This window comes from Eumetopias jubatus, unplaced genomic scaffold (assembly GCF_037043125.1).
Source record: "Eumetopias jubatus isolate StellerSeaLion01/CBP00866 unplaced genomic scaffold, mEumJub1_p1.0 scaffold_2, whole genome shotgun sequence".
Classification (NCBI taxonomy): domain Eukaryota; kingdom Metazoa; phylum Chordata; class Mammalia; order Carnivora; family Otariidae; genus Eumetopias; species Eumetopias jubatus.
In genome coordinates this window covers 16,030,890-16,175,068 of record NW_028274808.1, presented here as the reverse complement: position 1 = coordinate 16,175,068, position 144,179 = coordinate 16,030,890, and the positions used below count along the sequence as shown (strand labels likewise).

Here is a 144,179-nt window from a genome sequence, read left to right as displayed (position 1 = left end):
CCAGTATACAATTATGTGTTATCCAGTCACTTTTAATAAAGGTTCTTGCCCTTAAGGAACTCCTCGAGACCCCACATATTCCTAGAGAGTGTAGATGTAAGGGAAAGAAATAAAATTGATATGTCCAAAAATGCATGTAGGATTTCATTAAGAGATACACTTCTCTTTAATCCTGGAGGTTATTGAATGTAATGGGGGCTTAAGTGGATCTGAAGCAGGGCGGTGAGGTGGGAGGAGGCTGGGGGTTTTGGCCCATCTCTGTGTCAAAGCATGTGCCTTCCATTTCCTTGCCTTAAAATGAAGTCAGTAGTTTCCAAGTGAAATTCTATGGATTAAGGCATATTGACTATCTTTGGATTACATACTTATCTAGATGTCCCCCATGTGATTTTTATGCACAACCAGATCTGGGAACTACAGCATGAGGTAGGTAGGTGGCCTTAACCGGTTGGTCTGTCTTCTATAACGTGGAAACATAGTTTTCCTTTCTTGACCTCAGGTGGTAGAATTTGGAACTGGAAAGAGACGTAGGATTGAATAATCCATCTCTATGGGGGGGGGGAAGCAAAAATTCATGACAAGCACCACAAAACACCTTTAGCTAGCCCAAAGATGAAATGGAAAAATAAACATGTTTTAAGACGATTGGGTAGAGGAAATATTTTCTTTGACAGGAGATGAGAGAATTTGTCAAGTGTAATTAAACAAGGAAGTCAAAGCTCCAATTGCAGGAACTTAATAAATATTTGTTGATTAACTGACTGGTGTGTTCATTCAAGCAAAGAAGGAATTTTGTTGCTGTTTTAAGGTAAGGATTTCTAATTGCCCATTCAAAATAAAAATATGCCTTTGTGTTTCCCTAAGCAACCTAAACTATCTATTCCATTATTCAAACAAACACCCAAAAAGATTTAATGTATCCCTTGGCAACCAAAGGTAGAACTCCCACTTAGGCTTCTCTCAAGCAGATATTAGTGGTTATTTTAGTTATTGTAGTTATTGAGAAATGTTAGGTGATCCATGCTCTGTTTGACAAAGTGAGTTTGAATTCGGCCCCCACTCCCCATCCCAGGAATTTCAGGCAGCCCTTACCCTTTGGGGGGTGGCTTCTTTCCCTGCCCCTGGGTGTTTACCCTGCCGCTGAGTGAAACCCAAAGGATTTGCAAAATAGAAAGGATCCTAGGTTCCTTCAAAAGTGCAGCCATCAGAAGAAATATTGATTCTGAAATTGAGCTATTTCCAGTGGTACAAAGAATTGGCATATTATAGTCATTAGACTATGTCTTCTATTCAACACATTCCAGATTATTTTCTATTCAAGCATATTCAAAATGTATTTTTATTCAGTGTATTCAAAACGTTCATTCTTCAAAAAGTATTCCTCAATTAGCCAGTAGCTCCCCTCCCCATCAGTTCTCCCCACCTTTATTCTCAGGCCTTAGAGGCCACTTGGATGTTATTTGCTCTAAGTTGTCCTCATTGGAAACACGCACCCCCATCTCGTGTATCCTGGAATTATGTAAATTTTAAATAATCTATGTAAAAGAGTCATAAGGTATCACTGAACAGGCAACACTTAACAGAGTGCAAATTCCTCCAAATGTGTATGATTTGTCCAGAATGGCATAACAGAGCCAGAGCACCAACTTAGTGAAATTTAAACCACTTTCGGTCCTTTGTCTGATGGCTGCTTACATTAGTGGTAAATAGAAATGCCCCCCCCGCCCCGCGCCCCGAGCCTTGGTCACCGTCGTGGTGAGCCATGGTGGGACTCTGGGGCAGAGGCTGTTGTGGGTGATTTTGGTGACGATAGCGCCGTTACTTTAACATGCATTGTTTAAATAGTTTGACATCTTTTCTATCTTATGATCGTACCATCTAAACTTCTATGAAGTAGCCGTGCTGCAAATGTGCTGTTGAAATGAGGTCAGATGCAGCAGTTAAAGAAGGCCTGGCAGTGGCCATGAACTTCAGTGCTGTTCATTTCAGGGAAAGACAGCAAAACAAAAGGGATGTTGCTAGGACTTTTTTAAAAAGCATCATTAAAACAAAGTTATGCCACTATTCGTAATGGACTTGTACGCTCTGAGAACACAATCTCCTGGCCCATTCTGTGATTCTGACTCTAAAAAAATTGTACTTGAATTAGATGAGTCTTGCATGATGTAGTTCTTCAGGAAAGCAGTTGACTTGTGAATATAGTGGAGGCTCCAATCTCTTGAAGAGGAAGCAAAGACCATCTGTTATTTCTATATTCCACACTCCAACCACAGAATAACAATCACAGTGGTGACATTGTTATAGAAGTTCAGTGTTAACAAAACAATGATCTCAACTCACCCTCACGATGACCCAGGGAGGTGAGTTCTTATTTTCTCCATTTTACAGACTGGGGCCCCCACCCAGAGGTGTAGAAAGATTCACTGATTTGCTCACGTCACTCAGCAAGGGGTGGCACATAAGAAATCTTCCAGATTGATTGTGGAACTGGGAACCTAGGGGCATCTGAATGGACTTGCAATATTTCCCTCAACTCTGAAGTGCTGGGTTAGATTCGTGCCTCTGTATATAGGCCTGTTCTAGCTACAGGGAGGGTGGAAACCTCTCTCTGTTAGTTCACAGGGTAAGGAAAGACCAAAGAAAGAGGCAAAACACTCCAGATTGGTAGGTGGCAGTTTTAATAAGCAAGGGAACTTCTTTACAAGGACCATCGTGGGCAGCCACAGGAAGAGTAGATCTCCATACCTGGTTAGCAGATCTTAAAAGTTTATAGAGAGGCCTTAACTGGGTTCAGTCAAAAATACCATCCAGATGGTCTCAACAGCACATCAAGGCGATGTTCTTGGGGAAATTGCTAGCATGGGGAAGGCAAACAGAACATGCCAGGGGAGGGGGTGAGAAGCGTCTGGTTGCTTGAGTTCAGCTTACGGGTCAACCAGTGGTCACATCTTCTCTGTGACCTCCTCCAACACAGTCCCTTATGTCCCTCCTGCATTATCTGTGACTGTGGCCCTGTATCTGTTTCCTTGGGGAATTACTTAGTTAAGAAAGCAGTTTCATTTGGGGTTGGCTGGTAATCAGGAAGTTTCCCTTGTGTGCATTGAAGTGTTCAGTGCATGGAAATGCCTCTCTGTGGAGATGGTAAGGAGAGAAGGCTCACAAGCCACATCAGAGCAGAACTGTCATAGCTACGGGGCCGGCGAGAATGGCAGAAAAAGTCAGGGGATAGCACTCTGTTTCTCATCCAACCAATCATGAGATCTTGGACAGGCCTTTAACCTCTCTGGTGCCTAATTTCCTCATTTGCAAAATAAGAGCAACACTTGTCTGAACTACCTTGCAGGATTGTTGTGAACGATGGGAACCTTTTCTTTCTAGTGCATACCATGGAAGGCAAAACAGACTCAAGGACTTAATGGGAGCACGCAGGCAGGAAGCCTCCCCCACCTTGCCAACACCTACACCCATCCAGCCCTCCACAAGCTCCCTGGTGCGCACAGGCAGGATTTTGTTGTTGTTTATTTTGAAAAAATGAATTCAGCGCTTGGGATTCAGAGAACAAATGACAAATATGATAGCTGGTTAAAGAAGGTAAAATACATATTGATAAACAGACATACTTTATTAGTTTTTACAGATAGGAAACTAGGTGTCCTTCTGGTCTATAAAATCTATAAAATTATCCAGGTATAAGGAGTGAAATCAATTCAAAAGAACGTCCAGAATTGGTAATTTAGATGCATTTATGAGGAATCGCCGCTCCTTGCCCTGAAATGTGCATAAGGGAGAGTTGGGTAGGGGACTTGTCCTGCCCTGGGGAAAGAGTTGGACAAAAGGCAAAGCACCCCTTGTTCTCTGCCCAGGCCACCGCCAGGCAGTACCTTGTCCTTTCATGCCAGCCCCCTCTTCCACAATGTCTCTCCTGTGCATGGAACTTCATAAGTTAATATACTGGGGGCAGTGGTTATACACAGTGGGATTTGTTCCAGGGAAGGAGAGCAGTAAGTTTTAACTTGTGGTCAATTGATTCAGGCTGTCTGGAGTGCCGTGTTGAAAATAAGTCTCAAGCAAGATTTGGTCTGGGGCAGAGAGTCATGAGCACCCACTCCACATAGCTGCATCCCTTCTCTCTCGGGCCTCAAGCTTCCTTGAGATTGTCCTGGCTGGCTGTCAATGGCAACCAAGCTTCTCTGTTTTGTTCTAGACACACGAGAATTGCAAGTGTATATAGACCACTCTCAGAGAGAGAGACAGAGGCAGAGAGGTTTCTTATAGGAATTGCCCTATGTGGTTATGGAAACTGAAAAGTTGGCCTGAGAATTGGGGGCCATTTGTGTAAATCTTGGTCTGAGTCCGAAGGCCCAAGAACCAGGAGTACCAGTGTCTGAGGGCAGAAGATGGGTGTCCCAGCTCAATGAGAGAGACAGAGCCTATTTGCCCTTCCTCCACCTTTTTGTTCTAGGAGAGCCCTCAACAGATTGGGTTGATGCCCATTACTGAGGGCAATCTTCTTTACTCAATCTACCTAGTCAAATGCTAATGTCCTCTGGAGTCACACTTGGAGACATACCCAGAAGCCTGTCATCTGGGCATTCCTAAGCCTAGTCGAGTTGACATATAAAGTTAACCATCACAGTGTGTGTTTGTGTATTGAGCACAATGGACTTCTGTCTTATTCATCATATAAATTAATTGTGTAAGTGTGGAGGTCACAAAATCCTCAAATTGCAGATGATCTAGTAAAGTTCTAGACACCCCTCTCCCCACCATACACACGCATTTAGCACCTTTACTACTCACCATTCTGAGGTTAAGAGAGGAGGCACAGGGAGGTCACCTGACTTGCCTGGGGCCACCAAGCTAATTAGTAAAAGGGCCAGACTAGAACCATTTCTCTGCACTCCTCTGTTTTAGGATGCGGCTTGCATGACCTTGTCACTTCTCACATGGGACAGACTACAAAGATCAGAACCTGGGACTAGGCATACCTACCAGAATGGGACAGAGACCTGGAGAACACACTGAGAGAGCTTTGCTAAGAGCAGGTAGAGTCTAGTAAACAATGAGGTCTCTGAAGTGTGTGGCTACAGAAAGAGGTGGTATAAACAGCAGCTGGTGGAACCCAAGGACGAGCTGGGAGCATGTGATGGTGGGAGATCTTGCAGGCAGGTGGTGTTCGGCGCCCTGGTGGCAGGGAGCAGGTCCCAGGTACTGGGCCATTTTCGGGAACAGGTGTTCTGTCTCTGGGAGGGCTTCTGGCACTAGAAACTCAGAAACTCAGTCCCACAGGTACTGAAGTGGTTGACAAGAGACAAACATGGATATTCAAGCTTAAGAAATAGGGCAAGAACCCAAAGATCAGGTGAAAGATGGGGTTCATTTTGGGGAGTAAAGCAAGAGCATACAAGGCAGCAGCCAGAAAAGGATATCAGTGTGGGGCTAAACCCACTGGGATGTGGATAGGACTGGCCCCGGAGGCCAGACTGAAGTTGAGCCTGCAGATTTGGGATGTTTAAAGAGGATGGTACAGGGACAAAGGTGAGGGCTGCTGACCAGGCAGAATGTTGCCCTGACTTTGAGCCCAGTGCTCTTTTCTATTAAATATTTATCTGTTAGCAATTCTGCAGAGCTGGAGATTTTTCACCCTTGTACCTAAAAACCACAAATGAAAGAAAGGGTAAAGAGATGAGCTTCAGACTTGCTCCTACTAGTTTGGGAAAAGCAGTCGTATTTACCCAGATGTGGTGACAGCATATTGGATAGCTCCAGCAAAGGAAGGTCATCGCCCTCACATAGATTATTGCATGGCCAAGCTTCAAGTTCTGCAAGAATCATAGGAAAATGGGCGCGTTAAAAATGTAGCACGTCCTCCTTTTAAAAAGTCCAGCAGGGCATAAAATGTGGGGATTTAATCAGATGATTGTCATGTATGCTCATTGTGCAGGAAGCGGGGCATTGAGACCCATATCTGAGGCAGGATAGAGGACGGGGAAGAAAACCGGTTTTGGGATCAGAAGACCTGGGTTCTGAACATGACTCTGCCCTTGTAATTGCTCCAAGCAATGTCCTCATCTATGACCTGGCGCCAAAACCCCAGAAAGGGACAAGGAGTAAATGGAATCATGCCTTTACAAGTGCACTGAAGGAAGCTGCAGAGAATTGTTCCCCTATAATTTAAGTCCACAATCCCCTCCTTCTTTCTCAGCTCTTCAGACAGTCCTGACTGAGTTGAGGAGAGAGTACCCCACTTGATTTGGCCTGTGTACACTGGGCCCTGTGACTAATTTTGCTGCTCCAGGATCACCTCACCTATGTCCAATCACACTTGCTCTCTCAGAGCACTAGAGAAAGGCAAAAATTCCTCTCACTCCCTCTGCACCTAAAATTATTGGGATCAAGTCATATCAAACTAGGAGTGAAGGAAGTTGTTGAGATCCAAGAGGAGAGAATGAGGTTCACATGGAATCCCCATAACTCCTTTGTGATTCCCCCATATGGACTCTCTCTTATCTTGAGTTCTCCCAGGGACACAGCAACTGTCCACCCTTGTGGGGCAGGTTGCTCAAGCTGGACTCACCTTGGAGTGTTGTCAGGACATTGCCCTCTGGAACTGGCCACAGCCAGCAGGTAAGGAACTCACCGTACTAGCACTGGGATGGTCCAGCACAGGAATCAGAGAAGGTCCCGGTGGGCCCTTCAAAGATGGGATTTATTTCCTAGGCAGTTCTATCTACCTGGCACTGTGCTAGCTGCTTTACATATATATTTATTCTCACAAAAACCTTGAAGGAAGCGTATGTTATTACAGAAGTGAGTAAGGAGGATGGTAGAAGCTAAGTGGCTTGGCTAATATTGCCCGCTAGCAGGTAGCAGAGCAGAATTCAAGCCCAGGTCATCCTGACAGCAAAGCCCATGCTGTTTATATGACACCACGCAGCCTCCTCCTCAGAGAAGTGCTAATGAACTTGGCTCGGGGGGGGGTGGGTAGGGCTATGTGCTAGAGCAGAAGAATCAAGGCCCATTAGATGAAAGCCAGAGTCCAATACTGACAACTTAGACCCTCCCTTCCCTCTTCACCTTCCTCTCCTCCTTGTTCCTTTACCAATCTGGGAGATCCCTAGGTTGGGGGAGCCTGGGCTAGGTCTGGAGGTGCATCTGGAGAGTGAGGCTCTGTAGACCAAACAAATGAATGAGGGTTGTGAATACAATCCCACAAGGAGTCGCTGAATGTGCACCAAGGACTCAATGCAGACAGCTTGAATCTTCATTAGGGAGCAGGATAGTCACCCCACATTGTTAAATGACAATCAGGGCTGTGTGTGACCGGGGGTCAGAAGGAGGGCTCCAGGCAGCAGGGGCTCAGTCTGCGGTTGAGATCAGAGGAGGCAGTGCGGACGAAGGGAAAGGCTCCCACAAGGCGCAGGGACCCCATCCAACTTCATCCTATGTACTGTCTGGCTCAGAGTAAATGTCCGTACTGAAGGGTGGTTTGAATTCAGATAGGAAGAAGTGAGTTGAGATGACTCTCCGGGAAAGAGGAAAAATACCAAAGAACTCTTTAAAGGCAGGACTAAGCGGGAGGAAGGGAGGAGAACACTACAGTTCATTTGGGGAAAGGAGCAGGGATACATTGGTAGCTGTGCCATACTGACATACACCAGACTGTGGGCACCTAAGAAGTGGGTTCTGTCCCTACAGGTCCGTCCTACAAGCAAGCACTCTGGCATCTCCACTCGGGTGTCTAATAAGCCGCTCGAACTGAACTTGTTACCTTGTAGTTGACAGGAAGTCCATCCTTCCATTTTCTCAGGCTCCCCAACCCTGGAGCCATTCTTGACCCTTCCCTTTCTCTCACCAGCTACACCCAACACAGTAGGAAAGAAAACTGGCTCTACCTCCACACTCAGTCTAGATTCTAGAACGCAAGCCCTTTTACCACTCATCTCCCATTGTTCTGCGGCATTCTCAGAGATCTAGACATCCGTGGAAGGCAAGAGGGGAGAACATGTGATTCATTGGTGACCGTGAAAGTGTTTTCAAAATAACTATTCATTCTCAGAGCCCAATGAAAAACTTTGTATGTTCCCCTTAGCCGGCTTTTCCTCAGCATTTATTTCTAGCCTGGGCTGATGTCATTGATAAAATGAATGGAGAGATGAGTCAGGGGTTGAGTAGGGTGACAGGCCCTCAGTGGTAACTCCTAAATTAAGCTAGCTGTAGCCTCTTAAGTGCAATGTAAAAGCAGAAATGGAGGGAAAAAATATCACAGAAAGGAAGAGGCCCAGAGGAAGATAATTTTTGGTCTGTCTTAGAAGAACAGATTTGTGCCGAGGGGCCCAAAATAATACATAATTTGCAGACTTCTTGTCAACCATGCTACTTTTGTCCCAGCAGAATTGCATGTCAGTTGTGTAAACTGCTATAAATAATGATCGGTTTTGCAAAAATTATATCCAGACAAAAAAGCTGGTGTCCTGTGGGAGCTATGTCTCAGAAATATCCAGATTTGGAAACAAGATGAACAACCTCCAAAACCTGCACCACAGCCTGCAATCACTTAAGTGTTTCGACAGCACAAATGCAGGCACCCCCCCCCCCACCCCTCAGTGTGTGTGGCAGGGGAGCCACATAAGTCTGGACAAGTCACAGCTGTGTTTAAGCTGGAAATGGCCATCTTATGGAAGTGATCTATGCCACCTCCCACTCAACTCAAGCAATTAGAATATGACCAAATGAAAGGACTTTTTAACCAATTCATTCAACATATACTATGAGAACGTACCACTTCTCGGGGGCTAGATCCTAGGGATACAAGGCAGACACCATTCCTGCTTTACAAAACTTACAGGTTCAGATAAAATACCTGGAAAGTATGGTAAGAACTGTGAAGGAAACAGAAAACAACAAGAGCATTGAACTGACAGAGAGAGAGAGAGTAGGGAAAGCCCCTTTGAAAAGGGGAAAATGAGCTCTAACAGATGAGGAGGAGCTGGTTACATGAAGACTAAGAGCAAGGCCATTCCAAACAGAGGAACAGCATGTGCAAAGGGCCTGAGAGGAGAAAATGACATGCCTGCTATTGAAGTAGAGGGAAATATAGAGATACAAATCTGCAAGTCAGACAGAGAATTATGGACCCATGGACAGCAATTTGCCAGACACCATTATTTTATATTTTCTAACGTTTAGACAGTCTTATTACCGTCTCTAAAGTCTCACAGCAAGCCAGTGTGAGAACTAGAACCCAGAACTCTGAACAATTCTATTACCAAACCCTCTTGGCAACCAAAGAGAACAATTTGAGTTTGCTCATTTTTGTTCTTCCAAGATATTAATAGCTCTATGCGTCATCCAACAAACATTTTGCAGGTTTGGAAGAGAGAGAAGAAGTCATCTTATGTTATTGCCTTCATTCATTCATTCTTTCACTTGCTTATTCAGCTGGTCAGGGATCTCCTTAGGGAAGCTCATGAGCCCACAGCTTTGCTATTTTGCTGGTCACTGTACTTTGTTATGCTGTTCTTTTTTTCCTGTGTGCTATCTGTAGCCTCCTCTAGACCCAGAGCTCCATGAAGAGGTCAGAATCTATCCTGCCTCAGCACTTAGCCCAGCACATAGAAGGTGCTCAATTAAAATTGGTGGAAAGCTGAATGGATGGCTGAATAAATAAGGTTGGCTATCCCCCGCTCTTAATTGGGAAATTCACCTGTGAGAACATAGTTGTATTCATGCATACCCTGGTCTTGTCTTCAAACACCACCAATAGGGAGTTGATATATCATTAAATGCTTATCCACCATAAAGACCATTAAAATCCAGTAGTCAACTTTACATTATTGTGCTATTCACAAATATTTTCTTAATCTTATTGCTCATTGTTTCCAATAGGTAATATATAGGCATGATTCCAAAGTTAAAGCAAAGTTACAAGGGGTACTTTGTGAAGTCTTACACCTACCCGTCCCCAGTCACTCTGTTCCCCATGCCCATTCCCCCCTCCCCACCAGGTAGGTAGGGTGGGGTAGGGTAAGCCTACAGACTGGTTTGTCTAGGACAGTCCCAAGTTGTACCTACTGTCCTGGTATAAATATTAATGGTGATCCCTTTCCCTCTTCCTTATTTCCTTAGACAAAAAATAATATGGTTACCCTATCTATAATAAAAATAATATGGTTACCCTATCTATAGATTATTATCTATAATAATCACTACTTCCTTCAAACTTTTCTTTATGCAGAAACAAATAAATAAGAATATATATTCCTATTTCCCCCCTCTTTTTATGTTCTTTTCAGCATGTTCTTTTTCTCCTTAACGACTTGGAGACTTCCCTGTAATAGGATATAGAGGTGGTCCATTTCCTTCTTCCTTCCTTCCTTCCTTCCTTCCCTCCCTCCTTTCCTCTCCCTCTCTCTTTCTTATGTTTTTATTCAGCAGCTGCATGGCCTCCATTGTTTGGACGACTATGACTTACTTGACCACTCTGCTGCTGATGGGCAACTGGGTTATTCCAGTTGTTTGCTATTATAATAAATGCAGCAAGGCTGTATCATTTAAATGTGTGAAGTTGTGTCTAGAGGATTACTGAGTCAAATGGCACATGCACCTGTAGTTTTGATAGATATGCTAAATTTCCCTCCACTGGGGTTGTGGCATTCTGCAATCCTAAAACAAGGTATGAGAGATCCTGTTTTCCTATAACCCTGCTCTTAGATAATTCACAGATTACACAACTTGATCCAAAATTAGCAATTGTGTTCTAGAGGGGAATACTGTTGATTTATCTCTTCCCCAGAACATGACCTGGCTCCCTAGAACTGCCAAAGAAATATTAGCATATTATTTTCTTCTAATAAATGATGTTTTAAAAATTCTTTAAATCAAATACCTTCAAGAATACTAAAGAACTTTCAGTGTTTTCCAATTTTTTTCAATAATTAATAGTTTTTCTACTAAATCTCCTGGTAAAATGGTTGCTAGCCAGTGGTGCTTCTTTAGTCTGATACACAAAGATTTTTAAGAACTACGGAAGGCTCTTCTGTCAATAAATATGTTGAGGTGAGAGTAATGAGGTATGTAATATTTAGGAAATACTTACCTATCATCACACTTTTTAGATCTCTTTGGGCTACTGAGATAAACTGAGTTAATTGCCCACATCCTACTGTTAGAGTGGCCTTGCTAGAATGAAGGAAATTAGCCCAACTAGAAGCTAGAAATCAGACCATGTTCCGTAACTCATGGGTGAGGGGTTTCTCAAACTGTTGTCCTTGGGCCACCTACTTTGAATCAGCTGAAGCACTTGTTAGAGTGTAGAGTCCTGAACTCCCTTCATATCCACTGAGTTTCTCTGTACCCATCTTTTCACATGTCACTCTTCTGATCATTATCACTGTTGTCCGTAGTTATTGTCCAAAAGCCATGTGTAGGACACCGGATCAACACTCTATAAGAAACTCCTAGCTCCTCACACCCTGAGTTTTAGAGAGGATTTCTTTTTTCCTTTCTTTTGTATTTTTACTATCTCATGATTTTTAAAAAGTATTTTATTATGAAAGTTTTCAAACATAGGTGGAAGTAGAGAGAATAGTATAATGACCTCCATGTGTCCATGATCAGCTTGAACAATGACCAACTCACAGCCAACTTGGTTTCATCTATGTCCCTACAAAGGTCTCCCCATCCTTGGAAATCCCAGACAGCCTATATTTCATCTGTGAAATCATTTTAGCATGTATGGAGAATGCTTCCCACTCCCATAGAGGAGCAGCCGATCAGAGAGGGGCTTGAGAGTTGCCCAGTGTGGGCGGAGGGAGAGCATCTCAGAAGGAGGACGGCCCAGCTAGATGTCCAGTGTATCTCCTCTGGGCTGGCTATTAATCTCCAAGGAATTTGTACTAGGCACATTCTGAGGTCCCTCCTGACTCTAAGATGCAGGTTTTGTCCAGTGTCCTGAGGGGCTGTCCCTGCTGGGTTGTTGGAGGGCCAGACGGGAGGGCATTCACTGAGGCCAGTGCTGGGGAGGAGAAGACATCAGATGGGGACACCATTGAACACTGGTGGCTGAAGCACATTTTTGTTATGTGAAGTGCTTCCTTATGGTTTGAGTATCACCAGACTCTTTCCACCCTTCAGTTTGAAACCCTTCTCTTTCTCAATTTCATCAGCATTTTGCCTGCATTCCCGTGCCCCGTACAAGCAATTCATTCCAAAAAGCCTCGACTTCTCTGCAATAATCAATACCTGCTTGAATTGGAAGTAGGTCTTTTTCTCCCTTTTTAAAGAAAAGGTGACCATATGCAATGTCTGTTTTTATTTCTGTTTTTATAGAGAAAACCCAAGCACTTCATGGACTGTGTGATAAAATGTCACTTTATGATTTTGCAGCCGTGGCAGGCTATCGTTTGTAATCCTCTAAAACCTCAAAAGCCTTCAACCCATTTTGCAACTGACCTAAGCAAGCCTGGGTCCCTAACGGTGGGGCAGCCAAAGCTCTCACCACTTGACATCAGTAACAGAGGCAGCGGGACTAAACCACCAACCCAAACTGCAGACACTGCACAAGAAACCTTTTAATCATCTTAGAGTTACGAAGTTTCCTACTAAATTGTTAGAGGGGATGCGTGAAGAGTAGGCTCTTGATTGATCTTTGGCCCAGAAAGCAAAGGGCTTCTTGCTGTTGGAACTGCTTTTCACGAAGTTGTGAAGCTGGCAATTTCACATTCTCATTTCTCTGGTTTCTGCAGGGTTTTTTTTTTTTTTTTTTTTTTCCTTCCTCTTTTTTCCTCTCCAATCCTTCCCGGACAGCAAAGGTCTTTCATCATTAGGCGAACTCTGTTTAAAAGAGATATATATTTCCTCAGCCTTAAGATACTATTCTGCTGTCTTGTGAAAGACCATTGTTTCAGCGTAAGAAGCAAAGGGTTGGGACACAGGCTCAGATTTCTCAGTCGACCCGTATCTTGCTGTGTGACCACCCAGATGTCTGGGTCCAAAGATACTTGTGAAAGCCTGTTGGATAAAATCTGCCACCATACAAGTCACCCTGGGGAAAAGAAGCAGCACTAGGTTGCACTTTTCTTGTTGCATCTTTAACAGCTTGATAAATTGGACTTGAATAAAAATGTAAAAAAAAGTAAGCAAAGAAATGTAAATTTTAACCACCATAAGTTACCTTTTTCACCCAAATAATTGACAAAGATTTCAAAGAATGATAATGCCTGACTTAGCAATGGTGTAGGAAAAGGGGTCACTGATAGTGGGAGTATATGTTGGTACGACATTTCTGAAGAGCACTTTGGCAATACATGTCAAAAATCCACTAAAAGCATATTGTGTAATCTGCCAAACTCTCTTCTAAGAATTTATCTCAAGAAATAACCAGACTGCAGTTCAAAACTGGGTACAACGTTTATGATAGGAAAAAATTCAATGTCCAAGAATGTAGATTGGGTTAACTGAGTTATAAATTTATAAAATGGAAATCTCTGAAGTCATAGAAAAACTATACGGTAGAGCTATATTTATTGGCATGGAAATATTTCACAATACATTTTTTTTTCTTGTGCATGTATTTCTTGTCTCTTTCCTCTTCTTCGCAGCGATGGGTGCTCCCATCAGCTAGGGCTAACAGTCAGGTACTCTACTCCACTGTGATCTAAATAGACACCGGAATTCCAAGAAGATGTGAGCATTGTTACAGTACAAGGAAACCTACTGGTTCCTTTAATGAAATCACACTCAGAGGTCATCATGGAGGTCAAATCTGTAGGTGCAGGATGACTCCAAGCTGGTCTCTCCAGTCCCTACCTTTCCCCTGAGTTCCAGAACCAAATTTGCACCTGCCTATTTGAAAACCCCCCCTTGGATATCTAAGGCACTTCTCAGATCTCTTTGGGGGCAGTGGCCCGGGGTCCTCCACTACGCTCCGCCCGACCAGCCCTGCTGTCACCGGGGCTGACCTCTGCTGATGCCCTGTCTCCGCACGAGAAGGGGAAGGAGGAATAATCCACCTTCCTCGGCTGTTCAAGTTGCCAAGTTGCTTATTGACTCAGTTACTTCTGCTCCCTCTTCCCTTGACCCTGAGCCTGAAGTTCTGCCAGAAGTTCTCCTTGACACCATAGCTACCTTTGCCTACATGTGTTTTGGATTAGGGTTTCCGCCATTAATAGGATCCCATCTACTTTTTATCATTCGTGAATTTTCTCAATGAAGCTTTCTGGTTGTGCTTCTTATTTTTTTTCTCTCTCTTTTTAATTCATTTTTTAAAATGTTTTAAGGTTTTTTTTTTCTGGACGTTTTGGGTAGAAACATGCATTCAGTTTTCTATCTCGATTCAATATCTATTCTCTCTTACAGATTCAGTGTTTTACTGAATATAAGCCAATTTAATAACTCAGTTATTTTTCTTAATTACCATTGTGTGCTCTGGGACTATAATACCTTCAGGGGCTGTTGGGGTGCATAGCACTACTTTACTCAGTCACTAAGTGATCCCCACACGATGGCTGAAGAAGTAGAAAGCAATCAGAAGTCTCAGGGTTATTGTTTCTTTTAGCTATGTAGTGTCACTTCTCACTTCTTCAATTTGTCTTGCTATTATAATTGGTAGTCTTATGTTTTATACAGTTGCTTTTCCTTTAGACAAAAAAAAAAAAAAAAAAGAAGCATGTGTGTTATAGAAACTTTTGCTTCTTAACCCTCCCTTAAAGGGAGACGATTATTTCTCTTTTTGTAATTACATTATATAAGAAAAAGTTTCTCAGATTACTTCTTTTTAAATACGTGATGTTTTACTGTAATTGTACTTTTTTAAAAACCTTGGAACAAAATAAATTTGGTTTGCTTAACCTGGACCCAACATTTGAAGAGTGCATTACATAACTTAGTTCTCAAATTGTTCTCTTATCTTCAGGATATTGGAGAGAATAAAAACTTACAGCAGGGCTATGTTAATATCCTCTACTCTTAAAACATAGTATCTTCCTCTACCTCATTAGCTAGGCAAGAGGGTTGTCATGATTAATTTTATGTATTAACTTGGCTGGGCCATGATGTCCAGCTATTTGGTCAAACATTAATTTGGATGTTTCTTTTCCTTTTTTTAATTTATTATTTATTTGTCAGAGAGAGAGCACAAGCAGGGGGAGCGGTCGGCAGAGGGAGAAGCAGGCTCAGTCCCAGGGCCCCGAGATCATGACCTGAGCCAAAGGCAGACGCTTAACGAACTGAGCCACCCAGGCGTCCCTATCTGGATGTTTCTATGAAGGTGTTTCTGGACGAGATTTACATCTGAATCAGTGGACTTTGAGTAAAGCAGATTGACTTCCATAAGGTGGGTGGACCTCATACGACCAGTTGAAGGTCTTAATAGAATTACGACTGATCTCCCCAGAGCAGGGAGTTCTGCCAGCCGACGATCTCTGGACTTGAATTGCAGCATCATCTCTTCCTGAGTCTCAAGACTGCGACCCCATCCTGCAGATTTTGGACTTCCCAGCCTCCATAATTACATGCTCCGATTCCTTAAAATGAATCTCTTTGTATATATATAAATATAAACATAATATTAAGTAAAAATATATAAAACATAAATTTGTAGAAATATGAATATATTACATAGATCATATATTAACTATATTTTATGTATATGTACTTAACCCTAAATCGGCTTGGAGTCCTTGCTCCGTATTTTCACACGGAGGGGTAGATGTTACAGAAATCAGAGTAAAAACTACACATGTCCATGTATCTGCTTTGAGAAATAGAGATCAAAGACCATTTTGTGGGGACACCTGGGTGGCTTAGTCAGTTAAGTGTCTGCCTTTGGCTCTGGTCGTGATCCCGTGATCCTGGGGTCCTGGGATTGAGCCCCACATCAGCGGGCTCCCTGCTTGATGGGGAGTCTGCTTCTCCCTCTCCCTCTGCTCCTCCCCTCTGCTCATGCTCTCTCTTTCAAATAAATAAATAAATAAATAAATAAATGAATAAATAAAATCTTTAAAAGAAAAAAAGAGACCCTCTTGTGGATCTACTTGCTCGTTACTGCCTTTGTAGACACCCCTGGACTATGAACTCTATTTGTCTACTACCAACCATGATGGCAGCCTTGCTTCTAGTCCCCTGGGCATTTCCTGAACACTGGATCCGGTTCAACTCCCGGAAGCACTATGTGCAGCTATGACTTCATACCTTTGCTACATTCCTAGAGTTTGCACTTGACACAGTCTCCCAGTCTTCCTGGACTTCTAGTTCCTGGATTGTACCTTCATGTCCAGGTAAGTAATGTTCGCTCCTTTCCTCATTAACCAGACCCCTGCTCTCAGCCTCCAGGTGTTCTCTGCTTTCCACCATAATGAGTGCCATGGGTCTCATGCTGGTTTTCCCTGATGTTCACAACAACCTGACAAACCGGTAAGTGTCTTTTGTTTTCATTTCTAATGTAGTTCATATGTTTTTACATTCTAGTCTATAATGTGAAGTTGGCCTCGATAGGAAGGACAAAACTTTACAAATAGGAAGACTATTTTTAAACATTCAATGCTCAGTATGTCATCACAAGCACATGGGAACCTTGGGGAGGATAATTGAGACCTGATGATTCTAATAAAATAAATAGTCAAATAAAATAACTGAGCGGTACTTAAGCTGTTAATAATACAGAACCAGATCTGCAGTTCTACCTGAAATCAGTCAGGGTGAGGTCAGGACATACGCACGACAGCAGTTGGTCTAACAGACAGAATTTAATGTGAAGTGTTATTAACTAGGTAACTAGAGTAGGTTTCTATTACCGCGATTAACAGAGTACCTCCCACGGAGTGGCTTGAGACAACACAGATTTGTTACTTTACAATTCTGGAAGTCAGAGGCCCAAAATCATTTTCACTGGGCTAAGATCAAGGTGTCAGCAGAATTGTGGTCCTTTTGGAGGCTCCAGCGAATCTGTGCTTACTTGCCTATTCCTGCTTCCAGAGGCCACCTGCATTTCTTGTCTCAGTGGCCCTCCCATCACTGCAACCTCCACTTCCATTGTCACACCCACTTTTCTGACTTGGAGCCTCTACCTCCCTCTCGTGAGGACCCTTGTGACGACACTGGGCCCATGCAGATAATCCCGGATAACTTTCCCATCTCAAGATCTTGAACTGCTAAATTCCTTTGGCCGTGCGAGGTAACATATTCACAGGTTTTGGGGGTTAGGCTGTGGATGTCTTTGGGCGGGACTGTTACTCCGCCCATCAAAGTAACCGGCAAGGCAAAAATGGAACACTAAGGTGTCACATTTTATAGACTGAATTAGCGACTACAGGAAGCAGCGGGCCCCTCGAGGCTTCCAACAAAGGGAAGCTGTTGGCATGGTGAAAATTTAGGAGCTTAAAGGAAAGGCCCACAGAGCAGAAAAAGCCTCCAGCTCTGAGGACAAGAGGCCAGCAGCTAGTGGTGACCTCCCTGAGGGGACAATGAGGCAGGGGCTCCAAATGTTAGGAGGACTGCAAAGCGCTTCCTCTGGAACAAAGTGCAGCTTCAGTGGGGACAAAGCGGGGACGAAGTGGGGCTTCTGATGCTGACCAGAACAGGAAGCCACCAAAAGGAGTAGGTCCCTTTCCTTCTTCCTGCCTCTTAGTCTTCCTCCAGTGCTCCTCACTGGCACTCCACGAGGGAGCCAGCATGCACAAGAAAATGGTGCGTAGAGTCCCAGCCCCCGCGTTACAAAGCGGAGCATAAGGGGTAAGTCAGAACCCGAGAGACAGTAGTTTTACAAGTAGCACATGACTCAACGTGATGAAAAGAAAAAAGCATAAATCCATCAACTGTTTTGATTCTGTATCCCTGAAGCAAGCTTTTTTCGCTCAGTTCATTAGTTTTTGTTTTTTTTTTTTTAATATGTTGTAGCTTCACATCACTTTAAGACACATGTATGGTAACTATATAGTGTTTTCAGATACACTCTAGATAATGCAGTGATTACCACACTGCTTAGAAAGGATGTACTCTTGGGTTATTTTGTTTTATGACACTCCATGGGATCTCCTTAAATCCCTTCTGGTATATTTTTAGTTTGTAGTTAAAGCAAATTAAAGCGATTAACTCATTTGGGGCACCTGGGTGGCTCAGTCAGTTGGGCGTCTGCCTTGGGCTCAGGTCATAATGCCAGGGCCCTGGGATCGAGCCCACTGGCTCCCTGCTCGGTGGGGAGCCTGCCTCCCTCTCTCCCTCTGTAGCTCCCCCTGCTTGTGCTCTCTCTCTCAAGTAAATAAAATCTTAAAAAAAAAACCCAAAAAACTATTAGTTCATTTGTTTGTGGATTTCATACCATTCTTTGAAACAACTAAAGACAACTTAGGATAACTCAAAAACAAGAGAATTTCTGGGGCAGTACAGTGGATGGTTTCATCAAAACTTTTCATAACAGTAAGTGAAAAGAAACTCATAGAGGAAACATCAAGTCAGAAGTCCAGGTTAAGAGAATTGTATCCTATTTTGAGAGCGCAATCTTTGCACTTTCACTCATATTCTGACCTCATATTTTGATGGCTTGTGTGAAGTCTTTCCGGACCTAGTTTTCAGTTTTCGAACACCAGATTTGTGTTCTGCATTACTATATATGTTCTCTAATATACTCTCCATATTATCAAGTATTTCTTCAGTTACAAAAGCAAGACTAAGGGGCGCCTGGGTGGGCTCAGTCGGTTAAGTGACTGCCTTCGGCTCAGGTCGTGATCCTGGAGTCCCGGGATCGAGTCCCGCACTGGGCTCCCTGCTCGGCGGGGAGTCTGCTTCTCCCTCTGACCCTCTTCTCTCGTGCTCTCTATCTCTCATTCTCTCTCTCTCAAATAAATAAATAAAATCTTAAAAAAAAAAAACAAACAAAAGCAAGACTAAAAGAGCTGAACATTCTTGTGTCTATCTAGCATTATATGCTCCATGTTGACTTCTAGAATGTACCAGGCTTGAGCACCTGCGGTGCTGTACTTGATGTTCTCTTTCATTTTCAAGGAAACTGATCACGAAGCTCTTAGGTCCTGGCTTTAGTTGGCTACTTCGGCTTTCAACCTCATTCAGTACACTTTCTTGTCCTAATAACCAAGAAATGACTTTAAGTTAAAATATTTGTTGGACTGCTTCTCATCCTTCATTCTTAATAATTCTGATTCCTTTCCTCTCCTGCATTTATAAGTGCATCTTTTGACATGGAAGAGTGGCACTAGATTGCTGCAACTCTGGAAGTTGTACTCTCCTTTAAAGTCATTGCTTAACCACTTCACTGGAATCCTTTCGTAAGCAGATTTTTAAGAAAAAGAAGCCAATACAAGGAAACCACAAATTATACCAGGAATTTATTCCAAAAGCATTGTTCAGGATCAACTGGGTCTATGTAAATTCTTCCGATTCCCATACACATTTGACATTTCCATCTTCCCAATAAAGACTATGTTCAAAGTGCTAATCCTAAAAAAACTGATGATAAAGTCCTAAAGTAACAAAAATTCTTGAAATACATGATATGCATTGTAACTATTGAGGCAGAAAATAATAGATTAACTATGGAAAACTGATTTTTCAACAAGAATTGATATTGAAAGTTTTCTGTTTAAGAAATTTTATTTCCTTGATTTTTATTTTACCACCACTTCATTTTCTATTATTTTTGTTGGTGATAAAGCTTCTTTGAAGATTGCTTTCTTTCTTTTTTTTTTTTTTTCAAATGCTACTGTGCTTTTGTTTTATTAATACTACTCTGCTCTTAGTTTGGCTTTTATTCCCCGCCATTAACAGCAACCATAGAGTTATCCTAATTTTTGTATTTTAAATCTCTACTATTCTCACATCTTCTTATCAATTCATGTTTTGGATGGCAATTGTTTTGTCCCTAATAATTGATTGACCATTTGCATCTTATAATCTTATTTTATTACCTAAGTAACTGTAATATATATCATTCATCTTTCCCCCTCTCAATTTCTTCTATATTCTCACTAAGAATTGAAAATTGGGGTTTATATAACAAATTTCATTACATTTCCCAGGCAAATGTACCAAAGTAGGGAGGTGATTAATCATAGAGTAGAATATATACAGGAGATAAAATATATAGAAGATAACAGAGGTATTGAAGACTACTGAGAAGCTAAAGCTACGTTTCACTTGTACTGTTTATGTTCTTCATAGGTATGTTCATACACATATGATTTCTTTTTTTTAAATTTTTTTATTGTTATGTTAATCACCATATATTACATCATTAGTTTTTGGTGCAGTGTTCCATGATTCATTGTTTGTTCATAACACCCAGTGCTCCATGCAGAACGTGCCCTCCTCAATACCCATCACCAGGCTAACCCATCCCCCTACCCCCCTCCCCTCTAGAACCCTCAGTTTGTTTTTCAGAGTCCATCATCTCTCATGGTTCGTCTCCCCCTCTGACATACTCCCCTTTTCTTCCTCTCCTGTTATCTTCTTCTTTTTCTTTTTTCTTAAAATATGTTGCGTTATTTGTTTCAGAAGTACAGAACTGTGATTCAACAGTCTTGCACAATTCACAGCGCTCACCGTAGCACATACCCTCCCCAATGTCTATCACCCAGCCACCCCATCCCTCCCACCCCCAACCACTCCAGTAACACTCAGTTTCTTTCCTGAGATTAAGAATTCCTCATATCAGTGAGGTCATGTGATACATGTCTTTCTCTGATTGACTTATTTCACTCAGCATAACATATGATTTCTAATATTTTGTAGCCTACCTTTTTTTTCCACTCTGATTCTTTTCATTTATACCTAAAGATTTTTGTTCTGGGAGTTCTCCTTCTGATTGTGGGTAACCTAAGTAATTCAGATTACTCTTTTTGCTAAGAACTAGAAGAGCTGAAAAATCATTTTTTTTAAAAGTGTTTGAAGGCATCAAGGAATTAAGAAGTCAGTGAAGAATCAGGGAGGCAAGATCTTAGAAAAGAAGGAAACACAGGGAGATGGGCATTACATCTGGGTCTCTGGAGCTTCCAGAAGAGGTGGATGAGAGGCTGAGGAGTTCAACAGAGGGTGACAAATTCATGAAGTTAAGGAGAAAACCCTGGAGTTCAGAAACTACCAAAGAGGAGGATCCAAATACCCCTCTAAGCTTTGGATAAGCTACACAGCTGCACCTGGGGACTAACTGTGAACTATAAAAAATCTGATCTCAAAGGTACTAAAGCAGCTACAAATAATCCCAGTCCTTGACTGAACTCAGGTTATCAGGGATAGCTTGAACGCTTAGCTATTAACAAGAAGAAAAACATAAATCCTCTCTACTGAAAGAGACTATCATCCTAAACTTCAGTTTTTGTCTACAATTTTTCATATACAATATCCAATATTTGTTTTAAAATATTCAAGACCATGAAGAGACAAGTTACTGTGATAGATAACCAAGGTGGGAAACACAACAAAAATAGACTTATGGGTATCTGGGTAATCAGACACAGACCTCAAAATAACTGTACCTAATATGTTTACAGAGATAAAAGACATAATTGAGAATTTTTGCAGAAAAATGGAAATTATTTTAAGAATGAAACTTCTAGAACAGAAAAAAACTGATAATGGGTTTAAAGGCTGGAGAGAGAATTAGGGAACTGAAAGATCAGTAATAAAATGCAAAATAAAAGCACAGAGAAACAAAAGAATAATAAATGCAGAAAAGGACGAAGAAACATAAAAGATACAGTGAAAAGTTTTATGATATGCACAATTGCTGTCCAGAAGGAGAAGAAAGAAGAGAATTGAACGGTATTGCTATTTGCCAAGATAACAATGGAGAATTTTCTAAAATGGTTGGATGATATCAAACTACAAATTCAAGAAGCACAATAGAACCAAGATGGTAACTCTAAAAACACACCTAAGCCCACCACAGTACAAATGCCGTAAATGAAGGGTAAAAAAGGTCTTAAAAGTAGCAAATGAAAGAAGAAAATTACCTTCAAAGTAGTGACAATAAGACTGACCATTCATTTTCCAATAGGAACAATAAAAGCCAAAATATCCTCAAAAATAAACAAAAAGAGAATTCATCATCAGCAGACCTACACTAATGGAAAGATTGAAAGATGTTGTTCAGTCAGAAAGAAAATGATTCCAGATAGCAGTTCAGAGATGCAAAAAAGCCTGAAGAGAAAAATAAAAGATGCACAGACAAGGAAATATAAATAAATATTGATGATTGCAATCATGGTAATAAAATTTAATGGGGTTGAAATATATAAAAATCTAAATACATGGCAAAACCACTTTGGAAAACAATTTGGTAGTTTCTTAAAAAAAAAAAAATTAAACATACCCTATATGTGACCTAGCAATTCCAATATCCATCAAATTGCAACTGTATAAACAAATTGTGGACTATTAACAAAACAGAATATCATTCAGCTATACATAACAGTGAACTAGTGATATCTGTAAGAGCATGAATGAATCTCAAAACATGATGATCTTAAAGAAGTCAAACACAAAAGACTACAAAACAAACCTATAATAACAAAAATCAGGTCGATAAATGCCTGAGCATGAGACGACTTTTCAGGGTGAAGTAAATGTTCTATATCATGTTGGTTTTGTGGGTGCATACATTTGTCAGAACTCATCAAACTGTATGCTTAAAACAGGAACATTTTATGGAGTATCAACTCCATCTTAATAAAGTTAATTAAATTGACAAACATATGGAAAAAATAGCATCTAAGTTGGGTAGGAAGGTATAGACAGTTAAGGTGCTACAAGGTCCTAGCATTGTCCAGGAAGAGATAAAAGTATTTGTATTTGATGTTAATTTTTTCAAAAAGGGTGTATGTAATAATATCTAGGGTAACTACTAAAAGAATAGTAAAATAATGTATTAATACCAAAATAAATGGGAAAATGAAATAACGGAAACAATCAATTTAAAAGTAAGAAAAGAAATATAGAATAGGTGGGACAACTGAAAGCAAACGGTAAGATGGTGGATCTGGATTAAGAAAACAACCATATGCTGCTTACAAGAAACACATCACAAAGGTAAGGACAAGGAAATATTGAAAGTAAGGGAATAAAGAAGAGATGTACCATGTAAACATTAACCACAAAAAGCGAGGGTTATTATATTAATATCAGACAAAGTGGACTTCAAGGAAAAAATTATTGATAGAGATAGACTATTTTATAATAAATAGTTTAATTTACCAGAAATATGTAATGATTCTAAAACTGTATGCACTTAATAAAAGAGCCTCAAAATGTGTAAGCAAAAATCAACGTAACTATGGGAGGAAATAGATAAAATTTTCACATGCCTTTGTCATTAAGGAGGCAAAAAAATATAGATTTGAACTTCACAATTAACAAATCTGACCTAATTGATATCTAAAGAATATTTCACCTAACACTGTAGATTATATTTTTTAACATTACACTTGGAGTATTTATAAAAACTACCACATGCTAGGTTTAAGTCAAATCTCAATGAAAAACAAAGGATTGAAATCACACAGTTTGTTGTCTGGCAGTAGTGGAATCACATTAGAAATAAATTATAAAAAGATAATTTGAAGACCCCTCTAGGTATGGAAATTAAGAATTATCCTTTAAGGGGCACCGCAGTGGCTCAGTCGGTTAAGCGACCAACTCTTGATTTCAGTTCAGGCCATGATCTCAGGGTCATGAATTTGAGCATCACACTGGGCTCTGTGCTGGGCATGGAGCCTGCTTAAGATTCTCTCTCTCCTCTCCCTCTGCCCCTAGCCCCCATGCTTGCTCTCTCTCTAACTAAAAGGAAAAAAAGGAAAAAAAAGAAAAGAAAGAATTATCCTTTAAATAACCCATAAATCAATGAAGAAATAACAATGGAAACTAGAAAATATTTTACCGGAATGATAATGAAAATATTGCAAAGCATGTCAGTTGCAACTAAAGTGATGCTTAGAGGAAAATTTATACGCTTACAACACATACAATAGAAAAGAAGAAAAGCTGAAAAGGCAGTGATCTAAGCATCTACCTCAGAAAGTTGGACAAATATCAAACTCAAAGTGGAAGGGAGGAAATCATAAAGACAAGAGGAGAACTGAATGGAATATAAGATAAATATAGAATAGAGAGGCTCACCAAAACTAGAAGTTGGTTCTTTGAAAAGACTAATAAAATCCTAATTCCCTAGTGAGATCAAGGGAAAAAAAGGTAAAAATAACCCATGTTAAGAATGGGAACGCGGATGGGGCGCCCGGGTGGCTCAGTCAGTTAAGCATCTGCCTTCAGCTCAGGTCATGATCCCAGGGTCCTGGGATCGAGCCCCGCATCGGGCTCCCTGCCTGCTCAGTGGAGAGCCTGCTTCTCCCTCTCCCGCTCCCCCTGCTTGTGCTCTCATGCTCTCTCTCTCTGTGTCAAATGAATAAATAAAATCTTAAAAAAAAAAGAATGGAAGAGGGAACACTGTTATAGATCCTACAAATATTTGAAATATTGTAAGGATATTAAAACTAATGCTTTGTAAATAACTAGAATTTTTTTTTTTTTTTTTTTTTTTTTTTTTTTTTTTTTTTTTTTACCAATGGACAATTTTCTAGAAAAGCACGGTTTATCTAAATGGACACAAGAAAATCTCTACCGGCTTGTAATAATGAAAGAAATGGAATGAATAATTTTAAACTGTCCATAAAAAAACCTCAAATCCAGATGACTTCACTGGTGAGTTTTATCAAATAGTTGAGAAAGAAATAATGCCAGTTGTACATAAACTTTTCCAGAGAATAGAAAGTGAGACACTTTCCATTTTGTCTTCTGAGGCCAGTGTTACCTTGATACCAAAAGCTGATGAGAACATTATAAAAAAGGAAAATAATAGGCCAGTATAACATGTTTTACATAAATGTAAAAAAAAATTAAATGAACTATTAGCAAAACAAATCCAGCAATGTCTGGTGAATACACTGTGACTAAAGTGGACTATTCCAAGAAGGCAAGAATAGTTTACCATTTGGGTTGCCCTGACAGGATGGAGAGAGGTCATCTGGCTGGAGATACATGTGACACGCTGACTTACTGTGAGCTAGAAATGGTTGCCAAGGATGTCTTCAACAGAGGACTTGTGTTTGGTATAGTCAGTAGATCTGAGAACCCAATCCTGTGGCGGAGTGGAATTTTCTACTTCCAGTCATGCTTCCACAGATACAGGGAAAGCATCAGACAACCTAGAGACCAAATATAAGATCTGTAACGAGGGACTTATTTTCAACCAAAAACGAAAGAGACAACTCCCTTGAGGCAGAAATGTCTTTGGAGAGTAAGTTGGTTGAAGGGTTGAAACAGACTCTTGATACCATATTTGTACTGAACACAGGACAGAAGAGTGGGAAATTGAAGTCCCCTATCAATAAGATTGTTTCCATCTCAACAGTAATGTTGATATAGACTTTTCTGAACCAACCATTTATGATTGGGCTGTGTTAGCCTTTGAAGGTTGGCTTGCTGGCTCTCAGATGAGTTTTGACAGAGCCAAATCTAAACAGTCACAGAATAATTTTGTCCTGGGTTACAAGGCTGCAGACCTCCAGCTGCACCATCAAGTAAATGATGGCACTGAACTTGGAGGTTGTATCTACCAGGAGCTTAAAATGAGAAGATTGGACCACCAGTGAGCCTTGCTCACATAGCTAGCACTAACACCTGTTTTGATGTTGCTGCTAACTACACACTGGCTTGTAGAACTCCTTTATCTGCTAAAGCAAATAATCCCAGCCTGATTGGACTGGGTTATACTCCAACCTTTCAACCAGGCGTCAAACCAACCGCATCAGCTTTAACTGATTAAAAAGAACTTCAGTGCAGGAGGTCACAAGGTTGGGGTGGGATTCGAACTAAGAAGCTTAATGTGGTTTTGAGTAAAGCATCAGTTTTGTCCCTGGCGATGAAGAGACGTGAACCTGCTGTGTTTTGGCCTTAAAATTCTCCTGTGCAATTTCAGAAGTGTGAACTCTCTGTTCTTCCAAAGAATGGTAATCTTCCCCACGCCGAAGTCTACAGACTGGAAGTCCATCCTAAGGTCGGTGCTTGAAGGCACGCCTGGAAGTTGTCGTGTCTGTGGTACATTTCAGCCTGGTGCTGTACTGTTAGTTTACCTGCGTGCCTCAGTAACAGTGTAGTGTCATGTTGTAAAGGAAATGACCCAGTCCTCCAGTTTGTATTTCATGTCTTGCATGTGCCACACCACTTTTTTAAGACTTTTAGAAATATAATGGTCTCTGTGCTGTAATGGAATCCTTGGTTTTACAGCAGAGTAAAATGAAATAAGTCCGCCATGGGGGTGCCTGGGTGGCTCAGTCGGTTGGCCCTCGGCTCATGTCATGATCTCAGTGATCCTGGGATTGAGCCTCACATGGGGCTCCTTGCTCAGCGGGGAATCTGCTTCTTCCTCTGCCCCTGCCCCAGCTTGTGATCCCTGTCCCTCTCTCTCCCAAATAAATAAAATCTTTAAAAAAATAAATCCAGCATGCTTGGAACAAAGAAAGAGAGAATGGTTTAATGTTTGAAAAAAATGAAATTTGTCACATTAAAAGAATGAAGGGGAAAACATCATATTACCTTCTAAATAAATGCTGAAAAAGAACTTGCCAAAACTCAATATACATTCATGATTAGAACTTCTAGCAAATATAAATAAAATTGCCTGAATCTAATAAAATGCACCTATAAATAATCTTACACAAGCATGATTAAATGTTAAAAGCATTCCCTCTGGAATTGAGAGTGAGACAAAAATGTCCTAGCCAATTTGATAAGCAAGATAAGGAAAACAAGTATAAGAATATGAACACAAGGATAAAAACAGCTCCTATTCACAATTTGGTGATGTACATAGACTACCCCAAAAAATCTACAGATAAATTATTAAATTTAATTAGTGAGTTTAGTTAGCAAAGTTATTGGATACCAATATACAAAAATCAATTGTGTCCTTCTAGCCTAACAACAAGCAAAAATTAAGTTTTTTATTTTTATTTATTTTTGATTGTTTTATTATTGAGGCATAATTAACATTTCAAGTGTGCAACGTAATGATTTAAAAAAAAGAAAAAAGAAAATACATTGTTAGGTAGATCAGCATGTAAGGACATGGAAAAAAGTAGCCATAATATATTATTAAGTACAAAATTAAGTTGTAAAATACTATATTATAATGGATTCCTATTATTAAAATGAAGTCTATAATACAGAATTACAAGAATTCCTGGAGGATAAAAAACTCCAAACTCACCATCCCTTCAGCTCTAGGGATTACGAGCTGAAGGAAAAAGGAATTTCACTTTCTACTTTTATATGCATCTTTATGATTCTAACTGTTTTCCAACAAGCATGAACCACTTTTGAAATTCTTAGGACAGCAGTAAAATGTTCGAATAAATGCTTTTCCTATCTAAAAAAAAATAATGATTTCATATTTGCATATACACTACAAAGAGATCACTACAATGTCTAGTTACCATCAGTCACAATATATAGGTATATTTTTTTGCTGTGATGAGAACTTCCAAGATTTACTCTCTTAACAACTTTCAATTATGCAATATGTTATTAATTATAGTCACTATGCTGTACATTACATCCCATGACTTACTTATTTTATAACTGGAAGTTTGTACTTTTTGACCCCCTCCATCCATTTTGCCCACCCGACTCCCCCTCTCTTCCGACAACCACCATCTGTTCTCTGTACTTATGAGCTTGGCTTTTTTGTTTGTTCGTTTATTTTTGTTTTGGTTTTTTTATTTTTTTATTGTTATGTTAATCACCATATATTACATCATTAGTTTTTGGTGCAGTGTTCCATGATTCATTGTTTGTTCATAACACCCAGTGCTCCATGCAGAACGTGCCCTCCTCAATACCCATCACCAGGCTAACCCATCCCCCTAACCCCCTCCCCTCTAGAACCCTCAGTTTGTTTTTCAGAGTCCATCATCTCTCATGGTTCGTCTCCCCCTCTGACATACTCCCCTTTTCTTCCTCTCCTGTTATCTTCTTCTTTTTCTTTTTTCTTAAAATATGTTGCGTTATTTGTTTCAGAAGTACAGATCTGTGATTCAACAGTCTTGCACAATTCACAGTGCTCACCGTTTTGTTTTGATTTGTTTGTTTTAGACTCCACATGTAAGTGAAATTATATGGTATTTGCCTTTATCTGACTTCTTTCACTTAGCATAATGCCTTCAAGGTCCATCCATCATGTTGCAAATGGCAAGATCTCATTCTTGTTTATGGCTGAGTAATACTCCATTCCATATATATCTACCCCATCTTTGCTCCTTATCCATCTATCAATAAGCACTTAAGTTGTCTCCATATCTTGGCTATTGTAAGTAATGCTGCAGTGAACATGGGGGCGCAGATATCTTTCGGAGTTAGTGTTTTTGTTTTCTTTGGATAAGTACCCAGAAGTGGAATTCCTGGGTCATATGCTCTATTCTTGACTTTTTGAGGAACCTCCATACTGGGTCTATAGTGGCTGCACCAATTAACGTTCCCACCACCAGTGCACTAGATCTTTGCCTTTCTTCCACGTGTTTGCTAACACCTGTTATTTCTTGCCTTTTTGATGATAGCCATTCTAACAGGTGTGAGGTAATATCTCATTGCGGTTTTGACTGGCATTTCCCTGATGATTAGGGATGTTGAACATCTTTTCATGTGTCTGTTGGCCATCTGGATGTCTTCTTTGGAAAAATGTCTATTCAGTTCTTCTGTCCATTTTTTAATCAGATTGTTGTTTGCTACTTCAATGGAATGAATTGAGTTTTAAGAGTTCTTTATATATTTGGGATATTAACCCCTTATCAGGTATGATTTGCAAATATCTTCTCCCACTCAGTAGGTTGCCTTTTCATTTTGTGGATGGTTTCCTTTGGTGCGCAGAGGCTTTTTAGTTTGACGTAGTCCCACTTGTTAATTTTTGATTTTGGAAATTAAAAAAAAAATCATCACCAAGACAGATGTCAAAGAGCTTACTGCTTATGTTTTCTTTAAGGAGTTTTATGGTTTCAGGTCTTACATTCAAATCTTTCATCCATTTTGAATTTAATTTATTTTTGTAGATAGTGTAAGATGGGCGTCCAATTTCAATCTTTTGCATGTAGTTTTCTAGTTTTTCCAACACCATTTATTGAAGAGGCTCTTTTTTTTCTATTATGTATTTTCTTCTTTATCATCGATTGACAGGAAGTCTTAAACAAGACAGAAAGTATTACTGTAAGGGAAAAGATTGACAAATATGACTACATTGAGAAATTGTTACTCAACTTTATGTAAATGATATTCTTCCCTGAACGGCTCCCCCCGTCCCCCCCCCCGGAAAATTGTGCTTGTGAGAGTCATCCATACTTTTTTAGATGCTTTATGTTTTGTGTATGGTCTGAGATAGGGGCCTCCGTCCATTGGCTTAAACATCCACAAGCAAGTGGTTGGTTACCATTGGGGAGGCCTGAAGGGAAAATGATCGGGAGAGGAAACCAAGAGGGCTCTGCATTGCTGGTAATGTTCCATTTCTTGTCCTGGAGGTGATCACGTGAGTGTGATTCCTTGGCGTAATTCACTGAGCCGTATGACAATTTGCTCACTTTTCTGTATTTGTGTTATACTTCAATAAAAAGTTAAAGAAAATGTATCTTCCTTTCCCTTAGAGATATAGACTAGCGATAAATACATTGGTTCCTTTGCCCCTGAATTGTCCCCAATTTGTTCCCTTTTGCCAACTGCCATCTCACCATGACCTTTAACATTTTTTATTGGCCACCAAATGCACGCCCCCTACGTTGCTAGATTCAGTTACATATATTGTCACATTGAATCGTCACGACAACTCCGTGAATTGGACGTCATTACAGCTGAGGCTTGGAGCGATTAAATGATCTATCGAAGTCGAACACAAACAGCAAGCAGAAGAGCCAGGATTAGATTCTGGTGTGTTTGCTGCATTCTACTGTGCTTTTAAAATCCAAAGATTAAAAATAGAAAATTCTAACACTTACCAATTCACTTGGGAATCTCATTGATCTATATAAAAACGCTATAAAAAAAGCTACATCTAAGTAAAATGAAAAATAAATATTCTTTTCTATGTACCTGGTATAAATTAACAGCGTTTGTCAAGTTTGTGAAGCTTTTTAAAAGTGGACATCAGGGGCGGGGGCACCTGGGTGGCTCAGTCAGTTGAGTTTTGGCTCAGGTCACGATCCCGGAGTCCCATATCGGAGCCCTGCATCTGGCTCCCTGCTTAGTGGGGAGTCTGCTTCTGCCTCTGCCCCTCACCCTGCTCGTGCTCTCTCTCTTTCACTCTCTCTCAAATAAATAAAAAATCTTTTAAAAAAGTGAATGTAGGGCGCCTGGGTGGCTCAGTTGGTTAAGCGACTGCCTTCGGCTCAGGTCATGATCCTGGAGTCCCGAGATTGAGTCCCGCATCGGGCTCCCTGCTCAGCAGGGAGTCTGCTTCTCCCTCTGACCCTCTTCCCTCTCGTGCTCTCTATCTCTCATTCTCTCTCTCTCTCAAATAAATAAACAAAATCTTTAAAAAAAAGTGAATGTAGGGGGGAAAGCATAGATTTATAGTCAGGTAGCTCAAATCCCAGATTGGCTACTTAACACTTGTGTTTCCTTGAAAACTTCCTTAAGCTATTAGAGGCTGGATTTCCTCATCTGCAAAAAGCAAATAATAACACCTTTGGTAAGCCAAAGGAACTGTGTAGAAATCATTTGGGACCGCAGATAAACTGCAGCCGGCCTACTAGCCTGAGAAACTGAGAAGACCCAGCTTGTAATGACTGAGGTTGTAGCAGAGGGCTGAGCTTAGTTAAGTACTCAGTACATTATAAAGGCAGGTAGAGTCTAACTTACCCGAGACCCACATCGTCATACTTACAGCTAAGTAGTCCCCACTCTCCACCCTCTACCTGTTCCCCATCCCTCCACCCTGCCTGCCCCCGCCCCCATTGCTACAGATTTCTCCACTGCCCATGTCATGAGAGCTGCTGTGAGGGACATGGACATATTAGAGATTGTCCGAGTGAGGTCCAGTAACCCACCAAATGCAACTTCAGCCAACAAGATACCATTGTTGTCAATCAAATCAGCAAAGACAGGTGGTATGAAAATACTCAGTGTGGAAAGAGTACGATTAACTTTCTCATGAACAACTGAAGACCCATGAGCCTTTCTGGAAAACCATACGAGAAACAAATTGGAAAGAAAACATCAAGAGAAGTTTAGATAACATAATTGTTACAGTAATGCACCTTCCAGAAATCTATTACTGGGAAACAGTACTATCCGTCACACACTCAGACAGAGCTTTATGTCCAAGGATGTGGCAGCCTTACCATGGCAAAAGTCTGAGGTAACCTAAATGTTCAAACATAGGAGAATGACTAGGTCATCTCTTGTGCACTCATAAGGAACTTGTCACTCAATCAGATAGAATGTGCCCCCCCAAAATAAAATAATAAAATGGATAATTATATATGACAATAATAACCAAATTTGTGATATAATTATATTTGTGAGTATATATAATATATTGAATATATATAATATATAGCATATATATAACAAGAAATATATAACACAAATAGAGAATGCTCATGAGTAAGAAATTATAAAGTGCAAAAAAGGAGTTGCAAAATGGTAAATACTGGAAAAACCCAAATGTTCATCAATGGCTGAATGGAAAAACAAAATGCGGAATATACATACAATGGAATAGTACTCAGCCTTAACATGCTCCAGTGTAGACGAACATTGAAAATATTATGCTAAATGAAATAAGCCAGAAGCAAAGGGACAAATACTGTAAAATCCCATTTATAAGAGGTACCTAGAATGTGTAAATGTAGAGAGACAGAAAGCAAAAAGAGGTTATCAGGCACTGGGGGAGGAAGGAATGGGGAGTTAGTGTTTAATTGGGACAGAGTTTCAGTTTGGGATGATGAAAAAATTCTGGAAATGGACAGCAGTGATAGTTGCACAAATTGAGAAAGTACTTCCTGTCACTGAAATGTATACTTGAAAACGGTTAAAATCATAAATTTTATGTTATGTGTATTTTACCACAATAAGAATGCATGGAAAAAAATTATATGTACAAGTTTACCCAAAAAAAGTGCTTTGAAATGTTGGATAATATCTAAGCTGAGCTTAGTTACCTACTCAGATATTAAGATGTAATCTCTGTATACTGATTGATTCGTTTTAAAAATATGGATTGATTCATACCAAAAAAAGGTGTTATAATGTCCACCTACTATGTGCCGCTTACTCTTCTAGGATCTGGGGGATAGAGCTTGGTAAACAAGACATATGACTCCTTACTCTTAGTGCAAAAGATAACAGATATTGAGATTACAAGGAATTTTCTGTTTGACCCTTTCTGTATTTTCTGAATCCTTTTCAATGAGTATGTCATTTTTTAAAAAGAGTTTATTTATTTGAGAGAGAGAGAGAGAGCACAAACAGAGGGAGGGAGAGAGGGAGAAGCAGACTCCCTGCTGAGCGAGGAGCCTGACGTGGGGCTCGATCTCAGGACCCTGAGATCATGACCTGAGCAGAAGGCAGGCACTTAACTGACTGAGCCACCCAGGGCCCCAAGTATGCTATTTTCATATTTAGGGAAAAAACATAAGTGGAAGAAGGGAAGCAATTATGAAAAAAATACTAGCTCAAGATGGGGTTTTCTCCCTTGGTGTAAACTCATCCGCTCATAGAGAGGAGCAGGTTTGGTGATGCTGGATGAGGACATGGGGTGGGGCACAAAACTTAAGGAATGAGACCTGTCATTCCTGCTCAGTCAACCATCCAGCTCTTCTCCTTGTTATGTGTTGGGGTTTCTGGCTTCTAGAAGCATGTGGACCGCAGTTACCCTGTTAATCCTGCTCACTCTTGTCCATCACCAGCATAGTTTACATCAGTGTTCAAAAGACTAAAAGCTCCACTTTTCTGGTATATGGATTTTCTTCCTTTAAAAACAGGGCTGCAATAACTTTTGAATAATTGTCTTGTCCCTCTGCCTACTTCCAATAGGACATTACGCATCTTCTAGAGACTCACAGAGCTGATCTGAAAATATCGGGCAGAGGTTAGTAGACTTCCAGGCTTTGCACCTCTCCACCAAGAAACGGTTGTTAATTTTTGGCTCCTCTTACAACAGAGCAAAACTGAGAATAATTTCAGGGCTTTGCAATGTATAAAAGGTCCCCAGTGGCCTCGTTTCTACACACTCTCTCCGGCCCCAAGTCACTAGACCCTAAGTTTTTGTTCATTCTTGTCTGATCTTGGCCAAAATTAGGGGAGGGAGCCTGACCTGGATGAGTGGAGTTTGAGTTTCTTCATCATGGCACAGAAACCCCCCCTCCACCCTTGCTCTGCGCAGAGACAGGAGGGATCCTCTGAGTGAGAGAAAGAGAGAAAGAGAGCGAGAGAGAGGTTCCCCCCTCCCCCCCGCATCTTTGCTGAAGCCCTCCTGTAATTCTCCTGTGACCTTTGGCCCAAGGATCTATTTTAGGCAGTGATTTCCATACTCCGTCAGAAATCTCTTTTGTCACCAAACTAGACTTCAGAGGTGTGCAAACATCTGGTTTTAGCCTGTGAGTCTCCTGAAAGCTGATACCACGTTTCCTTCCAACTATTCAATGAAGGTTTAATTTATCGGTATATGACGATGCATGAATAAACCCAGCTTTGAAGGCTTCGTTTTCATCTTATTCCCCAGACAACTTTTACTCTCTGTTTCCCCCCTACACCTGGATATTTTTCCCCTCCAGTTCAATTCTTTTCCTCTCCCTCTCCCCCAAATCTCCAGCTATCAGTCCTTCCCGTGGAAAATTCCTTCTCTACGCTCTATTGCTACTTGTTCAGGATCTAGCAGCTTTAATCTAGGAGAGAAAGACTGTGTGGTTTGGTGGCTCAAAAGCATAGGCTGCCTGAGTTCAAATTCTGGGTGCGATTCCACCACTTTTGGCGACTTCCGTGTGCACCTCAGTGACGTCATCCATCAATCGGGGCTAATAATAGAAACTTTGTGACAGGGCTGTTAGGGGGTGGTGATACAGGTATCACACACGGAACCTGGCAATGGAAGGATTTAATACACAGTCATTGGTAGTGATGTTTCCTAAATGGGTATAGGCTATAACAGTATTTAGGTAGGCGGTTCTTTCTTCACAGCCTTTGTCCAACCCCAGACTTGATCAGATGAGGAGAAAATAGGTAATGGACCTGTGAGGGAAAATCCGGGAGAAGGTTTTTGCCCCAGAAGAGAGGTGACTGGGAAGGGTAGCACTCCACCCGCCCAGCACCTTCCAGCTCTGAGAGCACTTCCCCGAGCCTCAGCCCCTTTGACGCTCTAGCTGCTGGGCCACAGGCACAGACTGAATTTTGGGCCATCACCAGCTTGCTGAGATTCAGTGTCCCTACTTATCAGCTACGTCATTTCTCCCTTTAAAAGGAAGAAGCTACAACCTAGAGAGGACAGAAAATTTGCCCAGAGTCAGGCAAACTCCTGAGTGACAGCACTGAGTTGCGATTCTAAGGTCTTCAGAGGACCGATATAGGACCTTTGGGACACACAGAGCTCTGGGTCTGTTCTTCATTTCTATTTAATCTTCCCTGCTTCTGGGGCCGTTTCTTCCTAATCCCCTCCCAGCTTCCTAATCCTCTCATACCCCCAGCCCTAGAGCCAGCCCCGAATTGCCACAGACCCAACACATAAGGGTCTCCACCCTCCTCACATATCTAATGTGGCTTGAGAATAAGCCACCAGTCCTGTGGCCTGGCCACAATATCTGGGCTCAGGTGACTTCCAAGGGACCTTGCTGTCTGTCCGACCTGGTGGCTTCCAGAAGCACTTCCCATAGTCCCCAGCCCTCTCTTTTGCTGCACTCATCTCCAGCTGGGTACTCCCTCCTCAGGCCTGATCTGTTGCCCTCTCTAGTCTCTAGGCCACGGGGAGGCCAGCCTTATTCTGAATTCCAGTTCAGTTGGTGGTGGCCTTGGCACCCAGCCTGGCCCTATCTCTGGGGCTTGAACTGACCCATAGTGTCATATCCTGCTATAAACAGCCAGATTCCAGAGAGCAGTTCTGAGCACTTGAAGGCTGCCTGCATCCCCCCCCCAGCTCCAGGCCTTACCCACCCGATTATAGACTCTTTCTTTACCCACTGCTTCAAAAACAAGGGTCCTCCTTCTTTCTTACTCCCCAGCACCCATTTTGTCAAAGGACCTGTGATATTTTGCATCCAAATAGCCTCAATTTGAACACAACTGTGGGTTTGCTCCTGTGTCCTTTTGGAATGGACTATCCACTCCATCTGTGACATTGGGCAAATCATTTTCCCGCTCTGAGGAAATTTCCTTCTAGTTAAAATGGGCATTAAATTAGATTACCTCTTTTGGCTATAAAACGCTGAATTTAGAGCTGAGACATCTTTTCTGCTACCTGAGGACTCTGTGGGGAGAAAGCATGGTTCTTGGACTAACTCTTTAAGTAGATCTATGTGTCTTCTAGGAGAGTCTGAAAATCCTCACTGCAGATAAACAGCTCTAGTCTATTTCCAACTCCTATCCCTCACGCTATTGCTTCAGAATGACCTTTCCAATCTTTATAACCTGTATCATACTGGTCAGGTGTTTTTACCTTCAAATCTACCTTTGACACCTCTGTAAAATTCCCTGAGCTTTGTACATTAAGATACTTGCATGCAAATCATAATAATTTCCTTCAGTCCGAAAGTGTTTTGGAGACCTAAAACAAGAAAAATAACCTTTGGGGCGCCTGGTTGGCTCAGTCGTTAAGCGTCTGCCTTCAGCTCAGGTCATGATCCCAGGGTCCTGGGATCAAGCCCCGCATCGGGCTCCCCGCTCAGCAGGAAGCCGGCTTCTCCCTCTCCCACTCCCCCTGCTGGTGTTGCCTCTCTCGCCGTGTCTCTTTCTGTCAAATAAATAAATAAAAAATCTTTAAAAAAAGAAAAAGAAAAAGAACCTTTAAAATGAAATATCCCCCCGATGCAATTATGGAACATCAAAGTCACTAGATTTCAAACATTTCAATGCTGTATACTTTTTGTCTCTTGATACACACTCTAATTGTTGGCTAACTGATTAATTTTCATAGCTCTCTTCTCATTTCTGCTTCTTAGAGTTTTACGTTTTCTTTGTTTCTTGGTGGGGCAAAATTAGCTTCCACTGTATCACGATAGAAGCTTCACTGATTTAACAACACATGCATTCAACAAATAAATTCTTGCAATCTTCATTTACTCAGATGCTTTTACCAAAAAGCATATGGGATCCCTCTGCTTTTTGGGTTTTCACAGCCCAAAATATCTGTTTGAAATAGAAAGTTAAATCATCCCACATTTATAGGTATGCTGATGGGCAGAAAAATATGAATCACTAACCTGGATTTATTTTTTACCCAACCCAATATTATATTTTTTCTCTAAAGAGATTGACTTACCCAGCCTCTTTCATCCTCCTAAGAACACAGTAGAATTAATTTCCCAATCACCGTAGCATCTGCAGGAGGCGGTATAACCAGCGCTCGTAAATGGAATATAGTGGAAGTGATACTGGCCATGAAGGGCTAAGGAAGTTCTGCCCCACTCCCCCATCTGCTGACTGGATGATACCGGGACAAGCTTGAAATCCTGTATTGACAGTGGAACTGCATGAAAGAAGCCATGTCCCTGAATGATCATGGGAAAGACCACATGCCTTCCACATGATTGGATGTGAGGTGAATCACTGGAGCTCTGGGATGGTTTGATACAGTTAGCAGACCTGGCTGACACATTCCTCTTCTCCTTCACGTTGAAGAACTACACACTGCAGTCTTGGGAGTAAACAGCCTTGCTACGTGGCACAAAGATGGTGCTTTACGAGTGACTTACGACACTCCTGGTACTTACTCTGTCTTCACTCTAAGTAATGAAAGTTACATCTCCGCGGCAGAATTAGAAGGGAGTTCAAAGTCATGAACACAGTCTCTCCTTTCAACTTATCTTTGCTGCTCAGCCACGGTGGCCAGTCCCTCCTGTCAAACCTCATAAACTTGTCAAGGTCATTGCCCATTTTGGCAATTTCACGAATACGGCAAAATGGCTCTGTGGTGGGTCTCAGCCTCAGAAACCAACACAAAGCCTCCATATCTAGCCCTTTCATTTCTTTCAGATCACTCAATAAACATAATCTGGTTTCTTTCAAAATAATATGGTTATATAATTTCCTTCATTAGTAGCTAGTTAGGCAAAGCTTCTGGCTTCTTATGACCCAATTTACTGAGTCCCTGAGCTCATTTAAGGCTTCTCCTCTTACTCTTGAGGTCAGTCACTATCTTACTTCTGTAATACAAACTCCGGGTTTTCTGTTGAAGTGTATTTCTTGTTTTTTCTGTTATTAAAACAAAAATGAATGTCTTGGATCCCCCTTTCGCTACTTCCAGGCTACTGATCCTCATTCTTATCTGGGTCTCTTTCACTCCCATTCCCTGAAAATGTATCTCAAGTCATTTCTTCAAAGTAAGAGCTCAGTAGTATAGAGATCTACTGTTGCTCTTTCTCTGGACCATAGTTGTTATCAACCTTTTTTTCTGAACCACCTCTCCCAGTCCAGGCCTTATCTTACAGGATAAACTAAACACAGATCATTGATTGCTAAATCAAATCAAGCAAGATAATGCCCAATTTGCTCTCTTTTCTCTCATGCTTCTCCTAATGTTTAAATTTCTCAATCAATCAATTAACAAATCACTCTGTACACTTTGCCAGGACCTTTGAGACGGGAACAGAAAGAAGACGAGAACAGAAGAAATACAAGCAAGTGCACAAGTCACATGTGAGTCTTATTTACAGGAAACCATTAGAGAATAAGATAGTATATAATACTAGTCATCTCGTGTATACAAAAAGTGTATTCACAACTGTCGAGGGGAGAGATCAGTGTTTGCTGGAGTAGAGCAGAGCTTCATAAAGGTGGGATTTGGCCTTTAAGAACTGTTAGGTTAGACCAGTAGGAAGGACAAGCATTTTATATGTGGGTAAGATCATGAACAAAGGCACAGAGGCAGAAATGACACCACCCGTCGCAGTGGGTCCTATTTATTATGCATCCGTTACATGCCTCGCGCCATGCCATGCCCTGTATATTCATTATATCTAATCCTCACAGCAATCTGGGATTTTTGAGACGGGTATTTTACAAATAAGAGAACTCAAATTTAGAGAAGTAGTAAATGTCAGAATCGTGACTCAATGTCTGTGCTCCACCCACTACATAGGAAGGTAGGGGCAGTTAAGAAGAAGGGTCTCCCTCTATTGCCTCTCTCTCTATGGAGCTTCCTCATTGCCCCAGCTGGTCATAATATATGCCTCCTCTCAAATCTTGAAGAACCCAGTCAACTAGATAGCTTGGTGAAGCTCGATTATGGACACACTGGATGTTGAACAAGGGTGCTAGGCTTGACCCGATAAGTGACAGGAGACCGCTGGAGATATTTTGGCACATACACAGCACGGAAGACTTTGGAATTAGACAAGATAATGAGTTCAAGGCCATACTCCATGTTGCCTGAAGGACTCTGGGAGACAGCTGAACTTGCTGAGGTTCAGTCTTCTCGCCTGTAAAATGTGTTTGGCAGTAGCACCCGTTCTTAAGGGAGGTAATGTGTTTAAAGCTTCTGCTAAAGTATTTGACGTATAGTAAGCGTTTGACACATAGTATTTCTGCTACTATCACTGCTGCCAAAACAACATTCCCAGATGATAATTTAGAGAAAAACAGCTTGCAGGTTATACCCTGGAGACATGTGATGAGGGGCCTGGGATCCTTGGGAGGAGAGACAGCTGAGGATGAATTCACAAACACAAACCCAAAGATGAGTCCACGGGACCTGGCGGCTGATATAGGGGACAAAGGAAAAGATAAGCCCGAAGACACACATTTGGAAGCAACGGAGAAGCATGATAACATGACCAGAAATGAGGAAGCGAGGGAGGGAGTTAGTTTGAGGAGCTAGGTGATGAGTTAAGTTTTGGGTATTTTGAGTTTGAAAGGATGGTAATGCATTGAGGACCAGGCACTAGAAACTTTGACAAAAAGGTTGACTCTGGCCACGTAGATTTGGGGATTGCTATAATAATTGTACTTCATTTGAAAAACAAAAATGGACTCGAGCCTGATATAAAGAGAGAAGACCAGAGGACTCTAATTGATACCTGGAGGTGCCTGCAGTTGGGGCACATGAGCTGGGAGAGGAGCCATTGAAAGACCAAATGAAGGAGTAGAGGGAGAGATAAGATAAGAATGAAAAAAAAAAAAAAAAAGACAATAATGCAGATCACAGAAGTCACAAAACAGAGAAGGGATTTTCCAAAGGAGAGAGAGGTCTGCTGAGGAGAGAAAAGACTGAGGGGACTCGGAAGAAACTCTGCAGTTGGTGAGGTGACTGCTGGAACCCAGCCTGAGAAGAAGCAGGTGGCGATAAAAGTCAGCAGGCACCGCCCATTCATCCATTCATTGGAGAACCAGGCTGTGGCCAGAGGTAGTAGCAAAGGAAACACAGGAAGTTATTTTTTGTTTTTTGAAGAGGCCAGTACCACCAATAATTCTCAGAGTGCATTTCCGTTTCTCCCCACCCCTTCCCACAGCATATCTCTTCGTGGACACGTCCCCTTGGCCCATCGCTAGGTCCACAGCCTTCGTCTGACCTCTGTGAACTCTCGTCTTCTCCTTCAGGTCTCACCGCTCTTCAACCCAAGCCCACCATGTTTGACGATATCCTGGGGCCTATGACCTTTAACAACCCCATCAAAGATTGTTTCTCTTTCAAAGGCATCATCAGGATTGAAGGTTATTTTACCTAAGTTCTTTTTTTTCTGGTTTGACACAGGTGTCTAAAAACATGATAGCCAACTGTTATCGTTGTGGGTTTTAGATCACTCCTCACACGCACTCAAAGTTCCTTCCCCTCTTACCCTGGAATTCCATCATGAGCTGTAGCCCCCAGCTATTACTTGGAGCATGTCATGGGAATCACCTCCCTGCCCCAGCCCACTTTGGGAGTGATTCTTAGGGTCATATTTCCTCCACAAAGCCTCTCCTGTTGGATTTCTCAAATTCCTGCCCTGGGGAAGCATGGGACTTTGGTGATTCGTTTCCATCCATCCCCTTCCCAAACATGACGCCTATTTTCCATCTCAAGTGACAAATATCATGTGCCAAAGAATAATGTAGGCACAATTGCCACATCTGTATAAGTAATGTTTACTTTTCCTTCTGTTGTTGGTTTCACCCAATAAGCTAGCTTGAGTTAGCTTCATTTGACATTACCTTGCATCGTACAAGTCAGAAGCCATGTCTAATTCAGTGTGTCTAACTAGCGGTCACTTTCTGCCCTCCGGTATCCCCACCCAGTGTCATGTAAAGAGTGGTACTTTATAAGCACTTTTTGTCGCTGGTTGATAATGATGGTGACCCCGCTCCTTTTCTCTGCAGGTACCTCTTTATGGTGACAACGAGGTAGCCTTATTTCTCTTCCACCTCCTGCCAACCCACTGCAGACATCGCTTCTTATCCGGGAGTCTGTCTTCCTTTCAGAGACTTTCAGGACAGACCCTCTTTCTTCACACTTGTATCATTACGTTTTCTGATTTCCTTGCATTTTTTTCTGCCTTTGGAAAGGTACAGCAATGACGTCCTAATGAGAAGCATTCTCCATGGACAAGCTTCTGGTTATGTACATCTTAACTTTGTTTCTCCACCACTACACATATATTTCCAGTCTAATTCCAGATACCACAGGGCAGAGTCATATCACAGTATAACCTTGCGTTCCGGACTTTAGTATCACAGGGCTGGGTGAGTCAGCCAATAAGCTCTAGGAGTATTCCTGGAAGTCATTCTACTTTGGGATTCCCAGTAATACCTTAACTATATGCTGAAGTTCCTGAAAAACACATCAATCTATCCTATTCCACCAAAAATAAATGTATCCATAATTTGATTTCTCCTTAACTAGATCTCCAAAATGCCAAAACCTACTCCCATGATACCTGACACAGGAACAATGTGATGGAGGGGAGGTTGAAGTGAAAAAGTGTGGTAGATTTAACCAATTGCAGTTAATGTATCTTACCTCTGAACATTTACCAAACGTATGACGATGTAACCTCAATTCTGGGCCCCTCGTAGGGCTTTGGAAGAAGGTGTCAGTGCTAGTGAGGGGCACTGAAGCTAAAGCTTCATTAAACTCATGGTAAATCCACTTTCCCATGCCATCTCTCCGAGTTTCTTTTTTCATCTGCAAAATAAGAATACTATTTGCTTTCTATCTGGAAAGCTGTTGTGATATATGTACCGAAATCTTGTATGTTTTTATTTTTATTTTTTAAGATTTTATTTATTTATTTGACAGAGAGAGGGAGAGAGAGAGAGAGAGAGAGAGAGAGAGAGAGAGAGAGAACACAAGCAGGGGGAGCGGCAGGCAGAGGGAGAGGGAGAAGCAGGCTTCCCCCTGAGCAGAGAGCCCGATGCAGGGCTCAATCCCAGGACCCTGGGGATCATGACCTGAGCCGAAGGCAGCCACTTAACCAACTGAGCCACCCAGGCACCCCTAAATCATCTATGTTTTTAAAAAGCACTTGATATTACTATTTAATGCATTATTGGAGTTTCTTCTCACATATATTTTCTGACACTGGCTACAACAATATCTCCCTTCCTGCACTCTCTTCTTACAAAGACTTTGATGGTCCTACCATTGAGAGTTGCAGTCTCTGTTCCTACTCTTTGAATTTGGGTGGGCTTGTGACCACAGCAGAAGTGATACTATGACTCCCCCAAAAACGGTCATAAAAGGTGAGAGATCTTCCATCTGGCTCTCTTGGAATGTTTACTTTTGCAACCCAACAGCTGTGAGGAAGCCCAAGCTATAGAAGAACAAATAGCCACCTCCAACCTTCCGGCAATGTGAGGAAGCCATCTTGAAAGTGCATCCCCCAGCTTCAGTTAGGCTGACAGTGATGGGACAAAGCCATGTTGTAGAATCCTGAGCAAGAGAAGTGATTGTTGTTATTTTAAGCCTTTAGGTTTTGGAGTGGTTGGTCATGCAGCACTAGATAACTAATATACCATCCGTGTTTCCAATGAAATCCCTCTCCGCTCACTCCAAACTCAATCTCACGATCACACCGTACAATTCCCTGCACCTATGCCTTTTGTCATAACATTTCTTCCACTGGAATGTCCTTTTCCCATTGAAATTTGATCTATCTTTAAAGGTCTCCCTCAATTGCCTCTTTCTCTATGGAGCTTTCTCATTGCCCCAGCTGGTCATAATATATTCCTCCTCTCAAATCTTGAAGAACTTCGTTTCTACTATTTATATAGTGCTCATTGCCAGGATGGGTACTCAGAATATTTATCAGTTGGCATGGCCAAGGACTGACCAATCAGAAGGGGGGGGGGCCTCCTGAATTATCGGCCCAGGGATTGACCTCAGCCATGCGACGAAGTTGGTTGCACATGATCTTAGCTCCTTCTCTGGCCTGTATGCACCTTCAGGGCAGGCACCTCATATATTTTTGCAAGTATCCCATCCCCCATGCAAAACATAGCATCTTGCATGTAATGTGCTATGTATATTTTTTGAAAACAATTTGCTAAGACTTAAAAAATAGATCTTTGACTAATAAAAGAGAAGGCACAGAGAAAATACCCAAGGGAAAAAGGAGCTTAAAACTTTAAAACTGTAAATAACTGAAAAACAAGATAAATTTTCTCAAACCAGGGTCATGAAGCCACAGGAGTTTTCGATCTGAGAGCTTAGACATCGTCTAATTGGTACTCACACTTGTGTGTGCAAAGAATCACTTGGGGGGAAATTAGTGTATGTGTGGGTCCAAATTATTGTATTTGTGGAAACAGCACAGATCTGCATTCCATACCCAGGCATTCTGAATAAGTAGGTCTGGGTGGGACTGATGAAGCCTCCTTCTTCTTTCTTTTTTCTCATTGTGTTTTTTTTATAGAAGTATAATTAACGTAAAATGTTATATTAGTTTCAGGTGCCCAACATATCGATTCAACAATTCTATAAATTACTCAGTGCTCACTAGGATAAGTGTAGTTATCATTTGTCACTAAGTGTAGTTATCATTTGTCACTATACAGCAGTATCACAGTATTATTGACTATATTCCCCATGTTGTACTTATCATCTCTGTGACTTATTTATATTATAACTGGAAGTTGTTACTTAATCTCCTTTATCCATCTTACCCATTTTCCCACCCCCATTCCATCTGGCAACCATCAATTTGTTCTCTGTATTTAAGAGTCAGATTTGCATTTTGCTGATGATGAGTGATGGAGCAACTTTTCATTTGCCTGTTGGCCATCTGTATGTCTTCTTTGGAAAAATGTCTATTCAGATCCTCTGCCCAGTTTTTCATCAATTGTTTGTTGTTTTGCTAACGAGTTGTGTGATTTCTTCATGTATTTTGAATATTAGCCCCTTATCAGATATATGATTTGCATTTTTTTTCTTTTCTTAATGATAATAATAGTAATATTATTTTTATTTTTACCATTGTTAGCTAATGACTTTGATGCTGGTTGATTGACTGACATTTTCTTTCATTTTGCTTCTTATTTGCAACTCCTAGGAAGCTTTCTTTTTTTTCCCTCCAAATTTTTATTTAAATTCTAGTTAGTTAGCATGTAGTGTAATATTGGTTTCAGGAGTAGAATTTAGTGATTCATCACTTACATACAACACCCAGTGTGATGAAGTCTCCTTAATGAGCTCTCCAGGTGACTCTGATGCAGGGGGTCGATGGACCTCACTTTCAGAAGCCCTGGCTTAGCCAGACCCCCTCTGCCCGGGTCTAGTTTATTCCCTCTTGCTATAGTCATGTGCCCTTTGAACTGGCCATGGATGCAGGACTGCCATAAGGTAGAAGAAGTAGCATGGCCAGAAGGAAGGAGAAGTTGAGAAAGCCATAACTTTAAGGCTGGCTTTGAAGGAGAAATCACCGCCTTTAATCTCTGGGTGGTGGCAAAATGAATCAAAGCACTTCACTGAGATCAGCAGGGAGACAAGCAGCCTGGTTGGGGAGTCTTCTGTCTGGGGGTGTCCTTGGGTGGAGTGACCTGTTTCTTCATAGTTGAGTACATTGTTACTGGGCTGAATCACTTGGTATAGTTCAGCCTCCACCCTTGGCTACCTGGTTCCTACCAGTCCAACATCTCATTTCACTTACCCACAACCCCAGAGCCAACATTAGAACCCTAGAGCGTAACATCAGATTAGCTACTTCAAACCCCCACCACCCCCTCTTTTTTTTTTTTTCAGAATGAAATCTACACTGTTCTAAATCCTTCAACTATTTAGAAATAAATCCATGGAATCTTTCCAGCTTTCTTCTTCCAGCTTTCCGCACTCCATCTCCTAGAATCCTTCACAAAATGGGTGATCTGGAATCTGAGTCTCTGGATGAGATCTCAGAGCCACTGCTTAGGCCTGTCATCGTATGCCCTGCAGTGTCTAAGAGGTGTCTGTCCTGCCTTTCAAACCTCAGTATTTGCCAAGAATATAAACTGAGGGACATCTTTTAACTAAAACAGCTTTGCATCAGCAGGAAACTACCGCTGGTCCTCCAAGGCAGAAAAGGAAAGCAGGGAAGCAGTGAGCCGATACCGCTGACTTACCATGAATTATCATCAACCGTGGATTATTTGGGAGCAGCAGAATAGCCCTCTTTTATAAAATGTTGGATCTTTCTGAAAATACTCATTGTCCCCCTTCAATCCCTGTGCCTTTTTAAATTTTTTAATAAATATCTGCCTAGAGCATAATCTAGAAACTGACATCTAGTAAGTGATGAGACCCTCTAGAATCCGAATCCTGGAAGAGGACACAGTATTGTACAAAATGTGACCACAAAGATGGGCAAATCCCCATCATTGCCACAGACTCTTCTGACAGCAAAATTCCAGACTTTCTGTCATCGGTCTTTAATAACTGCGCCTTGTTGATTTTGTTACAACATGCACATTCGTATCAACATTGTAAAAGCACTCTATGCCATGTGTGCCCATTTCATTCCTCACCACACTGTGAAATAGCTGTTACTTTAAAATCAAGACACCGAGGCTCTGAGAGGTTAGGTGACTCAACTAAGGTCACAGGGCCAGTGACAATCAGGGACTCTGGGCTCCACTGCCCAGAACCTCGATGCCAAGTCCTCGGGCACATTCCACCATGTCACATGGACTTGCCCTGGGTACAAGGCAAGCTGGGCCCGCACAGCTCATTTGAGAGAGAGCCTGCACGTGGGCCTACAGGGGGCCCCTGAGGATGCAGACCTCCAACTCCTCGGGGGCGTAACTGGCCCAGGGTACCTGCCGCTGCACTCTGCTCTGCAATCATCTCTGCCTTGCTGAGGCCACGCTTCCCACAGGCTGCACCCCACCGATGACTGAGGTGGTGGGGCGCCGGGAACGGGCCCCTTTCCTGGGAGCCGTGGGACTGGTCTGACTGGTGACTTTGTCTCAGGACACCCTTGGGCCTTGCCCAACTTTCCTGATTGCACCAAAACCAAGGAAGTGTCCACTCCACCTTCCTTCCTCTCCTTCACTCAAGGTTACACTTGCAGGACAGTCTGACGGGAATCGCACTCTTCTCCAGCTCCCGAAGCAAATCCTCGGCTACTGCTTCTCAGGGGCCCCAGATTATCCCAGCCTGACTAATGTAATCGCTACCACTGGCCGGGAAACAAGACAAGGGGGGCTGTCTGGGGGAGACCCTGGGATTTATTACTGAAGATCAACTTTTTTTTTTTTAACCCTACTATTACATGTATCTACCCTGGTGGCGATGTTGTCATTTTAAAAACACACAGCAATTATCCTCCAGCGGGTCAACAATTAATCTGGGTGTGGCTAGGGATAGCTGGATACTGGGCTGTGTCTCGATGGCACCTGTACCATCAGGCTGCCATTGCCGGCCCCTCGGAAAGCAGGCTCTGGGACGGTGATCCTCAGGGTTTCAGGCGCACTATTTGACAGCATCCTAGAGCTCCAAATGGTCCCCAGTGTCCTGAGATGACCAGCGGGCAGAAGGGAGGGGTTTAGACATCAAAAAGCAAAGTTGTACAACACCTTCTAGATCTGGGCTGTATGTGGCTACTGAGTCCTTGAAGTGTGGGGTTCATCTGAACTGGGACGTGCTCTATGTATAAAACACGCAATGGATTTTGAAAATCAAATTTAAAAAAAGAACGGAAGATAGCTTATTAATCATTTTAATATTGATTACGGGTCGAAATGACATTATTTGGGACATATTGAGTTAAATAATGTATATTCTTGAAATGAACTTCATCTATTTCTTTTTACTTTTTTAATGTGGCTGTTAGAAAATTTAAACTTACGTCGGGAAGCTCAGATTATATCACAGTGCTATTCTAGATTTCAGACTCGGTGAGGGTGGGGATTGCGTCTATCTGTGCTCATCGAATCACCATTGTACTCATAGAATTTAACACAGTATCTAGCACTGAAAAGAACTGAATAAATAATTTGAGGAATGAATGACAATATGAATGAGCAAATGGACATCAGTTACTCATTTCTCTGAGGCAAGAAGCATTTCTACCCCCTCTAGCCCCCCTCTAACGTCTGAGGAAGAGGCAGGAGATTTGCAAAAATCCATCTCCCAAATTTCAATCTCCAGCCCTGAACCCCCCTGAGTGTGTACCTGATTGCCTGCACAGAAACTTCACTGAGGTGGGTAACAGACATCTCAAACTTAACATCTCCAGAGCAGAATTCTTTACATTCTTCCCATACCGGTTCCTGGTTCTCAGTCAATGGCACCCAATCTACCAGTCTTTCAGGGCAAAAAAATCTAGTCATTCTGGAGTCCTCTGTTTCTCCTGTTAATACCACCACCCAACCCCATCTAACCAAGAAATAAGATTTATTGGTTGTACTGCAAAATATATTCCAGATATACCCAGATTTCTCCACCATGCCTGCTGTCATATTGGTAGAAGCCACCGTCATCTGTCACTGGCACAGCTGTTCCCAATTGGTCCACGTACTGCTGCCATGGCGCTCAGAAATTCTGTGAACCATTATTATCCTTCTGACAGAGACAAAGAAATGGACGCACAATGAACTCTACAGTAAGATGACTTTTATTTGTATTTAACAAATGTGTTTCAATAGAGCACGCAAACTGCAGGGTGGATACAGGTGGGCAGTCATCTAAATATACACCAGCCTTCGGACAGGTCTTAAGCTTGTCCAGAAAAAACTCTGCTCTATTTATAAAACTCTTCCACGGATGGGGGATTCAGAGACAGGCCGGCAGAGGCTTTAACCCCATCCTTTATTAGCTGTATCACCCCAGCCTCTCCTGGGGGTTGGGTACAACAGCAGAGCAAGAAGCAAGCAAGCACCCCTTGCCCCCCACTTACCAAACACAAAACATAAAATAATAGCTTTCATCTGCTGGATCAAATAAGATAAAGGAGATATCAAACACGTATAGAAATAAATCACGGGCACGCTTTGCTGATTTGGTTATTTAAAGAGTTCATATTGCTACAGAATTGCAGGGGAAATTAGCCTACAGGAAGAGGGCACGCCGAGCTGGAATATTTCCCATGGGATTCCGCCTGCCCATTTCCATACAGGAGAGCAGGAACCTTCAATGCTCTTCTCTGGGATTGGACCCGGGGCTCTATATCCTCATGCTTGCCCCCCACCCCCCGCCCGAATTTCACCTTCTCCTAGGATGACCCTCCTCAAACACCCTCCTCCCTGACAAACACACCGCCATCCCTCGGGTCCCTGGTGTCATCTTTGGCTCTTTCTGGTGTGATTTTTGGCTCTTCCATGTAACGCTACACTTCCCAGGGGTGGCCCTCTCTTCACTCTCTCCTACTCTCTGCTATGGTAGGCGAATCTTCTAGAAGCACCATTTTCTTTAAGTCATTTTCCTAAATAGGAATTTGCGTAGGTCCTATGGCTCATTCATTCATTTTTTTAAAATTCATGCATCCAACGTACGTTTATGTCAGGCCATATGCTGGGGATGATGATGAGCAACACAGACCAGCGCTAACTCCCTAAGTCTGAATGAGCGCCACACTCTTTCCTGTGATTTTTAATACTTTCCCATCTCAAACAGGCCTTTGCTGTCATTATTTCCCCAGATGGGGGTTCTGCCTTCACTCGTATTCATACTATGAATTTTGCTCATCACGAAAGACCAATTCAAAGCCTTCTTCCTCAATGCTTGTTCTGCATTTATATCACTTATTTTCTGTAAACTACTAATTTGGTTGCTATCCTTCGCTGTCTTATTTTTTTAATGCAGCTACTTTTTCATATGTGTGGGTCTTATCCCCACAGTCAAACATAAATCTAAATACCTTGAGTGGGATTCTCCCACAGTGTCTAGTTGGTAGAGTGTGTTGCGATAGTTTTGATTAATTGCTCCATCTGTATGGAAATTTACTATTCGAGAGATCTACTCCATTATCCGTGAAAATCCTATATAGACTGCAGTGGACCCTTGAACGACACGCGTCTGAACTGTGCGCGAATTTTTTCAATGAAATATTGGAAAGATATTTGGAGAGTTGTGGCAATTTGAAAAAACTCATAGATGAAACCACATAGCCTAGACAAATCGAAGAAATTCAGGAAAAGCTATGTCACGAATGAATAAAATATATGTAGAGACTAGTCTATTTTATCACTTGCTACCATAGAATATACACAAATCTATTATAAAAAGTCACAATTGATCAAAACTTACACACAAACACAGATTTTACAGGCCATGATTTGCAGTCGGGCGAAATGTAAACAAACATAGAGAGGCGGTATTAAATCATAATTGCATTAAACTACTGCAGTACATATTGCACCACACTAATAATTCCGTAGCCACCTCTTGCTGTTCTTGCACATATCCTCTGAAAATGCCCCGTAATGCTAATTATCTCCATGTTGGCCACTCATCTCTCCAGTAAACTGTGCATCGCAGTAGAAAGTGATCACTCACAGGTCTTGCGTGTTTTTCATCACGTTTAGTGCAATACTTTAAATAACGCCATGGAATCCATAGGAAGGGCCACTAGTGATGCTGGAAGTGCTCCCAAGAAACAGAGAAAAGTCCTGACCTTATAAGGAAAAAGTTGAATTGCTTGATATGTACAGGAGATTGTGATCTATAGTTTGTGACTGCCTGTGGTGTCAAGTAAATTCATCCAGCATAAGGACCATTGTAAAAAAAAAAGGAAAATTCATGACGCCATCGCCATAGCTATGCCAACAAGCATGAAAATCTTGCACTCCTTCCTAAATACCCTTTATCTCATATTGAACATGTGTGCATGTGCAAGTTGGGCGGGGGAAGGGCAGAGCAGTCAGGGGAGGGGCAGAGGGAGAGGGAGAATCTCAAGCAGGCTCCACACTGAGGCTTGATCCCATACCCCTGAGATCACGACCTGAGCTGAAATCAAGAGTCAGACTCTTAACAGACTGCAACACCCAGGCACCGAGAATGCAGCTTTTATCTGGGTGCAGGATTGCTGTAAGAAAGGCATACCTACAGCCGCTAACAAGATTCAAGACAAAGTGAGTCCTGGTATGACAACTTGAAGCAAAAGGAAGGCAGGTGATCTAAAGCTGAAGAATTTAATGCCAGAAAAGGAGGGTTTGATTTTAGAGAGGTTTGGCTTAAATCATCTCAAGATAACAGGAGAAGCAGCTTCTGCGAACCAAGAGGCACCAGGTAAGTTCCCAGACACATTAAGAAAATCACTGAGGAGAAAGATCTTCCCGAATGGGTTTTTAAATTTTTTTTAAAGATTTTATTTATATATTTGTCAAAGAGACAGAGAGAGAGAGAGCACAAGCAGGGGGAGTGGGAGAGGGAGAAGCAGGCTTCCCGCTGAACAGGGAGCCTGATGCGGGGCTCGATCCCAGGACCCTGGGATCGCGACCTGAGCCGAAGGCAGACACTTCACCAAGCACAACATCTCTAATTCAGCCTCTAGATCGGGGGTCATAAGGACTTTTAAGGCTCATTACACACATTACTCTATAGAAAGGATTGCCAAAGCTATAGAAAAGAACCCCAGTAGAGAGAAATCGTGAAAGTCTGGAAGAATTACATCATTGGAGACATTGTTATAGAAAAAGCTGTGAAAGCCATCAAGCCTGAAGCAATGAATTCCTGCTGGAGAAACCTGCTCAGATGCTGTGCGTGGCTTCACACGAGTTACAACAGAGCCAATCAAGGAAAACAGGAAAGAGATTATGGATATGGAAGGAAAAGGTAAGGGAATGAAGCGTTTCAAGATATGGGTCTTAGAGAAATTCAAGAACGAATAGATGCCACATCAGAGGAATTAGGAGACGACCTGATGGAGATGAATGCTTCCAAACCAATGCCAGACCATGGGGGAGAAGATGCAGGAGGGGCAGTGCCCGAAAAATGGTCATTGGACAATCAGGCAGAAAACAATCTGATCATTCAAGACCGCTTTTGACTTTTTTTTTTTTTTAATGACATGGACCCTTCTATGATACGGACATTGAAACTGAAACAGTGCAAAAAGGATTGGTACCATATAGAAACATTTTTAGAGAAATGAAAAAGCAAAAACGTCAGGCAGAAATTACGATATATTTCTATAAATTTACACCCAGTGTGCCCACCTCTCTTGATCTCCCTTTCTACCTCTTCTGCCTCTTCCTCCTCTGTCCGCCCTGAGACAGCAAGACCAGTGCTTCCTCGTCCCTCTCCTCAGCCTATTCGATGTGAAGATGATGAGAATGGAGACCTTTATGATGACTCTCTTCCACTTAATGAATAGTATATCATTATCACACCATTCCATTAAGAATGTGTATGTGACTTCTGTGAAAATCTAGCATCAGCGGGGCAAGAACTGTCTGAGATGTTCCTGTGTCATCATTCTTGCGATGGCCTAGGTATTCACTGCATAGAATACCGTGGGCAAGACTTGTATGGAAATGGATGGCCTATCCTTATGTAGGCATGGCATGAGTAGTATTTAATATAACGTTAATAATGTGTTAGTTTTCTTACTGTTTTATAACTTTGCTTTCAAAGAATTACATCACTGTACCGTACGCCTCTCTCTCATAATTGGAGAAATTACATATTGGCCGATAATGGGTAAGTGGTTTTAAACAATGTAACAGTGTTTTCAGTACTGTGTAACTGTGTTATGAATATAACTATAATGTTGTGGGCCATAAAAATTTTATGGCAATTCATTCATTAACGTATAGGCTAGGCTTCTGTGAAGCAATCATACAGGATAGAGTAGGCTACCATAGAGCAATCATCTAGCTGCTTTTTCATTATCAATGCATGAATCATTATACCTGTAAATAAATACGAATTTTTTTTACATTATATTTTCATTTGTTGATGTCTAGTGTTATTAATATGTGTTAACATCTACATTGTTTTTGTATCATATAAGGCAATATTGAGGTGGGTACTGACAGATGATTCATTTTGTAAACATGATGTAAAGTTACAGTATTGATAAATACAGTACAGTTCTGTAAATGTATTTTCTCTTCTTTATGATTTTCTTAACACTTTCATTTCTCTGGCTTGGTTTACTATATATATTATATATTATATTACACATACAATATATATAACATACAAAATATGGTTTAATCGACTGTTTATGTTATTGGTGAGGCTTCTGGTCAACAGTAGGCTATTAGTAGTTGAGTTTTTGGGAGTCAGATGTTATACGCAGATTTTCAACTCTGTGTGGGAGGATCAGCACCCCTAGCCTCCTACGTTGTTCAAGGGCCAACTGTATTTATTTTTGTCATCATCGTAAATTATCCAATTGAATTTCTATTATTTGAACTTTATATGAAGCCTTTGATCAGCAGATATTTAATATCTTTTCTCTACACTGAAAAATTATTTACAAATTCTATTTGTCAAACAGGAGGTATGCTTAAAGTTGGGATTTGATATTTCACTTTTTATTATTATTCATTGTGTTTAATATTGGCATTCGGCAAACAGGAAGTGCCTGATTAAAAAACAATCGATTGTAATATTTCCTATGTTTCAATGGTTGATTTTCTTGTCAAACTTTGCCATTATGTTTATGCCATTAATTGAAAGCAGGATTGTGTTTTGTTTACTGCTGCATCAACAATGCCCAGGACAGATCTGCTTCCTGTTAGAAAGAAAAAGAATCAAAGAATAGGATGGATGGACGGACGGACGGACGGACGGACGGATGGATGGATGGACGGATGGATGCATGGATGCATGGATGGACAGACAAATCGAGTGTGATTTCTTCCAACCTAGGTTATAAGACATTTCCTGAAGAAACTGGTATTTGAGCTTATCTTAAAGACAAAAAAGCTTTAGGTATGTGGGTTGATAATAAGGGCAAAGCTGGGCAAAGCAAACATGTTAAGGAAGAGCCTGATAGATGAGAAGAATTTGACTGAGTTGGCAAACTATGAAGTGCTGGAAAATACGGTCGATGACTAAAAATGTGTTTGACAACCCGTGAGTGCATTAGAAGCATTTTAAGATCCTTGAAGGCATGGCCAGTTAATGGGTGTGTTCCCAGAGCTTAGCCCCGTGTCTACCACACTGAAATAATGGAATAAAAACAAGTCATGGAGGAAGGTTGGCCCATAGCCACTTCTCTGAAGTCATCTACTGAAACCCTTTTTCTGGCTTCCTCTGTTCTTCCGTATTGATAGCCCTGTCCTTCCTGAGACATGACTCAGGGCCTTTGCCTTCGCTCTTCCCTTTACCTGAGACTTTACTTACTCTCCTCTGCCTCATTGACCTTCCTGCTCTCCCTTAAACATACCTCACTGACACCTTTGTGGTTGCCATTTATTTTTTATTTTGTATTTTTGTATTTTTTTTTTTAGTTTCAGAGATAGAATTTAGCAATTCATCAGTTGCAAGTGACACCTAGTACTCATTACGTCACACGCCTTCCTTAATACCCATTACCCAAGTTACCCCATCCCCTACCCACTTCCCCTCCAACAACCCTCAGTTTATTACCTAGAGCTTAGAGTCTCTTATGGTTTGTCTCCCTCTCTTTTTTATCTTATTTTATTTTTCCTTCCCTCCCCCTATGTCCATCTGTTTTGTTTCTTAAATTCCACACGTGAGTGAAATCATATGGTATTTGTCTTTCTCTGACTTATTTTGCTTAGCATAATACTCTCTAGTTCCATTCATGTCGCTGCAAATGCAGTTGCCATTTATTCACTCACTCTGCTGGGAAAATTCTTCCCACCTGTCTTCGTGGCACTTGATCCCTCCTTCATTTAAATATCTTCTCAAAATCTTTTTTGCTTCCTTGAGAAGCCTTCCCTGCCACAGCATGTAAGGAGTGCCTCTCTCCTGTCACTCTCAAACCCGCCAACTTCTATTTTTCTATTGCTTTATTTTTCTTGATAACACATATTGCCACCTTATATTATTAGACATTGCTTCTTTATTGTTGACCTCCCACCCTGTTAGAATGTAAGCCCTTATTCCAAAAAGCTCACAGAGTGTTGGAGAATTTTCTTGTCCTCTGCTATGTCCCTAGAACAGTGCTTGACATAGAAAACTCAATCAATATTTGTTGAATAAGTAAATAAGTAGTTCAAATACCTTACCCTGGAAATGAAGGCCTTTTATACTTGTACTCCAATTTTCCTTTGGGATGACTAAACCTGAACTTCTAAAGGGAGAATGACCACGTTCAGATTATCTTATCCACCCAGGGCACCTGGATGGCTCAGTTAGTTAGGCGTGGTGGGACTCTTGATTTCTGCTTAGGTCATATCTCAGTCAGGGTCATGAGCTCGAACAATGCCTCAGGCTCTGCACTCAGCAGGGAGTCTGCTTGAGATTCTCTCTCTCTCTCCCTGTCCCGCTGCCCCCCATCTAAAATAAATAAATAAAATTTTAAAAAAGATTTTATTTATTTATTTGACAGACAGAGACATAGTGAGCGAGGGAACACAAGCAGGGGGAGTGGGAGAGGGAGAAGCAGGCTTCCCGAAGAGCAGGGAGCCCGATGTGGGGCTCGATCCCAGGACCCTGAGATCATGACCTGAGCCGAAGGCAGACGCTTAACGACTGAGCCACCCAGGCGCCCCAATAAATAAATAAATCTTTAAAAAAATTATCTTATCCAGCCAAAGCATTTTCAAGATGGAAATAATGAGGCCTAAACACGCAAAGCCTAAGTTGGAGGACAAATCACACAGTTAATTGGTGTAAGAGCCAGAAATAGAAACTTGATCTCCCATGGCCTACCAGGCTTAACCCCAACCCACACCCATTCCTGCTGTCCACCCTCCTCCATCAGGGATCAGAGTGAGCTTTCTAAAATGCAAATGTGAGCCCCTTCTGTTTGAAACAGTTGAGTACCTCTCCATCACCCAGGGCAACCAGCTGGGCTGGCTGAGAGCAACTGTCATGGCGGCCTCAAGTCCTTGTTCTACTCCCGGTACTTCATGGTCGGTTCTGTTTCACACATCTGTACCTCCCTACATGCTCATGGGAGCCTGGACTTGTTATCGTCAGCTTGATGATTCTTATGCATTTATCCTTCAAAACTTTGAGGGGCTACCCCACCCTGAGGACTACTATAATCCCAACACCCCAAGCCCTTGAGAAATAATTAATTCCCCTCCTGTATATTAATTCCAATCCTAGTACCTGCCTTTATCATTGCATAGGTTATATATGCATATGTTTGCATATATATGCATATGATATATATGGTACATGTAACCAAATTGCCCCCCCCCCACGGGGTTACAGAATGTGGTGGGCATTTGTCATTTTTTATTCTGCAGTGTTCAACCCTCCTCCTATTTGGTGGGGCGGGGGGGTCAAACTACCTTGTTGGCAATTCCAAATGACAAAGCAGAGAGATCCTCCCTCTTTATCTCTCTCTACCCCCGGCAGCCAGGGCACAGGCCCAGGGCCAGAGGCTGGCAGCTAGAAGCTCATCTTACAATTTGGACTCTTGAGTGAAGGTAACAGACACAAAGGGAGGGTTGGAATCTGCCTGTGGCAGGTACCGCAGCTGTGGTGGTGGCATTCTAACGAGACTGTTCTTGCTAAGAGATGGCTAAACTTCTTCCTGCTTCTCAGCTTAGATACCAGGTGAATGTCCTGAATGTTCTGTGAGTTCTTTCCAGTGTTCCAGATCTATCCACATCAGTCATAAGCTTTCTTAGCTTACAGCTAAGAAACCAACTGGTTTGGCATAGGGCATAGGGCAGGTGTACTAATCCCTCCAGGCGCTCCCCGCATTGGTGGAGTAAAGACCGTGTGTTTCTGCAACAGACTGTCTCGGTTTGAATCCTGACTTCTGCACTCACCAGCTTTGTGGTTTCGGGCCAGGAGCTCGACCTCTTGAACTCACAATTTCTCTAAAATGGGAAGAAATCTCATGGTAGAACTAAAGAAGAGTATATTTATCAAAACTCCTAGTGCAAAGTTCAATAAATAGTAGCAGTTACTATCATGTATCCATATATAGTGAATCAAGTATTTCAACCTTTCTCCTAAACAACCTGCCTCCCCCAACCCTATTCTGTCTGAATGGTCTATTTCTTGTTATCTGAATATGTCTTGGGCACTTGGCCACCGCATCTAAGGGCTCAGCACCACTCCGTCTGTCTAAATCCTAACTATCCTTCAAGGCCCTTCAGTGGCTCCAACTGAGGGGCCCGCCATAGCTACTCTTCCAGAGAGCTTCCCCCTCTTCATTCCTGGAGTGCTCTGTCCCTACACTATTTATGACAGATGGGTTTCTTGGGCCCTCTTATTCAAAGCCGGTGGAAGGATTATACATCACCCTCATAACCTCTGGGGCCAATAAAATGTGAGCAGAAGTGACATATGCCCCCCTCCTCATCCAAGCAGAGCTTTGAGAGTGATCTCGTGGCCCTTCTCTTGCACTTTCTTCTCTGCCACGAGTGGCATCTGCTTAGAGAGAGGCTGTTTCCTCCAACGCGGGTCCTAGAAAGATGAAGATCTGTGGCATCCACAGTTGATCTCTCGTTCAGCTGTCATGAGAAAGAATAATAAACACAAGTATATCAGCCACTGACATTTTAGAGCTCAGGTTACTGTAGCAAAACCTAGCATAAGCTGACTGAGGCACCACTCATTCACAATTCTCATGAGCTCTTTGGTATTCTTATTTATCTTTAAATAATATATCCTGTGTTCCTGGCATGTTTTCTAACACCAACAGCCAATTTTCTGCTGACGTCAACAAATCAGTTCTGTGCCTGACCTAGAGTCAGCACAAACCTCTACAGGTTAAGGGCTCAGTCGCAAAAGACTACCCTCCAGCTTCAGATGTCAATTGCAAGTAGCAAGTCCCCACACTTAAGATGTCCGATTTGCTTTTTTCTTGTAAATCACTAAGACGTTTGTAAACTGATAGAGACTCAGGTCTTGCAGGACTGTGATCGTTCTTAGTTAACCATTTGTTTTTTTTCCTTCCCTTAATGTTAGGGCAGTCAGGAGTGCCTGAGGAATGCCACACGGATCCCATCTGGAGTGTGTGTGTGGGGGGGGGGGGTTGTGGGGTGTCAGATTGTGCTTTGCCCTCAGTTTCCTTTCTTCTCCCTCATCAATATCACTTAAATTGTCTTCTTTAACCATTTTTAAAATACTGCTGAGAGGCAGCAACCAGCCTTGAATTCTATCTTTATAACTCCAAATTGAATACTCTTTCTATTCGATCAGAGGCTCTTAAACTAGGGACCCTCAGACACCCATAGACAGCATACGGTAAACGTTTATGAAGTGAGGATCCATATTGTTCATCAGGTTCTCAAGGTGGGCAGTGGCCTCCAGAAGGCTGTGGTGTGGGCTGGCGGCGGCAAGTAGGAGCTGGGCTTGTGCAGTGGGGATGAAGGAGAGGCCAGAGCAGATCTGCGGGAGGCTGCGTGTTGCTCCACTCACCCAGTTTCAACACCTCTCAGAGCTGATGTGCCAACCCTAGGGGAGTTACCAGTGTGCTGTCCCCAGGGACATGGGGTGACCAACGATCTGATCCAGGTCTCCCATACTCCCCATGGTATTTTTAGACACATTCTATTCACTGAGAGAAACTTAAAATACTGCTGGGTGTTGTGGGCCTGCCACGTAAAAGTTCCTTGTGTGGGGGTGGGAGGGTGAGAGAGGCCCCAGGGATGGTGGGATGGGCCTCCACTGATCACTGTCTCAAGCATGTGGTGAGGGAGCAGCACCGTGACCTAAGAGGAGAGGGAAGCCAGGGAGCTCAGGTTCTAGGAAAGAACTAGAAATAACTATTGATGAATTACATAACTAAATCTAATTTTCCTCCAGACTTCTAGGCCACAGGCCATCCTGAGTGTAACTAGAACAGGGATTTGAAACACTGTTTTTATTCATTTACAAGAATCTATAGAGTGCTACCTATCAGGCTTAGTGCAGGGAAAAGGAGGGGGGGGGTCTCTGTGTGATATAAAGGAGAATGAGCCACATTCTATCCATGTGAGTGTTACACAAACAAGTAATCACACCTGAATGTGACAAGTCCTATGATGGAAACATTACAAAGAGCTGTGGGAGCACCTCCAGAGGAAAGAACAATTATATCTAGGGGAATGAGAAGCAGGTCTGTTGGGGGCGACATACCAGTTCAGTTGAATAAACCTGTATCGAGTGTCAGGCATTGGATTGGTATGAGGGTAGGAGGTGGCTAGACACAGAACATCCACCGGCAGGGAGCTCGAAGCTGGGCCCATGGGTCTAGAAGCACAGAAGTGATAACCTGTTAGTTACAACAGGCGACCAGAGCAGGCTAGCACCGCTCTGGGGACAACACAGTGTGTGTGTGTGTGTGTGTGTGTGTGTGTGTGTGTGTGTGTGTGTGTGTGTGTGTGTGTGTGTCCTGGAGAAAGGGATGCCTGAGTTAGGTTTTGGATGATAAATAAGACTTTACAGGGTTGCAGGTAGAAAGAAGCGTAAGCCACAAAGACTTTCCAAAGAGAAGCAAAAGTAATAGTATTTATAGAGCATTCACGGGGGGCCAAGCACGGTACTAAGTTATCTCACAGAGCAACTCACCACCCCCTCCTGCTTTTTTTTTTTTTAAACATAATCATCCTTTCTTGGCTCGAGGGTGACACTTGGTCCCCAAAAGGCCCACTATACTCCAAGCATGTCTATCTCTCTGGCCATCTGTATCTATCCATCTATCTACCTGTCTATCTATCATCATCATCACCTACATATCTATCCATATCTATCCCAGTGTTGATTCAGGAATCAGATACAGGATTTTCTTTTTCTTTTCTTTTTAAAGATTTTATTTATTTATTTGATAGAGAGAGAGCCAGAGAGCACAAGCGGGGGAGGGGGCAGAGGGAGAGGGAGAAGCAGGCTCCCCGCTGAGCAGGGAACCAGATGCCGGGGCTCGATCCCAGGACCCTGAGATCATGACCTGAGCCGAAGGCAGACATTAAGCCACTAAGCTTTAAGGTGATTTGCTCTGCAGTAAAAGCTAAGCAACATAGGGGGCATCTCTCAACTGTGATGTTGTAATTATAATGTGGAGCATTTTTTTTTTCTTTCTCAGAGATACATAAAATAATGGTTCATCTTACAAAGGATTGTGACTTAGATTGGATGCCATACGGTATTATACTCACTTGGCAGATAAGAAAGCTACAGATTAGGGGCGTCTGGGTGGCTCAGTCGATTAAGCGTCTGCCTTCGGCTCAGATCATGATCTCGGGGTCCTGCGATAGAGCCCCATGTGGAGCCCCGTGTCAGGCTCCCTGCTCTGTGGGGAGTCTGCTTCTCCCTCTTCCCTTGGCCCCTCCCCCTGCTCATGCTTTCTCTGTCACTCTCTCTCTCTCTCTCTCTCTCTCAAATAAGTAAATAAAAAGCTTAAAAAAAAAAAGGAAAGAAAGAAAGCTAGGGATTAGAGGGTTTCTTGCCCAAGGTCAGGAACCAGTGAGTTGTGGAATTTGAATCCAAGCAGTCTGACTCCAAGCCTTTGTTCTTAACCTGCAAGTATTTCCATCCAGCTGGACAGGAGCCGCGGAGAACCTCTGGGAGCCTCCCAGTGGGAAGAGGGTACACCCGTGGAAGTTACTGCCTAGAGAGCTGTAGACTAACTTGCCCTCATAAAGTTAATGAAATCAGAGGATCAAGTGCACATTAACAATAAAGGGGGTATGGGAGAAGGGAGGACTATGGCTTCAATGAGGGCCGCTGGAGACCATGTGATAATCACCAATAGTTACAGATCGGTGTCAGTTTGGTGGAAACATCCTTTTTCCCTATTGCTGGAAGCCCAGCAAATCTGAGATTCATGGCACACTGTGCCTGCTCTCTAGGCATTAACGGTTTCATGGGGGAGATGGATATATGCCTAACGTAGATGCAGTCTCAAAACAGGCTGAGTGAGGAGCACCCAGCCACTGATGCCAACTCTTTCTTTAACTATCCTGGAATTAAAAGCACATTGGCCACTACTAATTGATGTGGCTATCCTTCAGATGACCATGCTCAAAAGCAGTAGATACAGAAGATCTATAATAGTCACAACTCTACAGTTGGCGGTCACAAGTGGGAGCTTTTGAGACAAGATCGCGGTCAACCTGTCCCTCAGCTTGTCCCAAAAAGGACCTTGACTCTCTTTAGCTTCTCTAGAAGATGGTTCAATCGGTGTTCCATAGATTTGGATCTAGCCAGAATTAGCCACAACATTTAAATCAAGCCAAAATGGGGCTGAGAACAACTGATCAGAGACTCAAACTTCCATTAGGAGATTTATTCCACCGCAACATCCAGTTGGCTTTTGTTCTGGTGGCTACAGAAACGTTTGGGGAAAAAAGAAGGTGGAAAAGAGACTTGAGACTGTGTTCCTATGTCTTCCCGAGTCACAAAATGGAACCCCCAACCATGGAGTCTGGAACCTTCATTTAATGAGAAAACTGAGGCCATGGGCTGACACCCTTCTAAGGTGGGTACCATTATTCTTGTCTTATAGAGGATGAGATGGGGCTTAATGCCCAACTCTGAAGCCTAAGTTTTTAACCACTGTGCGATACTGCCTACCTTCAAAGTCTTTATTGCATGGTTATGGGACAACCCCATACATTGTGAAACTTTCTGAAATGATTAGGGAGATAAGTTGTTTTTTTTTTTTTTTTTTAAGTGTTAGCACTGAAAGGGACCTGAGAAATTATTTCGTCTAGTCCCTTTATTTCCAGAGGAGAAACCTGAACTTGCCGCCCTAAGTCACACAACAGCTTTACCAGAGAGAGTAGGAAGTGAGATGTAATCCCTGGTTGTGTGCTTTTCCCACTCTCAGGTGGTGAGTTACCTGCATTAGGGCTAGAAACCAAGGAAGAGCATACCGATGAGGAGAAAAGTGTCTTGGAGGGGGAAGGGTCAGGGAAGACAGTCAGTGACAGCTATCACATGTTGTGGGTTGAATTGCATCCCATCCTCTCCCCAAATTTATTTGTTGAAGTCTTAACCCCCAGTACCTCAAAATGTGACCTTATTTGTTGATAGAGTTTTCACAGAAGGCATCAAGTTAATCCCCCTATGGTGGACCCTAATCCACTAGGACTTGTGCCCTCATAAGAAGAAGAAATGTGGAGACAGGCACATACAGTGAGAAAACCAGGTGAGGAGACATAGGGAAAAGACCGTTTTCTCCAAGCCAAAGCCAAAGAGAAATGCCTGAAGCAGATTCTTCCCTCGCTGCCCTCAGAAGGAACCAACCCTGCCCACACCTTGATTTTGAAATTCCAGCCTCTAGGACTATGAGACAATGCCTTTCTATTGTCTAAGCTACCTGCTTTGTGATCCTTCAGAATGGCAGCCCTGACAAACCACTAGAGCAGACAACTTTGAAGTGCCTAAGGAGGGGCTGAAGGACTGGCTGGAGAAGCAAGAGAAAAATGAACAGGCTAAAATGATGAAATCACGGGTGAGGAGGAAGAGACCTGAGCAGAGAAACCAAGGATTATCCAAGTTTGGAAACCAACAGAAAGGAAAGTGGAGTCCATTTTTAATCCTAGGCAGACAGTCTATGTGTAGAAGGGGGTCTTAGAGCACTGAGCTGCTACAGAGACCACTGGAGTGTGGGGCTGCTCTCACCATCACTGTCCTATGGTGCCCGGCACCCTTTGGGACAAAAGTCCTTAGGATATTACTTGCTCGAGTCAACTTGATATGCTTGCGGCCTCCAGTGAGCACAGGCTCACAAAAACGTAAGGACAAAATGTAGTCCGGTGGTTATTATGTGCGTGCTCTGGCAGCCGACTGCGTGAGTTCCAAGTGCGGTTTTGCCCGCACTAGCATTCAACCTCTGTGCCTCAGTTTCTCCCTCCTCTGTAAAAGGGGAATCAGGTCAGCAGCCACCTCATGGGGTTATGATGAAGATTCTAGAAGACAATGTGTGTGAACTGTTTCAATAAACTGTAGCTGTTGTTATCAGAGGGGTTTACCATCACAGTAATGCTTCCCATTCTTCATATTCAAAGAAGTACTAGATAGTAGCCCTCCTCGCAATACTGGGCGCAAGTACCACCGTAACCCGAACCATTATTAGAGATTAAGGACACTGGCAGGCCTCAGGTGCTAGGAGGAAAAATAACATTTGGGATAGGACCTGAAAAAGTTCATGCCAAACGGGCATCGCACGGATGCAGAACCCCTCAGAACCACAGCCAGGGCTAAGTAAGATACACAGGCCCTAAGAACTTGGCAGGTGGATATTGCCCTTGAGTAACGTTGGGTCTGCATTCTGCTGTAATGCCACCCCCACACCCCCCACCGTCCGCCAAGAAGTCAGTCAGCAAGGCAGGCAACTGGGAGTGGAAGACGCAAAAGGGCGTCTTCCGGTCCCCGTGGCAACGGGACCCCAGGGCCGGCCGGGCTCCTAGGTTGAGGCCCTACAATATACCCTTTGCCCTTCCACAGATTCGCTCTGAAAGCGAGGGCACGCGAAGCGACTCTTGCTGAGTTTGCTCGCCGCCTCCCTGCACCCGCCAGCAGGCAGCCCAGCTCGCGCTTCTCCAGACGGGAGGCGGGCGCGCGTCGGGGGCGGGGCTTGCTGTCGGAGGCGGGGCCTGCGGACGGGGCGGGGCCCGCGGGGCAGGCGTGGCTGGCGCACCGGCAACAGCTTGGCTCGGCGGCCGCAGAGGCTGGGCCGCAGCCAGGGCGCAGTGGCTACGGCAGCGCCCTTAAATAGCATCCGGAGCCGGGACTGGACAGGCAGTGGGCTGCGGTGACAGCCGGCGGCGCAGCGGCCCGGCCAGCCGAGGTGAGTGCTCTTGCCGCGGGGAGCCGCGTCCTTTCCGGCTGCGGCGCCGGTGGTCTCGGCGGAGGCGCGGGGGCTCAGGCTGCCCCGCGGGCCCAAGCCCGGGAGGCGGCGGCCGCAGCGGAGACGCGTGAGCCTCCCCTCGGCTCCCGGGGACGTTCTGCTTTTCCGGCCTCTGCCCTCGGCTCCCCTTCCCGCGGCAGCGGAGGCCTTCGGGCCGCCCGAGCCGCCGCCGCTTCCTGTGCCTGAGCCGGGGATGCCCCGCCGCCGTTTCCCGCGGGCTGCGCGGGCGCGGGGCTGGTGCACGGCGGGGTCCGGGTGACGCGCGCCGCGGGACCGGCCTCCTGTTTGTGTGGCGGCGGGGACCGGCCCGGCCCAGAAGCCGGACCCCGACCTTCAGATGCGAGGGATGATCCCGCGGGGCTGCGGCCGGTGGTCTCTCGGCCACGGGCGTCCCTCCTGTCCCCGTGGCGGGGTTTTTGAGGCGCTCTCGGACCGCGCCTGGAAACATCGGAGCCGGACGGTCCTGCTACCGCGGCGTGATGGTGGCCCCTGCGCGGAGCGCTTGCAGGAGGGTCAAATGCAGCATCGAAAGCCGGTTGCCAAATGTAGAAATTCTCGCGGTGTCTCCAGAGGCGTGCCCATAGCCGCGGTACATAGCCGTGTTGGAGTCACGGATGTACGAAGCCTGGTGTCTTGAAATTAGGAAGCAGAAACGATACCTGTCTCCTTGCAGCGTAGACGAAGAGTGGTGGTAAATGACTTGAATGGACACGTGGACTAGAACCTAGAGACAGACACTAATCAGTGTGTATGTTAGAATCTCAGACCCCTGCCCCAGTCCACCTACTTTCAAGGTTATGGAGCTTAATTAAGACCATCATAAAAGGGCTCTTTGCCTTTAAAAGTTAACACTTTTTTAAAAAAGCATCTTCTTGGTGCAGGAGGCTCCAAAGTGCCCCCGACTGTCAATACCCTTCCTTTTATTTATTTATTTATTTATTTATTTATTTATTTATTTATTTATTTATTTTTTGTCTTTGCTTAGCATGAGAAAAACAAGAAATCTCACAGTTTCCGACACAAATTTCACCTGTGATTATCTCAGTGTAAACAGTCATTTGCTTAACACAAACAAAACGTCAGTCAAAAATTTCTGGTTGATTCTGCACTTTCAAGTGGAGATGGCAGGTTAGATTGGCAGATGAGTGGGGTCCAGGAGGTCGAACTTTTAAAGGAAAACTTGCTTCCCATCATCGTGGAGCCAGTCTATGGAGACGTTCTTTCTTGTCCTCACTCAACTGGGAGAATCCCTTCCCAGTCTGAAACTTGACTCCTTATTTGTGGAAGGACTGCATTAGGCTAAAGTCTTTTGTGAGCTAAGATTCTATGACTGGAAAAAGAAGATCCTTAAAAGAAGCAAACCTCATACCTCCCTTCCTCACTTAAAATAATATAGACATATTATAGACCATATATTATAGATCTGTTTTCTGCATTTACTGTAAACAGAGAAGACTTTTTTTTTTAATCACCCTTCCCTCACAATTATAAGCATTTTGACCTGTTTCCTTCCTGTCTCTGTTATGCATATTTTGGCAGTACTTTTATTATTCTTGCAGGCAGCCTGACTAAAAAGATATCTCTGGGCTTTTTAATTTGGGCCATTTAAGAGATAGCTACTTGGGACAAATGCAGGTAGGGACGGGTTTCTGTTTGTATCACAGAGGTAGAGTTTTCATAGCTATCTCTCTTTTGAATGAAGTGTGAAAGAACTGAAAGTGTCCCCGCATGCCACAGTGTCATGCCTCATGTCCAGGCCTTACTACATCTTTCATTTTTGATGTAGCTGTCTTGTGGAAAACGGACGTGTTCAGAGGAGGGGCCGGGGAAAGATCAGATTGTTTTGTCATCATAGCTGGGGATTTCTCTTCTCTCTCTTCAAGTTTCACTTTTCTGGAAAGGGCAAGACTATAAGAATACTAGTAATATCTGTTGATACTCAGTAACCTGAGATGAATATATAATTTTTAAGGTCAGTTGCTGAATTTATTATGCAAGTTTGCCACATAAAGCATATGTCCATTATTCTTTTGCACTTACTCTCTCTTATATCCAAATTCTGTTGAGTTAGGATCCATTAATAATGTTTTATGAACAGTATTGTTTGGATGATACAATGGGTTAGACTCTTGTATTAAAAAAATACAGAGGAACTTCCTTTAAGGCAGCTCCAAGCTGTGGGTATCCTGTGGCCTAACCTGAAATCTTGGTCTTCAAGCCTTGCTCTCTCACGGGCAGGTCAGTCAGAGGAGATAGACTGAAGGTGCCAGAGTTTTTACTGAAGGTTATCACTCCAGCTTAGGCAGACAAACATCTTAGGGTCACTTTTCTTTGACACTCACTCCTGGAGATTACATCTCAGTGAACAGAGCTGATCTGAAGCTGCCAGTGGCTGAATTTAGTTTTAAACATTGTCATACTTAAAGGGGCCCTGAGAGCTTTTCTTTTTTTTTTAAGATTTTATTTATTTATTTGAAAGAGAGATAGAGAGCTTGAGCAGGGAGAGAGGCAGAGAGAGAAGCAGACTCCCCACTGAGCAGGGAGCCCAACCTGGGGACCTAGGGCTACATCCCAGGACCCTGGGATCATGACCTGAGCTGAAGGCAGATGCTTAATGACTGAGCCACCCAGGCGCCCCCCTATCTGTGTTTTTCTAAACATTTTTTTTTTTACTTTAAGCATATAGTTTTAATTGAAGATAAAAATTTTAATAATTTTAATCACCTAAGTTATATTGTGAACGTTTTTCCATGTTGTTACCTGCTCCTCAAAAAATGAGTTTTGAGGATGACTGCATAATGTGGTATATGGGATATGTCCCGATTTATTTACCCTTCTCCTATTGTTGGATATATATTTTTTAAAGATTTATTTATTTATTTTAGAGAGAGAGGGCGCATGTGTGTGTGTGTGTGTGTGTGTGGAGGGGGAAGGGCAGAGGGAGAGAATCCTCAGGCAGACTCCCTGCTGAGTGCGGAGCCTAACCTGGGGCTTGATCCCAGGGCCTTGAGATCGGGACCTGAGTTGAAATCAAAGAGTTGGATGCTCAACTGACTGAGCCGCCCAGGCTCGATCCAATATTGTTGAATATTTAAGAATAACTATTTCACAACAGTTTGCCAAGCTTCTCATATATTTAAATGTGTCTTTTTTAAAAATTAGGGCATGTCCTGCTCTAAAACTGTTGAAATTGACAATGGTCTGAAAATTATTATTATTATTTTTTAAGATTTTATTTATTTGACAGAGAGAGACACAGCGAGAGAGGGAACACAAGCAGGGGGAGTGGGAGAGGGAGAAGCAGGCTTTCCGCGGAGCAGGGAGCCCCATGCGGGGCTCGATCCCAGGACCCTGAGATCATGACCAGAACCGAAGGGAGACGCTTAACGACTGAGCCCCCCAGGTGCCCCTTGAAAATTATTTTTGCTGGTGAATGATTTTAATGGACTTTTGGGTTCATGTGTTCTAGTCCAAAGCTGTTGAAATAAGGATTTCATGGTCTGGAGAGAGAATTGGAAAAAATTAGGGCATCAAGGGAGGAAATGTGGGTTGCTGTTTATACCATTTCCTCATTCTGGAAGGCCTTCTGATAAATGTATTATCTCTCCATATGCACAGTTTTGGCTGCGGAAAAAATGGGTACTTTCCCCCTCAAGTTTGTTATGAGAGAAATATCGGTATATCTAAGGCCCAGATACCTCGAATACCATCTATTCTTTTAATAACTAGAGTAAAGACAAAGTTGCTGCAGAGACTAGTTTCTCCCTCAAGGCTCAGCTGTCACCTACAAAGCAGGGCAGTTATCAGCTGACTAATCTTGTGGCCACAGCCCCGGCGGGGGCAGGCTCAGGGCATGATAGGTGGTGATAACAGCCAACCCCGCAAGGCCCCGTTCTCAGTGGTTCTCATGTTTAACTCAGTTAATCCTCCCAACAGCCCTGCGAGGGAGGTCCTACTAAAATCCCTATTTTACAAAAGATATAAAAACAGGTGCAGGGCTTAAGTCGCCCAAACCAGGATTTGAAACTACACAGTCAGGCTTCAGGGTCAGAGCTCCTAATTAATTGGCTCGGCTGCCTCCCTAGAGCTTGAAAGGTTCCTAGTCCGGGAGTGTCTGGAAAGTTCCAGGTTACCCAGCTAGTGGCGAGACTGAGGACAGAGCGGATTCTTTTTCCGTGTCACTGCTCCTTGATATTTCCGTCTCACTTTGACACTCTGTGTTATACCACCAGAGTGCTGAAAATGACAACAATTTTGGTTCAGCTTGGTTTGGTGAGCGGCAAGATCACCTGCTACACAGCTACAACTTTCTAGAGAATTAAAGAGTAAAAGGCTTTGCCTGCCCTGGAAGTGGGTCTCCTAAGATGCGCAAACAGTTGTGGCGCATGGTTAATGCATCAAGTGTGTGGAAGGAAGAGAGTTCATGGCTGGGAACAGGGACCAAGGCTTAGCAGAGATGGTCAAGCACCACTCACTTAAGGAGGAGATCAGCCTCACCATGACACATAGATTTGCTTTCTGTTGCATATCTTAGGGTACTTTTTACCAGAAACAGACTTTCTCGGCATGTTTTAGATAAGAGAACAGAATAGTGAATTTTCAGTGGGTATGGGTGCCTTTTTTCCAGTAAAATTTTAGGCAGAACCCCAAGATAGCACACAAAAGCAGGGCTGCCACGGTCGAAGGGGGGAGGGGAGGGAGCCCCAGCTCACACATGTATGCTCGCCCTCGGTCACCCCAGTCTGAGGGACTTCCAAATGACCCCAGGCCCTCAGAACACTGAAATAGCCTAACTTGCTCCCTGGGCAGACCTGTTGTGTGGGAGATGGGTGACTTAGCCCAGGTTACACAACCTGTGTTCCCCTTTGGCCATGGCACACAGTGGAATTTGTTCCTGGGCTGGTTCGGGGAATGACTGGATCTCGATATACTCCTTGATTTGTGCCCCGCAATCTGCTTTTCCTAATTTATTCTCTGTACGTATTGCACAACACATACCCATTCTTCCTTTTTCTCCTTGGCATCACCGCCCAATCCATAGCACGTTACCTCTGGTTTAGCAGAGACCCTTCGCTTAAAAAAAAAAAAAAAAAAGAGGGAGGGTGATTACTTTTCCTAATGCAGAACTCTGATTGAATCCCTCCTCTGCTCAGAAGCCTTCCAGGGCTTCCTCTAGAAAGCCCCAAGTCTTTATTTAGCGTGGCTCTTGGGAGCTTCTAGAGTTTGCTTCCAATCTGCTGTTTCCCGTGCCTCTCCCAAACTACCACATCCTGGGACTTCTGGAAAGCAGACTCTGGAAGCACAGGGTTGCATTCAAGCTGTCTGCATCCCAAGACCCTTTCCATGAGCCCTCTCTTCTACCTGACTGGCCTTCCTATGTCCTGGAAGGGCCTCATGGACCCTGTGCATTTAGCATGACCTGTCTGCAATTCCTCATTGCACCCTCCTTCCTCATAGCCCTGCTCCTTAGAAACTCCAGATCACTCACTGGAACCCTAGGCTGACATTCACCTAGCTGGGGTGCACCAGCAGCCACAAGGATGGTTAAAATGCTAAAACACTCCCATATTGGTTAGAAATAGCTGCCACCCCAAGTGCCCCCACCCCTAAATCAGATTTGGGAGAGTTAATGCCTGGTCCATCCAAGGATCTCCTGAGGCTGTTCTGGGCCAGTGGCCTACTTCTTTCCCAGGTTGATGCCAGGCTGTACTGGTTATTCATTGTTTGGAATAGCACCCCTCCCTCCCTCCGTCACTTGCCTTTCATGCGAACATATCTTGCTCCCTCACATAGGCTCCTCAGCTACATTCTAGGCCCTGGGCATTTAATAGACCTAGTCATTGTCATTTGTGTGTTTTCAGCAGCATTTAACATGGGACCTTACCACGAGTAAGCACTTAATATCATCTGATGGTTGGTTGAGACCAGGAGACATTCAGATGGTCAGGTGTCCTATAGAAGGGGGTCACTGACAAGAATAAACATTTAAATGTTCCAGGTTTGTGTATTATGATCAAGGCATCAAAGATCACTAGACCAAAGCCTGAACTTTCATTGGGCTGAACTTAGTGTCTAGGGGTACATCTGAGGTATTTCAGAGATTTTCGAACAGCAGGTGGTTGTAGGCTTTGCAGGATGTGGGAGGAAGGCAGATCAGTGTCAAGTTCCAGATAATCTTACATAACTGTACTGTAGTCTTCATTTACCTGGTATTTCTCCTTAAAACCATACCTTGTTTCTGTTTCACTAGGGAAATGGTCAAATAGCTATTTGTTCTTTCTGTAGGGACAGTTACCCATATTGTGCCTCAGGCAAGCTTCTGAGGTACCCAAATTGTGGAGCTGGCAGGGAACTTGCCTGTCAAGCAGTCCGACCAACCACCTTCCAGAGGGACAGAACCACGATCCAGAGAGGTGTGGCTGACAGCCCAGAGTCAGGCTAGACTCCGAAGCCAGAGCCAGCCAGTGTTTTCCTCTCTGGATAGGATTCAGAGATAAGCGCCACCGATGCCCACACCTCTCTAGAGTGTAGGCTGGCTGAAGGTCCTTGGCCCTTGAGGCAGGGACTGAAGCTAGGGGCTCCCCAGGAGAGGCCTCCTCAGATGAGGCCAGCCCCTCTTGTCGGCCATGGCCCCGAGGTCTTGATTCTCCTTCCTCCAGATTACCCGGCCCGGTCCATTTAGGCTCTCACGCTTGGCCAGTGACGTCATTGGCAATGTCCTGTCCTCTCCGGAACACTTCTTGCCCTCATGGGCAATGTTGAGTATCTTTGTCTCCCTCTTAGGTGGGAAGTCTGTGTGTGGGCTTTGGCCGCAACTGTTACACTGCCCCCTAGCTGTGGCAAGCTTTTCAGGGTGCTCCAGTTAGCCCTTTTATTTATTGCCTCTCATACTCAAGAACTGACAAGAGACTCTAGCCAGGCGGGCGCCCAGAGAATTTAGGTACGGCTCAGTAGTAGTCTCCAAAATGGGGCATACGTGCCCTGCAGTGGGGGTAGACCACCCATGGTGCAGAGTGGATGTATTAGAACTTCTGTAGATATTTATTTTTTAGCGTAAATTCATATATGTATATTTTACAGTGTTCAGAAAATATTTGCAAATGTCTAGGGTTCATAGATGAGTGCATTTACATATTAAGCACACATTTATTTATTATTTTGGATGCATTTTAGAAAGTTTAGAGAACCAGAAAATTAACTCCTTCTCTACATCAGCGTGGCAAGACACCTATAAATGCTATTAAAAAGAGAGAGAGAGAGAGAGAGAGAGAGAGAGAGAGAAAGAACTCAGTGTGTCCAGTTTAGGGGGCATCAAAACTGCTTTACCAAACTAGGTTGTGATTCATGTCAAATTGGCCTCGGATGTCAGAAGAGTCATGTTAAATCCAGAGTATATTTTGACTTTTGAACCAAAGCTTAATAATGTAGAAGCCTCATTAGGACAAAGATTTTATTTATTTTTTTATTTCTTAAATATTTTATTTTGTATTTGAGAGGGAGAAAGAATATGAGGAGGGGGAGGGGCAGGCGGAGAGGGAGAAGGAGACTCCCCACTGAGCGGGGAGCCCGATGCGGGGCTCCATCCCAGGACCCTGGGACCATGACCTGAGCCGAAGGCAGATGCATAACTGACTGAGCCACCCAGGCGTCCCCAGGACAAAGATTTTATTTATTTATTTTTTCTGTTTTATTCACTACTCTGTCCCCCGAGGCTGGAGCAATGTTTGATGTAGAGTGCATACATCGTAAATATTCTCAAATTGGACTTATGGACATTTCCTTGTGTGACAATTAAATATCATGCTGGGTATGGCACTTTGTGTCAATATTTAGGTTGGCTTTCTTTGTTGAAATCTTTAGTCAGTTGGCAGGACGCAGGGAATGTGTCAGTCAGCGTGACTCCCAGCAGATCCATTCATAGAGCTGTAGGAGCATCGTGCGGGATGGGCCTCCAAAGTGTCACCTGAATGACAAGATGTGTGGGATTTGCTTTAAAATCATTTTTTTTTTTTTAATGGGTGTAAAAGGAGACAATAGTCACATAACGTTGATCGTGATTAAAGCTGAAGCTGGGATTAGGGGCACATAGTGCCTTCTTATGCTATTCTATATACCTTTGAATCCGTGTGGACATTTTCATAATAAAGTTTAAACAAAACACAAAGGGAAAATAGAGACCCCCAAACTCGTGTCACTTGTTGGAAGTAGGTAATAGCTGGATGAGACCATCTCTTTTTCTTCCTTTCCCTTTGAACACAGTGTCATTTTTCAACAGTCCTCTGCAACTTGTTGGATTTGTTTTGTTTGTAGCTTCCCTAGGGCCACCCACCTCCTTTTGTTGTGACCTAAACTCTGGGTGTTATTCTAGCTCTTGTCCCGCGGTTGTCACCAAGCCTGCCCTCTCCCTCCACCTACAATGAGCTTAATCCTTCAACCCTGGGTCTCATGTGTCACTTCCTGCACCACCACCCAGGTCTCCCACAGAGCTGACGACATCTAGAGGTCACAGTGGGGTCCCACGCTCTTCAGAGGCTCTGTTTGATCTTGAGGAAGCCCACCGCTTAAGAATATGTGGTAGGTTCCCTTCGTCGCTGCTTTTTAGGGACACAGACCATTAAATGAAACAATTAATTTTCGTGCTGAAATCGTTAAACCCTCAAAAGCGTCCCCATCCGAGAGTGGCTGGCCCTCCTCTGTGTGGGGAGAGGTCTGTCTGTGTTCTGCCTCCCACTTACCCTGTGCGGCTAAGCTGTCCCTCTAGTTTATCAGTCCCCCTGAAGCCGCAGTCTATTTTGAGAGGTGTAAGTAACTCTACCCAACCTTGTGTGCCTTCAGCCTTCGTATCCAGGTCACTGCTACTTGATCGTCATGACCTCTGTGCGCAGGAAGGACTGGGCCTTGTTCTCTGTCTCCACACCAGGCCTCGTCCTGGTGGGGACATGGGATATTCTGCAGACGACTCCCCTCCGCAGGGGGACAAGCTTCTGCAGCCAGCTGCGGCTTAGCCTGAGCCCTGGTAGCGTGACCGTGACCCTGGTTTGTGGCACCGTGGTTCCTAACCGGCCAGCTGCCCCTGCCCCCCGCCCGCCAGCCTGGGCTGGCTCTCAGACTGTTTCCCCACCCCCACCATCTCTGCCTGCTTCCAGCCGGCTCTCTAGAAGGCCCTGCCTCCACGCTCGGGCCCATCCATCCTGCTTTCTCCCTCCCGAAGCCCTCCACCGCTTACTTCTTCACCTTCTGTCTGGATAGTTTGGTTAAATCTTTCCTGCAGGTGTGTTTGTTTTCACTGATACCCTGAACTCGTCGAAGGCAGAGGAAGAGCTTGGAGTGCTGTGTCCTCACGCGGTTGGCCTTCTGTTGGCAAGGGATGAGGGAGAGTGGTTTTTCTCCCCTGCGATTTTGTTCGTTCGCAGTGGGAGCTTTCTCAAAGGGACCCTTATGTGGAAGTTGCCACGGAGCTGGTCAGTGGCTGCGCCAGGGTCCCACACAGGGCAGATGGTGAGAGCCTCGGTGTGTATTACCTGGGAGGGGCTTCTACCCATCTGTCACTCTCCTAGAAGGAGAGGTTGCCACACTAGGCCATTTTCTGGAGCAGGTGGGAGATACATACGTATAAGAGGAAATGAACTGACTTGACCCTAGTGATATCTTCATTGTCTTGAGAAATAAAAAAAAAAATAATAATAACACAGCAAAGTACATAGAATAATAAAGTCGCAAAACAAATACCGATGGGGCACAAGCATAGAACTGACAGTTTCTAATGTTGCTTGTTCTCTTTCTGCGCCGTGCCATCCTCTGGAGTTTCTGCGCGGCGGTGGGAATCCTGTTATGGAGTCCCCGGAGTCAGGGCTGTGTGGCCATCTTTTGCTTTCTCTACCACCTTCTTGGAGATGCTCCGTGGTGTTGGTGACAGCCAGGGGCGTACCTCTCCTCTCTCGCGATCCTTCTTTTATCCCCTCTGAGGCCCACACAGGCAGCAGTGAAGTAGGTGCAAGACTCTGCAGCTCGTCGGGCACAGCCAATACCTAGAACGGTGAGGTTTTTGCCTCTGAGACTAGTGTTCTCTTGGACACAACGTCTGAGGAGACCCCGGGACTTAGGTGCCTTCTCTGTGTGCAGTTTCTCAAACAAATGGCCCCTCCTTCCCGTCCCGGGGCCCTGAGTGGAGAGGAGTTCCTGCCTCGCTGGGTCCAGCTGCGGCTCTTGGAAAAGGACATTTGTCCTCTTTCCTATTAAGTTCTTTCCCGGCTAGGGGGTGGAGCCTCCTGTCTCAGGGCTTGCTTTGTAGGTCATCGCAGGCCAGGAAGGTGGAGAGTCCGTTCCGAATTATATTTCCTTCCCTAGCTCTTGTCATAATAGTCTCTCCCTGTGTTGCCCTATCCCCCAGACCATGGTGTCATGTTCTTAAAATGCAGTCCTCCAGACATAATTAGGGCTTTCCCTGTGCCACATGTCAACTGAGTATCGTGCCTTGTTGGATCCAGTGGATGAGTGGGAAGCTGGACGCACAGGAGCCTCTTCTGTCTCAGTTCCTGCAGAAGGGTTGGGCTGGCCTAGCCAGCAGGTGTTGTGTCCATCAGCTCAAGTGAGGTGACTGACTGAGGCCCATCCCGCCCAGCCTGCCCCTTCTCGAACTCGTACCAGGAAACGTCCCTGGCTCATCATGGCTTCCGAGGACTCACGTAACAAAATTAAATCAATGTTTGAAGACCAATGGAAAACTCTTGCTTCCCTTAGGATTTTTTTTTTTTTTTTTTCGAATGGAAAACTTCTCTTAAATTCATGCTGCCTCACATTGCCTGGGTGTCTTCGCTGGGCATGTGCAAACTGTAATTATCGTTTTCCCAAGTGGCTGTACGTGACACGTCTTCGTTCCTATGTTGAAGGGTGATGGAAGGAGAGCTCTTTGGCTTTCTTTCCCTGCTCTCGGGAGAATGCCAGGCAGGTCCTGCTTGCAGCATTCCTTACATCTCAGATGGCCACCCACCCGGTGCCCTGGGCGTGTCCAAGGGCTCTCCTCACTGCAGTCCCGCCATTGCTCCCCAGCAGCTCCTGGGAGGTTTCTCTGGTTTCGAGGCTTCTCTTTTGTGTCATAGAAGACTTGCTTACAGAAGCTGGATGCCAGCCTGGTGTCAGGCTCTGGACTCGAGCCCTTCTGACATTTGCAGTTCTACTTAAGAAAGGTATTTGTTTGGGGCGCCTGGGTGGCTCAGTCGTTAAGCGCCTGCCTTGGGCTCAGGTCATGATCCCCGGGTCCTGGGATCGAGCCCCGCATCGGGCTCCCTGCTCGGTGGGAAGCCTGCTTCTCTCTCTCGCACTCCCCCTGCTTGTGTTCCCTCTCTCGCTGTCTCTCTCTCTGTCAAATAAAAAAAATCTTAAAAAACAATAAAAAATAAAATAAATTCCTTAAAAGAAAGAAAGAAAGAAAGGTATTTGTTTGTTCCTCTTCCCTTCCTTATGGGCAACCTTGATCTTTCAAAAAGTGATCCACGGTGTCCTGTCTGAATGTATGTCTAAATGTCTGCCAAGGAGAGGAGAGGACCCTGGTCCTTTAGTGACCTTGAGGTGACATTATACATAAGTGAAACAGTCTGAGAATTGAAAAACATTGTGGGAAGACAGGCAGGAGAGTATTTTTGTGTAGCTTTAAATCAGTGGTTTTTGACCTTTAAATCCCCCTTCCACATCACCTTCTGGCACACGGGCTCGTGGCACCCGCCACCGCAATGCGGGGTATAGAAGGAGAATGCTCAAGTTTAGAAATACTTTGAATACCTCCTTTCTCTTTGGAGAATCATTGTTCTATAAATACACCCTCCTGGGATGGGTAGCAGAGAATTGGGCAGAATCACAGAGGGTCACTCAGAGCTCAGTAACGGTTAATGAAGCTCCTGTTCTGGGCAAGGCATCAGGGGCATAGAAGGACATAGGCGAAGAGGCCCTCGCCCCGAAAGAGAGAGACACATACACCCCGACAAGTGTAAAGTAGGAGGTGCTGAGGATCGCACACGGGCTACAAGGAACATACTCCTGGAATTCGGAGGAGGACTGACTGCTTCTAACCTCCTAGGTCATGTGATTACGAGCTGATGAGAGAAAGTGGCCTATGTGGGTAAGGCTGGACATCTTAAACAGGGCCAGGGAAAAGGGCTGTAGGTGAAGGAGACAGCAAAGGAGGGGGGTGCAGAGAGGGCATGGAGGCATAGTGAAGACTCTCTGGTGGGTTCCAGGGAAGGGCAGGAGCTCAGCGGAGGAACTGCGAGGTGCCAGGAGGGGAGCTCACCCAGAGACACAGGAGAGGACCTCATTCCGAGTTTCATTCTCCAGGCTCAAAAACCCAGCCCTCCGATTTCTCCTCTTTTTCTCCTTTACATCCACTTAGTTACCAAAATCTGTGGTTTTTTTTTTTAAGTTGTTAAAAACTTCTTAGTGTAAAAAAGGCATAATATAAAATTTACCCTTTTAACCATTTTTACGTATACATTTCAGTGGCATTAAGTACGTTCTCAATATTGTGTAACCGTTAGCGCTATGGAGTTCCAGAATTTTTCATCATCCCAAACACAACCTCTGTGCCCGTGAAGCAATAACTCTCCCTTTCCCTCCCTCCCTCCACTCCTGTAGCCTCTATTTCTGTCTCTACAAATTTGCCTCATTCGAAGTCCCGAGAACATGTATCATATTTTCGAGGTTCATCCACGTTATGGCACGTATCAGAATTTTATTCTCTTTCTTTTTAATTTAATTTTATAATGTTATGTTAATCACCGTACATTATACCATTAGTTTTTGATGTAGTGTTCCATGATTCATTGTTTGCATATAACACCCAGTGCTCCATTCAATACATGCCCTCTTTAATACCCATCACCAGGCTAACCCATCCCCCCCTCCCCTCTAGAACCCTCAGTTTGTTTTTCAGAGTCCATAGTCTCTCATGGTTCGTTTCCCCCTCTGATTAACCCCCCTTCATTTTTCCATTCCTACTATCTTCTTTTTTTTTTCTTAACATATAATGTATTATTTGTTTCAGAGGTACAGATCTGTGATTCAACAGTCTTACACAATTCACAGCGCTCACCATAGCACACACCCTCCCCAATGTCTATCACTCAGCTACCCAATCCCTCCCACCCCCCACCACTCCAGCAACCCTCAGTTTGTTTCCTGAGATTAAGAATTCCTCATATCAGTGAGATTATATGATACATGTCTTTCTCTGATTGACTTACTTTGCTCAGCATGATACCCTCCAGTTCCATCCACGTCATTGCAAATGGCAAGATTTCGTTTTTTTGTGGGTTTTTTTTGATGGCTGCATAATATTCCATTGTATGTATATACCACATCTTCTTTATCTATTCATCTGTTGATGGACATCTTGGCCCTTTCCGTAGTTTGGCTGTTGTGGACATTGCTACTATAAACATTGAGGTGCACGTACCGCTTTGGATCACTATAGTTGTATCTTTGGGGTAAATACCCAGTAGTCCAATTGCTGGATCGTATGGTAGCTCTATTTTCAACTGTTTGAGGAACCTCCATCCTGTTTTCCAGAGTGGGTGCACCAGCTTGCATTCCCACCAACAGTGTAGGAGGGTTCCCCTTTCTCTGCATCCCCGCCAACATCTGTCGTTTCCTGACTTGTTAATTTTAGCCATTCTGACTGGTGTGAGATGGTATCTCATTGAGGTTTTGATTTGGATTTCCCTGATGCCAAGCGATGTAGAGCACTTTTTCATGTGTCTGTTGGCCATTTGGCTGTCTTCTTTGGAAAAATGTCTGTTCATGTCTTCTGCCCATTTCTTGATTGGATCATTTGTTCTTTGGGTGTTGAGTTTGATGAGTTCTTTATAGATTTTGGATACTAGCCCTTTATCTGCTATGTCATTTGCAAATATCTTCTCCCATTCTGTCGGTTGTCCTTTTGGTTTTGTTGACTGTTTGCTGTGCAAAAGCTTTTTATCTTGATGAAGTCTCAATAGTTCATTTTTGCCCTTGCTTCCTTTGCCTTTGGTGATGTTTCTAGGAAGAAGTTGCTGTGGCTGAGGTCGAAGAGGTTGCTGCCTGTGTTCTCTTCTAGGATTTTGATGGACTCCTGTCTCACATTTAGGTCTTTCATCCATTTGGAGTCTATTTTTGTGTGTGGTGTAAGGACATGGTCCAGTGTCATTCTTCTGCATGTGGCTGTCCAATTTTCCCAACACCATTTGTTGAAGAGACTGTCTTTTTTCCACTGGACGTTCTTTCCTGCTTTGTTGAAGATGAGTTGACCATAGAGTTGAGGGTCCATTTCTGGGCTCTCTATTCTGTTCCATTGATCTATATGTCTGTATTTGTGCCAATACCATACTGTCTTGATGTTGACAGCTTTGTAATAGAGTTTGAAGTCCGGAATTGTGATGCCACCAGCTTTGCTTTTCTTTTTTCAACATTCCTCTGGCTATTCGGGTTCTTTTTTGGTTCCATACAAATTTTAGGATTATTTGTTACATCTCTTTGAGAAAAGTGGATGGTATTTTGCTAGGGATTGCATTGAATGTGTAGATTGCTCTAGGTAGCATTAACATCTTCACAATGTTTGTTCTTCCAATCCATGAGCATGGAACGTTTTTCCATTTCTTTGTGTCTTCCTCAATTTCTTTCATGAGTTTTTTTATAGTTTTCTGAGTACAGATTCTTTGCCTCTTTATTCCTAGGTATCTTATGGTTTTGGGTGCAATTGTAAATGGGATCGACTCCTTAATTTCTCTTTCTTCTGTCTTATTGTTGGTGTATAGAAATGCCACTGATTTCTGTGCCTTGATTTTATATCCTGCCACTTTACTGAATTCCTGTATGAGTTCTAGCAGTTTTGGGGTGGAGTCTTTTGGGTTTTCCACGTAAAGTATCCTATCATCAGCAAAGAGTGAGAGTTTGACTTCTTTGCCGATTCGGATGCCTTTTATTTCTTTTTGTTGTCTGATTGCTGTGGCTAGGACTTCTAGTACTTATGTTGAATAGCAGTGGTGATAGTGGACATCCCTGCCGTGTTCCTGACCTTAGGGGGAAAGCTCTCAGTTTTTCCCCATTGAAAATGATATTCGCTGTGGGTTTTTCATCAGTGGCTTTTATGATATTCAAGTATGTACCCTCTGTCTCTACACTCTGAAGACTTTTAATCAAGAAAGGATGCTGTACTTTGTCAAATGCTTCTTCTGCATCTATTGAGAGGATGATATGGTTCTTGTTCTTTCTTTTCTTAATGTATTGTATCACATTGATTGATTTGCAGATGTTGAACCAACCTTGCAGCCCAGGGATAAGTCCCACTTGGTCGTGGTGAATAATCCTTTTAAGGTACTGTTGGATCCTATTGGCTAGTATTTTGGTGAGAATTTTTGCATCCATGTTCGTCAGGGATATGGGTCTGTAATTCTCCTTTTAGGTGGGGTCTTTGTCTGATTTTGGGATCAAGGTAATGCTGGCCTCATAAAATGAGTTCGGAAGTTTTCCTTCCATTTCTATTTTTTGGAAGAGTTTCAGAAGAATAGGTATTAATTCTTTAAATGTTTGGTAGAATTCCCCTGGGAAGCCATCTGGGCCTGGGCTCTTGTTTCTTGGGAGATTTTTGATTAGTGCTTCAATTTCCTTAGTGGTTATGGGTCTGTTCAGGTTTTCTATTTCTTCCTGGTTCAGTTTTGGTAGTTGATACATCTCTAGGAATGCATCCATTTCTTCCAGATTATCTAATTTGCTGGCATAGAGTTGCTCATAATATGTTCTTATAATTGTTTGTATGTCTTTGGTGTTGGTTGTGATCTCTCCTCTTTCATTCATGGTTTTATTTATTTGGATCATTTCTCTTTTCTTTTTGATAAGTCTGGCCAGGGGTTTATCAATCTTGTTAATTCTTTCAAAGAACCACCTCCTAGTTTCGTTGATCTGTTCTACTGTTCTTTTGGTTTCTAGTTCATTGATTTCTGCTCTGATCTTTATTATTTCTCTTCTCCTGCTGGGTTTAGGCTTTATTTGCTGTTTTTTTCTCTAGCTCCTTTAGTTGTAGGGTTAGGTTATGTATTTGAGACCTTTCTTGTTTCTTGAGAAAGGCTTGTATTGCTATATACTTTCCTCTGAGGACCGCCTTTGCTGCATCCCAAAGATTTTGAACAGTTGTGTTTTCATTTTCATTGGTTTCCGTGAATTTTTTTAATTCTTCTTCAATTTCCTGGTTGACCCATACCTTCTTTAGTAGGATGCTCTTTAGCCTCCATGTATTTGAGTTCTTTCCGACTTTCCTCTTGTGATTGAGTTCTAGTTTGAAAGCATCGTCGTCCGAAAATACGCAGGGAATGATCCTAGTCTTTTGGTACCGGTTGAGACCTGATTTGTGACCTAGGATGTGATCAATTCTGGAGAATGTACTATGGGCATTAGAGAAGAATGTGTATTCCGTTGCTTTGGGATGGAATGTTCTGAATATGTCTGTGAAGTCCATTTGGTCCAGTGTGTCATTTAAAGTCTTTATTTCCTTGTTGATCTTTTGCTTAGATGATCTGTCCATTTCAGTCAGGGGGGCGTTAAAGTCCCCCGCTATTATTGTGTTATTGTCGATGTGTTTCTTTGGTTTTGTTATTAATTGGCTTATATAATTGGCTGCTCCCATGTTAGGAGCATAGATATTTACAAATGTTAGATCTTCTTGTTGGATAGACCCTTTAAGTAGGATATAGTGTCCTTCCTGATCTCTTATTATAGTCTTTGGTTTAAAATCTAATTTGTCTGATATAAGAATTGCCCCCCCCAGCTTTCTTTTGATGTCCATTGGCATGGTAAATGGTTTTCTACCCCCTCACTTTCAATCTGGAGGTGTCTTTGCGTCTAAAATGAGTCTCTTGCAGACAGCATATTGATGGGTCTTGTGTTTTTTTTTTTTTTTTTTTAATCCAGTCTGATACCCTGTGTCTTTTGATTGGGGCATTTAGCCCATTTACATTCAGGTTAACTATTGAAATATATGAATTTAGTGCCATTGTATTGCCTGTAAGGTGACTGTTACTGTATATTGTCTCTGTTCCTTTCTGGTCTATGTTACTTTTAGGTTCTCTCTTTGCTTAGAGGACTCCTTTCAATATTTCTTGTAGGGTTGGTTTCGTGTTTGCAAATTCTTTTAGTTTTTGTTTGTCCTGGAAGCTTTTTATCTCTCCTTCTATTTTCAGTGACAGGCTGGCTGGAGATAGTATTCTTGGCTGCATATTTTTCTCATTTAGTGCTCTGAATATATCATGTCAGTCCTCTCTGGCCTGCCAGGTCTCTGGAGAGGTCTGTTGCCAATCTAATGTTTCTACCATTGTAGGTTACAGACCTCTTGTCCCGAGCTGCTTTCAGGATTTTCTCTTTGTCTCTGAGACTCATAAGTTTTACTATTAGATGTCAGGGTGTTGACCTATTTTTATTGATTTTGAGGGGGGGTTCTCTGTGCCTCCTGGATTTTGATGCCTGTTTCCTTTCCCAGATTTGGGAAGTTCTCTGCTATAATTTGCTCCAATATACCTTCTGCCCCTCTCTCTCTTTCTTCTTCTTCTGGGATCCCAATTGTTCTAATATTGTTTCGTCTTATGGTATCACTTATCTCTCGAATTCTGCCCTCGTGATCCAGTAGTTGTTTATCTCTCTTTTTCTCAGCTTCTTTATTCTCCATCATCTGGTCTTCTATATCACTAATTCTCTCTTCTGCCTCATTTTTTCCTAGCAGTTAGAGCCTTGATTTTTGATTGCACCTCATTAATAGCCTTTTTGATTTCAACTTGGTTAGATTTTAGTTCTTTAATTTCTCCAGAAAGGGTTTCTCTAGTATCTTCCATGCTTTTTTCAAGCCCAGCTAGTATCTTTAAAATCATGATTCTGAACTCTAGGTCTGACATCGTACTAATGTCTGTATTGAGTAGGTCCCTGGCAGACAGTACTGCCTCTTGTTCTTTTTTTTTTTTTTTTTTTTTTGAGGTGAGTTTTTCTGTCTTGTCATTTTGTTCAGAGGAGAATAGATGAATGAGAGAACAAAATGCTAACAGGGTAACAATGACCCCAGAAAAATATACACTAAACAAATCAGAAGAGGCCTGAAACAGGGGGGAAAGAAAGGGAAAGAAAGAAAAAAGAAAAAGAAAAAAAAAAGGAAAAGAAAAAAAAGAATATGATCAAATATGATCAGACTGGTGAATAGATCAGTGCCACACACTAGATTTTCGGTGTATTTTGGTCTGTCAGAAGAAACTGCCGCCCAAAATTGTAAAGAAAGACAAGCTTATATATGTACAAAAATAAGGGTAAATAAGATGAAGGGATGGAATGTGACTGTATAGATGAAAATTATAAAAGATTTTATAAAAGGAATTGGTAAGAAGTTGGTTGAAAAAAGAAAGAAGAGAAAAAAAAAGGGAGAGAATGTGATCAGGCAGGAGAAGACTAGAACAAAGCCATACACTAGAGATTTAGGGTATATTTTGGTCTGTTAGAAGAAACTGTATCCCAAATTTTTAAAGAAAGAACAACTTATATATATACCAAAAATAAGGTTAACTACAATGAAGGGATAGAATATGACTCTAAAAATGAAAAATAAAAAAGATTTTTAAAAAAGGGATTGATAAGATGTTGGTAGAAAAAGGGAAAAAGAAAAACTCAAAAAAAAAAAAACAGAAAAAGAAAATTAAAAAAATTAACTTTGAAAGACTAAAGAATCATGGGGAAAAAGCCATAAATTCTATGTGCAGTATTCCCCCAGTGCTGGAGTTCTGCCATTCTCCTTGATGGGTAAACTTGGTCTTGGCTGGCGGTTCTTGCTTATCTTCTGGGAGGGGCCTGTTGCCATGGTTCCCAAATGTCTTTGCCGGAGGCAGAATTGCCCTGCCCTTGCCGGTCCAGGCTAAGTAATCTGCTTGGGTTTGCTCTCGGGAGCTTTTGTTCCCTTTAAGCTTTCCGTTGGGCTTTGGAAGACAAGAGTGAAATGGCGGCCTCCCAATCTCCACCCAGGAGGAGCTGAGAACTTGGGGCCCCGCTCCTCAGTGCGCCCCCAGAGAAAAGCAGTCACTCCCGTGTCCCCGGTCTCCGGCCGCACTCCGTGCTCACCCGGCCTGTGACCGAGCGTTTCTATCTCTGGCACCCGACCCCGTGTGGAGTCTCCAAACCCAGCAGATCCCTGCGGTGCGCTCCCGCGCCGCTCCTCCCGGGGGAGGAAGGGGAGTCTCCCCGGCTCTGCCGCTTGTTGGGTCCCTGCTGGAGGAGCAGTGGCCCGACTGGGCCGTGGATCACAGTTTATGGCAACCCCGAGCTGAGAGCCCGCGCCTCGGCTCCGTCTCTGCAGCCGGCTTCCCCGCTCCAATACCCGGGAGCTCTGCCGCACTCAGGCACCCCCGGTCTTTCTGTGACCCCGAGGGTCCTGAGACCACACTGTCCCGGGAGGGTTCCACCCCCCGCTTAGCCACTGCAGCGACGTCCCTCCGCGGAGCCGGCTTCTCAAAGGTCCGATTTTGTGCTCCGCGGCTCTAGCACTTGCCAGAAGCGGCCGACGGAGGCCCCCTCCCCGCCGTCTATCCTCCCGAATATCGCCTCGGCTTCACTTCTCCGCACGCCCTACCTTCCAGAAAGTGGTCGCTTCTCTGTTCAGAGAGTTGTTGCTACTCTCTTCTTCGGTCTCCTGTTGAGTTGTAGGTGTTCAGAATGGTTTGATCCCTATTCAGCTGAATTCCTGTGACCAGACGAAATCCAGGTCTCCTACTCCTTGGCCATCTTGCTTAGTTCTCACCAGAATTCTCTTCTCTTTTTAAAGGCCGAATAAGACTCCGTTGTCTGCCGGTACCACATCTTGGGTGTCCCTCCATCTGTTGATGAGTGTTAAGATTCAGATCCCGGCTTTTCAAAGCCCTGTGTGTCATGGCTCTTTGTCATCCGAGCATTGCCTCCCACCTTTGTCTAGATATGAATCACTGCGTGCATCGGTGGCAACACATGCCTTTCAATGTCCACAGGCTTTGCCTTCAGACCTGGCCTCTAGTCCGGTTCTTGCGTGGAGCTGGGGCAGGACGCTGAACTTTTCCCGGGCACAGCCTCCTGTCTTTGAATTGAAGCTCGTAACATCTCCCTACAGCGAGGACTGTTGTGAGGATTGCATTTAGTCATGTTTGTAATTGCTTAGCACAATGGCTCCTAAAGAAATCATGATTTCAGACTGATTTCCGTGAATGTCTTCCTTCCCTTCTCCTGAACCCAATTTAATCCCATCACTCCTTCCAGATTAATTTGCCAAAAATCCTAGAGCTGAGCTGGGGAGTTGCTTCTCGCCATCCTGTTTGGCCCCCGTACCCTATAGCAGAGCTAACATTCTGAGACCACACTCATCCCTTGAGGACCAGCCCCCCTTGTGTCTTCTGCATGTGGGTCCTCCTTGAGGGTGTGTGAACTCTTTTCTCATTTCTTTTGCACTGACTGCTGCCTTGTTTTTCACTATGTTGTATATATATATTTGTGTTACGTCTTTTACTTCCATGCCTCGTGAATGGGGTCCACATATGAAGAGTAAATAATGTACATGCCCCGAGAGAGGGTGAGGATTTCCCCCAAACTCTGTCAGTCATCATGTGTCAGCCAGGCTCTCATTTTGTGAGGGGTCCTGTCGGTCACCTAGTTTGAACACCCATCAGGTAGAGAAGGCCCCTTTCCTGAAACCTCCTCTGCCAGCCCTAGTCTTGGGTTCTCATAAAACCCACCCAGCTGATTTCAGGCTTTTCTAAGGCAAAGAAATTTAACACTAGCCGGGTTGTTATTTCTGGAGGCTTGACCTTACAAAGGCAAATGGTGGCTATTACTGTCAAAATCTTTTAAAAAGTCAGTTTAAAAAGCAATCAAGTATAAGGTTGAGTTATCTGAATATGGACCCATCAGACACATTTTTTAAACTGTCCTAACATTATACAAATACGTTCCTGTGACGTGGGAGAATTTGTTCGGTGATGGCCACATACATGACCACACAAAATCCTGCTTGAAGAAGCATGTTCAAAGAATTTTAATAAAATATCAGTGAAATGTAAATAGGGAAAAAGCACACACTTTTCAAGTAACTTATTTAGTCATGTGACATAAGTATATATATAGCTTACTGAATATAGAAACTATAGGAGTAGGCAGTGGACCATTTCATCATCCCTAAAAGTTTATGTGTTCACCCACATTATATTTGGAATCTCACTGCTTGGGGGCATATATGGTAGTTGTGGCTTTGTGGCCAATATGAGCAGGTGAGGTATTGTGCTAATCTTGCTGGTTACAAATTGGTCGAGCTTGATGCTTTAAAAGCTTTATGCCCTACTCTTTCTGACTTTGGGGAGATGGGCAGGGAGAGAGTGGTTTAGTAGAGAATTTTCAACTTGACTTGAATATTTCCATATCAGGTTTCTAAAAGCAGAGCATCTCCGCTTCCTTTCTCCTTTGAAAATCTTCTTGGAAGTTGAATTGGTGACCCAGAGAATCACTTTCATGGAAATCAGGCACGCTTAAGGTTTACTATTACTTGGGGCGCCTGGGTGGCTCAGTGGGTTAAGCATCTGCCTTTGGCTCAGGTCATGATTCCAGGGTCCTGGATCGAGCCCCACGTTGGGCTTCCTCCTCAGTGAGGAGTCTGCTTCTCCCTCCGCCCCTCACCCTGCTTGTGTTCACTCTCTCTCTAATAGATAAATAAAATCTTTTTTTTTTTTTTTTTAAGGTTTACTATCCTTAGTTGGAAAGAAACGCTCCAAGGCAGTGGAAGGAAGTAATTAATTCCTTGGAGAATGACTTGCCTACTTTTGTGTGGGATCCTGGAGTTCCCCGGGGGGTCTTCCTCCTTCTCATGCTCAGAATAGGAAGATGGTCCCAGGGCAGTGACCATGGTCTAGAGGTCCTGTATAGAATGGGGTTTGGACAGCGACTTCTGTTTTTCCTCTCTAACTGGTGGACTCTGGCATCCCTGTGGAACTCCTGTACATCCCTCTTCAGGGGGAGCCCGGCTGCTCTTTTGGTTCAGGAGGGGATGGCTTAAGCAAATCTAGCTTTAGGTGATTTGCCAGCCAGGGTTAAGGAGCACAAGACCAGCGGTTCTGGAGTGGCACACTGAAAGAACAGCGCACGGTCTGGCCGCCCGCTCCCTTGTTCCTCCCTGAGGCCGAGCTTTGCCCAGCTGGCGCGGGACAAAGGGGGAGTTTCAGCCTTCTGTAAATAGCCTATTGTATAAGCAGAGGAGGTGGAGCAAGGAGGGAGGCAGCATCTTGCCAGTTTGGCTTGCTGCTTTTAAGGAGAGATGTCAGGATTTTTTCATCTGCGGCTGCCGGGGCAAGGGTGCTATTTATGTGGGTTTGCTTGGAGGCAGTATTCTTAGTGAAGTATTCCATCAGACTGCTATTATTCAGCTGAACGAAAGCTTGAGGAACTTTAGAAGGGGAGACACGTCCAGATCACCCATTTTTTATTGGTTTGTAAATGATAGGAAGAAAATAAAATGCTGATGTAAGTATAAATCTATGGAATCACAGGAGCTGTGTGTGTGTGTGTGTGTGTGTGTGTGTGTGTGTGTGTGTGCGTGCGCGCGCGCGCGCTCATGTCCCTGTGTCCTTAGAGAATGATGCCCTTGTGAGTCACCTTTGCCCCACACCACTTTTTCCGGGTATAAACAAAATGGTAAGAGGTGAACCTTTGTTTCTGTCCGGGTGGCCTTGGACCCATATGTTCAGACTCCAGGACAATGGGGCAAACGCGAGCGCTTATGTAAGACATGGAGCATTCACATGGAGTTCAGATGCTAAGCTCTCATCATGCCATGAAATGTGAGTGCCAGAAGGACCTTTAGAGAGCAACTGCCCTCACCATTTCTGAGCCGGGGTGGGCTGCAGGGGACTTGCGAGCCCCCCATGCAAACGAGTACCCACGTGTTCCAGGTGCAGAGGATCAGAGGCTCCGCAGAAGTTAGGAATTTGCCTAGAGGAAAAAGCGTGACTTGAGAGTCAGGTCTCCCCATCTTGGGACATACTCGGGGAAGCCTCTTAAATCTCCAGCCTCAGCTTCCTTAGGATCATTTCGTACTGCGAGACAGTGCAATACAGGATGTGAAAGCCTTCCCGAAACACTAAATCAGCGTTTGTTGGGCTGCTAGCTATGCTTCCCAAAGTGTGGGTGGCTAAGTACCAGGATTTCTGTTTTCTGAGAGTCATGCGATCCAGTTTCTATTACTTGGCCCCATATGGTTATTTCTGCCCAGACGTCCCTCCCTCTGGTTCTTTGCCCCGGACATGCACCATGCTTCCCTGACCACTGTTATGTCCTCTGTCGTTCTGTAGTTTTAGACTCCAGGACCCGAGTGAGCAAACCCACTTTTCATAGGTGTGGGGAGGAAGGAGATGGAGGAGTAGCTGCCGGGGAAGGAGAAGCTAGCTGCCCATAGGCTTGTGCGTTCTTGACCAAGAAATACTGACTGCTTAAGCCTTTAAGCCGATTGAATCATATTCTTAGCCAACAGTAGCATTGTTATTTGCCTGGCCTGCAAACGTCCAGAGAGGATGTGTGGAAGTTTGCTTTTGAAAGAATCTTAAAAATATTCCAACGGGAACACCATTGGAATAAGAATAAAGTCAGTCTGGCTTTTAATCATTTGTTGGCACATATGAGTCTTGATTCTTCTTCTTTGAGACCTGTTGGGGGACTGTCTTAAAGCGTGGTGTTTATATTCACCTGCAGCCTTGAAAGGCTATTTGCTGTGGCCAGTTTTCTTTGAATGTGGGTCTGCCTCCATTTCAAAATACCCCAAGTACTTTTTCCTTAATAGCAGTTCCATAGACGGGAGAAGGTTTATAATGCTTTCCATTCACGTTGATGAGTTGTTCTTCACGTGGATCTAAAAGAAGGATTTTCTTTAGTTCTTTATGGGATGGACTATAGTTTTCCAATGCACAGCATTAACCGGTGGGTTCAGTGAAGCTGGTTTGCAGCCTATCACCCACTGAGAGGCATGAATTAAACTGCTATACCTTGTCATTACCCACTAAAAATAAGAATCTAGCTGGATTTAAACCCTTAGCATTACAGACTCATGTCAGATTAAATATTCTTGCATGGGTGCTACTAAATCAGTCATTTTCTGAAGTTTTTGTTTTTTCCCAGGTTTTCTTTCTTAGTTTTTTAGTCTCTTAGTTTATTTCTTATCTCTAGAAATAGACTTTTTTTTTTTTCTTGCTTTCTTAGTCTAATGCTGTCTACAGCTTGGCTACTGCTGGTGCCTAAAATAGAAAAAAAAAAAAATCACCAGCTTCTGAGTGCATTTGTTCACGGGGGAATTATTTCGTATTCTCACACAGAAATGGGATTCTGTTGAGCAGCCCCTGCGAATTCACGCGATCTAAGGTTTTATGGAAATCACCTCAGGGACCTGTGGGGGAGAAGAGACAAGGGCAGGTATGTGGGGGGGAGGGGGTAGGAAAGTCCTCTTCAGATTTGGGGTGCCGTGGGTATGAGGACGGCTGGAAGGTGAGATGATTGGAGGGGAAGGCAGGTTTGCACATTGTACACGTCAGCTTGCTTCACGTTCTTAGGGTGGTAGTGCTGTTTATGAAACCTGCCCACTCAGTGCCAACAAGGGCCGGCCTCGATTTGTCTGCTTATCCTCATGGTCTCAGTGTACGCGTGCCTTCCTCCCAGAGGCCTTGCCTCATCCCCGGCTCCCACTGGTGGTAACGCTTCTTGCTTCATTTTGTGCCTTCCCCACCAGCCAGTTGGCCCAGGGAGACCCTGCACCGGGTCATCAGCACCACCCTCCCGGCTGCTGGGCACAGGGCCTGGCACACGCCGGGTGCTCTGCGCTGGGCATTGACCAGAGTAGCTCAGTTCCTATGCATTCATCTAGAATAAATCTGCTGGGAGTATACTACGGACTATCTGTTTCTTCCTTGGTCTGTCTCACGTTGGTTCGACATAACCACCCAGCATCTGATCATGTATTTCACTGGTGTTTTTAAAAAACTCTGTCCATTGTCTCTTCTTATTGGGAAGCCAAGCAGAAAGAAAACAGTGTCTGTTTTCAGATCTGGCACTGGCAGATGCCTGTCCCTGCCCATGGGTGGAGCAGTGGGGTGACTCTGCTTCCAGCTGCTCATTGGCCCATCCTCCACCCTGTCTCCTCCTGGGAAGTCAAGTATGAATTTTGTCTGCTAGTTACCTTTAGCCCAGTGGGCATCAGTGCAGGAGTCGGCATGTGACTAATGCCCTGAGAGACCTTGGCAGGTCGGGTAAGCGGCAGCTGAGCTCCTCCAGCCCCCCTCCCACCCCCACCCTCGCCACCTCTTCTGTTCTGCATGGCTGCATGGCGTGTCACCTAGCCGTCAGCTCTGGGTGGCACAGATGGTGAGTGGTTTTTAAGTCCTGGAGCTCTCTCTCCATGATTATGACCTGAAGAAGTCTTGCTTATCTCTTCGTTCTCGACTATTATGTAAAACCTGGAAATTTCCTCTGTGTGTGTGTGTGTGTGTGTGTGTGTGTGTGTGTGTGTGCGCGCGCACGCGCGTGCACCTACACAGAGCTGTTGTAGCACTAGACTGTCTGAGCTGAGCAAATATACTACAGAATTGGTGGCCAGTGAAAACCGGATCCTCTGCTACTCCATTAAAAAAAAAATGAACCATAGTATAGATTGAAATGTAAAGATGTCTGTATTTGAAAAAAGAAAATTATCTTCAGCTTTGTGACCTAGCTATTTAAAAGAACATGTAATAAGTAGCTCACAAATACCTTCTGAATGATGGCTAAAATGTTAGCACTTCGTGGCTTGGCAGGCAGTTTTTGAGAAAAGCCTTCAGAGCATTTACTATCATGTCCTTCCCTTTACTGCCAAAGGCGCTTTAAAGCACTTCTTCATCAATAATTTTCTTGTTAGAATTATTCTTATTTATTATCTGTACTGCACACTTTTTATATTGATGTATATATAAGTTGTCTGTAACATCCAGTGTGAGGATTTTCATCTAGTTTTCTTCTGTGTGTTTTGGCTTCTTAATTTTGTTTGTAAACTCTTTGTGGTCAAGCACTGTTTTTAATGAACTCTGTCCCTTCCTGTTCTGCACACAGGACTAATCACAGAATCTTGGTAGGTGAATAGTGATAGTACCTAGAATGTATTGAGCAGTTTCTGGTGCCCCATGCCATTCTGAGCTGTCAGTGTAAATCATTTAGTCATAAAAGCCCCACGAGATTGTTACTATTTTCAGCCTCCATTTATACTGAGGGAAACAAGGCTCAGGGCGGCGAAGTAATGTGTCCCCAATCCTACAGCTAATAAGCTGGGAAGATAGGATTTGGCTCTCGAATCTGGGATCTTAAGTACCATTCTGTACTTTTTCTCAGATACTATGCTGCAATCTCTCTCTAGATATTTGGTGGTTGGTTTAAAGTTTATGTGCACCCTTTTATCATTATAATATTTTAGCTATAACATCGCAAGGAATATAAAAGAGATTATTTGATCAGAAGAGCGAACTACAGTTGCCTTGCATTTGTATTGCTGCTTTTGTGGTACAGAGTATGGGGAAGGTGAGAGGCACATTGGAATTTAGGTTGGTGTGTTTTACCCATTGGGAGCTAGTTCTGAGAGGCGTGGGAAGAAGCAGGCGCGGATGGCCGTCAGGTGGTGCCGGCTTATTTGTACCTCTGTCCCTTTCTTCTCATTAGCCGTGATAAGGAGAGTTGAGTGTATCTGATCAGGTGGAAGAGAACAGAGAAGGTATCGGGGAAGAAGGTGGTAACTTACGCCACTTGAGCATGTTGTGACAAGAAGTCTTCGTGAGCAAAACCTTTTTAATGTGGGGAATGGAAGCTCGACACAAAATGATAGACGTAAAATGAATTTCTAAAGGGTTTTTAGAGAAATGACATTTGACAGCCAAGAAAAGAGCTGGACCATTAGACTGTGGGTTTAATGCCTTGATCGGTCAGCCAGGCATCAAGCCGGATGGCTGGCCTTTGGGAATTCTGGAGACAAGTCTTGCCTTCCTGAGAGGAATGTGACATTTTTCTCTTTTGACAGAATTCAGCTTAGGGAGCCACCAACACGGGACGATGCAAGCCCACGAGCTGTTCCGGTATTTTCGAATGCCAGAGCTGGCTGACTTCCGACAGTACGTTCGCACGCTGCCGACCAACACGCTCATGGGCTTTGGAGCTTTTGCAGCCCTCACCACCTTTTGGTACGCCACGAGGCCCAAAGCCCTGAAGCCACCATGCGACCTCTCCATGCAGTCTGTGGAGGTGGCGGTAAGTGGAGGGGCTGGCCTGCCTGCTGTGTGCATTTTCTCTGTGTTCCCCGATTCCCATGTTGAGTGCTATCTTGGTCAACATCAGTCACCTTCAAATATTTGTTTGCAAGGGCGCTTTGTAAGCCAAAATGTGCTCAACACACGCAAGTTTGTCAACGGGGTAGTAGATGGAGGGTAAGGGCCAAAATATAGGCAGAGGGACAAAGGAGGTGGTGTTGGTGGGGTGTCTCCCTGTAGTCACACAGAGGCTCATTGCACAAATCCTATTGAGTTTCTGCCCTATGCTAGGCACTACAGGAGGCCCAGAGGGTTCCGTGAGCGGGAAAGGATAGGCATAGAGTCGCTGCTCCTGCAGGGCTTACAGAGAAGAGAGTTGTCAAACAAAACGTTCCAGAAGGAAGGATTTCATCTGTGGTATACCTGATACTTAGAACACCTCCCCCAGCTTTTGAAAGGGACTCTGCGATTTCACCTAGGAAAAGGCGAGGCTAGGAACTTGCCAGAATAACATGGCCACAGAATTTCAGGTAAGACATGAACAAGCCAAGGGCATTCAGGAGATATCGAAGGTTGACTTGTTGAGGACCATGGTTGTATATAGAACTTGGGCACGTTACAGGCCATGTTCGTGTCGTCATGAAAATGAAACCAGAGCGTGCGTTCCCTCATTAGGGCTGAATGGGTGGGATGGCATGGGGAAAGCTAAGAACGCTTTTCAGGATTCTTTCTTAATGCTTTGGCTCTGCCTTCCTTCCTTTCTGAATCTCTTTAGTACAAAATGTGAGGGGTTGAAAAGATGAAGCAGCCAGGTTCTCACTGGTGCTGGGACTCTTGGCCTACTCTCTGCACTGTAGTCTCTCGCTTTCCCCGACCCAGGGCAGAATCGATTTTCAGTATTTATAACTTTCAACACACATAAAGAATGTTTCTTCTTCCCCATCCTGCCCCGCTCCCCAGGCTGATGGCCATGAGCAGGAGAGGTGCCCTTTCAAATGAAGCCTTGGCCTTCATTGAGTACCTCTTTGTTATTTATAGGGTTTCAGTTCTTTGCTTTCCTTTAGACAGTTGGTTGGATTCATTAATTTGAAACTTTTAAAATATATAGAAGATATGTCAGTCTAATTCATGCCAAAATGTAAAAATAGAATGACTGAATTATTGCCAAGGAAAGTTGGTTCTATACCTTATTTAGAAGGTAAACATGACTTAATATTTTACCTCAGCTAATCGCAAACCATGAGGGAGTAGAATTCGATTTTCCTAATAGATGTGTGTGAGGTTTTTGACATTCCTTTTTTCTGGAGGAGGACCTGGTGTCTCATAGTAGCATTACCATCGCTATGGAAAGAGTACTTGGCAAGTGCAGATTTAAGATATTTATAATTTAGCAGTAACTGTAAATGCCTAATTCGTATTGTATGAGAAATTGTGGAGGCGCTTACAGTGTGCTTTTTAAGCTCCAGCTAAGCATAAAGTCGTTGTGAGACTTGGGAAAATAAGCATGCATGTCCTCCGTAGAAGAGTTTAAAAATTATCGATAAGCAGAAAGAAAATTAAAATCTCCAATTCCACTACCTCGCAGAGAGGCCTCCTGATTCTTCTCTTCGCTTATAGAAATGGATTTAGCTCTGATTTTCAGAACTTCTAGGTCTTAGGAATAGTTACAAAATTTGCTTTGCATTTCTAAAAAAGAACTTAAAATATTGAATTTAAGACGAGCTTTGAGTTCTGATGCTCGGTAATTATAGGGGCTTTTATATAGCTAGCATGGTCATACGGACTGCTATGGCAGAAAGAAGCACTGATTTGATTTCATTACGTATTCATGAAGAGCCTGCCTATCTGGCACGGTCCAAGGAACTGATTGCCAGAATAAAATGTTGTTTTGTTCCTACTTTGAAAACAAGTAAGTGCCATTTGCCAGTCCACACCCTGATCCCTTACCCTCTGCCCCCATTTCGCATCCAGAGTTTTGCCTTCCTGTTCCCATAAACCTTACCTGGATATTAAAACGAGAGGAATCTGCACTTTTTGGTTTTGCTGCATCTCATTACTACCCACAGCAGCTGATTCCAAGCTACACCTTCGTAAAGTAGCAGCACAGAAGTTCTTGATAAGTTACAGCTTCTGACATTTCCTTTTTTAAAGTCAGGGTCAAAGGGGCTCCTGGGTGGCTCAGTTTGTTTAAGCGTCTGCTTTAGGCTCAGGTCATGACCCCAGGGTCCTGGGATCGAGCCCCGCATCGGGCTCCCTGCTTCTCCCTCTCCTTCTGCCCTTACCCCCTACTTGTGCTCTGTCTCTCTCCCCCTTTCTCTCGCTCTCTCAAATGAATAAAGAAAATTAAAAAAAAAAAAGAAGAAGAAGTTATGTTAGCACTCTAGCTGTAGCCCCGTGTAGGAAAGGCAATGAGGACATAGGCTGCGGAACGGGACAGAGAAACCGGAGTTTGGAACAGAATCCAACAAGCCTTTCTTAACTTCCAAGCATGGTTTGATCTGGACCTAGTTTAGAGGGCTATGCCTGTGGCAGTGGGCCCCGAAGGGCTGCCTGAACTCTGAGCTGTGGAGCGAAGCGAGTTTTTCTGTGTCCGTGTGGCCTTTAATCACTTTCACAAGTGACGTGCACGTTTCCAGGTTTCAGCTTGCCTCTGCCTGTTGCCTGAGATCCCCATGTCCCTTGGTGAGGATGACCTTCACCACAGTGACTAGAAACCCTTCGGGACCCCTGAGGGTCCAGGCCGTGGTCGTTGCGGCTAAGGGACAGAAGAGAGCGTGATGGCGCTGGAAGGGACCAGGAAGGCAGTGGATGTGGTAGAGGCTGGGCCTGGCTACTCTGCTTAGACCAGGCAGCTTTGGGCAAGTTCCCCTGACTTTCCTGACCTTCAGCTTCCTGGAAAACAGGAGTGACAGTTTCTGTCTTCCCTCGTGGATGTTGAGAGGACTGCATAGATACTTGCAGAGTGTCCACTTGGCCCATACTAAGTGAATGTTAGTTTTCTTCTTCTGAAAAGGCCTCCTGTTTTAACGATCATGTTTTATATACAAGAAAACAGCTGAATCCAAAGAAGCAAAATTGTATCATACAGCTAGTGGAATATCAAGAGCTCTGTTCTGCTGCTTTCATTACAGTAGTTGAAAGTTATATATTATAGCTAGGGCTTTTCAGGGGCAGGGGGCGGATGAAAATAAGGATAATAAGGAAGGTTTGGGTCTGTCTATATTAATTTTTTTTAAGATTTTATTTATCTGACAGAGAGAGAGAGAGAGCACAAGCAGGGGGTGTGGGAGAGAGAGGGAGAAGCAGGCTCCCCGCAGAGCAGGGAGCCCGATGCAGGGCTCGATCCCAGGATCCCCAGGATCATGACGTGAGCCGAAGGCAGATGCTGCACCAACCGAGCCACCCAGGTGCCCCTGTCTCGATTAATTTGAAGAGCCAGTGGCTAGACCTTTGGACCCAGGAGCAGCCTCTTCTGACAATGGGTATCTCAGGCAAATGAGTCTGCAGGTGGTGATGGAATGGAAGGAAGAAAAGGAACAGGTAATAGAAGAATAGAGTCTGAGCTTCCCGCACAGGTTGGGTGTGGGATCAGACACCGTCAAGGATGGGTTGGGAGTGAGGCCCGGTGCTGGGAGCATGGAGCTGTCAGAGCCTGGGCTAGCAGCAAAAGTGGATTTCTGGTGAGCTTCTGCCTCCCCTCCTCCTCTGCCCCTGCACCAGGTTGGACATAGATGGGCTCAGAGCAAAACTTGGTGCTGATGGGGGTCATAGGCCCACCTACCAGAGTTTAAGGGATCGAGGCAACAAACCATTCCAAAGTATAAAAAGGAATCATTGTAATTGCTGAAGGAGGTAGTAGAAAGAATATGAGAATTCCTTTAACTGGTGAGAGATAGGCCTTGAGATAGCTTACCTGTCAAATTGAGATGGAAAGATTTTGGGTAACTACTGCTAGATTATAATGTACTTAAATGAAAACCCAAGTTATTTGCTTTGTTTTTAAATATTAGAGAAGGAAGTAAATTGTAGGATGCAAAAAGTTTGGTTTTTTTTTTTTTAAGATTTTATTTATTCACGCAAGCGAGCGCACAAGCAGGGCGAGGGGCCGAGGGGGAGGGAGAAGCAGACTCCCCACTGAGCGGGGAGCTAAGGCTGGTCTTAATCCCAGGACCCCGAGATCATGACCCGAGCTAAAGGCAGACTCTTAACCAACTGAGCCACCCAGGTGCCCCCCCAAAACTTTTTTATACCAATAAATCCATAGCCTTTCTGAGACTTCATTTTAAGAATATCAGAACTTCATTTCAAATTTACCTTTGTAACTAAACCAACTAGTCTGTAACAGATTCACTGTTTAAACTTGTTAGTGATGGCTCCTTGGTTCCAGTGTGGGTTCATATCTTTCAAGATGCAGAACCAGTTCTTTGGGTGTCAGTCATCTTGTCTAAGTTAGGTGACTTTCACACCAGGTGAGCTAGTGACCTTCAGGTGCATGCTGGCTGGCTCCTCCTTCAGCATGAGAGCTTGGGACTGACCCGTCCACATGGTGGGCTATATATGGTTAGCACCTTGCCATAGCATTTTAATCCTGTGCTCCAGACGGTCTCTTGAGGAGGATGTGACGCTCTGGATTTCATCCTCCATGAGTCACAGAGTAATGGTCTGACAGACATCCATTCAGAAGCACTTGAACATCGGCCGAGTAGTGTGTGCACAATCCCTGGGAAGAAGAGGCTGCTGGCCTCCTGCAGTTTACAGACGGGAGGGCAGTACCACCAAGGACTCCTTCTGTCTCTGGCAGAGCATCCTTAAACTAAGAGTAACATGAGCAACTTGTTCTCATGCCATCGAGCTAGAACTCTGGTTCATTCTCCCATAAGAACTCTGAAAGGAGCAAACTTTCACACATCTGGCCTGTGAACCAACACTCCACAGATAGCGTGGTTTTAAGTTTTGATGAAGACTCGCATGGGACTTGCACAGACAAATGGCCTGCCTCTGGGGTAATGACACTGGCAATCCAGAGAGTGAAAATGACCCAAAGAAGTTGACTCACAGAAGCAGTGAGGAGAAGGGGGGTTGCCTGGGGCTGGAGACCCAAACTTCCAGCTGCCCCGTGAGCAAGGACTGAGGAGCTCACCCACAACACGGCGCTCACCTACAACATGGCGACCGTGGTTGAGAACACTGCACTGTACAATTGAAATTCGCTAAGAGAATAGGACTGAAGTGTTTTCACTGAAAAATGAAAAAAAAAAAAAAGTAAATTCTGTGAGGTGATGAGATGTTAATGACTCCATGGCGAGAATCTTTTCACACTGTAGGCAACACTCTGGGTACACTGTAGGGGCTTCACGGTTTTATCAATGACACCTCAGTAAAGCTGGAAGAAACAAAAGGCAAAGAATGGCAATGCACTGGACTTGAATGGCTGGGGCTGGTTCCGAGCGGGGGCGCTGTTGTCCAGTGGGGCAGGGGCAAACACGGCCATGAGGCAGAGGTGCAGGGAGGGTCCGCATGGGAGCTGCCAGGGCAGAGCAGGAAGAGACATTGTCTGGGAAGGGCAGGTGCGTTCAGATGGTGGAACCATGGCCGCCTGCCTGGTGGTCTGTGGCAGAGCACCTGTGAGAGGGGGTGTTAGACTCATGAATTTGGAACCCGGTGGGAGATCGCAGGGGAGCATGAAGAGGAAGGGAGGAGTATTAGGAACAGCCTAGTTGTTTCTGCAGTCGCTTGTAAATAGAAACCTAAATAAAAACAGAATTCTCATCCCTGGGAAGACTCGGAATGGTTGACTGGAAGTCTGGGTGGGACTTCCAGAGAATCTCCTGGTTTGATGCGCTGGCTTCAAACCTGTCAATAATGTGTAAATTGTGTATATTCAATGTACAAATAATTGTGTAAATCCCTGTTTGGGGGCATTAACCTTCGTTTACTTGCCGTTTGTAATTGCGGGTGTCCGGGCAGTATTCCGCCACTGCCCATACTGGATGTCCACGGAGCTGGGTCCAGGACATTTTAGATATCCTGCCAAAGCCTTGCCCGGGGGCTGTTTTCTCACCTGATGGCAAAATAACGGGGTGTGTGGTCAAACAAAGATGTATGCAAAGATTTGCCTTTCTTTCTTTTATTTATTTTTTTTAAGATTTGCCTTTTTAATCTTATCCCTAGCAACTTGGCTGCTGCGGTGTTCAGAGAGTTTTCAGGCACATTTTTTCTGAAGCGTTATGGCATCTGAGGGCATTTTCAACAAGCAGTCCTAGCAGTTGGGACAGTGGGAGTGGATGGAGAGAATGTGATGGAGGGGTGTTTTTGTTTAGACTTATTATTCTGGGAGTGTGCAAACATCAGCATTCTGTACCTTGCCGTAATTTTAGCACCTCTTCTAAGACTCTACGGCTTCTTAATAACCAAGTATGAAAAACCTTGCTGATTACTTTTTCTTAACTACACTCACATTGTGGGAAACTTAACTGAGCTTCTATATGTTTTTAGGCTCGTCTACTAATTGAAAGTGACTAGGGCTTTGAATGAGGTGGTGCTGGTCACAGGGCAGTGGTGGGTGGGTGAGTGGGCGCAAAAGCGAAGGACAAGCATGACAGAGAACTGAAGGCTGAGTTTCTGATCTTCCTGCCAAGACCGGGCCACAGAGGATATTAAGTAGCTGCCTTTTGGAATTCAAAGGAAGAAAGATGGTTGTTTTAGAAAAATTTATTCTTCGGTTCCATTTAACCGGGCAGTAAAAGCTTAATCTGTTCACTTAATAGGAATACAGTAAAGCAGGTCTGACAACACAATTTGATTTTGTACAAAGGATGCTGCCTCTCAGAGGCTTCGTTAAGCAGGGAACGTGTATATTTATAAATGACAGAAGTGTGTGCTGGAATATTTATTTAAGTTTACAAATAGCCTCCCCCGAGGCAGGGTCAACTCGTGCCAAATGAAAAATGACAAATATCAACTTTCTGAGCCTCTCGACAAAAATCCCTGCTTTTCACATTCATGTCTAGAAGGTCAACCATGGATAAGAAAGACCCTGGTTCCCTTTAGAATAGTCAAAAGTGGAGCAGAATGTCTCACATATTCTAAATGGCAGGCATGTAGAGATGCCGTAGGCAGTTTTGTTTTGCTGGAACAATGTATGTTTGTGGGTTTTGGATTTGGTGGCTCCAGACTTTCTTCCCTCTCACGGACGTGGGAGGGTGCTACTTTCCCTTTGGCTGGTTTGCCCTGGTGATGACATTGAAACGGGCTTGGGGGCACAGAACTGTAGTTTCTAAGTGCTGTGCCAGCCCCCCGATCCCCACTAAAGCACACCCTCCCCTTGGGATAGCGGGGGCTCAGGAAGTAGGAAACTGGGGGGGGGGGGCGGGGATTGAAATGGAAGCCCTTCTGAGGATTAGAGGAAATTGTTGAAGAACCAAATAACCGAGTCAGCCCCCCAGTGATCTGGGCCTGGCTCCTCGAAGATAGAGATGAGCAGTATGTGGGTGAGTTTGAACCTGCTCAGGATTCACAAAAACCTCTTACCATACCGGATGTCCACGGAGCTGGGTCCAGGACATTTTAGATGTCCTGCCAAAGCCTTGCCCTGGGGCTGTTTTCTCACCTGAAGAGCCCCTGGTGTGTAAGAGGCGCTCAGGAAATACTCACTTAGCTTCCAGCTTTCCTGCATTCAGATGACAGAACCCAGCACTGATTGTGATGTGATGGTTCTGCCCTTTCTTTCCTCCCTCGGCGTAAAGGATCTCAGCAAGTCAGCTAGTTCAGTAGTGAGCATGAGCTGTGAACCTGAGGGTTCCCCGTTATCCTGGGACATAGACAGTTCAGCATATCATGGGGAGTCTATGTGTTTTGTCTGTTCGTGTTCAGGAAGTATGGTTGGAAAAGTCACCGACTGGCTGGCCTCTAAAGGCCCTGGTTCATATAGCAAAGATCTAAGGTTGCTAGAAATGAGAATCGACGGCCAGGGAGTCTCTCTAAGAGGTCACTGGATGGAAGAGTGGTTTTTGTGCCTGAGAAGCAGACAGTAGTGTTCAGGGCAGGGTAAGATGCATGTAAAAATATGAGTGCTGGGAAGAATATTTCACATGGAAGATACTGGCAACAGCAAAAAAAAAAAAAAAAAAGCCAACAAAAAAAATCCCATGCCCATGCCCCCAGAACTGTGATTCTACCTGCTGCTTTTCCGCCTGGAGATGCATTTAACAATAAAATCCAGCCACGTCTTCAACAGCTTCCTTACAAGTTACACAGTTCTCCTTGCCTGCCTTGTCTCCCCCCCAGCAGGAGTAAACAGTAGTAACACAAGAGGAACTTGAATGTCATGGCCTGCAGATACCCATTTTCTAGATTGAGATGAATGAGACGGGTTTATAAAGCCTGGATTTTTCTATCCCCCAGAAATCCTCAAGGATGTAATTCCCTTTTGGCATTTAAATATGAGAGTGCACAAAATGACTCTCACCATCAAGAATCCTTTTTGTCAAATACAGGTTTCCCCTGCTATCCAAAAGTGGAGCGCCCCTATGAAAGCTTTTGTAAGCCTAAATGGCATAAAGCAAGAGTGTCCCCCACTTTCCAGAAGTTCAAGTTATGCCACTTCCATTTTACAAAAGACCTACATAAACGCAAAACTCCTTTTTGCATGAACGCAAAACTCCTCTTCAGATTTTGTCCGGTTAGTGAAAACAAGTACTACTGATGTGGGTCTTTCATAAAAGTCAAGTGTCATAAAGTGAACTTTCAGAAAGCGGGAGCAAGGGCCCGTATTGGCAAAGGTTCTGGTCTCGGGAACCACGGATATGCAGATGTTCACTGTGGTCCTGCCCTTACTGGCCCCATGTGGAACTTACACTTTCATGTCCTCATTCAGCTCACGTGGGGAGACTGACCTCAAGAGGAACCTTAGCTTATATAGATGTTGCAGAATGGACTCAGGACCACTGATGGGATCGTAGTGTGTTTGACTCACGATCTTCTCTATTTTTTTAAATTGGAAAAACTCTAAAACCACATTAAAGAAGTGTATAGCATAATCCTCCCTGACACTCAATCTTACTGATTTCCTCCACGTTTAATTGGGGTTGTCTGCTTAGCTCTCCCTGTTTCTTTCTCTCTTTCATTTATTTATTTGTTTATTATTTATTTTACGGAGAAAGAAAGAGAGAGCACAAGCCGGGGAGAGAGGCAGAGGGAGAGGGAGAAGCAGGCCCCTCACTGAGCAGGGACCCCCCGCCCCATGGGACTGCATCCCAGGACCCTGGGATCACTACCCCAGAAGAAGGCAGATGCCCAACCAACTGAGCCACCCAGGAACCCCACTCTCCCTGTTTCTTGAGCATAATTGAAACCCCGGCCTCTACCCTCCATCTGTAGGTTCTATCAGAAGTCCAGAAGTATTTTTCTTTTTTCATTTAAGTAGGTGTTCCTAGAAATAGCGACGTGCACTTGCATGACCCAGTAACGGAATGCCCTCCTTTTGAAATGGCTCGATTTGTAGCACATATAGACATTTGAGCTCAGTTGTTTTAGCTGTGATTCCCAGCACTCAGAGTGCAGTCGCTCCCCTTTGTAGGCATAATTAAGGTTGCTAACACCCAGCGTATACAGATAGCATTTTGTTCAGGAAGAATAGCACATATGCACATCAAAAATGATGCTTCTTCAGGGGAACGTGTGATCATTTCATAGAGCAACAAATTTCAAAGCACAAATCTTGCTTAGTGCCCCCCCTTCCCCTTTCATTCAGACTCCTCTCTTGAAATTACAGTGTATATTACAAGCAAGTGAGAGTGTGACTTTTTATCTGGTTTCACCTATGCCTTAAACGGTGTGCCTTTTTGGCATAGAGTTCATTTATTGCTTCATCTTCCTTTCCTTCCTTCCAAAACCAAACCTTTGCTAAGTATTCTAAGTGCTAATTAGAATAATAATAAATATCTTGTCTTCAGGTTACTTTGTCAAGATGATGGCTCTTTGGGATATAATGAACTTCTTTAACTTGGATTTGGCTGTTTTACCTCCCTGTTTCTCAAAGTTCTGAGGACTGTATACCACCAAAAAATTAACCTTAGCCAAAGAATTATTTAACCAAAAGTTTGTTATAAAATTATACTCTAGAGCAGCGATTCTCAAAATAGGAGTTGGAAGGTTGACCTACTATCTCGAAAGGGATATGGTCTCCATATATCCAAAGCTAAACTGACTCTCTTCTCAAACCTGGCGCCCATGCCCAGTCTCCTATTTTTGGTTAAATGGAACTGCTATTTTTAGACGTCCTTCTCTAGACCCAGTGACCGGCCAGATCCCCTTCATTAACCCTTCCTACTTCTGGTGTCACCCTTCTCCCCATTTCCACTTGCCACTGCCCTCCCCCAGGCCCACAGGAGTACATTTTTCTCTAGTCCTTTCCTCTCCATGCCATTCTCCATGCTGCTTGCTCTCTTCTTGTAGATTTCTTTCTGAAGCATTATTCTGATTTTCACTACTTCCCTGCTGGGACCTTAATGTCTCCATTGAGTGGTTCTCACTTCAGCATGCTCCAGAATCCCCTGGAGGGCTTGCTGCACTGCTGGATAACACCCCCAGAGTTTCTGATTCAGTAGATCTGGTGAAGGGCGGGCTAATTTGCTTTCCTTTAGAAGGGCCAGGTGTTCCCCAGACCGTCCTTCATCCTTCGGGGACCTTGGCTTGAGGACGAGCCTGCACTCCGAAGATTCCAGGCTACTTCTGTCTATTCATTCTGACTTTCTGAGCACTCTTTGCTCCACCAGTGCTCCGTGGAGCCCCTCTGGGGCTGTAAGGTTAAGAGTCACTCGGGTTCCTTCGGAAAAAGCTCTGTGTCTTTACTCACCTGATTCCCCTCTGCCCCACTGGCAGCTGTAGGAGTTCTCAGCAGAATACTTGAGAAGGATAGGATTGCTTTTGCAGAGAAACCCCCGAGCGATACCGTGCAAGTGATATCAAGTGTCAGGACGAGAGGTGGAGGAGAGCCCATTCCTAAGCTGACCTGTCTGGGCTACCAGGCTGCCTGTTGCCTCCTGGCCACGCTTGCTAGGTGGAGTGGGCTGGGCTGGACCGATGGGCAGGAGGCTGTTACTTACTGCAGAGTCCACTCCTGTCTACTGGGTGTACTCTTTTCTTAGCTTTTTTCTCTTTCCCGTTTTCTGTCACTCCATCCCTTGCTCCTTTTTCTCCTACCTTAGCCGTGATGCCCTGGCTCTTTTGGGTGGGTGGCTTCCTCGGTTGGACAGGCTTCCAGTGCTTACGGTAAAGCCACAAAATTGCTTCTGAATTTTAATCCGAGTATTTGTCAGAGAAGAGATGCAGGCTAAGCAGGACTCGCATTGTAGTTAGGCCACGTAACAGGGTGTCTGAGTAGTATTCTACATATTTTATGGGACCTCTTTTATAGGACCGATTTTGTTTAGCTAAAGATAACCCTGGACGTGGGCACATGGGATCCCCATTTTGCAGACAAGCAAACAGTCTCAGAGATTAGGTAATAATAATGCATGATTCTACAGAGCGGAGATTTTCCCACCATTGTGCACACAAAGAATACCTTCTCTGCTTTATTAAGTAGTGTGTTATAATTAATAATCACATTTGGGATCATGGCTGTAGGTATTAGAAAGTGTCTGCTAAGGCAGAGAAGACTGTGATGATGAGTAACATATATCATCGGGTGATATTTATTCCAGAAAATGATTAGTAGCTTTAGATCAAGTGTCAAACACATATTTAGTACATCGTAGATAATGAAAGAGTTTATATAAATGTAAAGCGTAGACAAAAGTCTGGAAGGATCTCATCGAACTGATATGAGACCCAGCCCTTTGCTCCTTCTTCGTGAAGGGTTTCCTCTCTGCTTTCTTCAAACCTCATGCTGGAAACGATGTCTCCCACTTGTGAACGGTCCTTTCTTCTAGTACCAGAAGTTCTTGTAGCCTCATCTGATTTCCCTGGAGAATCAGAAGTTCCTAACAGGTTATATTGCTGTTGACACAAAGATAAAACAGTGGCAGTAATCTCAAAAGGAACATACATAACATGATGGAAGTAAAAGCCAACGGGGTGTCATTTCCATGAGAGCTGATGCAAACTTGAACTCCTGGGCCATTGATGGTGGAGGTCTGAGGATGCTCAAGACATGTGTGTTGGTCGCAGGTTTCCAGGCCTCCTGCTCTCTTCCCCTTATCCAGCCAGACCCCTGGGGCCCTCTGACAGCTGTTTGGTCTTAGCCTTGATTCTCTGAAGCCTGCACTTGACCCCAGATGAATGAATTCTCTTAGCAAATCCTGCACTTCCATTCGTTCAACAAATACTGAGCAGCTCCCCCACAGGGGCCCCATGGAGGGCCTGGTGGGCATGCACGTTAGGCTTTTTATTTTAAACATTTTCCTCTAACGTGCTCATGCATCTGTCTCTTTCCACAGGGTAGCGATGGTGCTCGGAGATCCCCGCTACTGGATAGCGATGAGCCCTTGGTGTATTTCTACGATGATGTCAGAACCTTGTATGAAGGCTTCCAGAGGGGCATCCAAGTGTCAAGTAAGCATTTTCTGAACTTGTGTGACTAATGCTTAACAATTTTCATTCGGAACAAACAAGCTGTCTCTCTTGAGGAAGTCGTATTTGCTCTCATCTTCCATCTACTTCCACCTGTTCAAGTCCCCCTCCTCCCATAGCATCTCCCAGAGTGAGCCCCAAAACACACGAGCCCCTCTTGCTGCTCCCCGGGCAGAGTGGCTTCTATGGTCAAATAGGTTTGCAGCATGTCCTGGGCTTTCTGGAGAGTCTCACATACATCGGCTCATTATCGGGCTCTGACATTTCCTGAGGTCAAAAGACAGGTTTAATGGGGCCCAATCCAACATTTTCAGACTAACTTGACCATGAGACCCATATTTTGAGAAATGAACACCGACATCCCAAGGAAGCAGTGTTCTATGAGACCCTTTGCAAGGGTCAGCTCGCGGGACCACGCTTCCATACTAACAGTGGCGTGAGAAACCCGGCCCGCCCTCCGCGGCTCCTGCCTAGCTTTCCTGCCTCTCTCCTTGCCAGGCTCCGGGTAGACTCTCCTCGAGTTACGCTGAACTTCTTGCAAAACCCGGACCTCCTCCCCTTTCTCATAACCCCACACCTTTGTGCGCTTGTCTTTCTCCTGATCATAAAGCCTCTTCTTTCTCACCTCCAGCCCAGAGTGCTTGCTGTGCGCTTACTAACCCTCTACAGCTCCTGTTGCGTTTCTCCCTTTTCTGTAACGCCGCCCTAGTTTGTCGTTTTCATCTCCTCCCTCCAGGTGGGGGGGCCCCCCCGCCCCCAGCATCTTGTACTTATTTCTGTGATAACCCCTCCAGGGCACAGAAGCATTCACCTGCTGTTCCGCCCCACTTGCCAGGGCTCCTTGAACAGGGTGGCCGTCTCTTCTCTCGGCACTGGTACACAGCCTAGCACACAGTAGGTGCTCCATTAATGTGTCCTCAGTGATGGAGAGAGTACCCCCTGCTTCCCGCACCCCTTTTTGTGTTTTAGCCTCTTCATTTTGGCTTGTTCCAGCTTACTCCCTAGAAATGGTCTCTGGGATCCATGTTTGTCATTTAAATCTCTTAGTGATTAGCTTTTATTTTTGCTACAACTAACTAGACTATAGTCCCCTGACAGGGACTGCATATGATATGTGCTCAAAAGTGCCCTGTTTTTTACTGGGTCCTGGTAACATTGGATTGCTCTCATGTGTTTTTGACCAGTATTGCCGTAAGAGATTCATTAAGCCCCGTTCTAAAGAGAAAGCAAACTTCTATATTATGAACTTGTTCAAAGTTAGTGTCAGGGTCAGGGTTGGTCTGTGATAGTAAATATCCATATAGCCGCCTGAAAATATTTACATATTAAACACTTCTCTATGTAGAGATGTGTATATATGAATATAGAATCTTTACCATTACCACAAAGTCATGTGCAGAAATGTTCTTACGTTTTTCTAGCAGAGAATGAATTCATCCTGGTAGTATGGTGACTTATATTATACTTCCGACTCTCCTCTGACCTCAAGACAGTACCTTTATTTTTTTTTGGTCACTTTCTGTACTTAGAAAATGAAAGTCTTATATGAATGTTTCAGAGAAGTTGAAGAAAACAAAGTTCACTCTTCTCAACCTATACTGATTGAAGGAAGCTGCTTTGCAGGTCACTTTTGCCTTCTTTTTTTTCTTTTTGAGAGGAGCTTTTTATTCTAAGGTTTTTTTTTTTTTAAGTATTTTTTTTTAAGATTTTACTTATTTATTTGAGAGGGAGAGAGCACCAGCAGGGGGGAGCGGCAGGGAGAGGGAGAAGCAGACTTCCCGCTGAGCAGGGAGCCCGATGCGGGGCTCGATCCCAGGACCCCGGGTTCATGACCTGGGTCGAAGGCAGACGCTTCACTGACTAAGCCACCCAGGCGCCCTTATTCTAAGTTTTAATTTTCCTAGGCTACCATAATATTAAGCCTTTATAGGAGAGCAAAAACCAGCATCTAGATAAGGTAGTTGGGAGTTTGTTGAATGACAGGAGAAGCCAGCGTGGAGTTCTTAAACCTCGTCTTTTCAAACTGTGCACAGGGAGCTGCTTATAAGGTGGAGGCCTCTGCCTGTGAATCCGTGGATTCTCGTCCCTGGCTACACTGCAGGATCCCCTGGGGAGCTTTGAAAAAATACTGAGGCCCAGGCCCCATCCCCGTCCAATTTTATAAAAAATTTGGCTGGGTGATGGACACTGGGGAGGGTATGTGTTGTCGTGAGCACTGGGTATTATATAAGACTGATGAATCGCAGACCTGTACCCCTGAAAGAAATCATATAGTATATGTTAATTGAATTTAAATTAAAAAAAAAGTTTAAAAAATTTTTGGTTAGTAGGGCCTGGGTTTGGTATTTTTTTAAGTTCCCACTGTCCTGGAGCTGGGGTCTGCAAACCTTTTCTTTTATTTATTTATTTATTTTTATTTTTTATTGTGATGTTAATCACCATATATTACATCATTAGTTTTTGATGTAGCGTTCCATGATTCATTGTTTGTGCATAACACCCAGTGCTCCACGCAGAACGTGCCCTCTTTAATACCCGTCACCAGGCTAACCCATCCCCCCACCCCCCTCCCCTCTAGAACCCTCAGTTTGTTTTTCAGAGTCCATCGTCTCTCATGGTTCGTCTCCCCCTCTGACTTACTCCCCTTCATTCTTCCCCTCCTGCTATCTTCTTCTTTTTCTTTTCTCTTAACATAGGTTGCATTATTTGTTTCAGAAGTACAGATCTGTGATTCAACAGTCTTGCACAATTCACAGCGCTCACCATAGCACATACCCTCCCCAATGTCTATCACCCAGCCACCCCATCCCTCCCACCCCCCACCACTCCAGCAACCCTCAGTTTGTTTCCTGAGATTAAGAATTCCTCATATCAGTGAGGTCATATGATACATGTCTTTCTCTGATGGACTTATTTCACTCAGCATAACACCCTCCAGTTCCATCCACGTCGTTGCAAATGGCAAGATCTCATTCCTTTTGATGGCTGCATAATATTCCACTGTGTATATATACCACTTCTTCTTTATCCATTCATCTGTCGACGGACATCTTGGCTCTTTCCACAGTTTGGCTATTGCGGACGTTGCTGCTATAAACATCGGGGTGCATGTACCCCTTCGGATCCCTACATTTGTATCTTTGGGGTAAATACCCAGTAGTGCAATTGCTGGATCGTATGGTAAGCTCTATTTTCAACTGTTTGAGGAACCTCCATACTGTTTTCCAGAGTGGGTGCACCAGCTTGCATTCCCACCAACAGTGTAGGAGGGTTCCCCTTTCTCTGCATCCCCGCCAACATCTGTCGTTTCCTGACTTGTTAATTTTAGCCATTCTGACGGGTGTGAGGTGGTATCTCATCGAGGTTTCGATTTGGATTTCCCTGATGCCGAGCGATGTGGAGCACTTTTTCATGTGTCTGTTGGCCATTTGGATGTCTTCTTTGGAAAAATGTCTGTTCATGTCTTCTGCCCATTTCTTGATTGGATTATTTGTTCTTTGGGTGTTGAGTTTGATAAGTTCTTTATAGATTTTGGATACTAGCCCTTTATCTGATATGTCATTTGCAAATATTTTCTCCCATTCTGTCGGTTGTCTTTTGGTTTTGTGGACTGTTTCTTTTGCTGTGCAAAAGCTTTTTATCTTGATGAAATCCCAATAGTTCATTTTTGCCCTTGCTTCCCTTGCTTTTGGCGATGTTTCTAGGAAGAAACTTACCATTAGCATGGTAAATGGTTTTCCACCCCCTCACTTTCAATCTGGAGGTGTCTTTGGGTCTAAAATGAGTCTCTTGAAGACAGCATATTGGTGGGTCTTGTTTTTTAATCCAATCTGATAGCCTCTGTCTTTTGATTGGGGCATTTACATTCAGGGTAACTATTGAAAGGTATGAATTTAGTGCCATTGTATTGCCCGTAAGGTGACTGTTACTGTATATTGTCTGTGTTCCTTTCTGATCTATGCTGCTTTTAGGCTCTCTCTTTGCTTAGAGGACCCCTTTCAATATTTCTCGTAGGGCTGGTTTCGTGTTTGCAAATTCCTTTAGTTTTTTTTTGTCCGGGAAGCTTTTGATCTCTCCTTCTATTTTCAATGACAGCCTAGCTGGATATAGTATTCTTGGCTGCATATTTTTCTCGTTTAGTGCTCTGAATATATCTTGCCAGTCCTTTCTGGCCTGCCAGGTCTCTGTGGATAGGTCTGTTGCCAATCTAATGTTTCTACCATTGTAGGTTACATATCTCTTCTCCCGAGCTGCTTTCAGGATTTTCTCTTTGTCTCTGAGACTCGTAAGTTTTACTATTAGATGTCGGGCTGTTGACCTATTATTACTGATTTTGAGAGGGGTTCTCTGTGCCTCCTGGATTTTGATGCCTGTTTCCTTCCTCGCATTAGGGAAGTTCTCTGCGATTATTTGCTCCAATATACCTTCTGCCCCTCTCTCTCTTTCCTCTTCTTCTGGGATCCCAATTATTCTAATGTTGTTTCCTCTTATCGTATCGCTTATCTCTCGAATTTTGCCCTGGTGATCCTGTAGTTGTTTCTCTCTCTTCTTCTCAGCCTCTTTATTTTCCATCATTTGGTCTTCTATATCACTGATTCTCTCTTCTGCCTCATTTATCCTAGCAGTTAGTGCCCCCATTTTTGATTGCACCTCATCAATAGCCTTTTTGATTTCGACTTGGTTAGATTTTAGTTCTTTTATTTCTCCAGAAAGGGGTTCTCTAATAACTTCCACGCTTTTTTCAAGCCCAGCTAGTATCTTTAAAGTCATGATTCTGAACTCTAGGTCTGACATCATACTAATGTCCATATTGAGTAGGTCCCTGGCTGATGGGACTACCTCTTGTTCTTTTTGTTGAGGTGATTTTTTTTCGTCTTGTCATTTTGTCCAGAGGAGAATAGATGAATGAGAAAGCAAAATGCTAACAGGTTAACAACGTCCCCAGCAAATATACTGTATACAAATCAGAAAAGACCTGAAACCAGGGGAAAGAAAGGGAAAGAAAGAAAAAAGAAAGAGGAAATAAAAGAAAAAAAAAGATAAAAACAAAAACAGAACAATACAAAAAAAGCAGAATATGATCAAATATGATCAGGCTAGTGCATAGATCAGTGCCACACACTAGATTTTGGGCGTATTTTGGTCTGTTAGAGAAAAGTGTCTCCTAAAATTTTAAAGGAAGAAAGACATATATGTACAAAATAAGGGTTGATACAATGAAGGGATGGAAGATGACTGTAAAGATGAAAATTATAAAAGATTTCATAAAAGGAGTTGATAAGTTGTTTGAAAAAAGAAAGAAGATTTAAAAAAAAAAAGAAAAAAGGGAGAGAATGTGATCAGGCAGGAGACTAGAACAAAGCCATACACTAGTGATTTAGGGTATATTTTGATCTGTTAGAAGAAACTGTATCTCAAAATTTTAAAAAGAGAGAGCAACTTATATATATATGCCAAAAATAAGGGTAACTACTATAAAGGGATAAAATATGACTCTAAAAATGAAAAATAAAAAATGTTTTTTTTTAAAAAGGGATTGATACGATGTTGGTTGAAAAAGGGAAAAAGAAAAATTAAAAAAAAAGTTAAAAAAATTAACTTTGATGAACTAACGAATCATGGTAAAAAAAAGCCATGAATTCTATGTGCAGTATTCCCCTAGCGCTGGAGTTCTGCCGTTCTCATTGATCGGTAAACTTGGTCTTGGCTGGCTGGCTGTTCGTGCTGATCTTCTGGGGGAGGGGCCTGTTGCCGTGGCTCCCGAATGTCTTTGCCGGAGGCGGAATTGCCCCGCCCTTGTCGGTCAGGGCTAAGCAAGCTGCTCGGGTTTGCTCTCGGGAGCTTTTGTTCCCTGCAAGCTCTCGGTACAGTTTTGGAGGATGAGAGTGAAAATGGTGGCCTCTCAATCTCCACCTGGAGGAGCTGAGAACTCGGGGCCCCGCTCCTCAGTGCGCCCCCAGAGAAAAGCAGTCACTCCCGTGTCCCCGGTCTCCGGCCGCACTCCGTGCTCACCCGGCCTGTGACCGAGCGTTGCTATCTCTGGCCCCCGACCCCGTGTGGAGTCTCCAAACCCAGCAGATCCCTGCGGTGCGCTCCCGCGCCGCTCCTCCCGGGGGAGGAAGGGGAGTCTCCCCGGCTCTGCCGCTTGTTGGGTCCCTGCTGGAGGAGCAGTGGCCCGACTGGGCCGCGGATCACGGTTTATGGCCACCCCGAGCTGAGAGCCCGAGCCTCGGCTCCGTCTCTGCAGCCGGCTTCCCCGCTCCGATACCCGGGAGCTCTGCCGCACTCAGGCACCCCCGGTCTTTCTGTGACCCCGAGGGTCCTGAGACCACACTGTTCCGCGAGGGTTCCACTCCTCGCTTAGCCACTGGAGCAACGTCCCTCCGCGGAGCCGACTTCTCAAAGTTCCGATTTTGTGCTCCGCGGCTCTAGCACTTGCCAGAAGCGGCCGACGGAGGCCCCCTCCCCCGCCGTCTATCCTCCTGAATATCGCCTCGGATTCACTCCTCCGCACATCCTACCTTCCAGAAAGCGGTCGCTTCTCTGTTCAGAGTTGTTGCTACTCTCTTCTTCAGTCTCCTGTTGCGTTCGTAGGTGTTCAGAATGGTTTGATCCCTATTCAGCTGAATTCCTGAGACCAGACGAAATCCAGGTCTCCTACTCCTTGGCCATCTTGCTCCGCCCCTGCAAACCTTTTCTGAAAAGGGCCAGATAGTAAATATGTAGGCTCTTTGGGCCACATGGTCTCTGTTAGGCCTGCTCAGCTGAAGGTCTTAGATAATATGTAAATGAACGAGTAAGGCTGTGTTCCATAAGACTATGTTTACAAAAACAGGTGGCAGGCTTGATTTGGCCGCAGCCCAGACATTGCCAGTCCCTGTTCTCGAAGAATAAAATAACGTTTCATATGGCACATGTCTGAAAACAACTGATGGAACTTGAGGTGTCCAGCCTGGTCTTCACTGCAGTCCCTATGAATGGCAGAGGGTCTGAGAATGAGGCCCTTTGTGCTCTTTCTGTTTTCATCAGAGCAGTAGAGACAGCCAGAAGTCAGTGTGAAGCAGTGAATCGGTCCAGCCTGGGTCCTCCCCATCCTCAGGACTGACCCGCACATGCGCACATCCCACTTCTCTTCTCCGGGACAAAACTCCGTGTCCTGGACCCAGCCTCATCAGGGCGGTCGATGGGGCCATGCTCTGCCTTCCTGCCCCCATCCTCCAGGCCCCCAAACCGGATCAGGACACCTTAGCTGACACTCAAACCCAGAGTGGGGAAGCTGCATACGTTACAGTCTCAAAACAGAAATGTAGAGGGGCGCCTGGGTGGCTCAGGCATTAAGCGTCTGCCTTCGGCTCAGGTCGTGATCCCAGGGTCCTGGGATCGAGCCCCGCATCGGGCTCCCTGCTCCGCGGGAAGCCTGCTTCTCCCTCTCCCACTCCCCCTGCTTGTGTTCCCTCTCTTGCTGTGTCTCTCTCTGTCAAATAAATAAAATCTTAAAAAAAAAAAAAAAAAAAAAAAAAAAAACAGAAATGTAGATCCCCTGTTCCAGAGGGGAGATGACAAAAAACACCCTGTAGAAAGAGTGAGGAGGCCCAGCCTACCACAAAGCTGTTGGGTGAGCCTGGGTTTTAGTTAGGCAGCATTCTTGTATGTGGTCAGCTCTGATCATCGGAACATGGCAGCTTTCTCTCTCTCTCTCTCTCTCTCTTTTTTTTTTAGGTGGACATAGCTTTTCCTTCAACAGCTACAAACTGAGCATGAAGTGAGCTTGGAGTTAATCTGTAGAAGGAATCCCATGATTCCAAATATAAATGACTCGAGTGATATTTATTACTATGCTAGCCCTTAGTGTGAATACTTAATATGGGTCTTCTTGCTTCCTACTTATTCAGTACGTAAATTAGAGTCAGGGCACATCCTGATATTTCTTTAGTTTTTGCTTTCACAAATATCCCCTTATTTTCTCTTGATTTAGCCTCTTTTCCTCATTTTTGTTTCTCTGCAATTAAGGTTTCACCCGTGTAAGCCCATCCCAGGTCGTCAGAATTTGGGCAATTAAGAGTCATCTTTTCCTTCTTATATCCTAAGTTAGAATGCATCACACGTTAGAAATTTTGAGGAATTCTTCTGAAAATCTACACCAGGATTTCTTTACCATGCAGCTACTGACTCCTTTCTAAATCAATAGGGTATGGAAGAATTCACAAACTGAGTGTCCTTAAAAATTGTATTTGCCTCATGTCCTTTTTTTTTCTAAGATTTTATTTATTTCTTTGAGAGAGAGTGAGTGAGAGAGCACAAGCAGGGGGAGCAGCAGAGGGAGAGGGAGAAGCAGACCCCCCTCACTGAGCAGGGAGCCTGATGTGGGACTTGATCCCAGGACCCTGGGATCATGACCTGAGCCCAAGGCAGAGGCTTAACCGACTGAGCCACTCGGGCTCCCCTGCCTCATATTGTCTTATTTTTCCTCTTCTCCTGCCCCATTTAAGAAACAAAACAGAAACAAACAAAACATCAGACTAGAACCCAGGGAGAACACATTTCCAGTCTGAATTCCTTATTTCTAATCTGGGGACCAAAGTCTACCTGATACTTTGTAGAATAAAGTGGGATACAAATTAGAATATTTGTGCATGTTAAATCCATTTTTTTTGTTGTTTTTTCCTTTTTTTTCCTTTTTTTAGATAATGGCCCATGTTTAGGCTCTCGGAAGCCAGACCAACCCTACGAATGGCTTTCATACAAACAGGTGAGTTTTCTGGTTCTCTGGGTCCTTATGCATGCCGTGGGGCTGAAATCCATCCATTCTTGGAACCACTGACTGTGAGGGCTGTAAACTTGCTATAGAATCTGTGCGCTGGACTAGCTCAGAGCTCTGGGGTAAACATGTATCATCCAAAGGGAGAAGTTTTACACAAAGATTTGGGAAAGACTGGTTAAGTAACTTAATTGGTGGGTCAAAAGCACTTTCCTGTAGAACTTAAGTGGATGCGTTGTGGGGTAGAATATAATTCTATGATAACATTCTAGAAATGTGCTTGAAGCAGGTGACTCTCTCCCAGAGCCCATGGGGGGATAGAAATTCTCTGCCTTGCGGGGTACTAGAGATATTTAGAAGCCCCAGTATAGAGCAACTCTCTCATTTTATAGATGAGAAAACATCCCCTAGCAAAGGATGGGACTCGCCTAAGGTCACAGCTGGTCAGTGGCAGAAACAGGACTGGAAGTGAGCTCCACATCTTCTGGTCTAGGGCTCTTCAGTGCATCATATGAACCTGACCAGCTTGGGGCTGGTGTGACATTGAACCCCAGGGCAGCCATAGCGAGAGGTACAGAGGTTCAGGGGTGACACCTGCAGTACCGTACAAGCACAAAGGAAGCTGGGATCTGGGTGGATTTATTCTTGTCCCTCTGCAAGCCCAGCTGATCCACAGCTGCAGCTGTTTAAATAGTTTCTGACAGCAGGGAGCAGAGCAGGAAGACATTGCTTTTTATTTTTATCATGATAACAGGATATCTCGAAGCTCCTGCTCCTCCCCCTCCATGGATGTAGGACCCCAGGGGTGTATGGGAGCCACTGGAAGTGTCCGCTCTGCTGCTTTTTGTTTCCAGCACAGCTGTCCAGGAAACGGCTCTGTGCTCTAGGGCAGGTCGTCCTGTGGCATTCGTGAATACAAATGAGCTTCCTCCTTCCCCGTTTGGTGTGAAGGGTGCTTCTAGCAGTTGGCACGCTCTGGAGTGTACGTGACAGGGGGTGGTCACGAGGAGCCCCAAGGAGCCACAAGGAACTCCTGAGGCCCTCCCTAGACTGAGACACACACCACACTTTCTTCCCCTGCACTCCTCTGAGGAGGAATGAAATGCAGAGGCTTTGCTTGCGTAGCTCTTGACAGAGAGCAAAGAGGCAAAACAGCTCGGTGTCCCTTCCTTGTGGAAGGAGCGATGAGCTGTGTAGCGCCAGGGGCCAAAGGGAATCCACTCCTTCTATTTTGCATTACCAGAGCCAAAATAAAGTTGCTGCAGAGCCTCCTCATTTTCATACATGGTGTATAAACAGTTGATGTGTGTTGGACACATAAATGTTGCATGGTGGGGCTTCAGGCCTCACAGAATCCCCAAGTGCTGTCTGGTTCCTTCTGTTGTATGCTGGCCGGAAGGCAGAGAAGGCAAGTCCATGGCAAATTGGATTTTTTGAGGTGGATTGAAAATCACTGCGTTTTCTGAAGGCGTTAATCTGTGTTTTTGTACATTTCAGCGAGAGGCTATCTAAAACTAGATGATCTAAAACTAGATGATCTAAAACTAGACCCACGGGGCGGGGGGGGTGGGGGCGCGGCGGCGCCTGGGTGGCTGTCGGCTAACGGTCTGCCTTCGGCTCAGGTCATGATCCCAGGGTGCTGGGATAGAGCCCCGCATCGGGCTCCCTGCTCCGCAAGAAGCCGCTTCTCCCTCTCCCTCTACCTGCTCCCCCTGCTGTGCTCTCTATCAAAGAAATAAATAAAGTCTTTAAAAATAAATAAATAAAACTAGACCCATGGAAGCCAACTCTGGATTTGTCCATTCAAATGTTTTCGTTAGCCTAGCGACTCTTGACCTTTGTGGGGCTAGGAGCCCCTTTGAGGTTTTCTCAAGAAAGGTATGGAGCCTCTCTCTAGAGCTAGAAATGCCTGCAGATTATCCCGATACGCTCTGCAAACCACGGCAGCATTTCATGGGTTCCCATCCCCGACGTGCAAGCAGAGGTTGTGAAACAGGCTGTGGGTAGAAAAACAATAAGCATATGCATATCATTCTTGCTGTCACCTCACCCGTGTCAGCTCTCCTTCCCATAGGCAGAGTAGAGTGCAGTGGCGCTATATGCCAGGACAAATAGAGTTCTGGGCCAGAATAGGTGTGGCTTTATTCCCTACAGGCGTGGGTGCAATTTCAAAGTGTTCTTGAGAAGCCAGCAACTGAGAATCAAGAAAATTATTCCAAATTTGAAGATTAAAAAAAAATTTTTTTTTAGTTACTTTGGGACGGGAAGGGGGAGAGGACAGAGCCAGGTTTATAGTCCTACCCAATTTTTATGCATCTGCCTGTTTTTACTTTCAATAAGAGCATTTATTTTCTTATTTATTTATTTTACTTAAAATTGTTACACATTTTTTGAAGGTGTCCCCCAAATTTGCTCTTTCTGTATTTATAGCAAATGACAAGTTTTGGCTGCTTTGCTGCTCTTTATAACTACCAATAGTCACAGTAATAATAATAATTATAATTCTGTGTCCTTGTATTACTTTTATAATTTTATAAAACTAAAGTATAAAATATAAATGTGTAAGAAGGCCTGGCATCCACTGTTCTGTGACCCGCAGCTGTCGGGATCTGATTCGTCCGCTTCACCGGAGGAACCCTGTGATCAGTTTCCTTAATAGTGCATTCCGGTGAAACAGGCCTTGCGTTTTACAAAAATGTAGAGCAAAAGGAGTGCCTGTTTGCTCCCGCTCTCCCCCTCGGTGTGGGGCTGCTTGCTGGCCAAGATGTCAGGCTTGGCTGTCACCCGGTGAGCTTTGTTCCTTGCGTTGGGCCTGACGCAGTTCCTGATGTTTGTCCTCCCTGTTCTAGGTTGCGGAGATATCCGAGTGTGTGGGCTCAGCACTCATCCAGAAGGGCTTCAAGGCTGCCCCGGATCAGTTCATTGGCATCTTCGCTCAGAACAGACCTGAGGTATTGACCATGAGACAACAATTGTGTGTGGTGTTGAGAGTTCTCAGATGGAAGAGCCAGTTGGGAGGTCACACCTACCTTTGCCTGGGACCTAATTTTGTGCTCTGATCTCTACTCAGAATATATGTCTCTGTGTTATTCCTTAGAAAGTGACACAGTTATCTTATGATCTTGCTGATAGGTGGAATTTAAGAAACAAAACAGAGGATTATAGGGGAAGAGAGGAAAAAATAAAACAAGATGAAATGACAGAAGGAGACAAACCATAAGAGACTCTTAACCATAGGAAACAAACTGAGGGTTGCTGGAGGGGAGAATGGTGGGGGATGGGGTAACTGGGTGACAGACATTAAGGGGGGCACGTGATGTAATGAGCACTGGGTGTTATATAAGACTGATGAACACTGACCTCTACCTCTGAAACCAATAATACATTATATGTTAATTGAATTTAAATAAAAATAAATAAAGTTTTTTAAAAAGTGCCACATATGAAAGCCCAAGCCAAGGCCTCCTTGGCCTTTATCTTGCAGCGGGTAGGGGGAATCACTTTTTGGATTCTTGGCTTTGTTTTTTTAAAGCCAGGTCCCAAACAAAAACTAACGAAGAGGTTGCTAGAACAAATAACTCACAAAGAATCGTCTTACCTTGAGGCTTCTGTCTGTGATTAGAAAAATAGCATCCGTAAATTGTAGAGAAACTTGGACACATTTTTGTCAGTTGCAGACTCTCCTCTTTGCTCTCTGAAAGGTAGGAGCTTGCCCTCTGATCAGGTTACAAAATTTAAAATACTCTGAGCAGCGGGGAAAGTGCCTTGACCGTGAGTCAGCCTTAATGTGGGTGTGCAGTCTATCTGGCTGTCAAGTCCGCTGCACTGTACTGCAGATCCTTGCATTAAAGGTCAGTTTATGTGAGAAGCCCTTTTGGAGCTGTTGCTTATAGCGCTCATGAACAAATTAGTGGCATAACTTGGCTGGGAAAAATTCAAGCACCTAAGCTTGAAGGAATTGAATTGATTCTTGTGTCCAAAAGACGTGTGGGCTCCATCCCTGTGCTACTGACTGTTTTATAAATGAGGATGGTTTCCTACACTTTTATGTATTGGCAAGGGAAAAAAGAGCATTTTCCCACAGCTGGACGACCAGGCTCATGAAATTTAGTTTCTTTCATCGCAAGTAAAACTCATTCAAGGGAACACAACCGAGATTTTTGCATGAGTGGAATTTTATAATGAATCTATCACGAGGACAGGTATTCCTTACTTCACGGAGTAAGCTCCTTCCTGTATTTATCAGCGAGTTTAATAAATATTTATTGAGCACCTGCTATATGCCAGGCACTGTGAGGCTCCAAAGCACCACAGTGACTTGGATCCTCCTCGTAAGGTACCATGTGAGGGAACACCGGCCCGTAAGCTGATGCTTTCTCTGTAGTGTGGTAAGTGTGGACACAGGGAAAAAGGATTATGGGAGCTCAGTCAAGGAGGACTTCCTGGAGGTGGCCTTCCAGGGGAGTGTTGAAGAATAGGAGGGTGGGGGAGCCAAGGGAATGTCAGGAACAACCACATGTTTGCATCAAGCAGCATGGCTGTGTTGGGGAAGGAGGCATTTTCTTATGGTAGAGCTTGGAGGTGCAGGAGAGACAGGACTGCATGTACCACATGACCCTGCTGAGGAGCTTGGACCTGACCTCCATGTTCGCAGCTTCACACTGGTGCCAGGAAAGCAAAGGGGGAAAAATAGTTCTGGGCCGAGGGAATATGAGTGTGTCATGCACCCTTCCCACAGCAGCTACATCTTTATCTGTGCCGCGCGTCGGCATTCTGCAGGGGGTTCCCGGAACTGCAGCTGGAGGTAACGGTGCCGCCAAGCATTTTAAGTGAAAGGCTGATTTCACCATGTTTGCTGTGTAGACTGAGTAGTTGCCACATGGCTGATGAGTTTAGAGGCAAGGGGACCAGTTACTGTATCACGTCTTTCCCTTCGTCACTTTTCTGGGAAGATTTTGCCAGAACATTTTTCCTGTTACACAAGTGTGTGTCCCTCCTTCCCCAGTTCCCAGGTCCTACTGCACACAGCTGCCAGGTTGATCTTCCTTGGACCCCAGGGCCTCTGTTGTGCTGAGAAGCCCTCCGCAGCTGTGCATCCCCCGGGGAATGGAGCTAGGCCCCTCCCTCGCTGCAGCCTTGCTCCTGCCCGCCATAGCCTTGCCTACTGGAACACCCATTCCGGCCAGGGTGCTCACCCTGCTCTTCCCTGCTCTCCATCATGCAGTCCCCACTACTGAGGTCTCCTTGCCTTTCTCTCTGTCCAAACCGTGCTGCCTTGGCAAAGGGTGAGCTCAGTTACCTTCCCCGCAAAGGTGGCCCACCGTGGGCTCCCTCGTGTCCAAGTCGGTCACTCTCTTGTATTGTTAATTAGCTTTTCACATATTTGCCTCAGTTCTTCCGGCAAATTGCTCTTTCCTTCTAAGAAGGGGGCAGGTGTTTTGTTCTCATGATGAGTCTCTCATGGTGCCTGGCACACAGTAGTAGACACACAAATGTGAATTTTGCCACGTCTCGTGTTTCCACTTTGAATCTCTCTAGAGTGTTGTTCTCCTTGGAGTGGTTCCATGATGACATCTCGTTTTCTCCCCCCGACCTTTACTGTTCATTTAGTGGGTGATCATTGAACAGGGATGCTTTGCTTACTCTATGGTGATCGTTCCCCTCTACGATACCCTTGGAACAGAAGCAATCACCTACATAGTCAACAAAGGTATGTCTGTGGTCTCCGGGTGGACGTTGGCCTAGTTATCAGCTAGATTTGGTCACTTTACATTTGGTTATATTTGATTTGATAGGCATTTTATGTTTATTTTTTTAAAGATTTTATTTATTCATTTGAGAGAGAGAGAGGAAGAGAGAGAGAGAGAGTATAAGAACCGGGGGAGGGGTGGAGGGAGAGGGAGAAGCAGACTCTCCCCTGAGCAGGGAGGCCAACATGGGGCTCAATCCCCAGACCCCTGGATCATGACCTGAGCTGAAGGCAGACACTTCACTGACTGAGCCACCCGGGCGCCCCCGGGATTTTATGTTTAAAGGCACATCTATCTTTCTATTCAAAGACTGTAGTCCTTAAAATAACCTGGTGTCAGATGTGATACAGTCAGGCTTTTAATATCTCAAAGCTCATTCTTCCTTGTATCTCTTCCTTCCCAGCTGAACTCTCTCTGGTTTTTGTTGACAAGCCAGAGAAGGCCAACCTTTTATTAGATGGTGTAGAAAATAAGTTAACACCAGGCCTTAAAACCATTGTCCTCATGGACTCCTATGGCATCGATCTGTTGGAACGAGGCAAAAGGTGTGGCGTGGAAATCATCAGTATGAAGGCAATGGAGGTGAGTCATCCTGCCCACTTCTCTGATAGGTGCCCCTGAGGCCATTTTGGCTCAAATGTGGTATCCTTTGCAATCACACAATCCCAGCTCAGCAACCCATAACAGATGCAGAGTGGAAATTCCTGTCTCCTTACTGGAAAGAAGAATTCTACATGCATGCCCCACTGTGAACTCATCACATAGAAAGTATTCTCATAAAGCAAGTTGCAGTGCTCACATATTTATTCTAGAGTACTGACAAGCCACGCCAATATATGGTAGAAATGTGCATTTCCAATTCAGGCAGAGATTTAAGTTTGTATGTTCTTATACGCTTTCATGCCATTTACTTACTGATTTGTTTCTAAAACAGAGCCAGCTACAGAAATCTGCCTCATTATTCTTTTTCCCAAGTTGTGAATTTCTAGCATAGATGTTGGATTTGGTTTATTTTTATATTAAATTTCTTAAGATTCACATTAATCAAAACTTTAAAGGTAACCATTCTAGGAAAATGAGTGGGGCCTATGTTTAAATTGGTTGTTTGACATCACATCGTGTAAGAAGCTGATTCTCCCAGTAGGATTTGGATTAGAGTTTAATCCCAAGAAGCTGGTAAGAGCTGGATCTTGTCAGGTACATATCACTGGAATAGGCTAAATACGGTAAGTTGTTCTCCTTCCGAAAATGTTATAAACATTTTCCTGGAACTGTTATAAATAGGGTTTCAAATTTTATTTATAGTTCTCCTTCTACAAGGAATTGGAGGCTACAAACTAGGATCTATGTAATACCTTTACGGAGGAACTTAGCCCTTCATAGGGAAACTGTAATTTGTTCTAACAGAGCCTCTGCCACATACCTGTACACACACACACACACACACACACACACATGTGCGCGCACACGCATACACACCCACGCACGCGCACACACATGCACGCACACAGAGTAGCAGAGAAGCTGAGTCCTTAAGAACGGGTGTGGTATACTGTTTACTTGGGCTTTTAGCTAGCTTTCTACCTAGTGTTTCTGCACGTTTGTTTTTTTACGTCTGATCGCTGCTCACAGTAATGTCCTCATTTCCTCCCCTCTTTCCTCCTTCTCCCTAACCCCACCACACAAACATGCACACGCACACACGCGCACACGCATACACACACAGGAATTTTTTGGTATTTTTCGACGGCTCTACGATGAAGTAATTTTAAGATGAAAAAATTTAGGTAAGTTAAGATTGTAATATGAAGTTTATATTAAAAGCTCTATTTTATAAAAGACACTGTTCTACACTTCCCCGTGTACTATGATTCATACTTGCTTTTTAAAAATTTTGTAAGCAAAAGGCTAATTTTCAAGATGTGGATTTAAAATTGGCTCTATGGTTGGTCGTATGATCAAGTTTATAGTAATAGATAGTTTTATAGGATCAAAAAGAGAAATATTGATATTTGGAATTTTTGCTTTTTTTGGTATTTTATTATGAAAATCCTCAAACAGGCAAGCAAGTTGGGAGAATTGAGCAATAGACTGCCGTACAACCCCCAAGCACCCCACAGCTAGCATCTTGATATATTTGCTTCATCATGTACCCGTGCCCCACTCCGTCCCTCCATTCGTTCATGAATCTATTATGTTAATGCATTTTCATTAACTTCTAGTTTTTGTCACCCCTAAATACTGTAGCATGCTAATCATTAACCAGAATTCGGTTTTTCTTCTGGTTAAAGTGTTTTGTTTTTGGCATTTAGAGCCTGAAGATGGGAACTCGTTTATTTTTATGGTCGCTGTCCTCTCTTCCACATAATGTCCTTAGGTTTGAGGCTGTGGACTTTCTTGGCTAATAGGGCACTCATTTGGATAATGTTTGATCCTGATAAATTAAAAGCCAAATCGCATGTAACTACTGAAGTTATGTAAGAATTTTGAACAGACGAGTGGAGATTTGGGTCTGATGAAGATTCTTTTGGGAAAAAAAAAATGGAATTACCATTGCTTCAGCTCTTGGTTGACTTCTATTCAGACTTCACTGTTCCTATTTTGAATCAGTGGTCTGTTTATAGATATAATTTAAAATGTAATTAAGATTAAAAACAGTTTAAAACCATACACCGGGCAGAAACTCCCTGAGCCCTGAGCACATTCATCAGATTTCCATTTAATTCTAGGCATGCTCACTCCATATGCTCATTCAAGCCATTCAGTTTTAATAGGAAAAGAATATAAATGGTTCATTAGCAAAATTAATAGCTAATTAAAGTGGCCACAGAGATGCCTCTGTGCAGTGAACTGAAGAGCATCGAAATGACCCCCTGGTAGTGACGGGGAAGCCAGCTGCTGAGAGATGCGCCCCTCAGAAATGAACCTGCTGTTCTTTATGTCCATTCAAGAGGACTGTTTTATAATTGAGGGTTCCCAAATCTTTTTTTTTTTTTCATCCACTCCATGTGGGGAGTACAGATATTTGAGCCTCTAGCATTTCATCTGGCAGAGATTGGTTTTTCTCTCCAGACTGAAGAAGATGCCAGTTACCCAGAATTGGGTGATTTTTGGGAGGATGCAGAACATCTTCAGTTCTTGTGTTATGATTATGGTTTGATGTTGGTTAAGAGCTGGGCTTTGCTAAAGGCCATGAAAGGGTGTAGGAATGGGGGCAAGAAATCCATTGTCAAAGACTCTGATTCCTGTCTTTTGAGTAAATCCTGTTCAAAGACTAGTCCTTATACCATTTATATGGTTTTATGTACGCGAGAAGACAACTGGAAAATGGCGTCTGAGAACAACGCATAAATATTTCGCTTCAGGTTTATTAAAATTGCCAGTTTCTTTCATTTTAAATGTCTGCTGTCTGAGCCAGCGATAAGTGAATCCCACAGTAAAGTCAGCTGGAAGTGACTGGATGTCACCTACTTCTTTACATTTAGAAAATATTTCCATTTAAGATTTCATTTTTCTCTTCTTATTAAGGACCTGGGAAGAGCCAACAGACAGAGGCCTAAGGTAAGTTCATCATGTCAGCCCCCTGCTTCAGCCCTTCCAATATCTAGTTGTCTCCGAGACTAGTACAGATCTTGGGGGTTAGCAAATGGCTTCTTAACAGTTTTCTTTTCAGTTCTGACTTATACCACCTCGGTTGTGTTTTGTCTTGTTTGTTTTGTTTAATGTGCTGTAGCCTCCAGCACCTGAAGATCTTGCGGTCATTTGTTTCACCAGTGGCACTACGGGTAAGTTTGAAATGTGGTCGCTTCTGAGTGGATCTGGAAGTGTGTACCCCCTGCCCCTTTTCTTGGATGGTGGGTGACGGGGGACTTAGTTGAGCTACAGATGGACCGAAAGCAGAGGACCCAGAGGGTCTCGAGCGCTCTTCCCTTGTTGCCGTATCCGACCTTCGCAGAACCTGAGTGTGCCGTGTACTTCCTCGGACGGTTATGGAAGGCAACAGTAGATTCCCCATTTCCTGGGACAAACCGACATTTGATGTCCAGAAATAAAATTCCTGCGTTTTCTCCTTTTACGTGCCCTCTAAAAGTCACCTGTGTTAATAAAGGTTGTTTATGATAAGAAGTTTCATGTAAAGTATGGCAGATTGTTCCGGAATGTAAGGTCATTCAATGTTTGGCTTTCCTGGGTGCACCTAAGGCTAGAGGCATAACCCAATTATACAGGGTCCTTGGCTTCCTTAATTTCTGTCACTTTTGGATGGGCTTTCTTTAACTTTGCTCTGCTCCTGTGTTCCTCAGGCAACCCCAAAGGAGCACTGATCACTCATCGAAATGTAGTGAGCGATTGTTCAGCTTTTGTGAAAGTCACAGAGGTAAACTGTGGGGATTTTGTCATCTTTCTTTGTGTTCTTTGGTTGGCATGAGGCCTCAAGAATGAGAGTGGTGAAGGTAGCCCCGCCATGTTAGGCCCCTGCTGTATTTGAGGTAGAGAGAAGATCTGAGCTTTAATATGATCTGAGGTCACCTGCCCTCAAATTGTTTTCATTGTGGACCTAATCTCCCAACTCCTGCGTGTGACCATAAAGCTGAATTGACAGAAGTTATTATAACTTTTATAGGGTACAACTTTATATGGATACTGCCCTATAAATGTTTCCAGGACAGGACCAAGAAGAAATGACTCTCTCGTGCTCTTACCTACCTACTGTTCCAGTGTGGGGAAAATAATTTCTTTAAGTGGACAAATGAAATGTTAAATGGTACACGGAAGGTTTCTGAATTATTATACTTTATCGCAGTTGACTTCACTTCCATTTTATAAGAAAGATTAAAGCCTTAAACTTTCATTGGTTTCCTGGAATCTTAAAGTTTGTCCCCCCAGGTGTCCTAGGCTTCTGGGTGGTCCTAACAAAATCACACGGGCGTAGTGGCTTAAACGGCAGATGCTTATTTTCTCACAGTGCGAGAGGCTGGAAGTCCATGATCAAAGTATCAGCAAATTCGGTTGCCGGCGAGGGCGCTCTTCCTGGCCTGTGGGTAGCCACCCCTCACTGTGTCCTCACCTGCCCTTTCCTCTGTGTGTGCATGGAGAAGGAGGGAGAGGTCGTCCTCTGCTTACAAGGACACCTGCCCTCCTGGGTCAGGTCCCCCACCCCGTGACCTCATTTCACCTGAATTACCTTCCCCAGGGCTCCATCCCCAAATCCAGTCACACTGGGGGTTAGGGCTTTAACATGAATTTGGGGAGGAGGGGATACAATTCTGTCATAGCAGCAAGGGTATATTTCACACTTGAGTTTTAAAAGTACTTCTTGGGGAATATAATGCCTTTCCCTCATACCTTTGCACATTGTATATAATTTGCTTTTGCAGTCTCTCGGAGGGTTCTTCTGTGAGCCCTAATTTTCACGACAGGAGCCCCCACGCCTAACGGTTTTGGGGACTGCGTGTCTTTGGTGGCCACACAAAGGCCCGTGTCACTCCCGCCTACACTCACACTTTCTTAGTCCCAGATACCTTTTTTGGCGTGTATTTCATAAACAGAATTCAACATTTAGTACCTCACCTAGGTGGAATTTTAATTGCCTAATTAGCCTCCAAAGAAAACTTAAAATACACTCGTGGCTCACTGAGGCAAATGATTACAGACTTTGTTTAAAATTAATCATATGATCGGGGCATTCTCAACTTTGTAAAACTTCTAATCTTGCTAATGCACATTTCTTGGGGTACCAAATCAGAAAACTGAAAAGTGTAGAAATTACCGAGTCTGACTTCTCATATAAACCGTTTCCTCCTGAGATGAACTAGTCGGGATGCAGATCACACTTGAATACAATTAATCTAAGATTGTGGCAGGTTCAGGCTACATCACATGCTTCTGGGGTTGCTGGGTTTGCTTGGCCAGAATTCCTTACGTGAACATTCCGCGCAAACCCTCACTCTGCCTGGCTCTGAGTAAAGCCCATTCTTAGCCTTGCAATGGAAACCAGATGTCCAGCTCAGCCCTGATGCAGACCTCTATCACAAACCAGCATTTCATAGGAGATGGTATCAGATCAGAGCTTGCACTAAACCAACCGAGACATTTTTTCGTGGGGTGTAAAGCAGGCCATTCAGGTAAAGATGTTGATCAAACTAAAATGCTCAAAATGCATTCATACTATCAATTAAAGCAGCCTGGAAATCCATTTCTCTTATCTTCCCTCTTCCTATCCCTTTACAACATAAAATGCTATTTTATGTTGGACTAGATCTTTCATTTCCACAACATAATATGCTATGTTCTGTTGGAATGGACCCTTTATTTCTTACTTAAGGTGGAATTGAGCTTGCTGGACAGTGGGGTCTGGTGACTTTGAAATACTAAATGATTAAAGCACATGATCCCTTAATTAATATCCCAATTTGGACAAAATTTTCCCTATTTGGACTAAAGCCCGGAGTGGGTTTACTTTACCATGAGGAACGACCTCCACTCCGATTGAATAATTAAAAGCATTAAAATGTTGCTTTTTCATTTCATCCTTTGGTGAGAAGTAACTGCAGATTGTAAGCAAACGGTACTTCTCCTTAGCATTAAGGTATTGTGTGCTCTGAAATAAAATGGGAAATTACTGGGAATCTTAATGCTTCTCTCCTTGCCGGTGTCTTTGCTTACAGAATACAGCCAACCCTTCCCCAGATGATACTTTGATATCTTTCTTGCCTCTCGCCCATATGTTTGAAAGAGTTGTAGAGGTAGGCCTTGTTTTGTTTTGTTTTTTGTGCTTGCTCGTTTGTTGGTGTTCTGCTAAGTTGTTGTGTTTTACAGAGCGTTCTTGCCTTGAATGCCAGTGACACACACATTTCGTTTTTACCACTTGCACACATGTATGAGCAGCTGCTGCAGGTAAGTTTTCATGGGCAGACTGTCATCCCCAGAGAGAATTCTTTGCTCAGCCCCATTTTAGAAATGGTGCCAAGTACTTAAAAGAGTATAAATGTTGGGAGTGGAAGTGGGGGTGGTCTGAATACTTGAACTTTAATCATTCATTTTAAAATTAGACGCTCAGACTTCTGAAGGCTATGCACGTGGGCATGATTCCAGAAAGATTAACTGTAAAAAGTAGAATTTTTATGAACGCCATCCTGCAAAGCCTTGTGAAGCTTCTGCCTCTGTAAATAGCTTCCGGTTTTCACTAGGCTTGTTCATAATGCACAAGTCGCCTTAAGATTCATTTTTTTCACCAATATTCCGAGTGCCCTTGGAAAAGCAGGATGATCTTTAGCTAACCTTGGCCTGGGTCAAGTGTATACAACTGTGACGAGAACCATCACTTCTCCTTCTTGGGCAATGTTGGATCATATACTTCTAGGAAAAACCAGTGGGCACCATTCATTCATTTAACAAATATTTATTGAGCACCAGTTGTGTGCCAGGCACTGTGCGAGGTGCCAGTGACCGAGACGAATCGAGAGGTGACTCACTGAGAGCGAGCGGCCCTTTGATTGGCTGCTGGCCCGTAGGATGCACTTACCCTAAAGGATCAAGGGTCACAAGATCCCATCTTGCATCTGTTACCTCGGCTCCTGCACACCTCAGGAGATCTTGTGACTTTCCAAAGCGGTCTCAAATGAGTTGATAATGGCCCATGTACACCTAATGGTGGTTTTGGAAGTGTGCCTGGGAGCACACTCCCTGAGCTTGAGTCTTTAAGCCATGAACCAGGGTGTACGTTTCCAGTGGTTTCTGCGTTCAAGCCTGAGACCATTTGTACGTCCGTGGCATCATCTTTTGAATCTCTCTTTCTCTTTAAAATTTAAAATAGGCTGACTGTGGGTCAAGGGCATATGGCTTGCCTGTGCGATCTGCATCGGGCGGGAACAAATCCGTGCAGTAGATTATAGCTGAACAGTCAAGCCAATCTGCTGTTTGATGCCCCAGTGTCTGAACTGCAACAGAGTCAGCGGCCTTTCAGACATTTTTTCGTGAGATTCAGATTTTAAAAATGAGACTTTAATAAGCTGGCAAATAGCCAAGTTTGCAAGTAGCTAAGTTTTGGGGGAATAAATTAGGCCTAAAGTTTCCAGGCAAGTACAATATTTGGATTACATGACACCGTGTCATTCATTCACCAGCTATTTATCCTCAAGCTAAAACAGCAGAAGCTCCATGATTATCACTAAAAACAACATAGTCTGGTTTCTTACCAGCTCCTTTATCTTCAGGGGGATCAAGAGAAAAAAACCACACTTTGATGTTGTGCAATGACCAGGGAATGCAAGAGCGTTTTTTTGAAAAGCTGTCGACATGCAGGAACTTAATGGTCTCTGGAAACTGGTCCAAATGCTAAAACAGAAGCCTTGTGTGTCTGTGTGTATGTTGCGTAGTCCCTGCTTTGATGACGACATGTGGATTATTTTTGTTTACTGCCCTAGTGTGTAATGCTGTGTCATGGAGCTAAAATAGGATTTTTCCAAGGAGATATCAGGCTACTTATGGATGACCTCAAGGCACTTCAACCCACAGTCTTTCCTGTGGTCCCCAGACTGCTGAACCGGATGTTTGACCGAGTAAGTTCCAAGGAGCAGCAGAGTGGGGGACAGAGCACTGGACCCAGAGTCCGAGACTTGGGTTTGAATTGGGCCCTCTGGGTACCTTCTGTACGCGATCTCGAAAAAGTGCGGTTTACCCAGCGGTAAAGCCTGAATGCATTGACCTCACAGAGCCTTTGGTGAAGATGATAAGAGAAAACAGGTGAACATACTTTGTAAACTGGAAGGGCCATACAGGTGGAAGATGGAAGGTCATATTATTTGTACCGTAAACTCTTTAGAGCCTCTATTTTCTCATCTGCATGATGGACGATGTTACCTCTTCCTCCTGCTGTCTAGCTCATAAAGTTGCTCAGTGCATCCCATGAGAACTATAACTATGAAATGGTTCTAGAAATTGTAATGCCCATGCACATGTAACATTACTTAGCCACATGGAAAGAAGTGACAAGCCAAGCCAGGGATGGAGAGAATGCCAGCCCCTCTGTGGGGGGGTCATTGTGGCATGGACCACACATCCCGGGCAAGACCAGGGTTGTGACATGAGCAGCCTTCAAGATAAATTTGGACGGGGCAGTTTTCATGCTCTTCATCGTAAGGCAGGGCTTCTGTGATCTATGGGAACCCCTCTCTCTCTCTTTTTTAATGGTCCTTTAAAAAAAAACTTTTAAAAACAGCTCGATTGTGATATATAATTCACATTCCATATAATTCACCCGTTTAAAGTGTAAAATTCAAAGTTTTTTGGCATATTCACAGAGTTCTGCAACCATCCCCACAGCCCATTTTTATCACCTCAGAAGGAAACCCTGGCTCTGCTCACTAGCTGTCCTCTACCCTCTCCGACCGCCAAGCAAAACGAATCTACTTTTTGAATCTGTAGATTTCCTTCTTCCGGACTGTCACGTAAATGGAATCACACAACGTGCGTTCTTTTGTGACTGGCCTCTTCCACGAGGTTCATCCATGTGGGAGCACGTGACAGTGCTTCCTCCCTTTTAATGGCCAAGTAATATTCGATGTATGGCTAGAACATATTTTATTTATCCCTTCATGCATCAGTAGGCCTGTGGGTTGTTGTCACTTCTTGGCTGGCATGCAGAATGATGCTACGAGCATTCTGTACGAGTGTCTGTGTGGACCCGTGTTTTCATTCCTCTTGGGTACTTTACCAAGGAGCAGAATCGCTGGGTCCCGTGGTACTTCCATGTTTCACTATTTGAGGAACTACCAGTCTGCTTTCCAAGGCAACCGCGCCCTATTACATTCCCCGCCCCCAGCAGCGGACGAGGGCTCCAGTTTCTCCACATCTTCACCAACTCTTGTTATTACCTGACTTTTCGATTCTCACCATCCTTGTCATTTTGTAACTGTCTTTTCCTTCTTCACCCGTCAGATTTTTGGGCAGGCAAACACCACGCTGAAGCGATGGCTGTTGGACTTCGCCTCCAAGAGGAAAGAAGCAGAGCTTCGCAGTGGCATCATTAGAAACAATAGCCTGTGGGACAGACTCATCTTCCACAAGATACAGGTGCCACATTCTCAACTCTTGTTTGCTAGGGAGACTGCCTTGGGCTTCGGAGTGTCTATGAGGGCTCCTTCTTAAAGCGAGGTGTGGTGGTGAGGGAGGAGGGCACGTTGTTAGTAATCCGGGTACATTTCTAAAAATTAAGGACAAAGCCGGTACGTAAATCTCAGTGTCCCATGCAAACCCGAACAACATGGTAACATGGAAAGGCAGAAAAGACCTCAGGGTAGTAGAGCCTCTGTAATTTATTTTTTATTTATTTATTTTTTTAAATTTAAATTCAATTAGCCAACATAGAGTACCTCATTAGTTTCAGATGTAGTAGTTCAGTGATTCATCAGTCTAATTTTTTGTTTTTAAGATTTATTTATTGAGAGAAAGAGAGGGAGCACGGGAGGGGGGGAGAGAGAATCTCAAGCAGACTCTGCGCTGAGCAGAGTCCGACGTGGGGCTCCATCTCATGACCCCACGATCATGACCTGAGCCGAAATCAAGAGTCAGACGCTTAACTGACTGAGCCACCCAGGCACCCTGGGCCTTTCTAATTTTTTGTTTTGCTTTCCTTTTCTGAAACAAGTATGTTACTCATTTCTTAGGCACCAGTGGTAAAGAATGTGGAATAATAATACTCTGTCCCCAAAAATGCCACACGTGGTGGTTGCCTCCCAACCCACCACAGTCTTGTTCTAATTCCTTCAAAATACCTGCAGGTAGAGGTATTGGCTTGTTTTTCATACCCGTTGAGAGAGAAGGGTGTAGCATCAGGAGGAAACCAGCTCCAGCCAGGCCTTCCTCTTTTGAATGCCCGTGAGTTCTCTGCGTGTTGGTGAGCTCCGTGCGGCCTGCAGAGAAGGAGCTAGTGGATCCGGGCCCCGGGTTCCCAGAAGGTGTCTTTGAGGAGCCCGCCCCTGTGCAGCCATCGGCCCCTCAATATCTCCCCTCTCCTTGCCTTGTAAGTCGAGCCTGGGAGGAAAAGTCAGGCTGATGATCACAGGAGCTGCGCCCGTGTCCGCCACCGTGCTGACGTTTCTGAGAGCAGCGCTCGGCTGTCAGGTGAGGTGGGCGTCATGTGGCTGGTTGTCTTGGGCTTTTTCAAGCCCAGGACTCTCCTTTCCAAAAAGTCATAAGTGTGTATCTCATTTTGGCTTGGAAGATCATGTTATTCCCAGGTTGCTTAGAGACAGGAGTGTGTCTGTCTTTGCCCCAAGGCAGGAGATGATGCGTCTCTCTGGCCACCACAGACGGGTAAAGCACCAGCCAAGAAACTTGCCTTTAATCCGGCCTGAGGGCATGGGGATGGGTTGCAGGTAATAAGCCGACCTGCAAGCCCTGGAGAGAACCTGCCTTAAAGGGGGTGGGGGAGGCAGCTGAGACTGGCCAACCAATAGGACCGGTGTGAGGCACAGCCGTGAGCGCCCAGAGCCCCGAGTGCATTCCTGGGTGGGTCGTGTGCAGTGTGACCTGTCGGGCCGTGTCGATGGCCCCCTGGCCTATCTATAGGAGGGCACGTAGAAGATGACTGTGGACAGCGGCCGGGGTGTCGAGTTGGGGGTGAAGATGTTTGGGTGCTATCATAGTAGTTCTGAACAGATTTTAAAAAGAGACACGTCACCACAGTTAGCCATCACTCAGGAGTGAGAAGAACGTCCTGATTTGTGCCCTTGCAGCACAGGTGTGACTGTTCTCTTTAATCACGTTTTGTCTCTTGGTGGCCCAGTTTTATGAAGGCTACGGACAGACCGAGTGCACTGCCGGTTGCTGCCTGACCGTACCTGGGGACTGGACAGCAGGTAGGAGCTGTGGGACACTCCTTATGGGATCTCGTTATTCCGGTGGGCATTCTTGGAATTGGGTTCATCCTCAGCTCGTTGACCAATGGAAGTTCTGTGTCTTGACTGATTAGGCCTTGGGGCAGTCTTGTAAATCAGGGATCCTCGTGGAAAAGGGCTGCTATGGCAGAGCACCTGTGCTTGGAGGACCAGCTGGAAGGCGGGTGGTGTTAAGAGATTCACCTAGAATCTGAAGCTGACAGCTGAGGGATGAAAGCCCTTTCCCCCAGGTTCACAGCGTTTGGCCCCACAGAGCTTTCCGGGAATGGATTGGGGTCGAATTATTTGCTGGTAAATTTGACTTGAGTCTACACTGGGTGCTGGGCCGGGTGTTGAAACCACAGAGAGAAAGAGACAAGTCATTTCTCCCAAAAGGCGCAAGGAGAGGCAGATATGAAAATAATCGGCGGAGCAGCTGTCCTTAAGCACGTGGGTGCGTTTCGTCCCCGCACCAACCCCGTGGCCTAAGTCCTGTTACCTCTGAGAGGAAATGAGTGTTGGTGAAAAAGCACATAAACAGTGTACAAGAATTTACCCGGCATTATGCTTCAGAGCCAGGATTCCAACCCAGCTCTGACCGATGGTACATTCTGGGCTCTGATATGCGAACGCCACTAATTTATTTGGTATATTATAAATATGAGCACCGTCTAGGAACATGGATTCTCATGTCCAGGCTCTAGTAGCACAATTCTGCTGGGACTCGTACTAACAGTCTCTGAACCTTTTTCCTGGTTTAATTTTTAACCCCTGGTTCCTTACCAGCCTAGAGAATTTGGAACAGTGATCTCTTTACACAAACATCATTAAAACATAGGAGGAATTATTTGTGATGCTCTTTTTTTTTTTTTTAAGATGTTATTTATTTATTTCAGAGAGAGCGAGAAAGAGATCACAGGCAGGGGTGGGGCAGGCAGAGGGAGAGGGAAAAGCAGGCTCTCCGCGGAGCAGGGAGCCCAGTGCAGGGCTCGATCCCAGGATCCCTGGATCATGACCTGAGCTGAAGGCAGATGCTTAACCAACTGAGCCACCCAGGCGCCCCTGCACCATCCTATCTTAATAAATTTAAATCTAAAATGTGTTCACTCATACCTAAGGAAGTAAAGACCATCTTGGTCAGAACCGGATGACATTGAGAGAATAATCCAATTTGGCAAAGTTGTGTATTTTCTCTTCTTAGAGAAAGTAGGGATGTTGAGAAGAAGTCTGTGTGAGTGAGAGGTGGCAAATGATGAGCAGGGGCCATCAGACCGTAGGAGCCTGGTAGAAGTTTTAGAAAGCTTGCTTCCAGGTGTTTGTAGAAACCCTTACAATCGACAGCCAAATTATTCATACTTTGAAAAAATAATTTGGGGCATCAAACTGGGGAAAGATCCTAAGAGACTTGTGAATGTTTGTCTCTATTCTAGAAATACACTTTCTGTGCTCATTTACTGGGGGAGCTGGGCTGTCATCGCTGCAAACAGACGTTTATATCAGCTGTTCCCATCATGAGCAGGCCTGTTGGCCATAAACATCATTTGGCCTAAGGATAGTAGGAGTCCTCCTGGGAATGATCATTCTTTTATTTACCATGCAGGCCATGTTGGTGCCCCAATGCCTTGCAACCTTATAAAACTTGTGGACGTGGAAGAAATGAACTACTTGGCTTCCAAGGGCGAGGGTGAGGTGAGTGAACCACCAAGTCGCTCACCCATATTGCCTTTCCCCCTGATAGCTCGGCCGCTTCTCGGCAGTGTCCCATAAAGCCTCTGAGCTTGATGTTATTGGTGATCCTGGATCAAACAGGCTTCTCTTTGAAGGTGCCTTTATGGGGGAGGGGGACCACAAATGTCTCTTCTGCCAGACACCGCAGAGACCTGGGCTCGAGAGCATGCCAAGTCTCCATGGCCTGAAGACCTGAAGCACAGCTCCTGTCAGCTCATGGCCCTGGAAACCTATTAGTGAGCCACTGGCTAGTGGAAGGAAAGCCTAATGACTTCAAAGTGATTTCCTCCCCTTTGGGGCTTTGAGCCAGAACCCGGGCAAGCATTAGCCCTACAACTTGACTGCAGCTGACGTCCTGAGGACAAGGGAACAGGGGCACTGAACATACCTCCAGGGTCGCAGTGTGGCTCCGCTGGTTCACTCTGGATCATGGAATTCAGGGCTTCTCGCTAAAGGTTGAGATACGCACCCCCCCACGCACACACACATACCCGTTCTCTCTGGAGAACCCCCGGCAAATGCTGTTACAGATCACCTTTGTCCCCCGCAGTTCTATCGAGATGTCATTGACATACACGCTGTATGCGTTTAAAGGAAACGGCATAATGAGTTGACGTCCATCTATGGTGGATGATTCCCCACGATAAGTCTCGTTAATATTCCATCATCTCACACAGATACAAGAAAAACAGAAAAAAAAAGATTTTTTTTCCTCATGATGAGGACTCTGAGGATCTCGTCTCTTAACTGTTAAATATAATCACGTGTTCGTGTGAGTTGTGGTCGCCGGGCTGTACGTTCGGTCCCCGGTGCTTACCGGTCTCCTAACCAGAACTTTCGACCCCCTCCCTCCACTTCCCCCTAACCACCCCCCCTTCCCAAACGGTCTCTCTTCAGGTGTGTGTGAAAGGACCAAATGTATTTAAAGGCTACTTGAAGGACCCAGCGAAAACAGCAGAAGTTCTGGACAAAGACGGCTGGTTACACACGGGGGACATTGGAAAGTGGCTTCCAGTAAGTGCTCACCTCCCTCGTTGGTTTACAGATACTTTTCTTCTGCCGTTTGCTGTTGTGCGACCTCACTTTTTCCCTTTCCCTGCTGTGGGGGGTAGGGGGGGGCCTCTTCCATTTCCTGCAGGGAACAGTTTTATACTCTTAGCGTGCCTGGGTAGGGTTGTCACTTGAACTGTAGCGAATGTTTGGTTTTGATGCATGACATCAATCCCGGTTGCTGCTTCCTGTTCGAAATCCAGAGAGACAATGTATGGCTCTTTCTATATCAGTTCTGGGCCTCGATGTGAAGGCCTTATTAGTTGAGCGAGGTAGGCGGGGCATGGTGGTCGACGGCCAGGAAGGTGTGGTGGGCAAGAAGTTGCAAGTATATGTGTTTCTTAGGCTGGTCATCTCATTAAAAATAGGATAAGCGTCCCACGGTTAGGCCAACGCCTTCGAACGTAGTCTCAGAATTGTTACTGTAGACAGAGGCCAGGGTCCATCAGAGGAGGGAAAAGAACCTACAAGAAGCTCCACCCATGGGTTTGACCAGTTTGGCTTGCTGCTGCTTTTTCTAAGTTGTCAGTGTGTTGAATTGCTATTACTAAAATGGCTAAGGCAAGTTTTATTATTGCATGTCATTCGATTCTTATGGATTCGATGTATGCGACACTCCCGGAAATTTTTATTGATTTGGAAAATGCTCCTCCTCCCCACGCAGTTAATTCAGACTTCAGAATACCGAAGTTATTCAGAAATAGATTAAGTCCCTCTTTTCAAGTTCAAGAGGGATTAGGCGTCAGTTCCAGTTCTGGCTCGGGCCATCTCGTTGGACCTCAGTCTGCTCCTTGGGGAAGTGGCACAGAACCAACGTGCAGTGAGAGAGCCGGAGAAACTTGCCCACAGCTGACCTTTGGAAACACAGGAAGGACCCGGGGGGGGATGGCTGGACAGTCAGCTGGGGGTTTTGGTGACCAGAGGTGGACACGATGGCCTTTGGCCCTTCTCGGGCAGCGGTTGTATCCTTCCCACGGTCCCCACGTGGGCCACTGATGGGCCCTGCCCCAGGGGCCCAGGAGCGAGCCCCTCCCACCCCCACCCCTGCCTCCGCCTTGAAACAATGACGAAGGTGGCATTTGGCCTCTCTGTAGGAGCCTTTACTGAGCGCTTGCTCTGTGCAGAGCGCTCTGGGGGTGTCTGTACCCTTAAGGAGCGTGACGGAGCCTTGGGGAGGCAGGTACAGGGCGCACAGAGCGCGGCCAGCGGGCTACGGGGATGAAGTGAAGGGCGTGGACTCTGGAGTCCCTTTCTCTGTGCTTGGCTCGCTGGCGTTGGGCGGGTTACTTAGTCTCCCCAAGCCTTAGTTTCCCTCTCTCTAAAATGGGCTGATAACTGGCCCCTGGGCAGTGTTACCAGGATTAAAGGAGAGCATGTGAGAAGCGCCCTGGACTGTGTGTGATTGACACGGGGCTGAGAGGGGGGCGTCCCCCAGCCACAGACTCACTCACAGTGCCCCCCTCCCCTCCCCTCCCCTCCCCTCTAATAAACAGAACGGTACCTTGAAGATTATCGACAGGAAAAAGCACATATTTAAACTGGCACAGGGAGAATACATAGCACCCGAGAAGATTGAGAATATCTACCTGCGAAGTGAACCTGTCGCTCAGGTGTTTGTCCACGGAGAAAGCTTGCAGGTACGTGTGTTCTGGGGTGTGAGCCGTGTTGCACAGGTGGGCCCGGTGCCTCGAACTCCGGACGTTTGCAGTGCAGTGGAAAGTCTGCGATGAGTATTGAACTGCCTTTCACGTGTGACATGCTGGAATATTATTGGGGTTTGCTGCTTGGCATTTCTCATCCAGAAAAGTTTTTCTCTTTAAATTCCATATTTTTATTTTACCTAACTAGAGTGGTCTGGCATACCAAGGGGAGTTGAATAAAGATATTAGGGACTGGGTAAAATAGGCTCCTAATTTAAACTACGAAAGGAAATATTGATAGATTGATTATAAGAAAGCTTAGAATTTTCAACATATTAAACCCAACGTACTTATGCTGTGTCTCCTAAATCATGTCTGAGCAGTGGGGGTTGTGAGCCGGTATATACGTGAAGTTGAAAACCAAGGTCAGTATTGTAGTGTAACGTCTCTTTGCCAAAATATTGGGCAGATGGTGGCAAGGGAGAGAAAGTGGTCTGGTTTCCTGAAAGCTAATCTTTTTACGAATCTTAAGACTTTTAGATACTTGTAGAAGAATGTTTTACTTATAAGGAATGCACCGATTTTTCTTTGAGAGTATACCTGTTTTTCTTTGACCTAGAATCTTTCTTTTTTAAAGATTTTATTTATTTGACAGAGAGAGAGAGAGAGAGAGAGAGCACAGGCCAGGGGGCAGCAAAGGGAGAGGGAGAAGCAAGCTCCCAACTGAGCAAGGAGCCTGATGCAGGATTTGATTCCAGGACCCTGGGATCAAGACCTGAGCTGAAGGCAGCCGCTTAACTGACTGAGCCACCCAGGCACCTCTCTTCGACCTAGAATCTTAGCATGCCTTCGATTTTTATTTAGTTTTATTGTTACTAAATTGTAAAAAATGTGGCATTGGAGATCTAAAAACAGCTGTATAAATTTTTTTCTCTCCTTTTAAAAGCAGTTACTTGATATCCATTATCTTGTCTGCTTATGTAACTGTTTTATTAAAATATATATATATAAATATTTATGCAAAAGTAAATAAAAATTAGGGTTTTGTTAGGTTTTGATTCCTAGTGGTCCTTTTAAAACACTTAATTGCAAAATTCCTGATGCTTGTCTGTATTTTAGAGCCAGGAGCTCTTAACCTGGGCTCAGTAGACTCCTGGGGCTGGTAATATGTTCCAAAAAGAGGGTCTGTAACATCTCTCAGATTCTCCTGTGGTCCATCATGCAGAATGATAAAGAATCTCTATTTCAGAACACCTGAATCAAGCCACGTAATAACTCACTTGTCTGTGTTAAAGGCATTTCTCATAGCAATTGTGGTACCAGATGTTGAGACATTATGTTTCTGGGCCCGAAAGAAAGGGTTTGAAGGCTCCTTTGAGGAACTGTGCAGGAACAAGGTAAGGCTCGGGGAGTGTGTGGTCTGCCTCCTGTACCTTGGCTTGGCATCGAGCATGCCTTCAGAGATCACCAGCACAGCAAGCGTGTTGTTTTCTCACCTTCCTAGGACGTCAAAAAAGCCATCCTGGAAGACATGGTGAGGCTTGGGAAGGAATCCGGCCTGAAACCATTTGAACAGGTGAGATTTGCATCACCCGTGCACGCACCCCTACAAAACAGGTTTCTGACCTGAGGATTCTATCTGAATAGGTATGCAGCACGAGGGGACCTAAAGAAACCCATGAGGAATGAGTAAGGGCGAGCTTTGGCCAGCGGGGAGGATTTCTGTAACCAAGGGCAGGCACTCTCTTCCCCTGGAGGTCGGGGTCCAAGCCCAGATCTTGTCCTGGGGGCAGCCCCTGCCTTGTGTTGAGCGAGCCCGCTGACCCGAGTCCAAGGAGGGACTGGACCGGCCATGGGGTCTCCAATCCCTTCCGACCCACGTGCTTTTTTAGGCCCAGGTTGATTCTGCCCTCGGTTTTTGTTTTAATGGCCTCGTTTATTTGCAGGTCAAAGGCATTAGCCTCCACCCTGAATTATTTTCTATCGACAATGGCCTCCTGACCCCAACGATGAAGGCAAAACGGCCCGAGCTTCGGAATTATTTCAGGGCACAGATAGACGAACTTTATTCCACCATCAAAGTTTAATGCCAGGAAGAAACCACACCCCTCCGCAGTCTCCTGCTGATGGCCTTCACGTTGGTAATTTTGACTAGAGCGCGCATAGGAAAGGGAGCGTCCACGTTTGACTTGTGCATTCGGGGTTCTCGTCATAAGAATTTTAGAGGACACGGAACACTGCCTTACGGTCACCTCCTGTTGCAGACCATGTATATGGTGATACACAATTTCCAAAATGAGCCTTAAAATCATAAAGGGGAAACGATCCACGTGCTAAGTTATTTGAGACTTCCTCCGTTTAAAAAAAAAAAAAATAGGCGGGTGAAAACTTCTGTCTCCCGGTTTTCTAACCAAGGGATTAGGACTTTGCTATTTCTGAGATGTCTGCTACTTACTGCAAATTCTGCTGCTCTGCAAGGTACAGTGCACTGGAAGAAAGCTGCCCCTTCAAAGCAAGGACTGTCCCAGCTGGAGAATGTGGCAAGCGGGCCAGAGATTTTTTTTTTAAACCCCTGTCTCCTCCCTTTCCCCACTTCACACGCGCTCCTGTGAGCCTTCTGCTGTCGGGTCCTGGAGCGGCGCGTGCTTCTCGGCAGTCCCTGTTGTCCTGTCGGAGCAGAAGGCTCCCGGGGACAGAACAGATCCGATTCAGAACAGCACAGACGTCAGTCTCGGATGAATGGGCGCTCACCTGAGCGGGCGGCTTCCGGCGCCCTCGGAGCAGAATGACCTCAGACCCTCTTCTCCAGACCCGATTCCTGTCCCCCACCACCCCACCCCCTCCCAGGGGTTATTAAAAAGTCTGCCTTAGACTCTGCAGTGAAGACAAGCATTTCAAGAAGGAAGTAATTACCTGGATCGCCCATGCTCAACTGTGACGCCTAATGAACTGGCCCTTTTATCTCTGCTGAACCAGTCATTCTTTGTGATGGCCAACGGATTTTTAATGTGGTTTTCATATCAAAAGATTGTGTTGTGATTAAGTGGCTTTTTCCACCCCCGAATAAATTCTCAGGCAGGGCATGTCTTTAAACCTATTAAGGGAATAGATATACTTGGGTACTTATTGAAATGGACAGTAATAAGCAAATGCTCTTATAATGCTACCTGATTTTTATGAAATGTGTTTGACAAGCCAAAATTCTAGGAGGTAGAAATCTGGAAAACTCATTTTCTGGGATTAACATCTCAAGGGATTTTTTTTTTTTCTTTTAAAGAAAAAGTTCATTTGGGAATTTAGCTGCATTTCACTTGAGTGCAAGTCTTTGCTACGTGTGACTGAATTAGGTTGTCATTTATACATTGAAAGCAGCTGGTTTGGGGTTTGTGAGAGTTCCGTGTATTATATACAGGCACGACAGGGTTGACACCGAAGAACTGTCATCATAGTAACAGTATCTGGTAGCCTAACTGCATATGTGTGTTCTTCATTGCACAAAAAAGTCAATAATTTGTCACCTTGGGGTTTTGAATGTTTGCTTTAAGTGTTGGCTATTTCTATGTTTTATAAACCAAAACAGAATTTCCAAAAACAATGAAGGAAACCAAAATAAATATTTCTGCATTTCAAGCAAGTGAAAGCCTCTCTTTTCATGACTGGGGTAGTGTTCGGGCCAGCCTTGGACCTGCGTGGGTACAGCCTTGGACCCCGCTTCCCTCGGCGGCAGCCCCGCCCTCCTGCCACTTCCCTGACCCCCACATGGGGTGACCTGGGGCCTCCGGCCGTGTTCTCTGGCAACAGCTCTGCTATGTTGTGCAGAAGAAACCATGGTGTGAATAATACGGATATTCCTGGAAATGCAAATTCTTTGCTGGGAATCTCTGTTCCTGGAGACCTTGGCTGTAGGTAGCGGTTCTGTGGTGGATTTAATTCCGTGTATTTTAGTAATTCCCTTACTAAGCACTGTTTTAGAAGATGCCTCATTTGTAGCAGCCAACTTTCTCTCTTTCCTTTCCCTCTGGTTTCCAGGCTACACTGTCATTGTAAAGGTTTTCCTCTCCTGTATGTGTTCAGCCCCCAGTTCCTTCTCTAGTCTGTGGGGTTGAAATCCACCTCCCTCCCTTAAATCTTGTGTTTGGTGTGGAGGTGGCTGGTTTTTTCCTCTAAAGCCCAAGCCCTGTTCACATATCTCTGGTGAGGCTCCTGATCCATTGTGCCTTTGGCTTTGAGCTAATAAATTCCTTGTCTCGCCTGCCCTCGTTGCCTCCCCATTCTCTTCCTCTACCCCTGAGTCGAGCGAGTGTGAGCATCTTCACACTGGGCATGACCTTTCTTTTCCCTCCCTGAGCGCCCAACACGGCCTGCAAACCAGTAGGTGTTCATTAAATCTCATGTGAACAAATACTTGCGATTTTGAACAAAGCTTCTCTTGCAATGAGGTTGATCTTCACGCTGGGTTTTATCCTTTTTTTAAAAAAAAAAAAAAAAGTGGTAAAACCACGTAAAGTGTATCGTCTTAATTATTTTTTTTAAAGATTTTATTTATTGATTTGACAGAGCATGAGTGAGGGGCAGGGGCAGAGGCAGAGGGAGAAGCAGGCTTCCCGCGGAGCAGGGAGCCCGATGCGGGGCTCGATCCCAGGACCCCGGGACCCTGACCTGAGCCGAAGGCAGACACTTAACTGACTGAGCCACCCAGGCGCCCCTCATCTTAATTATTTTTAAGCACACCGTTCAGAGGCTTCAAGTGCATGCCACATTGTTGTGCAACCATCAGCACCATCTGTCCACAGAACTCTTCATCCTGTAAAACCAAAACTCTGCTCATCCATTCCCTCTCCCCAGCCCCCGGCAACCACCTTTGTCCTCGCTGTCTCTGTGAATTCCACTGCAGGTAAATCCTACGGCATATCTGTCTTTGGGATTGGTGATCTCACTTATCATAATATCCTCCGGGTTCATCCATGTTGTAGCGCGGGTCAGGATTTCCTTCCTTTTTATTTTATTTTTATTTATTTTTTGGTTACAATAGTAAATTTTATTTAGTGCCAGGCCAATTTATTGTGCCAAGATTATATGTCCTTCATGACCAATTCAGAGTAAGAACCTCTGGCCTTTTTGAAGGAGAATGGATACTCTTTGTTACACTCTTATTAATTCCCTTTGATCTTTTCTTTTTATTATTATGTTCAGTTAGCCAACATACAGTACATCATTAGTTTTTGATGTAGTGTTCAACGATTCTTTAGTTGCGGGTTACACCCAGTGCTCATCACAACACGTGCCCTCCTTAATGCCCATCACCCGATTTCCTTCCTTTTTAAGGCTGAATAATAGTCCATTGTAGGCACGGACCACATTTTCTTTATCCTTTCATTTGTTGTTGGACGTTTGAGTTGTTCGGACCTTGTAGCTATTGAGAATAATAACTGCTGTGAACACGGGTGTACAAATATCTGTTTTAGTCCCTGCTTTCAATTCTTTTGGGTACGTACCTAGAAGTGGAATTGCTGGATCATATAGATACAGTAATTCTATGCTTAATTTGTTGAGGAATTGCCATCCTGTTCGCCCCAGTGGCTGCACCCCTTGACCTTCTCACGAGCAATGCACAAGGGCTCCAATTTCTCCACATCCTGCCTGTAAACGTCTTCTCTGGTTGGTTTCTGTGTTTGTGATAACACACATCCTAATGGGCGTGAAGTGGTACCTCGTGGTGGTTTTGCTTTGCATTTCTGTAATGATTAGTAAGGGTCAGCCTCCTTTCTTGGGCTTACTGGTCATTTGTATATCTTCTTTGGAGAAGTGTCTCTTCAAGCCCTTTGCCTATTTTTACAAATAGGGTTATTTGTGCATTTTGTTGAGCTTTACGCGTTCTTTATATATTCTGGATATTAATCCCGAAACACTGTCTCAGGTCTTAACTTCTGCAGTGCACTGTCTGGGGTCTGAGCCTGTACAACAGCAGTAAATATTTAGTGGCACTCTTCCCACAAATCAGACCACACCTCCGGAGCCCAGTGCTCGGTGTCTCAAACCCAGCTGGAACAGAAGAGGATGGCTCACTGGGAGTGAAGCAGTCTTTTCTTCTGTCCAGACCCCCTGTGTGTTAAGCTTCTCTCAGGAACAGCCAGAGAGCAGGCGTCTCCCCGCAGACGAGGAGCGAGGATGCACGAGGAGTGAGGAGGCGTGAGCTAAAACCACAGTCGTCTCTCTGCGCTCAGAGCTCGTCCTGCCCCTCCCTGCAGGACCCCCCCACCCCGTGACACACCCACATTCTAGATCCAAACTCAGAAAGGCAGTTGGTTTTCAAGGATATTTGGCATTTGGCAAATAGGTTTGCCTCCCACTTTCTCGATTACTTGGAAGAAGAAGAAGAACTGAAAGGCATCCGATGTTGCCACACGCCAGGCGCTATTCTTAGCATTTTACCCAGATGACCCACTTTACGTTACAACTCTTAGAGCCAAATGCTACCGCTGTCCCCATTTTACAATGAGGAAATTAAAGCACACATGTGATGGGATCAATGCCACACACCGGACAGAACGGAAGCTGGAACTGAGCTTCCAACCTCGTGCTATGGATGTTTCTTCTTGTCCACCCTTGGCCGTGAACTTCTGACCAAACAGGTCGGTGGATTGTTTCTCGGCCCTACCTGTTCTGCCTCTTAAGCATCAGTACAAATGGTTTTGATTCCTATCCTACGATTGCTCTTTGTCCTAGCAGGGCCTGATACCACTTCCCAGAGTTTTGTTCTGGTTTTATGGCTTATCCAAAATTAAATATAATTGCTGTCTGTGATGTTGGTAACCCCAGATCCATCAAGGACTAAAAGTTTGGTAGAACGAGCCACTTTGTCTTAGAGGAGAGTGTGTGTGAGGCCATGTCGCAGGCATACAGCTGGTTCATGAGATCCCTCAGAAGCTGTTCTAGAAATCCTCAGGGATGGGGGTCCCTGAGGGATGGCAGCTGCGGGATCATACTAGGGAGTACACTCCTGTGCTATGCTGTGTTTGCTCCTTACTTATGTCCCCATTCAGTCCCTATAGAGACCCATTAGGGGGTGAATCCACAATTTTGTGTTTACCATCAACAAACAAATGAGTTCAGATTGTGATGGCTGCTTTGAAAAAAACAACTGAGAAAGTATTGGGGAGGGGACCACAGGGCCTGGTTTAAGTGCTGGGGTCAGAGAACGTCCCTTTGAGGAGGTGACACTTAATGGTGATGACCTGAAGGATGAGGAAGGGGAACCAGCCTCACAGGGTTTGGGGAAAGAGTTCAAAAAGCAGGATCGCGAGTGCAAAAGCCCTGAGGTGAGAAAGCATGCGATGTATTCCAGGACCTGAAAGAAAGCGAGTGAGGCTAGAGCATCATAAGCGAGGGCAAGTGTAGTATTGGGGGAAGTTACAGAAGGAGGGCCCGGTTACCAGACAGGAATCTGGATATGACGCTGCGTTCAGGAGGAAACCAGTGAGGGGTTTTGAGGCAAGGAGTAACATTCCCTGAATTACCCTTTCCAAAGACTATTCCTGGCTGTCACAGAGGGATCAGAGGAGAAGCACGGAGACCATGCAAGGACAGCGTGGTGCATGATGGCGGCTTGAACCAGGTTGGTGGCCAGGGAGATAGGAAAGGGGTTGGAGGTGGCACCAGGGAAAGGGAGGGATCAGGGTGTGCACACAGTTGGGGAGATGAGCACCTGCCCTCGCTGAGCTGGGAAGACTTGCATGGTCTTTGGGGGAGGGAATCAGGAGGTTGAATCTGGACACAGTTTCTACTGGAGGTGCCTGCTAGACAAGCCCGTGAAGATACGAGTCTGTGGCTCAGGAGACCATCAGGCAGGAGATAACACATGGGCAAGTCAGCAGTGTACAGGAGGTCAAAGAGACTTCGCCAGGTAACCCGGGGAACCAGAAAATCTGGCTGGGAAGTAGAGGAGGTCCCAAGACAGAACCAGCCTTGCACATTTGAAAGGGAATTAAGGAGCCAGCAATGGGGACTGAGAATCACCTGCCATGAAGGAAGGTGGGCAACCAAGCAGGTGGTGTCCCGGAAGCCAAGAGAGAAAAGTTTTGGGGAGGGAGGGGATCAGTTACGTCACATGCTATTGAAAGGTGGAATACGGTGGGGACAGAGGAACTTCCAGTGGATTCCGCCATGGTGACAACTCTGGACATAAGTGTTCCATCGGAGTAGCGAGGACAGAAGCCCGTTGGGAGCGAGTGGGGGCGTGGGCTCCCGCAAAGTCAGGAAGATCAGCTAACTAGTCCGGAATTTTCCCACTGCCCCACTTCTCGTGCCCGGGTCACATTTTCTGGCTGTGCCTTCCCCTCCATGGTGTGATGCCCATCACCGTGTCGGACACATTTCCTTCATTAGCTGGCCCCCAGGGGCCCCCAATCTCGCCATTGTAAATGCACCTGTTTGCAGCTTACGCCATGTCACAAGGTGGAGGTGGGTAAATGCCATGGCCTCTGGAATTTTCTTCCACATTTGTGGCAGTTGTTTCTTTTCACGGCAGCATAAGCAGAAGAGAAGCCGGCCGGCCTGCCCTAGATGCCAGGCAGGGCAGGTGGACAGAGGGCAGAAGGCCCTGGCGGCACCTTGGGAGGCAAGGACCGCGGGGCTGTTGGACTGAGCGTCCCTCCCATTCCTCCGCCTCCAGCCCCCTCCGTATCTATCCTGGAGAGTGGCCGTGGCCACAGTCGGCCTGGACAGAGGCTGTTCCTCCATCCTTCCCGGCTGGAGCGGCCTCAGCGCCCGGAGCTGAGGAAGGCAGTTGCAGGTTAGCATGAGCCTCCTATTTGGCATAAAAAGAAACCCACATTTTTCCTTTTTGACTTTTAACTCCTTCACACCGTTGACTTGCAAACATGCTCGAAGTCTTGCTGGATGACTTCTGCTCCTCAGTAGCATTCCTAAAGCTACAGAGATGGACTGTTCTTGGCCAGAAGCAGGGGTTTTTCACCAATACATGTTAAATGTAAGTTCTTAGCCACTCGCTTGTGTTACGATTTTTAATGGGGGAATGGGGAATGGTCTTGCCTGTCAAATTTCCCTTACAGAAATTGTCCTTGCTCAATGCTAAGGCTACTGGTTCACCCCACCCCCGCCCCCCCACCCCACCCCCCAGCCCCCGGGAACTCTGGGCAGTCTTTCCTGCTTTGCATGTGGCCAGTTAAAATCGGAGGGTGAGTCATGGGAGTGACAACCGGCGGCGGGGGGGGGGGGGGGTGGAGGAGGGCCCTGCCACAGGGGGTTACCCAAGCACCAGGCCCGAATGGGACACGTGTGAAGCATGCGTGAAACCGGTTTGCTCACATTCTACTTTAAGCAACATGTGCAGACATAGAGGGACTCTCCCTTAAGAGTCCTGCGCTTTCCCACACCCACTGATACTGCCTTCCCCGCCCTGCTGAGCTCCCGCCAGCTCCCTGGCCCCACCCGGGTGGGTGGGCCGTGGGCCCTGCACCTGAGAGGAATTCCGCCCACCGCCACCACCTTGCGGATGCGCTCTCCCGTTGCCTATTATTGGCTGTGTCCACTCCCCACCTGCCATCCCTACTGCCCAGGCAGGATGGCAGCCGACTCTCGCTGGGACAACTGCACCAGCCTCTTAACTGGCCTCCATATCTCTCTGTGGGTCTCTACTCACTCACCCTCTCTTCCTCCACTTTGCACCAAGGATGAATTTTCTAAATCACAAGTCTTATCATGTGATTCCCCTGTGTTATCATTCAGAAAGTTCCGGTTGCTCCCAAGTCTGAACTGCTTAATATACTTAGAGGGGGGCTTTTCGGACTTTGTTGTGCATCAGATCCCCTGGGGATCTTAAAATGTAGATTTGGATTCAGTAAATTTGGAATTGGGCCTGAAATTGTACATTTTGAATAGGCTCCTCAGGGGATGCCAGTGCTGCTGGTCTGGGTATGACACTTTGAGGAGCAAGGAACTGGGGAACCCCTGCTTGTGTCTCTAGCCTCATCTTTTGCCACCACCCCAACTCTGTTCCAGCCACACTGAACGTATTCGAACTCCCAGAATGCAACCCACTCTTGCTCACTACGGGGCCTTTGCATATGCCCTCTCCCTAGAGCCCTCTCCTACCCTGGCCTAGCCGGCTGCTCTCCCTTTATTCCAACTCGATTGTCGATGCCACTTCCTCTAGAAAGGCTTCTCCTATTCTCCAAGCCCAGGAAATAAAAAGTCAGGCATGTTTGTGTCCTGGCAGTGGTGTCAGGTGAAGGGGTAGGGTAGCCGGTAATGATTTTCTTTATGCCAAGCGACAAGGTTAAAGAGGTGGCTTGTGAGACACAGGGCGGCAGCCAGAGGGTGGTTGGTGGGATGAGGGGAGCTGTTTACTCCTACAGAAGGTTCCAGAAAGAAGGTTTTTGTGTCACCTGGGGGTTTGAGAGGGCAGCCCGTCTGACCTGAGGTTGGCTGGCTGATGGCACCTTGACTCTTTTACTGTTTCTTTCTTGGCTGAGCAGAAAAAGATCCCTGAGGTAAGGGAACTAGCTGCCTTGAGCTCTGGGAACAAAGTCAGCTGCGCACCTGTGTGCTGTCAGACCACCCAAAAGTCACGTCAGAATGAGCAAGGTCATTACAAGGAAGAAAACTGTTTTCAGAAACTTTTTTTTTTTTTTGACCACAGCTTGAGAGCGAATCATGGAGACAGATTTCTACTGTAGAAATTTTATGTCTCTTATTTTCTTACGAAAATCTCTTCCTGTGGGGTGTTCTTTTCGTTTCCCTTTCTCCACTTATGCGCTCCCGTGTCCCTTTTACAAGTTTGAGTTATAAAACGAATTCCCCTGCAGGTCGGAGTCAGCGATTGCTCGGCCGGAGAAACCCTGGATTTTGCTAGAATGCTCCTGCCAGGGCTCCTGCACCAGACCCAGCCCTGTAGGGAGCCGGGAATGGAATCCAAAACATGTGACATGGCAGGTCCTGATGCAGTGGTCAGACCTATTAGCC

The 144,179-nt window shown here is 44.5% G+C and overlaps 1 protein-coding gene and 1 pseudogene across 3 annotated transcripts; both read left to right on the top strand.

The window, feature by feature from the left end:
• Nucleotides 1-25,009: 25,009 nt before the first annotated feature.
• LOC114206197 (non-selective voltage-gated ion channel VDAC3-like) lies at nt 25,010-25,895 on the top strand (annotated as a pseudogene).
• A 36,414-nt stretch (nt 25,896-62,309) lies between these two features.
• ACSL1 (acyl-CoA synthetase long chain family member 1) lies at nt 62,310-136,826 on the top strand. Of its 3 annotated transcripts, XM_088020917.1 has the most exons (22): nt 62,310-62,456; nt 89,596-89,822; nt 102,262-102,376; nt 111,079-111,143; nt 114,002-114,103; nt 116,763-116,862; nt 117,306-117,484; nt 120,431-120,463; nt 120,636-120,687; nt 121,204-121,277; nt 123,568-123,645; nt 123,719-123,796; nt 125,326-125,460; nt 126,839-126,973; nt 127,928-128,023; nt 128,688-128,760; nt 130,379-130,467; nt 131,404-131,520; nt 133,050-133,193; nt 134,492-134,593; nt 134,701-134,772; nt 135,143-136,826. In XM_088020917.1, the coding sequence occupies exons 2-22, from the start codon at nt 89,628-89,630 to the stop codon at nt 135,281-135,283; spliced, it is 2,175 nt and encodes a 724-aa protein (XP_087877043.1). In that variant the 5' UTR covers nt 62,310-62,456; nt 89,596-89,627; the 3' UTR covers nt 135,284-136,826. The 3 variants fall into 3 exon arrangements, with proteins under 3 accessions (XP_087877043.1, XP_087877041.1, XP_087877042.1); XM_088020915.1 differs by lacking the exon at nt 123,719-123,796 and having other exon boundaries at nt 62,311-62,456; XM_088020916.1 differs by lacking the exons at nt 62,310-62,456; nt 123,719-123,796 and adding an exon at nt 87,838-87,920.
• The last annotated feature ends 7,353 nt before the right edge of the window (nt 136,827-144,179 follow it).

Excerpts from the sequence above, each read along its gene's own strand:
- ACSL1 (XM_088020917.1), top strand. The coding sequence starts at position 89,628 with ATGCAAGCCCACGAGCTGTTCCGGTATTTTCGAATGCCAGAGCTGGCT. Across the intron at positions 130,468-131,403 it reads CTTCCAAGGGCGAGGGTGAG|GTGTGTGTGAAAGGACCAAA; the intron begins GTGAGTGAACCA and ends GTCTCTCTTCAG. Across the intron at positions 134,773-135,142 it reads GCCTGAAACCATTTGAACAG|GTCAAAGGCATTAGCCTCCA; the intron begins GTGAGATTTGCA and ends GTTTATTTGCAG.